At 45.3% G+C, this 144179-nt stretch overlaps 1 protein-coding gene and 1 long non-coding RNA gene across 2 annotated transcripts; both read left to right on the top strand.

Moving 5' to 3' along the window:
* The first annotated feature begins 26681 nt into the window (after nucleotides 1–26681).
* On the top strand, nucleotides 26682–28773 carry LOC132532635 (uncharacterized). Its single transcript, XR_009544556.1, has 2 exons — nucleotides 26682–26926; nucleotides 28338–28773. It is a non-coding gene; the product is annotated as an uncharacterized LOC132532635 (long non-coding RNA).
* A 76097-nt stretch (nucleotides 28774–104870) lies between these two features.
* Nucleotides 104871–119558, top strand: DUSP5 (dual specificity phosphatase 5). The gene is made up of 4 exons (XM_007530265.3): nucleotides 104871–105498; nucleotides 110832–110980; nucleotides 114426–114645; nucleotides 118023–119558. The coding sequence occupies exons 1-4, from the start codon at nucleotides 105120–105122 to the stop codon at nucleotides 118427–118429; spliced, it is 1155 nt and encodes a 384-aa protein (XP_007530327.1). The 5' UTR covers nucleotides 104871–105119; the 3' UTR covers nucleotides 118430–119558.
* The last annotated feature ends 24621 nt before the right edge of the window (nucleotides 119559–144179 follow it).

Genomic DNA, 144179 nt, shown 5'->3' with positions numbered 1-144179 from the left:
TGCGCTTAACCCGCTGTGCCACCGCCTGGCTGAAAGCACCATTTCTTTACAAGCCTCCCCAGAAGATTTCTGCTTGGTTTGCTTTGGAATGAACAGTGATGTACAGTAACTGCCAGCTACAAAAAAAGGTTGGAGGAAGGGAGCAAGATTGTCATGATTAGTTTACACCAAAGGTGGACAAGTTTCTTCTGTCAAGGGTTAAAAGGTAAATATTTTAGGCTCTGTGGGCCCTATAGTTTCTGTGAGAACAGCTCAACTCTTAATAGCATGACAGTCCTAGACAATAAACAAACAAATGGGTGTGGTTGTGACTCAATAAAACGTCTAGTTAAGGACACTTACTCTTGAATTTCATGTAGTTTTCATGTGTGACAGAGTGTTTTTCAGAGAGATGAAAAACACTAACTTGCAAGTCATGTATAATGGGGGATATTTGGTGGGAGACAAAGGGGAGTGGTCAGCGTTAGTGCCTTAGTTTGCAATCTTTGTTTGACCTATCAGAATCCATTGTCTGAGGCTGGGCACACAGTCTTTCCAAGTAAGAGCATGGGGTGTGTATGTTTACCAACATGAACTCAGGTTGATGGGGAGCAAATTATATTAAGAGTGGTGACCATCCAAACTCAAGAGCCCACCCTCATCTCTGCTCAACACCCAGCGGGGGTTTGTCACCAGGCATCCTTGGAATGTCCACACTGAGACCAAGATGGCTCTTGGTTATGCACCTGTGGACTCCTGATGCTACCCAACAGCCTCTTCTCTCAGAAGGACACAGATGGGAGCTCACAAGAGAGGGGCTAGGGAAAAAGGAGTGCCCACCCCCCCTCCTGTTGTGAGTGCATTTCTCTGAGGTGGGGAAGTTGGAGGGGGGCTTCCCTCTGGCCCTGGAGCAGGATTTCCTTGTTCCCTTGACATTGGCAGACAGGAAACCGAGCCTTATTCTCATGGTAGGAGAAGTCCTCCCTCTTCCCCCTGACTCCCTTCTTTTTCAGGCTCTTCCCTTCCTGCCCATCCCAACACAAAGGAAAGGAAAGATCAAATAGCTGAGGGCCTCTGAGAGAATGGGAAAATGTAGGATGTCACTCTTTCAGTCCTTACAAAACAATCCTTCCTTTATGATACCTTTTCTTTATTATTTATTTAAATGTCTTCAATTCCCACTGATCATGAATTAGGCACTTTTTTTTTCTTTGCATGGGCATTACGTTCTTTATCATCTCCCAATAACTTTTTGAGGTAGCTCTTATAGGCCCATTCAGCAAAGGTGGCCATAGCGTACAAAGCAGATTTAACTCAGGTCCCACTGACTCCTGGGCCTGTCTCTCTTCTACCAAGGGCAGCTCTGTCTGTAAGAGACCTGGGGGGAAGGGAGAAATAAAATATCAGGCCTTAAAGCAAAAAGGCTGGAGTCACAGAGGCCTGAGTTCAAATCCAAGATACTACTACATAGTAACTGAGTCCTTTCCTTGGCCAAGTCAGTTAACATTACTGAACCATTTCCATTTTTCTGTTACAGAAGAAGAAGAAGGAATAGGAGGAGGAGAAGGAGGAGGAGGAGGAGAAGGAGGAGGAGGAGGAGGAGAAGAAGGAGGAGGAGGAGAAGGAGGATAGGAGGAGAAGAAAGAAAGAGAAAAGGAAAGAAAGAAAGAAAGAAAGAAAGAAAGAAAGAAAGAAAGAAAGAAAAAGGAAGGAAGGAAGGAAGGAAGGAAGGAAGGAAGGAAGGAAGGAAGGAAGGAAGAAGGTGGCTGGGTGACAACATAGCCAATGGAGTAAAGACATTGCCATGTGCAAGGATCAGGGTCCAAATCCCTGGTCCCACCTGTGTGTCGGGGAATCTTCACAAACAATGAAGCAGTGCTACAGGTGCCTCTCTTTCTCCCTATTTTCCCCTTCCTGCTCAATTTCTGTCTCTACCAAATAGAACAAGAGAAAAAAAGAAAGGAGAGAGAGAAGAAAAATCTATTCTCTCTTTCTCCAGCACTGTGATTTCTCCTTGGGATGCCACTATTTCCCAGTTCTCCACTTCTGTAGTGTTCCTAGCAGTGACCCATTTCTATTCTGCAGAAGGGAACACGTTCCAGGCCCAGCCAATTAGAGTGTCTGTTCTTCTAGCCCTCGTAATAACATTAGAGATAAGCACATGTGACCAAATCCAGCCAATGAGAGTCAGGTTTGGGATTCCTGCTGGATTCATTAAGAAATAGGAACCAGGTGATGGTGGACCTGTTAGAGAGTTAACTTGAGGGAGGACTGGGGTTGAAGAGCCCCCACCCACCCAGTCCCCACCTACAGTAGGAAAGCTTCACAAGTCATAGAGCTCTTACCTTCTCATTTTCTCTCTCTCACTCTCTCTCTTTTCCAACTCACCATCTATCTAAAAAAAAAGGAGTGGGAGTGGGGGATGGCTTCCCAGAGCAGTAGATTCATGGTACAGGCACATGCTTAGTGGTGGCAAAAATAAAAAAAAAAATAAAATAAAATAAACCCACAGCTTATTATAGTGAAAGTCTGGAACTGCTAGTGGCCATTTGTCACAGAACAGAAAAACCTAGATGTGAATTAAATATTAAGCAAGGAGAGAGAGGGAGAACAACTCTGAACTGACCCCTAGTGCAATAGCATTAGAGAGTATTGCAGTGTCTTTTGTTAAATGGTTCTACTCCTAGCCTGAAGAATTTTTTTTCTGGACTATTACAACTCTATTTGTTTTGAAAATGAAATAAAAACTTTTCCCCTTTAAAAAAAATAGAGAATACTAACAGACCCCAGTGATTTCATCTAAACTCCAGACCTCACCATTCCAGACTGATTTTTTTTAGATGGAAAGAAAGTGGGTTAGATAACATAACGACTATGCACATAAACTCTCATGCCTGAGGCTCCAAAGTCCCAGGTTCAATCCTCCTATATCACCATATGTCAGAGCAGATATCGACCTTCTCGTGGTGCATCCCGTGAGTACCCATTCATTGGGGAAACTGACGATCCTTCCTAGCCGACTGAATCCACATGGATCCCAGTCACTTCCAAAGCCAGCAACAAGCAGCTCCTGACAGCTTTCAACCTGATGCTGTTGACTGGCTACGGAAGAAGGGCAAACGCTAGAAGAAGAAAAGTGCTCTGGCAAAAGAGAAAGAGAGAGAGAGAAAAGAAGAAAGAAAGAGAGAAAGGCACCATAACACCAAAGCTTCCTCCAGTGTGTTGGAGACCAGGCTGGAACCTGGGTTCTGTGTATGTCAAAGCAAGTGCACTCCCCAGGTGAGCTATCTTGCCAGCCCTGAGGTCTTAGTTACAGAAATATCTACATGCTTTTCCCTGTCTCCGCTGGACTGACGTCTCTCTCTGACATGATCAGTAAACCCCAGGAAAGCAAGGGCTTTAGTCAAAACCCCCAGTGCCTAAAACAGGGTCTGACACATAGAAGATTTCCAAGTAAATATTTCTTACATAGGTCTAGGACAGGGGAGGTAGTGCAGAGATATCATACCAGCGTTTCAGGCATGAGGCTCTATAGGTCCCAGGTTCAGTCCCTGAGACCACTAAAAGCTTGAGCTGACCATTATTCTGCTGTCTTTCTCTCTTGCTCATTAAAATAAACAAATGAACAAATCCATTAAAAAAAAAAATCACTCAAAACTACATAGGTCCAAAGAGATTCAACTACAACCCCCACCCACCTCAGGGGATGTTATGAGGATAAACTCAATAGATAACTGCAAGATTTGGCCCCAATACTTAGCAGGGTGAACCTCAACAGCCCTGCCTCTGAGTCTCTAAGCCTAAAGTCCTCTAGAAGTTTCTAGGCTGAGGCCTCTTCTCCCATAGTCCAGAGGGTGGTGGACAGGTGTCCAGGACCCTTTTCAACACTCTCCAGTCCCTGTAGCTCTGTGCCACGTGGCTGCCCACAACCCTGAGCTGCCACTTAGTCCAACACCAGGCCACAGCTTTCACATCTTGCTTGAAGCCACCAGCCCCGACCTCTGACCTCTGCCATTACAACTGGATGCTGCCCTCCCTGCCCCAGCCCACTGGGCCTCTTCTCATGTTACCCTCCTCCCACTTCTCTGCTCCTCCCTGACCTCTGTGCCTTCCCATTATGCCAACACTTTCCTCCGAGGGTGACCCCAAAGCCTCACTGAGCTGCCTGCCCAGTTTCCACTTCACTTCCTCTTAAGTGCTCCTTCATAATCTAGCCAAAGTGACTATTCCATTTATTTCAGGGTGGGGGGAAGAAGAGGGGTTAATATTCTACACTAAACAGTAAAAACTATTGTAAAATTTCTTAGTTTTCTGAAAAATACTCTAACCAACCCCACCCCACCCACCCCCGCCTAGGTCCTCCTCCACCATAATGTGCCAGAACATGAAAGCCCTGCCACCTCACACCCGAAAGTCTTTTACATTGGTGCAATACACCTCTACTCTGAGAGAGAGAGAGAGAGAGAGAGAGAAAGAATAGCACTTGGGTTTCTTTCAATATGGTGGGCATCAGCTACAGGACTGAATGACATACTCTCCCTCAGGTATGTATAAATACCCCAGATACCTCGGCCTCTCTGCCCCAGCTCCCCCTTGCACATAGGAGCTCTAGTGGGAGTTTCAGAAAACCCAGGCTGTCACAAGATGCCTAGTTTGGTTCATGTGAATCCTGCTTAATTTCTTCTCCTTTAAGAATCAGCTTACTATCACCTCCTGTAAGAAGCCCTCCATGAACCCTCCTGACCGAGTTTGATCGTCTTCAGCTCAACACAGCAATTACACCACATTCTCTGCCGCTGAACTGTAACTCTGTGAAAGCAGGAGCGAAGGTGTAATTTGTTTTTCTTGCTACAGTACACAAGTAAAGTAATTGTGTAAAAAAGCACTTGGCACAGTGTCTGTGTCTTGGTTCAAATGCCCTTGGCTATAGGAAGCAAAAAATATGACTCAAAGTGGTTGTGATCACACTGAAAGTTTTATCTCACTTAACAAGAGGGCCTCAGGGAAGCTCAACATCTTGAAGACCCAAGTTCTTCCTGCTCTACAGCTTCAGAATGTAAATTGCAACCTCTGGGGATCCCCTCATGGCGAAAGGATGGCTGTCACAGCTGTATGCCTTCAACCCTCATCCCAAGGCCTAACAACATCTTGTTGTAAAAGAGGGCATCTCTTGTGCATCTTATTTTGTGAATAACCACTCCCCCCATTTCTTTTTCCCCAGGACAGGCCTTGTGACTTTTTCTCACAGTTCCTTTGTCACACCAAAATCACATAAGCATACCAGCAAACATCTGCAGCGAGAGAACAGTGTAGCCCTGGCTGACCATATATTCAGGAATCTGACCACTGAGGCAGCAGGAAGACTAGCCACACCCAATTACAAAAACATGAAAACATGATGGTTAGTCATGGGTGGCAGCCCCCCCCCACACACACACACACAATGCAGAACAGTCACTGTTGGCTTTTGGATGTGGACAGGTGTGGTGGTGTGGTAACAAGAGCAGTAGGTTGAATAGTTTAATGGGCAGACTTGACTCTATCACTAAGGATTCAGGACAAAAAAGAAAAGGGGGAAACAAATGGCCCCCATGAGCAGGTGGATTCATCGTTCAGGCACTGAGTCCCAAAAACAACCCTGAGGGCAATAAAATAACAAACAAACAGATTTTTTAAAGGGATTCATTCAGAATAGGAATCTTGGGTTGCTTGCTACTTCTGGCTTTTTTTTTTTTTTTTTCCTTGTTTCATACTTGGAATTCTCCAAGAAGGCACATGTATTTTCTCTCTCCCAACCTTTCATACTGCAGATCTGGATGGACTAAAATCACAAACACATAGGCCTTCTAGCTGGAGAGTCCACTCGTGACTCCCCACCCTCCCACCTCCATCCCATCTACCTGCCAACCTTCTGAGAATGTTTGGGTGCGGCCCCTGTTCTCAAGAAGCACCCTCAAATGTTGCCCTCCGAATCCAGTTCTCCTTGTCACTTTCCATCTGGGTAATTAAACGAAACACCTCCGGGACGATTAAAAATTAATTCAACATTCAACAGGCCCGGAAATGAAATGCAGTGGGAAACACACTTGGTGGGCTCTGCTCAGTGTAATTAGAAAATGGGCCTGCTGGGGAAGGAAGCATAACTAAGGCAACTGGCAGCACGGAAGCATCAGGAGGGAAAGCAGGATGGCCCAGTGTACAAGGTAACGAACCTCTTCCCAGGCCTCTGATTGCTTATGCTCACTCAGCCACCGCTGACAGTTGCCCTACACAAGCGGTTGGCTTACAATAAGGGTTGCTACTTCTCACTTGGCAGGGGTTTGTAGGTACTGCTTCTGCCCAAGGCTGTTGGAGTCTGCAGTCTGTGCCATCCTCCCCTCCCCACCTCCCACCTACTGACAGTCACTTCCTTCCCCCTTGGTTGTACCATCTGCAACAGGCCCCAACCTGGCCCCTTCTGCACCTTGGCTCGGTCCCAACCTCTTCTCACCCTCTGCCCCCTGATACCCTATCCCAGCCCTTCCTCCAGTTATTATCCTCCAGGGCCACCCCCTGGGAGCTCTTCTGGGCTTCTCATCTCTCAGGCAACAGCCTGGTGGCATGGGATGCCAGCCCTAAGCCTGGTATTCCAGGATGCTACAAAAGAGCACTTCCTCTCCCCATCTCGGAAGCCACTGGGGGCCTTCACACCTCCCAAACCTCCCAACTTTTCCATCTGGCACTTCTGAACACTGAACACCGTGGGCAGCAGGAAATAACTAGCTAACCCACCAGGGCTAGAGCGCCTGACTATTTTGAGGAGTTCTGGAGCCTGTGACAGAAACCATGTTTTGTTCAAGATGATCCCTTGTCCTTTGCTAAGAACCAGTTAATTGCAACAAAGGATAAGCAGCAGTCCTGGGTCTTTCCTTAGCTTTCTGGATGGACTAGGACAACACTGTCCAATATACTACATGCGGCCACATTAAATAATGAAATTTAAATTGATTTGCATTGAACAAAATCAAGAATTCAGTTCCTCAGTTGTGCATTTGGTTAGTGGCTACTAGAAAGGGCATCGTCAGAAAAATCCTCTGTGAAGGTGCAGCCCTAGGACATAAAATTGAAAATCACAGGACTAGAAATTGAGCAGCTCCTCTGCCATTTACCCCATGACCCTAACTTTCAAAAGCCTCCCTCTGCTCCTTCATCTGTCACTTCATCACTTCCTCAGAGAGTAATGAGGTCCAAATGAGAGAGTCCAGACTCTGCACAGTCTGATAAAGGATGAGCTGATAAATTGACTCCTGAGGTGTAGAAGGTGTGGCTTGTGAAACAGAGGGACTGAGGATGAAGGAGACAGAGTTCCAGGCCGAAACTCAACACTTAGTGGTAAGTGAAGGGTGTCATCCACGCAGCCCAAGCTTAAAAAAATAAATGGAAGGGGGTGGTGGGAGAGACCCAGTGAACTGAGAAATCTGTAGCACAGACTTTTCTCCAGAGCCTAAGATCCAGTGTTCAACTGCCTACTAAGCTTGTCCAGTGAGAGGGCTTACAGGTGAAAGTCAAGAGTCCCCAGTTGGGTGTTTCCTGGCTCAGGAGTAGGGTCTGGGTACCACAAAGCTAGAAATTATGTTCTTGGGGCCAGGAGGTGGCACCTAGGTTCAAATCCCTGGTCCCCACCTGTAGGGGGAAAGCTTCAGGAGTGGTGAAATAGGGCTGCAGGTGTCTCTCTCTGTCTCTCTCCCTCTCTATCTCCCCCTTCCCTCTCGATTTTTGGCTGTGTCTATCCAATAGATAAAGATAATGAAAAAATTTTACAAAGAAATTATATTATCTTTGTCTTCTTCACTTGTAGTCCTATGACACAGGATTATAAAATTATCACCATTTAAGGGGACCTGGAGAAAGCTCAATGGGTAGAGTGTCTGCCTTACATGCACAAGTCCTGTGTTGACCCCACATTGGAGCACCATGGACAGTACCAAATGGAATTCCAAGGATAGTGGAATGGTACTTTGCTGTCATATCCCCTCTCCTCCTCTCTCCTCTTTCTCTGTCTTTTCCTTTTCCTGTTTCACCTCTTCGTCCTTCCTCCTTTCTCTCTATATAGAATCAAAAAAAATAGGCTTGAGGGAGGTAGTGCAGCAGGTTAAGCGCACATGGCGCAAAGCTCAAGGACCGGCGTAAGGATCCCAGTTCGAGCCCCCGGCTCCCCACCTGCAGGGGAGTTGCTTCACAGGTGGCGAAGCAGGTCTGCAGGTGTCTGTCTTTCTCTCCTCTTCTCTGTCTTCCCCTCCTCTCTGTATTTCTCTCTGTCCTATCTAACAACACCAATAACATCAACAATAATAACTAAAACAAGGGTAACAAAAGGGAATAAATAAACAAATTTAAAAAATAGGCTTGATAGGCTACTTAACAATATCCCACAAGTGCTAGATCATCAGTTCACTTCCTAGCATAGCAAAATAAACAAATAAATAATTTTTTGTGTGGTATCATTTTCTTGGGAGGGGGTAATGGCTTACAAAATAGTTGGTGGAAGGCAGGCGGTAGTGCAGTGGGTTAAGCACACATGACAGTAAAGCGCAAGGACCTTCGTAAAGATCCCAGTTTGAGCCCCCAGCTCCCCACCTGCAGGGGGATTGCTTCACAGATGGTGAAGCAGATCTGTAGGTGTCTATCTTTCTCTCCCCCTCTCTGTCTTCCACTCCTCTCTCCATTTCTCTCTGTCCTATCCAACAACAAGGACAGCAATAACAATAATAATAATAACAACGATCAAGAACAAGGGCAACAAAAGAAAAAATGACCTCTAGAAGCACTGGATTCGTAGTGCAGGCATGCCCCAGAAATAACCCTAGAAGCAAGAAAAAAAAAAAACAGCTGTTGGCATATGGGCACAATTCCTTGTCTCCACATGATAGGTCTTTGCACCCTCCCACCACCAACTTAGGTCCTTCTCCACCATGATGTACTGAGTCCCAAATCCCTAAGATAGACTCTTCCTATCTCCCTTCCCCAGAGACCTTTGCTTTGCTGCAATATACCATGTCCATTTCAAACTACAAGCTATGTTTTTCCTTTCTTTCCTTGTTTCTTGGGTTCCGTCTGTAAGTAGGATCAACCAGTATTCTTTCTTCTCCTTCTGGTGTATGTCAATATGATTCATTCAAGTTCCATCCAAGATGAGACAAAGGACATGATTTCATCATTTTTTACAGCTGAGTAATATTCCACTGTATATATTAACACAGCTTTCTTAGCCATTCATCTGTCTTCAGGTCTGTGTGTTGCATCCAAGTTTGAGCTATTACAAATTGTACTGCTAAGAATATAGGTGTACATAGATGTGATGAGCTCATGTGACAGGCATAGCGGTGTTCATTGTAATCATTTTCCAACTGTTTTTCAGGTTGATATTTTCCAAAATAAAATGTCAGAAAGGAAAAAAAAAGCTTGATTTGTGTCAATTCCTAAAACTCACAGCAAATATTCATTATGTGTTTTGCTATGTGCCAAATGCTACCAAGAATTAGAGGGTGGGTTATTTTACTAAATTCTCACATCAATCTTACAAGGAAGTGTCAATTTAAAAAGTAGATTTTTAAAAGGTGGGGTTGGGCAGTGGCACATCCAGTAGAACGTACTCATTCATTAGCTTGTGTAAGGACATAGATTCAAGATCCTGGTCCCCACCTTCAGGGCGAGGGCGGGGACAGGGAACTTCAGGAGCAGTGAAACGGTGCTGCAGGTGTCTCTTTTTTTCCTCTTTGTCTCCCTCTCCCTCTCAAGTACTCTAGATGCAAAAATAAAATTGGATCCTTGGGCACAGAGGGGTGAATAATTTGTCCAAGACCACTCAGCTGGGAAACACTGCAAGATTCACATAGGTTATATGTGATACGTCTCAGGAGACTATGGCTCCAGACCCTTATCCTAAATAAAATTTAACAATAAATAAAATGAAATTTTTTTAAAGAAAGGATTAATTAACAAAACCATAGGGTAGGAGGGGTACAACTCCACACAATTCCTACCACCCAATCTCCATATCCCACCCCCTCCCCTGATAGCTTTCCCACTCTCTATCCCTCTGGGAGCATGGACCCAGGGTCATTGTGGGTTGTAGAAGGTGGAAGGTCTGGCTTCTGTAATTGCTTCCCCTCTGAACATGGGTGTTGACTGGTCGGTCCATACTCCCAGTCTGCCTCTCTCTTTCCCTAGTAGGGTGGGTCTCTGGGGAAGCGGAGCTCCAGGACACATTGGTGGGGTCTTCAGTCCAGGGAAGCCTGGCCGGCATCCTGATGACATCTGGAACCTGGTGACTGAAAAGAGAGTTAACATACAAAGCCAAACAAATTGTTGAGCAATAATGGACCCAAAGCTTGGAATAGTGGAGAGGAAGTGTTAGGGGGATACTCACTGCATACTCTAGTGTACTTCTGCTTTCAGGTATATATTTTGCAGTAGTTTATGGATACATGTGAACATATGCTCTCTCTCACAGAAACTGGTGTATATCTAGGTTTTGGGACTTTGTTAGAAAGTGAACCACCTGAGATGGAACTAGAGTATACTATGAAAGGAAAGGTCTCACCCGAGTAATGAAGCTGAAGGGTTGTCATTCCACACGTGAAGTCTCTGGACACAGTCTGAAGTGAAGCATGTTGAGGTGGCCATCGTTGCGTTGGTTAGGTTGTGATCGGCAGATGCAATATTATTTGATATGGATTGGGAGAGGCATACAAGAAAGTGGGCCCTATCCAAGGGTTCCAGGACTGGGGGAAGTAGAGGCTCTATAGTGGAGATGTGAGGTTCCTGCTGTCTTAGGGTTCAAAAAGACAATTGATAGTTAATGTTATCATCACATTATTTGGTAATTGGGTTAACTTTGAAAAGTCCTTTTGTTAGGGTTTGCTGTACTGTACCCAGTATCTTGTATATAGCTGTGCTATTGGTGAAATGTTTTTTTTTAACATTATTTAGTTAAACATCAGTACCCCAGGGCTGTGTCTTAGTGGGTAAAGTGTAAGACTTGCAAGCCTGAAGGCCCAGGTTCAATTCAAGCACTCTCACTCTCCCCAATAAGTAATAAATTAATATTTTTCAAATAAAAAATAGAATTCCACCTCCCTGGTCTCTTTGCTTACAGATGTAAATCAGGTTTGACCATATGACTCACATGAAGTCTGGAAGGGGAAGTAGGATAGAGGTTAAGCTTTTCGCTGTTTCTCTTTTTGTTGGCAAGTCTAGTCCTGCCTCAACATGCTAGCCAAGCTCAGGGGTCCAGTCGCTGTTTGGTGGGTTTCAGGAGGCAGAACCAGGGCATCCTGCCTGTCTAGACCGTGTCAGGCACACAGTGGTTCCAGAGGTGGTGGGAGGGTGGCTTCCTGGTGACATCATCTTCTGATTGTGTCACTAGTGAGATTTTCTTTATTTCTTTCTTCAATTTTTTTTCATTTATTTTATGAAAGAGAGAGAGAAATCAGAGCTGTGCTCTGATATGTGATACCTAGAAGTGAACCAGGGCTTCACACATGCGGATCCTAGCCTCTACCCCTCTGCAACCTCCCTGGCCTGTCACAGTGACTCCTGGTTGTAGAAGAGGTAACAGTTCTCTTGGCAACCCCGGTCTACAGCACAGTTTCAGGAGTCATTCCTGAGAGTTTAACCTGGCATCTATTTCTTTAACCTTCCTGGTGACTTTACAAGCCATGTAATACCTCATCATGAACCCTCAGCTCTTTCAAAGAGCTGGAGTATTTTTCTATCTTTTTTACTTTTTTGCCTCCAGGGTAATCTATCACTGGAACTCTGTGCCTGCAGTATGAATCCACTGCTCCTGGAGGCCATTTTCCCCATTTGTTGCTCTTGTTATTATTGCTAGATAAGACAGAAAGAAATCAAGAGAGGAGAGAAAGACAGAGAGCGGGAGAGAAGGATACCCGCAGACCTGCTTCACCGCTTGTGAGCGACCCCGCTGCATGTGGGGAGTCTGGGGCTTGAACCTGGATCTTTCTGCGGGTCCTTGTGCTTTGCGCCATATGAGCTTAACCTGCTGCGCTCCTGCAGAGCTCCCCTTTTTTACTTCTTCTTCTCCTTTTCCTTCTCCTTCTTTATCTTCTTTTCTTCTTCTTCTTCTTCTTCTTCTTCTTCTTCTTCTTCTTCTTCTTCTTCTTCTTCCTAGTCTTCTTTTTCTTTTAAAATTTATTATTTATTTATTTATTTATTGAGACAGAGACATTAGGGAAGAGGGAAATAGAGAAGGAGAAAGAGTAGCACTGTTTTGACACTCATGAAATTCTCCCCCTGCAGGTGGGGGCTGGGGGCTTGAATGCAAAGCTTTGCACATGTTACCATGTGCATGCTACCAGGTGTGCCACCACCTATTCCCAAGAATTTTTTTTTTTTTTGCTGGAGTTGATGTATTGCACCAATGGAAAAGATTCTGGGGTGGTGAGAGGGGAGTACAGGTCCTAGAAAAGGATGACAGAGGGGGTTGTATTGTTATGTGGAAAACTGAGAAATGTTATGCATGTACAAACTATTATATTTACTGTTGACTGTAAAACATTTATTCCCCCAATAAAGGGGGGGTATTTTTTTGGCTTCTCAGTTGAATCCCAGCCAACAGAGCTGGCACTGGGCTAGATGCATTCTGAGTAAAGGCCTTAGTCAATTGAAAAGCAAATTGTTGGAGTTCATTCTTCTCCAGTTGTTTTGTCAAGAGCTTAGAGTCACACAGAGGAGGGCCCTTGTCCTCAAGGTACTTGCAGTGCAGCAGAGTTGTTAACCAGAAGAGTGGGAAGGCAGGGATTCAGGAAAGGGGAAAAGGATCAACCGCTTAGCTTATGGAGTCTGTCAGCTTACTATCAGCACCCACTCAGGTCTGCTGGTGAGCACACCTATGTCCTCCAGAAGGGCAGGTGATTCATGTCCAAGCTAACCCACAGACCAGGCCCCTGAATGAATTGGCTGGTTCAGGAATGAGCACCTGCCTCAGTCAGACCAATCAGAGACAACATGACTCAACCCCAAGGCTAAGTTTAAGTCAGAAAAACATTCAAATCCACTCTTTTCACTGTGCCTGAAACCCATATGATAACAAAGACTGAAGCTACTGTGTCTTTTTGGTAGTAGCAACTGCACTTCAGATTTCATAAAAGAAGCCAGAGGCAAGATTGAGAAAGAAGGGGAGGGTCAGGCTCTCACATCCAGTGAGCTAGCTAAATGCCATCCACCCCTGGGAGAGTGCAGATGAAGACCGGATGCCTGGTGCTTAGTAGGTTCTCAATAAGACTGCTGAATGAACATGAAGGTCATTTCAACTGCAGAGGAGACTGGATAAGAAAGTATTTTGGGGGGATCTGGAAGAGGCACACTCAGTAGATCTTATACATTACATGTATGCTCATACATGTGCAAAGACCTGGGTTGGAGACCCTGGTTCCCACTTGCAGATGGGAAGCCTCACAAGCAGTGAAACAGTGCTGCAGGTGTCTTTCTTTCTCCTCTCTGTCTCTGCCTTCACTTTTCACTTCTCTCTGTCTCCATCAAAAATAAAGGGGAGAAAAAAAAAGAGGAAAATAGTCACCAGGATCAGTGACACTGAGCTCCAGCAACAACCCTGGTGGCAATAAGAATAAGTAAATAAATCTTTAAAGAGGCTGGGAGAGCCAACATAATTATTATATAAAAGGACTTCCATGCCTAAGGATACAACATTCCAGGTTCAATCCTCCATACCACCATATGTGTGTCTCTTTCTGTATCTGTGTGTGTGTTTAAAATAAAATAAATTAAAATATATATATATTTAAATTTTCTTTATTGGGGAATTAATTTTTTACATTCAACAGTAAATACAAAGTTTGTACATGCATAACATTTCTCAGTTTCCCATATAACAATGCAACCCCCACTAGATCCTCTGTCATCCTTCTTGAACCTGTATTCTCCCCACCCACCCACCCCAGAGTCTTTTACTTTGGTGTAATATGTCAATTCCAGTTCAGGTTCCATTTGCTCTTCTGATCTTGTTTTTCAACTGAATAAAACATATATTTAAAAATCCTATAGTACTAGGGGGCCAGGCGGTAGTGGCACGGCTGGTTAACTGCACACATTACCATGTGTGAGGACCCAGGTTCAAGCCCCCACTCCCCACCTGCAGAAGGGAAGCTTCTTTTTTTATTTTATTTATAAAATGGAAATATTGACAAGACTATAGGATAGGAGGGGTACAATTCCACACAATGCCCACCCTCAGAACTCTGTATCCCATCCCTCCCTTGATAGCTTCCCTATTATTTATCCCTCTGGGAGTATGAATCCAGGGTCATTGTGGGGTACAGAAGGTGGAAAGTCTGACTTCTGTAATTTCTTCCCTGCTGAACATGGGTGTTGGCAGGTCAATCCATAATCCCACCCTGTCTTTTATTTTTCCTAGTGGGGCAGGGGTCTGGGGAGGCAGGGCTCCAAGACACATGGTAGGGTCATCTGCCCAATGAAGTCAGATTGGCATCATAATAGCATCTGGAACATGGTGGCTGAAAAAAAAAACAGTGAAGAAAAAAAAACAGAACAAATTGTTGACTAATCATGAACTTAAAGGCAAGAATATTACAAATGAAGATTTGGGGTCTCCATTTTGGAAAAGCTAATAGGTCTATTTTAGGTATATTCCAAGGGACCCATGACTTTACTAGTTTTTGCCTGAGCCTGACAGCTAATATGAAGATGGACCCAGGCTATTATCTGGGAAGATGGTGTCATAGTTGGAAATAGGACTAGAAATTATATAAATATTGTTAACTGTAAACCCCATCAATTTGATCTGGGGCCCATATTCAGCACAGGAGCCTATGTAACCTCTGCATCCCTGTAGGTCTGAGCTCATATTCCGTGGCCACAGTTAGGAACATTCCAGGCTGCACTTATTTCAAGACCCAACTTCCTCGGGTAGTAGGTAGAGTATGTTGTCCAACCTCCCTTTGTAGAATGGAACACAGGAGGGAGGTTTCATGAGCTATAAAGCTGGTCTTTCTCTCTATCTCTTCCTCCCTTTTCAATTTCTACCTGTTATATCAAATAAAAGAAGAAGAAGGTAAAGAAAGCAAGAAAGAAAGAAAGAAAGATGGAAAGAAGGAATGAAGGAAAGAAAGAAAGAAAGAAAGAAAGAAAGAAAGAAAGAAAGAAAGAAAGGAAAGAAGGAAGGAAGGAAATATGGTAGCCAGTAGATGTAGATATGCCATGCAAGCACCAAGTCCCAGCAACAGGAGTGACAAAAAAATCAAACAGGAAAAAACAAACAAAAAAAAAACCCATAGTATTTAAGAAAAAAATCAACAATACATAATGCAGTGTGGGAAAATGGATGGTTCACCCTCTGAACTCTACTGGAGCTTTGTACCTTTTATCTCCTATTCTTACAACAACCCTGTAGGGCACTGCCTTCCTGTCTCCATATAAGGAAGCTGAGGCTCGGAGAAGTGAAATCACTTGTCTGGAGTCACACAAGCTGAGACAGTGCTTGGCTCTGCTTCATGGACTCTAACACCATACTTTTTTTTTTTTTTTTAAGTAGGTATTTCTTTCTTTCTTTCTCCCTCTCTCTCTTTCTTTCTTTATCCCTTTATTTATTTATTATTGGATAAAGTCAGGGAGAAATTGAGAGGATAGGAAGAGGTAGAGACAGAGACACCTGCAACCCAGCTTCACCAGTTGTGGAGCTTTCCCCCTGCAGATGGGGACCCTTGAACCTGGGTCCTTGCTCACTGTAACGTGAGTGCTTAACCAGGTGCCCCACCCCATGCTTTTCTCATTATAATAACTGTTCCCTAAAGGCAAAGGTTAATGTTTTAGAGGCTCAATGCTGGCCCAATAACACAGCCTTTCCTCTGTAAGGCAGAGCAAGCAACTCAGACTGGGGCGCAGAGAAGCATTTTCATTCAAGGCTGGTTGGTTGAAGCAGACTGAAAGGCCAGACACAGGTAACCACAAAGGGTAACCTCAAAAGGAAGGCCACCAGCCAGCTCTCTGTGGGGCCAAGCCAAGCAGCTTAGACCCTGTTTGTGAGATTGAGGGGGAGCAATGCAGAGGGAAGCAGAGTTTATGAATTGGATGGTTTGAGTAACCCAAGAAGGTGAGGAGGTCTGGGTCCCTGTGAGTTGCTGCCTTCTGGGAGCCACAAGGCCCAGCTGTTGAGGGAGGATGTGCAGTCTGAGGTCTAGAAATGCCTTCCAGTACTGAAGAAGATCTGTTTCCGGTGCTGGCCTGTGGAACCAGGTTGCTTGATTGTTCAGGGTGTGTTGTTGTTTGTGTCTGCTCTTTCTTCTCCTTCCATTCCCTTGGCAATAACTGGTAGAACCTGCAGGGCTGAAGCCTGTCCTGGGTCCCTTCCTCTGACTCAGGAAAAGGAGTGTCTCAAAGAGCCACCCACCCTCACCCCTGGCCAGCAGCCCTGCCCCCAGGGCCGTCATGTCCAGCAGCTGCTACATGTGCTCCTTTCTGTTTTTCCTTGTGACAGGAATGCCTCTGGGCACAAGTATACTGGCTCCCTCAGGCTGTCAGAAGGAGGGACCACAGGCCTGACCCTTAGGCAATGCCCTGGCCTTTCCTTAGCCATCTGCCTGGGCACACCTGCTCCCCACATCAACTCTTGAAGTGAGTGGTATTGCTCCCATTTTACAAAAGAGTAAACTGAGGCTCAGAAAGGGAGCAGGAGATAGCTCTCCCGAAGGAGTACACACCTCATCATGGGGCCCTGGGTTTGAGTTCCAACACCACGTTGGAGCACCATGGATTGTACCAATAGAACTTCAAGGATGGTGGAGTGGTGCTGACCTCTCTCTTTCTGTCTGTCTCCCCTCTCTGAAAGAGATTAGGTGGAAATGACCCTGGGAAGGCCACTGCCTCATGGTAGAGTGGATGCCAGCACAAGGTCCTACCACCACATTAGAAAGAGAGGAGAGAGAAAGAAAGACAAAGGTGGGGGGAGAGAGAGAGAGGGAAAGAAAGAGAAAGAGTAGATTTCCCAAGATCATAGAGCTAATAGGTCTGCCAGTGACTAGAATCCAAATCTTCTGGCCCTTAACCTGCAGTTGTCTTCATTATGGCCAGCACTGGTGCCCATGCCAGGACATGAGACCTCCATGTCCACACACACCAGCCAGCCCTGGGAGGTCGCTGGATGACATGTAGGGCTCATAGCCAGTCTGATGACATTTCTTCTATTCTCCCTTCTTGCAGATGTCAGCAAGTGAGGCAGAGCCCTGACTCTCTTACTGTGGAGTGTGTGCTCTGAGGCCTCAGCTTCTCTGCTTGTGCGGCATCCCCAGGTGCTGACCCCTGTCAGGTCCTTGGGCCTCACCACAGCAGAATAGCAGGGCCTGGCAGTGGTGCACCTGATTGAGCACACGTTCTAATGCGCAAGGGCTTAGATTCAAACCCTTTATCCCCACCTGCAGTGGAGGAAGCTTCAGGAGAGATGAAGCAGTGCTGCACTTCTATCTATCTATCTATCTATCTATCTATCTATCTATCTATCTATCTTCTCTGTCACTCTCAGTTTCTCTGTCTCTAATATATATCTTTAAAAAGGGCTGAGTGTGTGGTCCGGGAGGTGGCACAGTGGATAAAGCATCGGACTCTCAAGCATGAGGTCCTGAGTTCAATCCCCGGCCCACATGTACCAGAGTGATGTCTGGTTCTTTCTCTCTCTCCTCCTGTCTTTATCATGAATAAATAAATAAAATATTTTTTAAAAGGGCTGAGTGTTGACATACCTGGTTTAAGCCCACATATTACCATGCACAAGGACCCATGTTCAAGTCACTGGTCCCCACCTGCAGGGGTGACACTTCACAAGTGGTAAAGCAGCACTGAAGCGCATCTCTTTCTCGCTCCTTCTCTATCACCCCTTCCCCTCTCAATTTCTCTCTGTCCTATCAAATAAACTAATTAATATTTTTAAATAGGCTTTAAAAAGAAGAACAGCCCTGTGCATTGAAACAAAATTATGCAGAAAACGCCTTAAGTCCCAGTTTGCAACCTGGACCCCAAAGGAGCCTCGTAACATTTCCCAGCAGCCCTTGTTCTAAAGGAGTTAGGGAGTCATGCTCCTTATCTTCTTGTCCCCTTAGTAACAGCCCCAGCTAAGTTTATATGGTTTCAGTGAAACTATGCCCCATACCCAAATTTGGGGTGGAGATTGATCCTTCCACCCCCATTAGTATGCTCCAACCCCTGACCAGTAATTGATTAGGTGTGGGCACATGACCAAAGTTTGGCCAGTCAGAGTCAATGACACTCAGTTCCAGAGCTTGATGTTACCAGAAAAGCAGACTGCTTCTATGCCCAGGCAAGAGGCTGTGAAGCTTGGCACTTCTGCAGCCATTTTGCCTCCAGGAAGGTACAACTCACCTGTGCTAGAATTGTTTGTTTTCTGGACAAGGATGGAATCAAAGGATGACAGGAAGTGCCAGGTCTTGGTGACATTAATTTCTAATCAAGTTTTGTTTGGAGCCAGTTACTCCCACTGGACTTTGTTCCTAAGGCTAACACTTTCTTTCAGTGTCTTAATAGTGATCCACAAGATTGTAAGATGTTAGGGGTATAAATTCCTCACCACTCCCACCACCAAAGGTCTGTGCCTCTACCCTATCCCCCAGTGATAATTTCTGTAGTCCTCTGAGTGTTTTAATGGTTTTTTTTGTAAGTTCATGTGTTTCAATTCTCTATATTTCATATATAAATGAAATCATCTAATAGTTGTCTTTCACTTCCTTACTTACTTCAGTAAACGTAATTACCTCCAGTCCCATCCATTTTGTCCCAAAGGACACAATTAAACCAATGCATTTGTTTTGCATTCAGTGATTACCAGAAAGAAAGGAAGAATGGAAAAAAGAAAGAAATGTTTTCTTTCACTTTCAGTTAAAATTCTAATGATGCAGAATATCACACCTGAGCCCCCCTTTTTAAAATTATCTTTATTAATTTATTGGACAGAGACAGCCAGAAATCAAAAAGAAGGAGGAGATAGAGAGGGAGAGAATAGAGAGACACCTGCAGTGCTGTTTCACCATGCATGAAGCCTTCCCCAGCAGGTGGGGAACAGGGGCTTGAACCTTGGTCCTTGTGCATTGTGACATGCACATTCAACCAGGTGTACCACCACCCAGCTCTTTGAGCCCTTTTCTTCACTCTCTGCCCCTACCTCAACTGTCTCAGCAAACTTCCTCCTCAGAGAACTCCCTACCCCCACCCCCAACCCCCCTGCAATGAACTACAGGCCCAGGGCCTCCCACTAATGTGTTTTTTATAGGAAATGTTATACTCGCCCTCCTGGGCTTGGTGAGGCTGGGCCAGTGGGGAGTTAAGAAGGAGGCAGAGTGAACAAGCAAACCTTACCCACAAGGTTCAGAACCATCAGTCCTCCCTCCCAGTGAGTCGCTGCCCACAACTGGCCGCCCACAACTGGCCTCGCCACATGGCTGTGGAAAGCCTTCCTGCTTGCTATGGCCTCTGGGGCCTCCTGCTATTGCTTCCAGCTGGAAGGATGGGTCAGAAGAAAGAACATAAGAATTGTTTGCTGAGCCCAGCCCCTTCCCACGATGATCTAACGTTGAGTTGAGCAGAGCAAAGGGCCTCATAGCACCCTCATTCCTCACTGTGCCCTCTGGCCTGGCCTCCTCCCAGCCACACCTCCAACCCCAAACAAGTCCCTTTCTTCTAAGAACTGGAGATTGAGGATGAGTCAAGGCCTCATTCTCTTCATTCCTTCCTCATTGGTCAGGCCTCACCCTTTCCCTCCACAAGCCCCTCCTCTCCGAACCATGTCCTTCCCTCAGAGGGTCCTCTGAGCGCCATAGGCAGGTAATCAGGGCTCGTTGAGGTCTCTTGAAATACATGGGGCCTCTGACCAAAGTTTATCCTAGCCCCTAAAGACCAACTTTCCTTGGTAACTCTACTTACAGGCCCTGCAACACAGATGTCAAGTTTCTTCTGTGTCTGCCCCAGAGAAGAGGAATGAAAACTTTTTTAGCAGCAGGCCCTGCCATGAACTTTAGGTCCCCACAACAGCCCTCAGCTGGATGATGGAGAGGCACCACAGAGCTGACGCAAGGAGGCCTCAGCTGACAGAGCTCACACCTGGGCTGGCTTCAGTCCACCTCTGCGTGGTTCGCTAGGGGCTGTTCTGAGCCACATTTCTTCCCTTCCCTCACCTCCAGGAGCTTGTCCAGGCCCCAAGCCAAGAGCAGATTCTTCCACACGCTCTGGGATGAATCAGGTTGCAGCAAGAGCAACCCCCTCCTGCCTTATTTGGAAGAAGAGTGGGAAACAGAATGAGACGTTATCTGTACACCAACACACTTCTCCCTCTGGGCCACACCATGCATGCCATCACCCAGAGCGTGGGGAACCAATGCTCAGAAGTTCCACAGCTGGGACTTCAGAGAAATAAATAAATAAAATGGGGGTGGGGGTGGGGGGAGAGCAGTTTGTACAGCCTTAGAGGAGGGCAGTGTTCGTAGGTAGAAGTCATTTTCTCCCAGTACTTAAAACAATGCTTTACTTAAGTGGCTAGGGAAGTGGCTCAGCAATAAAGCTCAGAACTTGTGTGCACAGGGCCCAAGGTTCAATCCCCAGCACTGTATATGTCCCACTGGTGCTCTGTACTCTGGTCTCATAAAGTAAATAAGTCTTTCCTCCCACCCCCAACATGCTTTAGTTTAAAGAAAATAAAAACTTATAGGAGACTTGAAAGGTCTGCAGAGTCCCTGGGAAAACTTGAGGGGCTGTCAGAAGGGGACTGGTTCAGTCAAGGGCAAGACTAAGCAAGGTTTTATCTCATTTCTGGGTCTGCTGCCACTAAATTGCACTTAGCACTAAATTGCTAAGGTGAGGGTTTAATAAGCACCAGCTATTCTGGCTCCCAAGAAAAAGGAAATATATATTTTAGCTGGGACCTTGAAAATCTCCTAGAACCAACCCTCAGCCCTGGCTGCACATTAGAATTACCTGAGGAGCTTATATTTTATTTATTTTTGTTTCTCTGGTTTTTTAGATCATTTTTATGGGAAGGGGGTAATGGCTTGTGGTAGCTATTGACACACAGATACAATTTCCCATCTTTCCATGAAAGGTCTTTCAGAACACTCTTTTTTTTTTAATTTTTATATTTATTTATTTATTCCCTTTTGTTGTCCTTGTTGTTTTATTGTCGTAGTTATTATTGATGTCATCGTTGTTGGATAGGACAGAGAGAAATGGAGAGAGGAGGGGAAGACAGAGAGGGGGAGTGAAAGACAGACACCTGCAGACCTGCTTCACCGCCTGTGAAGCGACTCCCCTGCAGGTGGGGAGCCAGGGGCTCGAACCAGGATCCCTCCTCCGGTCCTTGTGCTTTGCGCCACCTTAACTTAACCCGCTGCGCTACCGCCCGACTCCCTCAGAACACTCTTCTACAGCATCAAGCAGCAGTATCCCAGTGCTTTCTTCACCTCCTCTCCCCCTCCTTGCCCAGAATCCTTTGCTTTGGTGTAATCCTAAGGAGCTTTCAAAAATACTGATTTCAAAGTAGGGCACCAAAGTAAAAATCTCTGGGTTGAGGGTGAGGGCAGAAGTTTGGCTTCACTGGGGGAGGTGGGGGAGGCAGGATGGAATGGGACACAGTCTTTTGGTGGTGGGAATGGTTTTCATGTACACCCCTATTAATTTTTAGTCATATAAATCATTATTTAATTAATATGAGAGGGGAAAATTGATTGAATGTCTCAAAATTTTTAATGCACAGACCACAGGCTGAGTCTTTAATATGCTGACTCTCTTTAAATCTTAGACCAGAGAGAACAGAAGCAACCGGTGGCACAGCTATATACAAATAATATCAAAGGACATAAATTATGTTGAGGTTGTGTATGATACAGTTAATCCTAACAAAAGGATTATTTAAAGTTAACCCAATTACCAAATAATATGATTATAGCAATAACTATCTATTGCCTTCTTAAACCCTAAAACAGCAGGAACCTCCCGCTTCCTCTATAGAGCCTATATTTCCCCCAGTCCTCTGGGGTTGGGCTCACTTTCTAGCATGCTTCTCTCAGTTCATACCAAATGATATTGCATCCACAGATCCCAACCTAATCAATGCAACGAGTGCCACCTCAGCATGCTTCACTTCAGACTGTGTCCAGAGATGTCAGGTATGGAATGTCAATCCTTTAGCCTCATTGCTGGGGTGAGACCTTTCCTTCCATAGGATTCTCTAATTCCATTCCAGATGGTTCATTTCCTAACAAAGTCCCAAAACCTAGATATAGACTAGGTCCCGTGAGATACAGCATATGTTAACATGTATCCATAAATTAGGGCAAAATATATACCTGAAAGCAAAAGTACACAATAGTCTACAGTGTGTCAGTATAAAGTTCCTAATAAAATAGTGTCTACTTAGACTTAGATACCCTCCTCACCTACTTCCTATTACACTTCCCTCACTCACTCCAAAGCTAACCTTATCAAAGAAAGGATTACAAAAGCTGAATAAGGGCAAGAAACTGGCATACTTTAATGATAACTCTTAAGTCACTATCAGGCCACCCTATCATTTGGGGCCCTTTTGAGGAGTCCTGAGATTCCCAAACAGACATGATGGGCCTAGACCATGAATAAATCCCTTTCCCCAATATTACCAGTCATCTCTATCAGGAACAACACAATAGACCCCTTAGTGGGCCCCCATAGGACCTTGCCCTCAACTTGGATCAACAATGGTAGAGAATGTTCCATCCTCTGAAGGGAGGATGGACAACATACTCTATGCTCCACCCAAGGAAGATGGGTCCTGAAATCGGGACAGGTTGGAATGTCCCTGCTCATGACCACAGAATGCCAACTCAAACCTACAGGGATGCAGAGGTCACAGGCTCCTAAGCTGAATATGGGCCCCAGATCAGATTAAATTGATGCAGTTTACAGGCAACAATATTTATGTACCTTTCCCATATTTGGGAGCTACTCTCTTCCTTGATCCAGCTTTCTGGTCCTTTTTTCCAGCCATAACACCATCTCCCCAGACAGTAACTTGGATCCATTTGCTTATCAGATTTCAGGCTCAGGGGAAACAAACAAACAAACACACAAACGAAACAAGCCCTTTGGAATAGAACTAAAATAAGCCTACTAGCTATCTACAAAACGGAGACCCCCCAACTCTTCATCTGCACTATTCCAGCCTTTAGGTTCATGATTAGTGAGTGAACAACTTGTATGGCTTTATATGTTAACTCTCTTTTTAGCCACCAGGTTCCAGATGCTACTATGATGCCAATCAGACTTCTCCGGAGAGACAACCCCACCAATGTGTCCTGGAGCCCGCTTCCAAGAGTCCTGCCCCACTAGGGAAAGAGAGAGGCAGGCTGGGAGTATGGATCAACCTGCCAACGCCCATGTTCAGTGGGGAAGCAATTACAGAAGCCAGGCCTTCCACCTTCTGCATCCCATAATGACACTGGATCCATAATACTCTCAGAGGGATAAAGAATAGGAAAGCTACCAGGGGAGGGGGTGAGATGCGGAGTTCAAATGGTGGGAATTGTGTGGAGTTGTACCGCTCTTAGCCTCTGGTTTTGTCAGTGTCTCCTTTTTATAAAAAAAATTAAATAAATACATAAATAAATAATACTGATTCCTGGCCTCACTCTGGACCAACTGAACCTAATCTCAAGATGCAGACTTGACAGCTATATATTTTTATTTCCTCAGGTGACTCTACTGAGCTGTACTTCTTACATTTCCCTGATGATAAAATAGCCTGGGGGTGAGGGCAGGTAGATGAAATAAAAAGATGACGAGGTGGCTCACAGGAAAGGTGCCTTAACTGCCTGCACATGACCAAGCTTCAAGGCCCAGAGCCACATAAGAGGTACAGCGGAATTAGAGGGGACTCCAGTGTTGCGGTGTCTCACCCTCTCTGTTCCTCTTTATCTAAATGAAAAACTGTGACCTGAAGTGGTGAAATCTAAATGACCAGACTCTACCTCCCCCCGCCTCCAACCAGTCAATGAAGCTCAAAGGATAGATTTGGTTAATGTATGCATAACACGGCTGATGCGAGGAATAAAAGATATTACATGGAAAACATTTAACATAGTTCCTGGCACATAAGACATGATTAAAAGAAACAACAACCTAAATGATAGTCTATGAATTACTCTTAGCAACAAAATAAGTCATCCCCCAAACGTAGCTCTTTAAGTTTAGTCACTCCCAATTCTCTGAGTTGACAACTTGAACATGGGACGGTTTATCTGTTCTAAATGGTCTTGACTGGGTTCACGCTAGCATTTTCGGTCAATCTGAGGGCAGAGGCTAGGACTTGACAAGGATTCATCCTATGGTTTCTAATTGGCTGAAACTGTTGGTGAGAACCTCTCAGAGGTAATCTTCTGTACCCTCTCCAGAGTTTCCAAGAGGCTGGCAGCTGGGCTTGAAGAAGGTGAGAGTGAAAGTCATAATGCCACTTTTGCAGCATTCTGCTAGTTAAGGCAAGTTACAAGGTGAGTCCAGTGTCTAGGGATGGGGAAATAGTTCCGGTCTTTCTTGGGGCGCAGGGGTTGCAGATTTCTTGATATTTTTACTCCTCTATAGTTGCTGTCTTACTGTGTTTAGCATGGCATGCACAGGTCCCTGGCCCAATACACATTTCATACACATTTGTTGAAGAAAGAGACAAATGAACAAACATAGGTGGAACCAGAGACCAGAGAGGAAAATGAACTTGCTCAAGGTTGCACCGGAAGTAAGTGGTGCCGGTCCTGCCTCTTCCCATGACACCAATCTGTTCAGACAGCTGCCTGAGTTGGGGCTAAATTCTCCAAATAATTGTCTCACTCCTCAGCTTCCGTTGAGCTTCTGGAGCTGAATCTGGAAAAACCAAAACTCTATTTACTTTTTTGCAGGGTCTGAAAAAGAGAAAAGGGATCCCTTTTCATGTCTTGGGCTCAGAGCATTGCAGAGAATGGTCAGGATGCCAGCAGGCATCCTGCCTCTAGCACCTGTGGGGATGGTGCTCCAGCTCAGGGTGGAGTCAGAGATAAAGCCAGACCCTGTGTACATGCTGGGTGTCTGATTATCCTCTCACAAGCAAGTGTGAATCTGAATTGTGTTTGTGCTGACATACACAAGTACACACATGGCACATTTCAACACATGCATGCATACATCCACAAATACACAAGTACAAACATCTACACACAAAATACATATATGTACCCTTCTCTCTTCAAGACCAAGGGGAACTCAGCCCCATGAACGTGGAGAGTTTCACTTCTGGCTCTGATTTGGTCAGATGGAATAGTGCCATGACTTTTGGAAGATTGGTTTGAGATAGGGACACAGGAAAAAACCCAACATGCCCAGGAAATGTGAATATATGCAGTGCCTCTATCCCTGTCTATCAGTTTCTTCCTGTAGTACTGGTTCCCTCTGGGCATCATATTCCCTCCTCCCAGGAGCTTTCCCTGGGTTTGCTGAGTCACCTGCCTGCTGCAGGGAAGGCACCCATTTTTAACCTGAGGTAAATGAGTTCTGCTGTCTCCCCACTACGTCCCCCTGTCTGTCTGTCACAGCTGACGTGAGTAAGACGGGGACTGCATCATAGGAGGCCCAACACACACACACAACTGAGGAATTTCTGCCTCTTCCTCTCCTTTTTGTCTTTCCTCTGAGACACTTCTCAATGTGGCTGTCACTCATAACCCAGTGGGTGGCACCGAGGTAGGGACAGTGGGAAGGAGAGGGGAGTATTGTGTCACTGATGTGTGTAGAGTCATTAATATTTCACTTCCAGTTGCTTTTATTTTTTAATTTTTTGGTCACCAAGGTTATTGCTGGGGCTCAGTGTCTGCATGACCAAACACTGCAGTGGAAGCCAATTTTTTCTGTTTTCCTTTTTTGTTTTTGTTCTATTTTGTAACAGAGACAGAGAAAGTAGAGAGATATCATAGCACCAAGGCTTCCTTCCTAATGCAGTGGGGGCCAGGCTTAAACCTGGGTTGTGTACATGACAAAACAGCTTACTATCCAAGTAAGTTATTTCACCAGTTCTCCCCTCCCCTTCTTTTTTTTTGCCTCCAAAGTTATTGCTGGGGCTTGGTGCCTGCACCATGAATCCACTGCTCCTGGAGGCTGTTTTTCGCTTTTGTTGCCCTTGGTTTTTGTCACTGTCGTGGTTATTATTATTGTTGGTATTGATGTCGTTGTTGTTGGGTAGGACAGAGAAATCAAGAGAGGAGGGGAAGATAGAGGGGGAGAGAAAGATAGACAGACACCTGCAGATCTGCTTCACCACCTGTGAAGCAATCCCCCCACAGGTGGGGAGCCAGGGGATCTAACTGAGATCCTTAGTCATTCCTTGCGCTTTGCACCATGTGCACTTAACCCACTGCTCTACCACCCCCTTTTTTAATAGAGAAAGAGAATTTAGGAGGGAGGATAGAGAAGAGGAGAGGGTTGGGAAGTAGCACACTGGGTTAAGTGCACATAGTGTGAAACACAAAGATGGGTGCAAGGATCCCAAGCCCTTGGCTCCCCACCTACAGGGTGGTCACTCTGCAAGCACTAAAGGTTTGCAGATGTCTATATTTCTCCCCCCACCCATGTCTTCCCCTCCTTTCTCAATTTCTCTCTGTCCTATCCAACAACAGCAGCTACAACAACAGAAAAAAGATGGCTGCCAGGAACAGTGGGTTCGTAGTGCAGGCGCCAAGCCCCAGCAATAACCCTGGAAGAAAAATAGAAAAGGAAAGGAAAGGAAAAAGAAAAGAAAAGAAGAGAAAAGCAAGGAAAGAAAAGAAGAGAAAAAAGAAAAGAAAAGAAAAGAAAAGAAAAGAAAAGAAAAGAAGAGATACACCTGTAGCACTGCTCTGCCACTTGGGAAGCTTCCTCCCTGCAGGTGAGGACCGGGAAGGTAAACTCTGGTCCTTGTGCATGGTAGCATGTGCATTCTGCTAGGTGTGCCGCCACCCCAGCCCCTCTTTTCAGTAGTTTACAATTTGGGCTTTTGGTTTTTCTGTAAACAATACACTCCCTGTTTGTGCTTGGGTGGACCACTCCCATAGCCTAACCTTGAGGGCATTTCTGCTGTGGAGCTAAGATTCAGCCTAGCACAGTGATAGTGGTGACCACTGTCACTTGAGCAAGACTTCATCTCTCATAGATTCCCCAGTTGGCATCCATCACAAGGGGTCAGAGCAGGAGAGGCTCCTGAATCTCATCAACTCAAACCTTCTGCCCCCTACCTCCCCCCCACACCCCAATTGATTGATGGGGAAGAGGGAGAGAAGAAAGTGCAGGGGTTTTGTGCCTGAGATTCCTCTCTAATGTCATTGGGTCTGATTCACTTCATGGATAAGAAGTCAGTAGAAAGCAAACACTCATGAGAAGAGCTCTGTGGGTCAGAACTACTTATACTCAGTCCCATTTCCCTGGAGCCCAAGGCCAGTGAGAGCTTTAGCCCAGAGCCTCAGCATTTGTATCTGTAGGTTGCTGCTCAAAGGCACAGATCCCTGGACTCCACTTTGGCTTGGGACTTTGTTTCTGCACCATAACTCAGGTCCTGAAGAGTATCGGTCCATCTCTGCCTCAGTTTTCTTGCCTGTAAAATAAGGCTGGGCCCTCTAGTACAAATATGAAGGACAAATATATACATAGTGGTGGCACATCAGAACCAAGCAGCCTGTGACTAATGTCATGCATCCTGTTGTCCTCTGGTCTACGTGCTGAGGCACTGGCTCCAGGCAGCCCCCAGGGGATTCTGCCGCCTCCTCCAGCCCTGAAGCAGACCAGCTTGTACCTCTCACCTGCTAGCAATTTCCAGAAGTGACTCTGCAGTCCTCTGCCATTAGTGGCACAGCTCAGATTAGGGCTCAGCTCTTAAAAGGTTTCATTACTTCCTGAAGAGCCTTATCCGCTGCCCTCCAACACAGCAGCTAGACAAGGCCATCACTCCACAAAACAACGCCCTCATATCTTCCTTCCTCTTGCCACTACATCCAGCGACTGAGCCCAGTACCCATCAGACCTTTTCAGAAGGGGAAAAGCCCCACAGGGCCCAGCTAGGGGCCCAACAATGTGCAACAGATAGAAGCTGCACTCTATTCATTTAAATTTATTTTCTTTGTTCAGATTGCCAACACGTCACCATGTTACTTATAAAACCAGTTTGAACACAATGTGTGAAAATCACGTATCACTTCCAAAATGTGTGTGCTGATGCCTCTTGCAAATTTTCAAGTGGTTTAAAATACATCTTGCAAGTTAAATTCAAATCGCACATGGGCTAAAAGCATAACACTTTCTTATAGCAAGGTTCTCATTGCCAGGAATTCCAAAGGTCCCTGACTGGATAAGGAGACGGAAGCTGCAAGCTGGATGGTGGCACACTCGGTTGAGCACACACACCACCATGCACAAGGACCTGGGTTCAAGCCCCCAGTCCCCACCTGCAGTGGGGGAACTTCACCAGTAGTGAGGCAGTGCTGCAGGTGCTCTCTCCCTCTCTATCTACCCCTTCCATGTCAGTATCTCTATCTCTAGCCAATAAATGGATAAATAAAATATTTAGAAAAAATGCTGAGGAAACAACCAAATAATTATACAACATATTTTCATGCCTGAGGCTCTGAGAACTCAGGTTCAATCCTCAGTACCACCATAAACCAGTGCTGAGCACTCTCTATAACTATCTGTATTTCTCACTAAAATATATAAATAATAAAAGCGTATGTAAACAGTTTTAAACTCTCAACATGGACACTACTCCTGCCTCCTCTAATATCTTTGACTCTGTTCCTCAAGTCCCTTCCCTGAAGCAAGTTTTGCTATTAGTTTGGAAGATTCTTCCAAAGAAAGTCTACATGCACGTGTGTGCGTGCGTGCGTGCATGCGAGTGTGTGTGCGTGTGCATGTGTTCTTTCATTTCTCATGTAGATGTGAACAAAGTGCATGTATTTTTCTGAAATGTTTACTTAATTTTTCATTCAACGACAACTTTTGGAAACTGGTTTAGGGGGTTGGGCGGTGGTGCACCCAGGTAAGCACACATAATACTAAGTGCAAGGATTCTGGTTTAAGCCCTCAGCTCCCTACTTGCAGGTAGTATGCTTCACAAGCAGTGAAGCAGGTCTGCAAGTGTCTTCCTTTCTCTCTCTCTCTCTCTCTGTCTATCTTCTCCTCCTTTCTCTCTGCCATATCCAATAAAATGGGTAAAATGGCCGCCAGAAGCAGTGTGCTTGTAGTGCAGGCACCAAGCCCAAGTGATAAACCTGGAAGAAGGAAAAAGAGAGAAAAAAAAAAAGAAAGAAAAGAAAGAAAGAAAGAGAAACTGGTTTTTGCTGGCAGCAAGGATCAACGACATTATTTCTAATGGCTGCTGGTAAGCCTGATCCCACCTTGAACTATTTAACCAGGCCCCTACTAAGAAACATTTGAAAGCCTGTGAAATAGCTCACCTGGATAATGCACTGCTTTGCTGTGTGAGAGATCCAGGTTTGAGAAACATTTGATGAGTCTCCAGTGCTTTGCACCTTTGATAAATACTCTTGTGAATGTGTCTATTTTAACTCTGTTTATCCTGCATTTCTGGGGTGTCTAGTATAGCCAGGGCACTGGGAAGGGGCTGCAGAGGTCAAGGGGGATCACACTGCATGGAAGGATACCTGCAACTCCAGAGGGGAAGGTAGCCCTGCCCATGACCTCTAGGAAGGCCTCCAGTGAGCAATGCTATACAGGCCTTTAAACAGCAAGTGAAGTGCAGCTGGTGGCACACCTCACAAGCATACATTACCATGAGTGAGAACTGGGATTTAATCCCCCCCCCACAGTAGGGAAGCTTCATGACTAGTGATGCAGTGCTGCAGGTACATCTTTCTTTCTTTCCCTTTTGTATCACCTTTACCTCTCACTTTCTCTCTGTTCTATCAAATAAAAAGAGAAAGAAAAAAAAAGCAGCCAGAGTGGTGGATTTGTTTTGTAGGCACTAAGCCCCAGTGATAATCCTGGTGGCAATGAAAATGAATGGACGGATGAATGAATGAGAAGCAGACAAAGTGAGTGAACAAGAGTCCTGAAATTATTTTGGCAGTTTCTTTTCTACCCATTATAGAAATTTGAAAAACACTGAACAGATGTGAAAAATAAACTTTGCCTAGAGTTTCAGTCAGGTAACCACTGTTGATGTTTAGTGCATTTCCTGCCTATTTCCTAGACACACACAAGGGATTTCATGTCAAGGGATCATGAAAGCAGGGCATGTGGTGACAGTCTCTCTCAGCAGAAATGTTGTTGTAGGAGCACAAGAGTCTTCTAAGACAAAGAAAGAGAAGACAGGAGTAGATGTTGGAAGATAGGGGACAGTAGCAAGGATGGTGGTGAGGTAGAGAGATCTGAACACAGATAGGCCTGTGACAGGACAAAGTCTGCCTCTAGGGACTGGGGAGCCACTGTAGGCACTAGAGTACAGGCTTGGTAAGGTCAGTCTGAGGAATCTGACTTCAAGATTTGGGCAGAATATTAAAAGAAAAAGAAAGAAAAAAAAAAGAATCTTGTAAGACTTTTTGGCAGACCGAAAGTGGAAGCAGCCTAAATTATGCACATCAACAGATGACTGGCTAAAGAAGTTATAGGACATGTATTCCATGGGATACTACTCTGCAGTCAAAAAAGCTGATATTATGTCCTTTGGGACAAAATGGACTACTGGAGGTGACTATGCTTAGCAAAATAAGCAAAGAGATGAAAGACAACTACCAGATGGTTTCACTCATATGTGGAGTCTAGAGATCTGACACATGTGAACTTGAAAAAAAAAAGAAAGAAAGAAAAAAGGAAGGAAGGAAATAGGAATGAGCAAACTATTTCTAAGACTTGTGAGAACTATGGTGACTATCCTTAGGAGATGGGAGAATAGGGACACAGAACTTTGGTGGTGAGTGTGATGTGGAACTCTACCACTGTAACCTTACAATCTTGTAATCTACTATTAATCACAAATACAGAATTTTAAAAGACTCTTGGCAGAACACATCTGGAATTCCAAGTGGGGATTCCAAGCCACTGCTGAATAGATTACCAGGGAGGAGCAGAAGAAAGATGTGAATGAGATAGTAGAAAAGTGAGACTCTGCTGCTAATAATGTAGACTTGGAAATGTTAAGACCTCAGTTCAGTCTCAGAGGCACTACTTATGCATGAGTTGGCACTGGCAGCTTACTTATTTTCATTTGGCTCTAGTTTCTCCATCTGCACATGCAGATGCTACTGTCCACCCACATCAAAATATCAAGGTGACGCAGATCAAGAGCCTAGCATGGTGCCTGGAACACAGACAGCACCCAATAATTGCTGAGCAATTACAGAAGGAAAATGAAGAAAAAGCTGAACTTAAAACTATGGCAGAGAACACTGGGAGAAAGAGATGCCACTGAAGTTTCCAAAAAGGCACAGTCTTACAGAGGGAAAAAGAATGACCTTCCTGGGAGTCCGGCAGTAGTGCAGCGGGTTAAGCGCACGTGGCGCAAAGCCCAAGGACTGACATAAGGATCCCGGTTTGAGCCCCCGGCTCCCCACCTGCAGGGGAGTCGCTTCACAGGCGGTGAAGCAGGTCTGCAGGTGTCTATCTTTCTCTCCCTCCTCTGTCTTCCCCTCCTCTCTCCATTTCTCTCTGTCCTATCCAACAACGACGACAATAATAATAATTACAACAAGAAGACAACCAGGGCAACAAAAGGGAATAAATAAATAAATAAATAAAAGAATGACCTTCCTCCACAGAGAAAGACCTAGGATTCCAAGAGGAAAATCTGGCAGTACCAAACACTGCCTGGGCCAAATATGGGGTCAGGATAACCAAGGTCCCTCCTAAGTGGTATCTTTAGAGTGGTTGCCATGGTAACGTGGATGGAAGCCAAAGGCTGAAAGGTCAGGGATGATGGGAGAGGAGGAAGTTCAGTGGGTGCTTTCCAAATTGTTCAAGAAGTCTGGCAGTGATAGGGAAAGCAAGTCCTCACTTGGGGGAAAGGTTGTTGAGGGAGAAAGAGGTGTTTTGTTTTTCTTTCGGTTGAAGGGTATTTCGACATGTCTATAGGTTAAGAAGAAGTAAATAGGAGTTCTCAGAGTGAGGAAGTGATGAAAGATATGCTCCACCCCTCTAACTTCAGTTTCCTCATTTAAAAACTTTCCATTTAAAAGTCATTTAGAAGATAAGAGATCTCTGAGAGCCTGCTGACCTTTTAAGCCAGCCAGTCAGCCATCATCCATCCTTCTACTCACCTACCCATATAACCATCCATATCCCCTACATCCATTCATCCATCTTTATCTTTCCTCCCATCCACTCAGTCTTCTGTCCATTTATCCTTCCATTCATCCATCTTTCCATCCATCATCATCTGTTTAATGCATATAATATAAAGGCCAGAGCTCTGTGCTAATTAGGGAGAGAGGAACTAGATGAGAGGAAGGAAAAAGGATGCAGAGATGCAGTGAAGAGAAGTTGCAGCAAATGCCCTTCTGTCCAGGGACCTCTGTTTAAGAGAAAGACTAAAGAAGGCCAATAGACAATTATTTAATTTCACTAAGGGACATCAAATACACACATTTGTAGTCACTTGAAATGACATTCTAGCATTTTCCCCAAACCCTACCCCCACCCATTGATATGCAGGCCCCCTTAAGTCTTTGAAGAACGTCATGAGCTATGCTTCCAAAATGTTTTTGTAAATCCAAATCCAAATAGCAAGAAAAATAAAACACAAACATAAACCAATGGGACTACATCAAAATGTATATAGCAAAGGGAACCATCAACCAAACAGAAAGCTACCCTACAGAAGAGGTGCAGATCTTTACATGCCATACATCAGACAAAAGGCTACAAACCAAAATATCTAAAGAACTCACTAAACTCAGCAGCAACCATAGCAATTTAAACATGAGGTGAGGGCACGGACAGAATCTTTATCTAAGGATAGGTCCAGAGGGCAAACAGACATTTGAGAAAAATTCTCAGTCACTGATTATGAGAGAAATGCAAATTAAGATAATAGTGAGAAACCACTTTACACCTATGAGAATGTCAGACATCAGAAAGGACAGAAACAACTGTTTGTGAGGATCTGAGGGGAAAGGAACACTTCTAAACTGCTGGTGGGGATGTAAATTGGCCCAACTTCTGTGAAGGCAGTAGTCTGAACACTAGAAATGAACCTATGACTCGGCAATTTCTCTCCTGGAGTTCTAACCAAAGGAAACACAAATACCTATCTATAATATGTACATCTATGTGTTACATATTATAGTCCAATTTATAATAGCCCAAACCAGAAAGCAATCCAGATAACTAACAACAGATGAGTGGCTAGAAAAGTTATGGTGTACACAAATGGAATACTTCTTGGCTGTTTAAAATGATAACATCATCTCCTTTGCCTCATTTTGGATGAAACTTGAGGAAAACATATTTAGTGAGACAAGCCAGAAGGAGAAAGATAAGATGATCTCACTTATACATAGAACTTGAGAAACAAGAACAAAAAGAGAAAACACATAGTGAAACTTGGGTGGGGTGGGGTGTAGTACATCAAAGCAAATTCTCTGGGAAAGAAGGAGAGAGTGAGAGTGTACAGAGTGTTGGGGGTGCTGGTGCTTGATTGGTGGAAAGACCGAGTTTGGGATATGGCAGTGTTTGCTAGCACCAATCATGGAGATATGAGAAACTATATCCATGTGTCAGTAACTGTACTATAAACCATTAATATCTTGATAATATGATGGAAAGAAGGAAGGAAGGGAGGGAGGACAGACAAAAAGCAAACCTGTGTTTCCCTTTTTATTCCATTGAGTATCCCCTACACTTGCATTGCACTGGGTCTAGGTAAAGTAAATGGTGAGTTAGTACTTACAATGCCCATTCACTCAAGATGTGTTTACGTCACTCAGAAGCAAATGTGATCAAAAAGAGATTTGTGCTTTCCTTGGATTGGTTGAGAAACAAGACCAGCAAATAGTGAGACAGACAGTGTTGTATGCTTTACATTGGGTTGTTCTAGCTCTCCCCCTGCCAAGAAAATTGGTTCAGTCCTGCTAGTTTCGCGGGCTCGCTTGTCCCCGCCCCAAGGAACCCCGAGAGAGTTCCAGAGTGGCAGAGTTCGAGAGTTCTTGGCGCCGCCATGTGAGAAAGAGGCAGGAGAGTTTTGTTTGGTGATTAGTTTGTCTTAGTTTATAAGTCGTTGTTCCTGAATAAAGAAATACAGCTTCCTGGCCCAGCCGTATGTCTCTGGTCGTCTCTGTTACCCACCTGTGAAGCTAGCCCGGCCAGCTGGAGCTTCCGAATTTTAACAACAAGACAGATAGATGTAGGTGTAGGTGTATCACTGGGAGAGAGGAGGGCTTTTCCATCAGGGTCAGATAAGGCCTCTCTAAAGATGTAACTGGGGGCTCACCTTCAGGGGGAAAACTTTGCAAGTGATGAACCAGTGCTGCATGTGTCTCTCTGTCTCCCTCTCTATCACCCCCTTTCCTATTGATTTCTGGCTGTCTCTATCCAATAAAGAAAGATAATTTTAAAAATATATTTAGAAAAAGATGTAACTGGGGGGAGCAGTGGCATACAAAGTTGAGCACATATTGTCATGTGCAAGGACCAGGATTTAAGCCCCTGGTCACATCTGCAGATGGGAGGGTTCACAAGCAGTGAAGCAGAATTTCAGGTTTCTCTCTTTCTTTTTCCCTCTCTGTCTTCCCTTCCTGTCTCATCTTCTCTCTGTCCTATCAATAAAAAAAAGAAAGAAAGAGAGAGAGAGAGAGAGAGAGAGAGAGAGGAAGGAAGGAAGGAAGGAAGGAAGGAAGGAAGGAAGGAAGGAAGGAAGGAAGGAAGGAAAGGAGACTGACTGCCAGAAGTTGTGGATTCAACATGCAGGCACTGAGTCCCAGCAATAATGGGAGATGGAGGAGGGGCTCATGCAGGTAAGGGAGGCTGGCCGGGCCTCTGAAAAAAGCAAGAATTGGCTGAGGGTGTGGTAGAGTGGTCAGAGCACAGGACTGGTGTGTGTGAGAGGCCCAATTTGGATAACAGGGGCTCTGCTCTCCAGAGTAAACAAAAAAAAAATTATTTTTTAATGTGAAAAAAAAGACAGGGGGGTCAGGCGGTGGCGCAGCAGGTTAAGCGCAGGTGCACCAAGCCCAAGGACCGGCGTAAGGATTCCGGTTTGAGCCCCCAGCTCCCCACCTGCAGGGGAGTCGCTTCATAGGCAGTGAAGCAGGTCTGCAGGTGTCTGTCTTTCTCTCCCCCTCTCTGTCTTCCCCTCCTCTCTCCATTTTTCTCTGTCCTATCCAACAACGATGACATCAATAACTACAACAATAATAACTACAACAATAAAAAAAAAAAAGACAAGAGCTAGAGTGACTTAAATGTGAACATGACATGATGGATTTTAGTTTTTTTGAAAAAAATCTCTTTGAAGATGCCAGCTTCATGCTGAGAATAGAGTGTGAATCTCCCATAGAAGACCTTATGTCTACCTGCAAGGCTTGTTGAAATGTAGACTGAAGATCCCTGCCCATAGACTTTCTCATTGGGTACACCTCCAGTCAACTTATAAACTTACATTTCTTTTTTTTAATTTTTATTTATAAAATGGAAATATAAACAAGACCATAGGATAAGAGGGGTACAATTCCCACCACCAGAAATCTATATTCTATCTCCTGCCCTGATAGCTTTCCTGTTCTTTATCCCTCTGGATGTCTGGACCCAGGGTCATTATGGGGTGCAGAAGGTGGAAGGTCTGGCTTCTGTAATTGCTTCCCCACTAAACATGGGTATTGACAGGTCGATCCGTAATCTCAGCCTGTCTGTCTCTCCCTTTCCCTGGTGGGGCAGGGAAACAACATTTCTAACCAGCCTAGGATATGCAAGTACTACTGGCCTAAAATTTTATATATAATATTTCTCTCTTTGAGAGAAAAGAAAAAAAAGGCTTTATGTCACAGCCAAGGGTATAGCTCAGCCTTTTAGAGTATAGAACTTGCATACTGTGGCCCAAGAGGCCCAGGTTCAATCCTGTTTTCCAGCACCTGGGAACCACTGTTTCCCAAAGCTGAGCAGTGCCCTGGTCTCCTCTCTCATTATTAAATAAATAAATATTTAAAAAGATAGAGAAAGGGGGCCAGACGATAGCACAGCAGGTTAGGCGCACGTGGCATGAAGCGCAAGGACCAGCATAAGGATCCCAGTTCCAGTCCCCAGCTCCCCACCTGCAGGGTAGTCACTTCACAGGAGGTGAAGCAGGCCTGCAGGTGTCTATCTTTCTCTCCCCCTCTCTGTCTTCTCCTCCCCTCTCTATTTCTCTCTGTTCTATCTGACAACAATAGCAGTAATGGCAACAATAACAATAACAGCAACAACAAAAGCAACAAAATGGGGGGAAAAAATGACCTCCAGGAGCAGTAGATTCGTAGTGCAGGCACTGAGCCCCAGCAATAACTCTGGGAGCAAAAAGAAAAAAAAAGAGAGAGAGAGAAGAGGAGATGGGTGGGCGGGCTTTCACCTTTCATTTTAGACATAACTGTACTTTTTTTAAAGAACAAACTCATGTTGTTTTGTTACAGGGAAAAATTACTAGTGATTATGAAACTGTAGAGCAGCATGGGGTAGGGCAAAAGTGAATGCCTGCGGGCTGGTTAGGGGCCAGTTCAGACTGTACCCAGGGGCTAGATTGTGGCGCATTTGTAGAACACGCATGTTACAGTGCTCAAGGACCTAGGGTCAGGTTCTTGGCCCCCACTGGTAGGGGAAAGCTTCATAAGTGGTGAAACAGAGCTGTGGGTGTCTCTCCCTCTCTTTCTCCTTTTTCTCTCTATTTCTCTCTATCCTATCAAACAAATAAGGAAAAAAAACTTTTTTTTAAAAAAAATGTGCTCAGAACAGGCAAGTGGAGAAGCAGAGTTTTGCTCTGGGGCTGGAGTGAGCTGGTTTGGGGGTCCATTGTCCATCTTAGATGGGAGATTCTCTCTCTGCCTAGGAGTCCACACTCCCAAGGTATGGGAGACGGAAAGCTGTAGGTCTGAAGAGGAAACTTCATTTCCCGCCAACTCTTCTAAACACCAAAGTCACAGAGTCCCCAGCCAGCCACTTCAGACCTGTCCCCAAGGGAGATGTTCTTGATCCCCAGCAAGGACCAGGCCTGCTGGGACTGTTTTGTTGACAGTGCCCAGCAACCAGAGCTGCTTCAGTGGTGAGAAACTGGAGTCCCCAGCTTCCCTGGAGCAGAAAGTAGGGCTGGCGCAGCCCAGTGGGTGCTCCCTGCTCCCCACCCCCCACTCCCACCTCTTGCCCCTGGGCAGGCTTCTTTTTTTGCTTCCAGGTTTATCACTGGGGCTCAGCATCTGCACTGCAAAACCACTGCTCCTGGAGGCTATTTTTTCCCTTTTGTTGCCTTTGTTGTTTATCGCTGTTGCTGTTATTATTGTTGTTGTTGTTATTGCTGTTGTTGTTGTTGGATAGGACAGAGAGAAATAGAGAGAGAAGGGGAAGACAGAGAGAGGGAGAGAAAGACAGACACCTGCAGACCTGCTTCACCACTTGTGAAGCAAGTCCCCTGCAGGTTGGGAGCTGGGGGGCTTAAACCAGGATCCTTAAGCTGGTCCTTACACTTCGAGCCATGTGTGCTTAACTTTTTTAAGAGGGAGCTGGCAGACCTGCTGGCCAAGGAAAGGGAGAGAAGGAAATAGGGGTTCTTTACACTATTCAGTTCTAGTTACATGATATGTGAGAAATCACAAGGAATGACCCCCTAAAATTAGGGGAGGTTAGGGACTCCCATGTTCCAATTCTGAGGTTATCAGGGGGGCAACCAGGTTTCCTGAAACTCTCACTCATGGTGTGTGAAGGTGTCTTCGGTACCTTCGCTGGGTCACTGCAAGTTTGGGTCCCCACTGGAAACCCCCCAACTAATGGAGCACCTCAAGTCCTCAGACCTGAATTTCATCCCAGGGCAGAGGAGGGACATGGCAGACAGACCTAGAAGTTCAGCAAATCTGATTTCACACTCGCATCTCTCTCAGCTTCCTCACCTAGGAAATGGGGTGGGGACTGGGATGGAATGGGGTAACCTGGCATAGGGCCTGGCACAGAGCTCTTCAGGCCCGAAGCTGCTATCTCTTCTGCTATCTCACTCCTGTCCTACCCCCACCCCTCTCCCACTCCACCTCCTCTGTATCTAGAAATGCAGATTCTTTCTTTTATTATTTCTTTGTTGGGGGGATTAATGGTTTACAGTCGACAGTAAAATACAATAGTTTGTACACATATAACATGTCCCAGTTTTCCACATCACAATACAACCCCCACCAGGTCCTCCTCTGCCATCATGTTCCAGGACCTGAACCCTCCCCCATCCACCCGAGTCTTTTACTTTGGTGCAATACACCAACTCCAGCCCAAGTTCTGCTTAGAGTTTTCCCTTCTGACCTTGTTTTTTCAACTTCTGCTTATGAGTGAAACCCAGGTGTCCAAAAACTGATGAGTGGCTGAGCAACTATATACACAATGGAATACCACTCAGCTATTAAAAAATGGTGGTTTCAGGGACCAGGCAGTAGTGCAGCGGGTTAAGCACAGGTGGTGCAAAGCGTAAGGACTGGCATAAGGATCCCAGTTTGAGCCCCCAGCTTCTCATCTACAGGGGGTCGCTTCACAAGTGGTGAAGCAGGTCTGCAGGTGTCTATCTTTCTCACCTCCTCTGTGTCTTCTCCTCCTCTCTCGATTTCTCTCTGTCCTATCCAACAACAGTGACAGCAATAACAACAACAATAATAGCAACAACGATAAAACAACAAGGGCAACAAAAGGGAGAAAGAAAAAGCCTCCAGGAGCAGTGGATTCATAGTGCAGGCACCGAGCCCCAGTAATAACCCTGGAGGAAAAAAAAATAAAAAATAAAAATGGTGATTTCACCTTTTTCAGCCCATCTTGGATGGAGCTTGAAGAAATAATGGTAACTGAGATAAGTCAGAAACAGAGTATGAATATGGGATGATCTCACTCACAGAAACACAGATTCTGACCTAAATACCAGAGGCAGACCTTGGACAGGTCACTTCCTGCCTGGGTTTCAGTTGCCTCATTTTAAGAAACCAGGAGTTTTGTAGAAAGGCCAAAGGTAGAACATGTGGTCACTGCTGATCTGCAAGCAGGTTCGGAGGTAGAGACATTCTGGGGACTGGGATGAATCAAGAATGTGCTCCTTAGTTCTCAGTAGCTGAAGCTTCTGTGCTCCCATGAGAGAAGAGTTGGAGATTTTCAGTCACCAGGAGGGAGGTTGGGATCACTGCAGGCTGGCCCAGAAGACATATTTGCTGGGAGAAGGGCTGGACTGGAGGAAGGAGGTTGGCAGGGGTTACACAGCCTCACTTGCTAACAGGCACAGGGCCAGCAAGTTTCTCCATAAGTAACTCCCAACTTACTTTCATCTTTGTTCTCTAGAAATCATTGGTCTGGAATGAGCTAAAATACAGGGACCGTGTGGTGACACATCTGGTTGAACACATGTTATCATGAAAAAGGACCCTGATTGAAGCTTCCAGTCCCCATCTATGAGACTGTAGCCTCATGAGTGGTAAAGCAGGTTTGCAAGTATCTTTCTTACTTTCTCCCCTTGCCCTTCTCAATTTCTCCCTGTGCTATCAAATAAAAGAAAAAGAAGGGGAAAAACAATGGCCACAAGGAGCAGTGGGTTCATCCTTCAGGCACCAAATCCCAGCAATAACAATTTTTTAAAAAATTAGCACAAATACACAGATATACCCAAGAGTGTGTGCATCACAAGACTGCTTGTACTGTCAGAAAATTGGGAAGTAACATATGCAACAGACTTCTAGAATTCAGCCTGCAAAGTGATCTGTGTTACATCATTATGTAAAAGAGGCAAATAGCAGAACCAGACATATTTTGTGACCTCACTTCATGGCTAGATGCTCTATTTGTAATACAAAAGTGAATAGAGTATATGAGTCCATTTTATACACACACACACACACACACACACACACATTTTGAAGCCTAGAAAACTAAAACTTGGAGGGTGGGGAGATAGTGTAATGTTTATACAAAAGGCTTTCATGCCTGAGGCTCCTAGGTCCCAAGTTCAATCCACAGTACCACCATAAACCAGAGCTGAGCAGTGCTCTGGCCTTTCTTACCCACCCCCTCAATTCTCTCTCTCTGGAAAAAAAAAATCAAAATTTGGAGGGGGGGGTAGCCTTATGGTTATGCAAAAAGACATTCATGCCTGAAATTCCAAAGTTCCAGGTTCAGTCCCTCTCCCACAAGCACATACCACTGTAAACCAAAGCTGAGTAGTGCTCTTGTCTCTCTTTTGTTCTCTATGTATCTTTCTCTTTCATAAAGTAAAACAATTAAAATGTAAAAAAGAAAGAAAAGAAAAAGAGGGAAAGACAGGAAATAAAAACTTGGAGGATGACACAGCATAAAAAAGCAGGTAGGCTTTTTTATTTTTAATCTTTTTTATTTTTAATCTTTCTAGAATTCACTGCCGAACTGTTTGAATCATTGTTTAAAATTAGTACATATGATATCTAATTTAACACACAGCTTCCCCCAATCAGTAAGAAATGGGAAAGGGACGAAAGGGTTCCCCAAGGACAATGCCCACAGGCGATGTGGGGACTTTATGAAAACAGGTGAGGAAGGAGCACCCCACTTCCTTGGTGACTAGCGGTCCTTCTGGTCTACATCTCTCTCCCCCAGTGCAGGCAGGAGGCCCCAGAGTTTTCAGGAATTCTGACTCTTCAAACACACTCACAAAAGGAGACCCTACTCCTGATTGACTTAGTAGCAGTAAGATTCACCATCTCTATGTTTTTCTTTTTTTGTGTGTGTGATTAACAGTGGGTTACAAGATTATAAGATTACATTATATAGTTCCATGCCATACCCACCACCTAAGTTCTAGATCCCCACCCTCCCACCTCCCAAAGATAACCACCATGACTTCACAAATCTTAGAAATAGTTTGCTTGCTTCTATTTTTTGGGTTTTATCTTTTTCTGCAAGTTTATGCGTATCAGTTCCTTCGATTCCACATATGAATGTCACCATTGTGTAGTTGTCTTTCATCTCTTTACTTATTTTACTAAGCATAATCACCTTCGGTTCCATCCATTTTGTCCCAAAAGACTCACTCACCATCTCTTAAAATGTTCCATGTGACAAACATGTTACAAGTAAATATGGCATTTCATCCTAGTCAGAGTCCTACAAAGCAGGTGATTCTAGACTTTGATTTCATTTTGTGAGTGAAGAAAAGGACTCTCAGAGAGAATGGATACATGCTGAAGCCCTCAGAGGCACAGTGGGCAGATGCTGAGAGTTCAGAGCCACACTCTGCCTGCAGAATTCACCTCAGAGTCACCTTCCTGTGGCCTCTTTGTGACACCTGTGATGTGGAAGGCATGTGTCTTCTTAGTAAACATCTTGCAGATGTGTCACAAGAATCTGGTTTGGTGAAGTCCAGGGCTGATGTCAGTCGGACCACATTATTCTGAGACCTGGATGCCTGTTACTTTCTGCCCCTGAGCTGGTGCAACCCACATATAAAGGAACAGTGGGAGAAAAATCCTGGTTCCCCATGTGGGACAGCAGGCCACAGTGATTACATGGTTATAAGAAGTCACTGATGAACCATGTTATCACCACAGTCACCAAGTACAACTGTGCTGAGGAGACAGGGCAGCGAAGCGGGATGAGGCACGAAAAGAGGTGCAAGAACTTCTCTCCGAGGGCAGAAGAATCAATAGATGATTCCTAAAACTGCAAATATTGGGGGAAACCATGTGCAATGTTGATTAGAGATATGAAAGTACAGGTTCCAAAGAATGTGTTTTTTTTATATTTATTTATTCCCTTTTGTTGTCTTTGTTTTATTGTTGTAGTTATGATTGATGCCATTGTTGTTGGATAGCACAGAGAGAAATGGAGAGAGGAGGGAAAGACATAGAGGGGGAGAGAAAGATAGACACCTGCAGACCTGCTTCACCACCTGTGAAGCGACTCCCCTGCAGGTGGGGAGCCGGGGCTCGAACTGGGATCCTTACGCCTGTCCTTGGGCTTTGTGCCACGTGCGCTTAACCCGCTGCGCTACCGCCCGACTCCCCACCAAAGAATGTGTTTTAAGAATTGAATGTGGTTCTCCCTGGAGGTGGGTCTGGGATATAGTTACTCACTATTAGCTGATCAAAAAAAAAAAAAAGAGGGAGCGGGTGGTAGTGCAGCAGGTTAAGCACACGTGGCACAAAGCGCAAGGACAGCCCTAAGAATCCCAGTTCAAGTCCCCGGCTCCCCACCTGCAGGGGAGTCGCTTCACAGGCAGTGAAGCAAGTCTGCAAGTATCTATCTTTCTCTCCCCCCTGTCTTCCTCTCCTCTCTCCATTTCTCTCTGTCCCAACAACAACGGTATCAATAACAACAACAATAATAACTACAACAACAATAAAAACAACAAGGGCAACAAGAGGGAAAATAGATAAATAAATATTAAAAAAAAAAAAAGCTCCTTGCATGCTTGAGGTCCTGGGTTTGATCACAGACATGAGCCTATGCCAAGGTATTTCTCTAATCACCCATATATAGTAAATAAATATTCAAATAAATTAATAAGGGGCCTGGTGGTGGCGCACCTGGTTGAATGCACATGTTACAATGCACTAGGACCTGGGTTCGAGCCCCTAGTCTCCACCTGCAAGGGAAAGGTTCACAAGTGGTGAAGCAGGTCTGCAGCTATCTTTCTGTCTCTATCTGTCTCTCTATCTCCCCCCTTCTAAATTTCTCTCTGTCTCTATCCAATAATAAATACAAATAAAAATGTTAAATTAATGAAAAAAATAATAATAAGCTCCAAAGCAAAAAAGAAAGATTCTGGCCTCAAATGAGGTGAGGCAGAGAGTGGGGGTCTCAGACAAGGGGATTCCATTGTCAATCATATAAAGAGTTGGGGTGGTGCTGAATGAAGGCAATAGTTTTGGCAGAGATGGTTAGTGTGAATGCTCCACTTGGAGCTGTCAGGGCTGCCAGAAGGTAGCAAGCTCTAACAGCACAGGAGGTGGAGGAAGAGGAGGAGGAGGAGAGAAAGAAGGAGGAAAGGAAGCAAAGAAGGAGAAAGAAGGGTAAGCAGAGGAGGAGGAGAGGAAGAGGAAGAAGAGAAGGAAAAGGAAGGAGAAGGAGGAAAAGAAGAAGGAGAAGGAGAAGGAGGAGGAGAAGAAAGCCAGTCAAAGAAATAAAGGAAACCAAGCTGAGTCGTGGTGAACCTGGTAGAGCACACATGTCACTATGCACAAGGACCCAGTTAAAGACCTCAGCCTCCACCTGCAGTGGGAAATTTTCACAAGTAGTATTACAGATGTCTCTCTCTCTCTCTCTTTCCCCTATCAATTTCTATGTCGTTATCCAATAAATCAATTAAAATATTGAAGGAGGAGGGGAGATCAGGTGGTGGCACAACTGGTTGGGTCCACACGTTACAATCTACAAGGACCCAGGGTGAAGACAGTCCTTAGCATCCCAGGCCTGGGCTGGAACCCCAATTTTCTACCGGCTAGTTGTGTGGATTCTTTGAGACTTGGTTTCCTCATGAAGGATGACTGAATTGAAAAGCTTGCTTCTTAGAGTTGTGAGACTTTAAAAAAAAAAAAAAGTGCTGATGTGGGTTAAGCACTGGCTCCAAGTGGAGCTGGGTGGAAGAATGACTCAGACTCAGGGGCTTGGGACAGGGCGAGGGTGAGGTGGGTTATGAGGAGCCCTGCTGGAGGGAACTTCAGAGCTGATGCCTACCAAGGCTGGAAACTGGACTGCGTACTCTCCAGGGTCCCTTCAGACCAGACTGTGCTCAAGTCCCTCTCACCCAAGGGTCTCTCACCCGCACTCCTCTGACTATTCTTTCTCCACAATTATCTCCTGGCTGGAGGAGAGATGGGAATTGATCAAGCTTTCCATGATGGAGCCCTAGAACCACATGGAAGTGCCACAGGTCACAGGTACCAAGGGCAGATCTGATGCTGTAGTCTCTCTCTCTCTCTCTCTCTCTGTCTCTCTCTCTCCTTCAGTGTATGTGTGTGTGTGTGTGTGTGTGTGTGTGTATCTGAATGAAAAAGCAGTCTGGGAGCAGGGAAATCACACATATGTGAGGACCCTGGCTTTGAAGAAAGAAAAAAAAAAGACCTCTGTGAGAGTCTGGCTCAAGAAGTACCGCCAGGGCAGGGCTCTCTGGGAAACAGAATAAGTACCATTGAGTCGCATTCAGATGGGGGGATGGGTCAGTTTGTAATTTGTTCCAGATTCAGCTCTGAAGACTCTGCTTCTCAGGAGGCTTCAGGCAGTACCTGCCCCTCTCCTATGCTGTCTTCTGTCTTTTCTGGGTGCCTCTGCACCTTACACCTATGCCATTGGGATCCCCAGCCAAGATCCCTGACTCTTACTTGCAAGTGCCCCCCTCTGTCCCCACGGGTCTCACACTCACCCTTTCCCACCTCACATGTCCTTCCATCTTTACAACAAGCCTGGGATGGATGTCAGAACAGGACAATTATTTCCACTGCTGAGATGGATAATGTGACCCAGAAATGTGAAGTGACTCACCGGTCTGGCCTGCCCAGGTCTGGGTCTGATCATCTTCACCCAGAGTGACCTTCCTAAAGCCAGTTCAAACCAATCCTTGTTTTTCCCCCATTCAGAGCTTTCTGGCCATTTCTCGGTGCCCACCACATAAAGAGACCTCCACTCATGTTTCCTATGTCATATTTCCCATGCCCTTGCTATAACCACACCATAACACCTACTCCACCTCACCTCCACTAGCCCCCCATAAATATTAACTGCTTCTCTCTCTGCATTTGTTGAGAGTTTTGCCTTAACCTCTTCTGGTGTGTCCATTTCATTCTGCTCACAGCTGCTCTTGCTTTGCACACACTCACTTCCCCCAGGGTCTGTGAGCAAGAGAGTCAGGATTCCAATTTACCTATCTTTGTTCTATGACCCTGGGAAGAAGCTTGACCTTTGTTGGTCTATAACATAGGGACAATACCACCCTTTCCTGGCTGGGGAGAGGATGGAGCATTACCCATTTGGAGAACGTTCAGGAAGAGTCTGAAGCCAGCTGTTACAGCCAGCTGTGATAGGGCCCAGGAAACCATGCTATTCTCATGCCTCCTCCTGCCCACAAAATGTGTAAACTCACCTGGTAAAATGAAAAGCTATAGTTCTTAAAGTCAGTATGTACTTACATCCCTCCCCCACCCCGGCTTATTACTCCAGAATCCCCTGAAAAGCTGGCTTAAAGATGCAGAGTACTGGGACTTGCTCAGTTGCCCTGAATCGGTTTAGAAGGTGGGGTCTGGCAACTCCTGTTTTTAACAGGTTTCCCAGGGTGATCTGATGCAACAGCTCTGGCCACACTGGGCTACAGCCACCTTGGAGAGCACTGATTCGTGGACATGTTGACATCAATGTGTCCAGCTGATAGTGGAGGTGATTGGGTGGAGGCTGGTGGTGCCTAAAACTGGGGCCACTTCTCCCCAACACACAAGACCAGCTTCTCTGAGTCCTGGGCCAGAGCCAGACTTGATGCTGCCCTGTGGGATCTGACTCAGCTACTGGATTTGCCTCTGCCTCCCTAGGCACCAGTAAAGAGCCTGGCCCAGCATGGGTGCTCAGCAAATATTGACTGAGCCAAATGAACTCTCCTGAGGCCAATTGTGGTAGGAGACTGAGGACCCAACTTGCTGGATTGGACCGTGTCCCTGTCCTCTCTCCGAGCTGGCTGTCTCTCCCATAGATCCATTCTGGAAGAGCTTCCAGCATGACTTCATGGGGAGTTTATAGCTGGTGGGGGGGGGGGGGGGGAGGAAGGAAGGTGTGAAGAAGCTGGAGGCAGAGATAAATATATTTTTTTAATTTCTTTATTGGGGGATTAATATTTTATATTCAACAGTAAATACAATAGTTTGCATAAAATTTCTCAGTTTTTCACATAACAATACAACCCCCACTAGGTCAAGAGGTAAATATCACACATGCTAGTGATAGAGGTGGATACCAGCAAATAAGAAATTGCTAAACTGAGATCTGTATGTTCTTAGGCAATAGAGCTCACCCAGGGCCTCTCAACCGCATCGAAATACTTGAGGGATTGAAAAACCTCTATGTCCAGGTTCAGCCATGATCAAAAGAATCAGAATCTCAGGAGTGGCTCCTGAGCCTCAGGATGCTTACCCAGGGCATTCTGGTGTGTTGCTCAAACTGAAAACTAATACACACACACACACACACACACACACACACACACACACACACACACACACCAGTGCTTGCAGTCTATCCTTACCCAGACACATTGCAGGCAGCAAGCCATAATCAATGGACCTTGTTCTGTGTGCCAGGCACCACACTGAGGGCTGCAGATAAAGCAGAGAATATGCTAGACTTGGCTTCTGCCCCTCCCTCATCTATGCGTGTTGGCAGGAATGGGGAACAGGGGAGCAAGTTTTCTGGATTTGAAAGTAGACCAAAAAGGATAGGTAGGGCACAAGGGGGTCAGCTGGAGGGGAGGCAGATTGGGAGGAGCAAGACAGACTGATAGGCACAGCCCCAAAGCAAGAAGAAGCTTAATTTTTTTTTTTTTACCAGAGCTCTGCTCAGCCCTGGCTTATGGTGGTGTGGGGGATTGAACCTTGGATTTGAGAGCCTCAGGCATGAAAGTCTCTTTGCATAATCATTATGCTATACCCCCACCTGAAGCTTAATTCTTGAAAGGAAAGAAGGAAGTTTAGGTTCACTGCCCTGGATGTGAAGAGAATTTCATGAGAAGGGAGAGGGAAAGGGAAAGGGCAGGGGAGCACAGTTACAAGTGTGTACACCATGCTGAGGAAGTCAATTTTGACGTAAAAAAGGAAGAGGAGGAGGAGAAGGTAAAGGAGAAGTTGGAGGAGGAGGGAGAGGAAAAGAAGGAGAAGAAGCAGGAGAATGAAAATCAGTAGCAGCAACAAGCCAGGGAGGTAGCATAGCTATTTACACAACAGACTTACATGCCTGAGGCTCAGAGTCCCTACATTCAATCCCCTGCACTACCATTAACCAGAGTTGAGCAATGAAAAAAAAAATTAAAAGAAGATATAGGAAGAATAGGAGAAGGGAGAGGAGGAAGAGGAGGAGGAGGAGCCAAGGATGGATTTATAAGATGGAAGGATCAAAGTTGACTTAAAGGATGTGTATTTGTCCTACTACTGGATGCTGAATGGACTAGAGAGGGGAGAATGAGGCAGAGTCTGCTGAGAAGACTAGATTCAGGCTGTGGTGGCCATGGAAGGAAGTCAGCAAGTTCAAATAAAACAGAGGAAGTGGCCCTCACAAGGCCTAAGGACTGACAGGAAAAAGGAAGAGTGACTGCACCCAAAAGGGTGCTTGGGCTTCCAGTCTGCACAGCAGGACAGGTAGGATGTCACATGTTGGGCCATGGAGTCAGGCAGAGGGGCAAACTGGAAAGAAAAGGAAATTCAGTTTGCAGCCAGGAGGCGGCCATACAGACATGGAGGGCGACTTCTGAGACCATTTTCTAAGTTTGCCTTCAGGGCAAACTTCCTGTGTGACAGTGAACAAGCCCCTCACTTTGGGGAGTAGAGATACATAAAGGGAGGGGATCTTATACCAGAAGGGGTTTGCCCTTTAAGTGCTGTGCCTCTTGGGCCTTTGAGGCAGCTCTCCAATGACTGTGCCCCCAGGGACTGTGTGTCAAGGCTCCAGCTCCTCAGGGAAGCTGGGCTGTTGTTCTCTATCCTCCCATCCAGGATGTCAACCAGGAAGGGGGCCTGGGCCCCAGGGAGCAGGCTAAGTGCAAACAACTTTGATTTGGCAGCAGCTTCTCCCTCTGGGAGTCCGGCTCCAAGAGGCCCTGAGCAACCTGCCTGGGACCCAGTGGGGTATGAGTGGAGCTCCAGCACCCGGCTACAGATAGCCAGGCCCAACTAGGTGCTGTTTCTGCACTTCACAGGCCCCACACAGCCCCACTGCACGGCCTTCCCTCCTATAAGCTCCAGCGAAAGGGGGAGGGGAGGGAAGGACACCCATTCACTTTGTTGTTTGTTTATTTGACCAGAGCACTACTCAGCCCTGGCTTATGATGGTTTCCGGAGGGGGGGGGGGGGTTTGAACCTGGGAGCCTCAGGCATGAGAATCTCTTTGCATAACCATTATGCTGTCTATCCCCACACCTACACACTTTGAATTTCAGATAAATACCCCCACGCTTTTTTAGAAAATGAGTTATGAATAAAAATCAGTAATAAAAAGGTTTAAAGGAGTTGTTTGTGTCAGAAAGAGAGAGGAAGACCAGAGCACTGTCTGGGATTGAACCTGAGTTCTCTGCAATCCTCAGCAGTCAAGTTTGTTGCAGCTCCCCATTCCCCCGCCCCCAAGAAAAAAAGAAAGCCTTTATGTGTTTTTTTTTTTGCCACCATGGTTTTCACTGCAACTCTGTGCCTACAGATAAGTCCACTACTCCCAGGGACAGAAATTGAGAGGGAAGAGTAAGGAGAGAGAGAGAGGGAGAGAGAGAGAGAGAGATTGAGAGAGAGAGAGACCGGCCCACAGAATAGCACTGCTTTCGCCACTTGTGAAGCATTCCCCTACACAGACTTGAACCCAGGTCCTTGGGCATTCTACTGGGTACCCCAAACTTTTTGTAAAGTCTAAGTATGCCTGGGTAATATTCAGGACATACTATGTGCTGCAAAAGATTCAGCATTCATCTGGAATTCAGATGTGACCAGGCATCTTGCATTGTATCTCACAAGCATGCCCAGAGAAGAGTCCAGAACAAGCCAAAAATCTTCAAGAGAGGAGCAGGGTGGCTCCTCCAGCCACACCCCTTACTCTGCCCCAACGGGAAGCTGAACTTGTCGTTCCCCAAATCCTTGGTGAGCTGCTGCCTTCCCCAGATGTTAGGGCTGGCCTTAGAGCCAGGATAACTCTGTTAAGGTGTCCTGTCTAATTAGCCTAATAAGTAGGTTGTAAACTCTGACCGGAACTGGCAGAGGATTTGCCCTGGCAGATGGGGAGGGCTGGGTCATGCCTGCCACAGGCGCTTGCCAACCAGCTGCAGGCAGAGACCCACAGAAGGTCTCTAATAGGAGGGTTTGTCTTCACCGCAGACACAAGGCTGGAGAAGTTACACCAACATCTATTAGCCGTGATAATAACTACCACTTATGGAGCCCGTGCTATGCACCAAGCATTGAGCAAGCATTATCTCATTTAATCTTCACAACTCTGGAAGGCTGAAAAGCTATTATTATCCCCACTTGACAGATGATGCAACTGAGGCCTTAGAAACTGAGTAACTTCCACAAAGTCACACAGCTAGAAAGGGGCAGAGATGGGATATGGGGCTTCAAGGCCAGTCATTTGGGCTACTGGGTCACTGCTGTTAAGTCACTCACCCCTGCTTCCTCTCCTTTCCACCCAGTTCCTACTTATCCCCCTCCCCTGCCAATCATTTCCAAGACATGTGATGAGTCACATCCCGATAGTGAGATGGCAGGGAACTCCATTCATTCCACCGACTTTCTGTTTGTTTGTTTGTTTGTTTTTTAAGATGCATTTATTTATTTGAGAGGCAGAGAAGGAGGGGAAGAGGGAAGCAGAGTATGACTCTAACATCTTCAATGCCAGGGAATGGAATTTGGGAACTCATGCTTGAGAGTTCAATACTTCAGCCACTGTATATCCCAGGCTACCCAACTTTCTAATTATTGTATTTGAGGCCTGCCCCATCCACTGACCTCAGAGAGTCAGATATCAATATATTATTGTTGGGACAGTGAAAGAGCTCCCTTGAATAGTGCTGCTTGGCCATGTGTGCAATCCAGATTAGAGCCCAGCCCCTACCACACTGAAGGAAGCTTTGGTACTGTGGTCTCTTCCTTCTCCTCCTCCTCCTCTCCCTTCTCTCTCTCTCCCTTTATCTCCTGTTTCTACCTAAAATAAGTAAATAAAGAAAAATTAACTATATATTACTGTTAGGGAGCAGGTGGTGGTGCATCTGGTTGAGTGTACACATTACAGTGCATAAGGACCCAGGTTCAAGTCCCCAGTCCCCACCTGCAGTGGGAAAGTTTCACAAGTGGTGAAGCAGTGCTATCTCCCTCTCTCCCTCTCTCTCTCTCCTCTCTCTCTCTTTCTCTCTCTCTCCCACTTCCCCCTACCCTCTCAACATCAGTCTATCTAAAATAAATAACTATGTATTACTGTTAGAGTAAAATAAGCATGTCCAGTGACATAGCATAAATGCTATGCATGATGCTGGAAAGGAGGTCCCTCAAGTCAGGCTACCTGGGCATAATATTCACTATTACTAGATGTGTGACTTTGGGTCAGTTACTTAGCTCATGCCTCAGACTCCCTGTCTGCAAAGCCAGAATAGCAGGGCAGCCAGAATAGCTCACCCAGTAGGGCACATTATCATGTTTGAGGACCTGGGTTCCATCCTCAAAACCATATGGAAGCCCATGGATAACACCAGGGGAGTTCTACAGATGGCAGAGTAGTGTTCTATTCTCTCCCTCTCCCTCTCCCTCTCTCTCTTCCTCTCCCTCTCCCTCTCCCTCTCTCTCTTCCTCTCCCTCTCCCTCTCCCTCTCCCTCTCCCTTTCCCTCTCCCCCCTCTCCCCTTCTCCCTCTCTCCTCTAGCTTCTCCTCTCTCTCTCTCTTCTCTTCTTCTCTCCTCTCTTCTCTCTTCTTCTCTCTTCTCTTCTCCCTCCCCTTCTCCCTCTCTCCTCTAGCCTCTCCTCTCTCTCTCTATCCTTTAGCCTCTCCTCTCTCTCTCTCCCTTCTCCCTCTCTCTCTTCTAGCCTCTTCTCTCTCTCTCTCCCCTTCTCCCTCTCTCTCCTCTAGTCTCTTCTCTCTCTCTCTCTGAAATAGAAGAATGAGCCACTTGGCCCAGGAAAGTTCCACTGAGAAGTGGTATCAGACATGTGTGGACCCCTGGGGCTATCAGATGACATGAATTAATACTTGAAGAGCACTTAGTGTCTAGTGCACAAGGAGCGCTTTATGCAAGAAATACCAATTTAGTGCCCACCATGTACCAAACGCCGGGCTATTGGGCTATATCAGTGAATGAAATAGTAACCTGAGCCTTTGTAGAGTTTATCTCACTGCCTGCATTGCAATGTCAGCTATTATTTTTTAATTGCCAGTATATAATGTCAACTGTTAGTGTATTTTAATGATTATTTTTTTAATGATTTTTTTTTCTACTGTCTTGCTCTGTCAGTCAGGAGAAGGCACAAAGTAGGAAAATATTTAATCCTCTGATCTGATACAAGAATAGCCCCTGTCATTTTGGAGATGGCAGAATAAGGCTCTATAAACCCCAAGGGGGTTCTGGGGATGGAAGTTGAAGCTTTCAATCATCTAGCAACCTCAAGGCAGATGGGTTGAGAAGCAGGGGAGCAAGAAGAACTGTGGCTTCAGGGTTTGGCTGAGTCCAGCCTGCAGCAGCTGGTGGGCAGAGTAAACATGGGGGTGGAGCACAGGGGTGGTCTGTGGACTGGGGCTCAGAGGAAGGGGAGTCAGTCTTTTTCTGAGAATCTGCTGTGACACTCTGTTGGAAGGGGACAGCCTGGCCCTGAGTAGGTGGCTACAGTTCATAAACGTTCATGTGACAAGTAAACTTGAGTTTGGGGCAGGAGAGGAAATGTCAGCCACAGCTCTGGCATCCCTGACCAGCTGACAGCTAAAAACAGGGTCTGGCCATTCTAAGATCTCACAGACTTCTAGGAACTCACACCTCAGCCCTGGCTTCCCCTCCCTGCCACCCCCTACCCCCCACCCCCAACCACGGCACACATCCGCTCAGGAAAGATTGACTTTAGATCTGTCAAGCTGCCTGCTTGGGGTGGGGGCAGGGGGTAGGGGGTAGAGAAAGCCAGTGGGAAACTGCTGTGAAGATAAGGGGATGCAGACAGAGAGAGAAATAGGCATCCTCCAGACTGTCTGAGGGAGCCCCCAGAACAGGTGTTGTGTTCCCATACTCTCATTATTCCAACAGAGAAGCCTCTGGCTGAGAGCAGGAGTATGTCCAGCTAGGTGATTCCCCTCACCCCCAGGCCTGTGCAAGGTGGGAGGACTTTGTAATGAACATGCTGTGTGACATTCTGAATATTTAACTGATAGCCAGTGAGGAATGCAGGCCCTTGAGACTGGGTTTCTGCTTGGAGACGCACAGTTTAAACTTTAAACTTTGAGGCTCTGGGCTAGAGTTTTTGCTTGGGGGCTGGGGGTGTGAAGGCAGACTCTCTGGTCTGCTGGTAGCTCACATCTGCACAAGTGGGGACTCTATGCCTATACCCAGTGGAGTGGGTCTGCTCTGCAGGCCCTGTGCCTGCTCCCACGTTCCTGTGGATGTGCTTGTCATGTCTGGGTGTCTGCTGTAAGTGAACCCATTTGTGCACATGCATTAACGCCAGTTGGTGTTGACAGAAAGTAGCTTTACTGAACAGGTCAGAAAATGAAAATTGCCTAGGGGTTCCTCCCCACTGGGCTTCTCACAGGGTAAGCCCTTGGGTCTGTCCTTACTACACTCTGGGCCTCTCTACAGCCAAGCTGCATGGCTGGTGCAGGTGACCAGAATGATTAGATCCTATGTGACCTGGCCCAGGAACTGGGAGGAGATCCAGGGAACCTCTGTGGATTGGAGGCACGGTCATAGGATGCACCCCATGACTGGCTAATTGGTCCCTTCACACCAAACACTGGTGCGGTGCCATCACTCTGACATGGCTGTCCTCATCCCTGCCACACCCTCTCTGCCTGGCTGCCATAGACAGGAAGAGAAGCTCTGTCCATTCCAGCAGGCCGAGCCCACCAGCAGCCAGGCCAGAAAGTGAATCAGGACTCAAAGCTCACCGTGGCCTCATGGTCTTGACCTGCTCTGGCTACCTGCAGCTGAAAACAGCTTCAGGCTCCATGACCTCAGGGGTGAGCAAATGCCATTTCTGGAAATTCCTCCCCAGGATGACTGTTAGCAGGGAGGGGGTAGAAAATAGGGCTGGCCAACTCTGAATTTGCTCAGCCAAACAGAGTCTACCAAAACAAACAAGAATAAGATCTATACCACCTGCCCATCTCAGTTCAGATTTCCTCTGTCTCCATTGCTCCCTCCCATTTTCCTGCTGGATGTCCTATTGGAAAGATGTTAGTCATGTTGTGCAGTGACATTTTTTTGGGGGGTTGGGGGGAGTTGCTACTCATATTAACTATTACCTTTCTTTTGTTTAATCTTAGTATTTTATTTATTTTTGTCATTGCCAGGGTGTTACTGCTCCAAATAGACTTTTTTAAAACAGAAAGAGAGAGGAGGGAGAGATACCACACACTGAAGCTTTCCCCAGAGCCATAGTACCACCGTGCAGTGAACTGGGGTCTTAAACTTGGGCCTCACTCAGAGCAAAGCAGATGCCTTCCCAGGTATGCTATCTTGCCACTCCCTCTTGGCAGTTTGTATGTTTGTTTGTTTGTTTTCTTTTGTTGCCTCCAGGGTTATTGCTGAAGCTCAATGTCTGCACTTTGAATCCACTGCTCCTGAAGGCCATTTTTCCCATCTTGTTGCCCTTGTTGTTATTGTTGTTGGATAGGATAGAAAGAAATAGAGAGAAGAGGGGAAGACAGAGAGGGGGAGAGAAAGATACCTGCAGACCTGCTTCACCACTTGTGAAGCGCCTCCGCTGCAGGTGGGGAGCTGGGAGCTTGAACCAGGATCCTTAAGCCGGCCCTTGCACTTTGCGCCATGTGCATTTAACCCACTGCGCTACCACCCGGCCCCCTCCCTCTTGGTGTTTTAAAGATCTCATTTTTAGAGAAAAAAAAAACTAGTATAGCTACAGGCCCTTTGAAATATTAACTAAAATATGCCTACTAGCTATCTACAAAATGGAGGACCCCCAGCTCTTTATCTGCACTATTCCAGCTTTTAAGTCCATAATTGTTTAACAATTTGTTTGTCTTTGTATGTTAACTCTCTTTTCAGCCACCAGGTTCCAGATGTCAGCATGATGCAGACCCGACTTCCCTGGACAGACAACCCCACCAATGTGTCCTGGAGCTCCACTTCCCCAGAGACCCACCCTACTAGGGAAAGAGAGAGGCAGACTTGGAGTATGGATCAACCAGTCAACACCCATGTTCAGGGGGGAAGCAATTCCAGAAGCCAGACCTTCCACCTTCTGCATCCCACAATGACCTTGGGTCCATACTCCCAGAGGGTTAAAGAACAGGAAAGCTATCAGCGGAGGGGATGGGATACAGAGATCTGATGGTGGGAATTGTGTGGAGTTGTACCCCTCTTATCCTATGGTTTTGTTAATGTCTCCTTTTTTAAATAAATAATTTTTTTAAAAGTCTGATTTTTTAAAGTCCTGTGAGCTACCACTGAGCCCCTTCCAGGACCCAAGTTGGACTTTCTGCAATGAATGTGCTATCCAACATAGTAGCCACCTATCATGTGTGAATACTGAGTACTTCACATGTGACTAGCATGACTGAGGACTTGGTCTCAGTATTTTTTGCATACCACAGTGCTAGTGAACTACTTCCTATTGAAGCGACCAAATATGATGTCATCATCCATAAGTATGCTTGACACTGGAGCCATGGAAAGTCCTTCTAGGTCCATTTTTCCCATTGGAATCTTTTTTTTTTACCAGAGCCCTCTCAGCTCTGGCTAATGGTGATGTGGGGAATTGACCCCAGGACTTAGAAGCTTCTGGCATGAAAGTCTCTTTGCATAACCATTAGGCTATCTACCTTCTGCTTCCCCCCTCCTACAGAAATCTCACAGTAACTCTACCAGGACAGGATAGGAACTGCTGCCTCCACAAGGGTCTGGTGACTTTTTCAAGTCAGGGAGGTGAGACCAGCGTTTAGGTCTTCAGATTTTAGAAGCTGGACTCTTTCCATACTCACCTCTTTGTAGCAGAATCCACTGGGAGTATAGCTGAGAAAAATAACCAAATAAAAGTTTTATCTGAAACTAGACTGTCAGGCCCAGGCTTCCCCTGTAAAGAAGAGGTTTTAAGTTGGCCTGTGAAGGGGTGTCAGACAAAAGATGTCTCCATTTGGGCTAGCCAGCTAGTTCACCTAGGAGGAATCCTGCTTTGCTATGCACAAGGCTCCAGTATTACACCGACTGGGAAGCTGTGGTGTCTCTCTGTCTCTCTACCTCAGAAAGTCAGTCCAGAGCAGTGAAACCCTGGTGATGACAAAAGAAAATGAAAATGCTCCAGGATGGCAAAATAGCTCACTTGAATAGTGCACTGTTTTGCCATGTGCATGACCCAGGTTCAAGCCCAGCCCCCACGATACTGAAGGAAGCTTCAGTGCTGAGGTCACTTGCATTCTCCCTCTGCCTCTCTAACTATATTTAAAATAAAAAAAGAAGAAGGAGGAGGAGGAGGAAGAAGAAGAGGAGAAGGAGGAAGAGGAAAGAAAGAAAGAAAGAAAGAAAGGGAAAGAGAGAGAGAACGAGCAGGCCAGGCAGTGGCACACCTGGTTAAGTGCACACATTATAATGTGCAAGAAACTGGGTTCAAGCTCCTGGTCCCCACCTGCAGGGGGAAAGCTTCACAAGTGGTGAAGCTGCAGATGTCGCTCTCTCTCTCTTTCCCTCTCTATCTTCCCCTTCTCTCTCAATTTCTCTCTTTCTCTATCCAACAATAAATAGATTATTTTTTAAGAAAGAAAGAATGAATGAATGAATGAATGAATGAATGAATGAATGAATGAATATGCCTGCACATGACAATGCAGCATTTGAGTTATTTCCCCAGCCCAAGTGCTCATTTTTTACGTTAATAATTTTGTATGGCCTATGAATGAGGTTATGAATATCCAAATAGCCCTTGGCAGAAAAAATGTCCCCCACCCCAGTCTTAGAAGCTGGAAAAAGTATCTCTATGAGAAACACATCCCAGAGACCAGAAGCTGAGGTTGGCAGTAGTCCCTGTGACCAAACACAAGTATGCTGGACCCAGTCTCTGTGGTTCAAGACCCAGTGGAGGCCCAATTTCTCAGTACCTCCATTTCCTCATTGGTGTAATGGGAATAAAATAGTATTTAGCTCCTAAGGAGAAAATGACATGGCAAGACTTGTGTCAGGTGGCAGATGTGGCAGCATTATTGCTCTTACTGTTATTAATCCAAGCTCCTCCTCCTGGTAAACTAGACTGTGATCATTAAGTTCCCTCATCATGGGACAGTGGGAAGCCAAGGTTGACCTCACTGTGACCTTTGGCTCAATCTCTCCCCTCCTCTCCCCTCTCCCCACATCCCTACCCCCAGGCCTATGAGGCTATTAAGATCCTCAGTGAGAACTATCAGGAGGTGCTGAGCTCCCTGCCCCCTCTCCTTTTTAGTACAGCCCCTACATTGGGGTCACAGACATTTACAACTCCTGAGCAGAAGTACAAGTCAGAGCCTCCAGCTGATCAGGCTGTGGGATCTCACAGGCCCCATGGCACTTACAGAGAAGGGAAACCCACTGATTCTATCTCTCTGTGTGTGTCTCTCTCCTGGGAGGTCGGGCTGGGGGCTGCTGCAGGGTCTGAGCCTTCCTCAAATCTGCATGGTGGTGGTATTAAGTTCACCCCATTTGTCACAGGGCCCTGAGACAAATTTAGGAAATGCTGGTCTCAGACGAAGGGACCAGCCCATCTGATTAGCCAGTCAGTCATATTTGTTGTCCATCACTTTCTTCATCCCACAAAAACTTTCTGAGCATCTGCTGTGTGCCTGGCACAGCCCTAGACACTGATGATACAAAGAGCACAGGACTGATAGAAGTGGACGCCGAACAGCTAGGACAGTGCTCAGAAGCTAGAGTGCAAGACTGGCACACTGTTGGTCCTGGGTTCAATTCCCAGCACTATGGGTGATAGCTAGAGAAGTACTCTGGTCTCTTGAGCATAAAATAAATAACCTTTAATAAAATAAATAAACAAAAAAAATAACTTAGCTTGTTAAAACACAGTGTTAGTATGCCTGAGGCACCAAGGTCCTAGTTTCAGTAGGACCACCATAAGCCAAACCTGACCAGTACTCCAGTCTCTCTAGTCTCTCTCTCCCTCCCTCCCTCCATTTTCTCCCCTGTCTCCTACTTCTCCTCTCTCTTCCTCTCTCTCCCTCTTCATTACATTTGAGCATACATGGCACAATGCACAAGGACCCAGGTTCAAGTCCCCGGTCTTCACTTGCAAGGATGAAGCTTCATGAGCAATAAGGCAGTGCTGTTGATGTCACTCTTTCTCTCTCATTCATCTTAATCTCTCTCCTTCTCTATACAAAATTAATTAATTAAATATTTGTAAAAACAAATAAACAAAAATTTAAAGAATAAGAAAATAAATTTAAAGAAATGGACCAGAGGGAAGCGTGCCCATGTCTATAAGTGGACCTTAAGTTCTGGGACCCCTGCCTGGCCCCTCACTCACATCAGCCCATGCCTGATGCAGGGGCAGAACAGAAACAGTAAGCTGCCTCAGGCCTCTGAGCCTGTGTCCTTATCTGCAAAGCAGGAGAGCAATAGGGAGGGCCAAGGAGGAAGCACCTGCAAAAGGCCCAGGCCTGTGGCAGAGGCTTCCTGACACACACAGTACAGCTGTCGCCCACCCTCTGCCATTAGCTGTGGTCACATGGCCCTGCTTCTACCATTGTGATCCTGCCCTTCCTTCTCACTTCCTGGGCTGGATGCAGTCTTGCTGACTGCAGTCAGGTCTGGCCCCTGGAGAATGTTGGAAAGCTTTCCTCTGAGCTGCTGGCTGGGGTCACAGAGGTCATCAAGTCTGAGATGAGAGAAAGGAGAGGGGGAGGTGACAGGAGATGGCCATCAGGAAGGGGCCTGAACCAGTTGTTAGCCAGGATTTCTTCCCAGCCAGCACAGATGAGACCAGAGCCTAACTGGGCTCCTGGGGTGCGAGCTGACAAGGAGGGTGAGGAGTTCCTGTGACCCTGTCACTTCCCCCCCAGAAGGCTCCCACGCCCTTGCTCCTGCCACTGCCCGGAAACAAAGTGACAGGTCACATGGAGGGGCAATGGAGGACAGGATCCTCCTATAACTTGTTTATCCAGAGCTGCAGCCTCAGCTCCTTGGAGAAAGGGCTGAGGGACTCTTCTCAGACTTGGATGGAATGCCCACCAGGTAGCCAGGCCTCCGCATGCTCACATGCCATTGAAGTTCCACGAGAATCCCCATTCAGAGATGAGGAAACTGAGGCTCATAAAGGTACAGATGATGCCACCAGCTAGACCAAGGCGGAGCAGCATCAGGGGCCTATTTGCTTGGTTTGGTTTTACTGCCACCAAAGTTACTGGGGCTTGATGAAGGCACTATGAATTCAGAGCTCCTAGACATCATTTTTTTTTTTACTTCTACTTTATTTGATAGGACAGAGAAATTGAGAGGAGACAGGATGATAGGGAAAGAAAGATACATGTAGACTTACTTCACCAGTCATAAAGTGTCCTCCTGCAGGGGCTCACACCTGGGTCAATACGTTCATTCAGTGGGGTATGTCACTGCCTGGATGTTTTTGTTTTTAAAAAACATTTTTATTTATTTATTTATTTATTTATTTATTTATTTTTAATTTCCTTACTTTCACTTGATAGAACAGAGAGAAATTGGGGAGGGGAGACACAGAACTGCTTCACTGCTTGTGAAACTTCCCTGCTTCAGGTAGAGACTGAGGGTTTGATCTTGAGTCCTTGTGCATGGTAATATGTGCACCCAACCAGATGCACCACTGCCTGGATCCCATCTGTTTGCTTTTATCATCATCAGGGCATCACTGTTCTGAATAAACTTTTTTTCAGATAAAGAGTTAGTAATGGAGAGAGACATGGGGGAGAGAGAGGGAGGGAGAGACCACAGCACTGAAGTCTCCCCCTATGCATGCAAAGGAGGGCAGATTTGAACCTAGGTAAAGCCTATGGGAAATCAGGAACTTTCCAGGTGAATTGTCATGTCAGACTCACTATTGTTTAGATAAAGACAAGGCAGAGAGTGAAAGACAGCAGCAGTAAGGCATCCTTCAAATGAGGTAGGAACCAGGCTTGAAGTTGGGATGACCACAAGGCAAAGCAGCACACTACTCAAGTGAACTTTTTTGCCAGCCCTAACTACTGGGTTTTTTTTGTTTTTGTTTTAATGTACACAGAGGCCTGGGGGAGTGGGTCATGACTCAGTGGTAGAAAGCCTACCATGCAGCTGTGAGCTCCTCTTCCATCCCTAGCACCACTGAGAAGCATAATGAGCACTCCATGGATGGCAGAGCAGTGCTTAGCAATCTCTCTCTAACACACACACACACACACGCACACGCACACGCACACGCACACACACACACACACACAGAGACACATACACACATACACACCAAATTGAGTAGGGAGGTGGTCAAGTATATGTATGAGGCCCTGGGTTCAATCTGACATGACACAAAAGTATTAAATATTTCTATTTAAAATTTCAATGAAGTGCAGATACAGCCAGACATAAAGGCAACATTAAAAAAAAAAAAAAAGAACTCTCAAAGCATATAAAAAACAAGTGTTCTTACCTTCTGGAAGAGCTTTTTAGGAATAGGATATACAAAATGTATTTTAATGCTGATAAATGCATTAAACACTTTCTGAAGGAATATACAGCAAGCTATCATTAGCACAAATGTTTAGAAATAGAAACAGAAAGAGAAGGGAGGAGTAAAAGAATCTTGTTCTCATTCTCTTTCTATAGCAATTGGGCTATTTTCCATTAAAAAGTCAGAGAAGAGGTGATCTGAGTGGTAGGAATATGGATAATTAAAATTTTTTTCTTGACTCTTTTCTAAAATAACAAAGAAATAAATGCTTCTTTAAGAATAAATAAATAAATAAACCTGAGAAGCTGCTAAAAGCTATGTACTGAATCCCAAGAAAAGTTCACAAACACACTTACACATATCATTAAGACCTCTTTGTAGGGAAGACCAAAGGAAATAATTATACTTAAAAGCTAGGCTAAACCAGGAGTCAGGCGGTAGCACAGTGGGTTAAGCGCACGTGGTGTGAAGCGCAAGGACCGGCTTAAGGATCTTGGTTCAAGCCCCCGGCTCCCCACCTTCAGGGGAGTTACTTCACAGGCAGTGAAGCAGGTCTGTGGGTGTCTGCCTTTCTTTCTCCTCCTCTGTCTCCCCTTCTCTCTCGATTTCTCTTTGTCCTATCCAATGACAGCAACAACAACAATAATAATAATAACCACAACAATGATAAAACAACAAGGGCAACAAAAGGGGAAAAAATGGTCTCCAGGAGCAGTGGATTCATGGTGCAGGCACCGAGCCCCAGCAATAACCCAGGGGGGCAAAAAAAAAAAAAAAAAGCTAGGCTAAACCAAGATTTTCATGAAAGAAGGCAGGATAGAGTTTTCCGGTATCTGTACTCAAGTCACTGCCATTAATAATTAAAAATGGGAGGGGGAATAGAGGCGTGTGTGGTTTCTGGAACAAAGCATTGCACTTTACTTTGAGCTCCATTTATAGGGAACCTTGGACACAATAGATGTTCAAACCCTCCCCCAAGTTAGTGGATGATTCACCTGCTATGCTCACCTGAAGCAGGTGTCTAGTCAATACTTTTAATGGAAACCTGTCCTAAGATGCTACTGAACCCAACCACTACTCCTGAGTCCTGGATGTGACCCCCCCCCCCCACCATCCAGGGCTGGGAGACTCTGGGCTACCCAACCCATGTTGGGTAGCTGGCAGGACTGACCCATCACAGTCCAGTGTCTGAACATGTTTGGACAGATGGACTTGAACTTCCTGAGTGTCCTCACTATGTAGCACAGAGATGACATATGCAGAACTTCTCATCCTCTCATCCCCAGGAGCTAGAGTCCAGCCTACAGGGTTCTGGTCGCAAGTCCCAGGAGATGAAGTCCTCAGATGCATGGGCACTGTCTCCATGGCACAAGACTCCCCAGAAGTGTGTCATCTTCCTCCAGACCAGATGACTCCCCCAGCTGCCCTTTCTGACCACAACTCCCACCCAGCCTTGTTGTTAAAATTCCGTGGCTCTGGCCGGGCTGGCTTGCTTCACGACCGGGTAACAGAGACGCGGAGACAACGGCTGGGCAGGGAAGCTATATTTCTTTATTCAGGAACAACGATTCATAAACTAAGACAAACTAATCACCAAACAGAACTCCGCTGTCTCTTTGCGGCGGCGCAAGCACTCTTTCCTTTTCTGTAACTCAGGAACTCTCCAACTCTGGAACTCTGGAACTCTCGTACTGGGAAACCCTCTGAAACTCTTCCACTGTGGAACTCTCTCTTACTCTGTAACTCTGAAACTCTCGAACTCAGGAACTCAGGAACTCTCGGACTCAGGAACCCTCTCTCGGGGTTCCTTGGGGCGGGGCCAAGCAGGCCCGCGAAATTAACAGGACTAATCCAATTCTCTTGGCGGGGGAGGGCTAGAACAAACCAATGTAAAGCATACGACAATTCCCCCTTTTCTTTTTAACTAAATGACTATAGTATCAAGATAAGACAGAGATAAATTGAGAGGGGAATGAGATATAGAGAGGGAGAGAGAAAGACACCACTCATGTAGCATCCCCGCTACAGGTGGGGAGTAGGGGCTTGAGCCTGGGTCCTCGAACATGGTAATGTGTGCACTCAACTCGATACACCATCACTCACCCCCCACATACTCATTTTCTGTCTGCCTACTGGATACTGAAGCAGAAACCTGGGTCAATACTTGACAAAAACTAGGACTGTGAGTTCAAACAAGTTTACACATATACAGTAAGAATTCAGGGATGCATGTTTTGGACTGTCCCTTTGTCAAGATGAACTCACAAAATGAGGTCAGTGCTGCTCTTTTTGTCTCACAGATGGGGAAATAGAGGTACTGAGAGAAAAAGTAACTTGTCTAAGATCACACCATGAGTAAGGAACAGAATCCAGACTGAAGCCCAGCTAGACTAGCACTGGAGTGAGTCCTCATTCCTGTCTCTGGGCATTTGTGGGTAGAATGCTCTGGATACTTTTCCATAGCTTATGTCCTTCTTGCTTTTTTGACACTCTTTTCCAGTCTGTGGGTCTAGTTGAATTGAGTCAAGCATGGCTGTCCTCTCATTCTTTCCTTTCCATGTGGAAGCTGTTACACAGAATGTCACTCTACTCCCTTTCCCCATATACCCCTGTCCCCACCCCCAAGACTCAGCACTAGCCTAGATACTCCACTCTCCAATTTCAGCAGTCACCCCCCCACACACACAGTTTCCTCTGAGCCTTCCTCACCTCATCCTCTTGTCCACAATCTGTAACTCCAACACTCTCAGAGAGTCTACTTAGATTCTGTCTTCCCTGGTCCTTGGGGCAAGAGAGCAAGATGATAATCTCATATCTCTCAGACTAACCCATTACCAGAGACAGCCAACAAAAATGGACCAAAGAGGGTGGCCAGGGAGGAAGGGCTTGGGCTTCCTGGAAGAGGTAGGCACGCCAGGACTCATCTGGACCTGCATGGGAAAGAATGAAGGTCCTAAGGACTAACCTGCCTGCCTCTCCCACCACTTACTGTCCCTAGCACGCTCTTCACAAGGCACCCTGGCCTCACTCTGTCCTCGGGCATCTTTGCTGAGAATGTTCTCCCTGAGGTGCCACAAGCCGGTATGTGCAGGTCAAAAGTCACTTTCAGGCTTCCTTGACCTCTCGGTATTATCTTCCCATGCCATGCTCCTCTCTCTCTCTCTCTCTCTCTCTCTCTCTCTCTCTCTCTCTCTCTCCTGCTTTCTTTTTTCTTTTTCTTTCTTTCTTTCTTTCTTTTTTTTTTTCCAGAGCACTGGTCAGCTCTGGCTTATGGTGGTATGAGGGGTTGAACCTGAATCTTCAGAGCCTCAAGCATGAGAGCCATTATATTATCTACTACCCCAACCCCATTGTTTTCTCTTGTTTAGTTTTTATTCTTTACCTTATTTGATAGGACACAGAGAAATTGAGAGAGTCCAGGGACAGATAGAGGGAGAATGAAAGACACCTGTAGCAGTTCTTCACCACCTGTGAAGTTCCCCCACCTCCCTGCAGGTAAGGACCAGGGACTTGAACCCAGGTCCTTGTGCATGGTAATATGTGAGCTCAACGGGGTGTACCACCAGCCAGCCCCTCTGCTTTATTTTCCTTTATGACAACCATTCCCAAAACTATTTACAGTTGATCCTTAAACAACATGGCTGTAATTTGCAAGGATGTACATAGATGTAGATTCTATTAAGTAATAGCCAGCCCCTCATACCCATGGACTACAGAAGACTGACTCTGAGGAACTCAAGAACACCAAAGTTCACGTGGGGTGAGGGTAGCATTAGAGCAGTGGCTCTAAAACCAGAGCCTCATAGACACCAGAAGACGTTTGCAATTAAGTTTTGGGGAGTAAAAAGTTAATCACAGACTTGCAAGTATGTGGGGGTCAGGGGCCTGAACTCCAGTTCTGTCCCAGGGTCAACTATGTCTTTTCTTGTGTGGTGTTTGCTGTGCTGCCTAACCTCCACCCCATGTCTCAGTAATCCCAGTTAGGTCTTCCTTTTCACCTACGAGTCCCACAAACTCACAAGGTCTGGCACATAGCCATCAATAACAATTTACTAAGTGAAGGAATGAATGAGTGAAGGGCTGAAAGAGAATCCAGCTGGGTCTTTGCATCTCCTGTTCCTCTGTGCCCACAGGTGATTGAACACAAGACATCCCCCTCTTTCGCCAGAAAATAAATACTTAGCAGGACCCCAAGATGACATCATGGTAGATCTATAGAAAGAGCAGGGAGGTGGGCGATAGCACTGCGGGTTAAGCACACGTGGTGTTAAGTACAAGGATTGGAGTAAGGATCCTGGTTCGAGCCCCCAGCTCCCCACCTGCAGGGGAGTCACTTCACAGGCAGTGAAGCAGGTCTTCAGGTCTGCAGGTGTCTATTTTTCCTTCCCCCTCTCTGTCTTCCCTTCCTCTCTCCATTTCTCTCTGTCTTATCTAACAACAACATGAATTACAACAACAATACAAAACAAGGGCTGCCAAACTCAACAACAAAAATAAATAACCCCATCCAAAAATGGGGAGAGAACATAGACAGAATAGTCACCACAGAAGAGATCAAAAAGGCTGAGAAACACATGAAAAAATGCTCCAAGTCTTTGATTGTCAGAGAAATGCAAATAAAGAAAACAATGGGATACCACTTCACTCTGGTAAGAATGGCATATGTCAGAAAAGGTAACAGGAGCAAATGCTGGAGAGGTTGTGGGGTCAAAGGAACCCTCCTGCACTGCTGGTGGGAATGTAAATTGGTCCAGCCTCTGTGGAAAACAGTCTGGAGAACTCTCAGAAGGCCAGACATAAACCTACCTTATGATCCTACAATTCCTCTCCTGGGAATATATCCTAAGGAACCCAACACACCCATCCAAAAAGATTTGTGTACACACATGTTCTTAGCAGCACAATTTGTAATAGCCAAAACCTGGAGGCAACCCAGGTGTCCAACAACAGGTGAGTGGTTGAGCAAGTTGTGGTCTATATACACAGTGGCATACTACTCGGCTATAAAAAACGGTGGCTTCACCGTTTTCAGCCCATCTTGGATGGAGCTTGAAGAAATCATGTTAAGTGAAATAAGTCAGAAACAGAAGGATGAATATAGGATGATCTCACTCTCTAGAAGATGTTGATAAACAAGATAAGAAGAAAAAACACAAGTAGAACCTGAACTGGAGTTGGTGTATTGCACCAAAGTAAAAGACTCTGGGGTGGGTGGGTGGGTGGGGAGAATACAGGTCCAAGAAGGATGACAGAGGACCTAGTGGGGGTTGTATTGTTATATGGAAAACTGGGAAATGTTATGCATGTACAAACTATTGTATTTACTGTCGAATGTAAAACATTAATTCCCCAATAAAGAAATTTAAAAATAAATAAATATCTAAAAAAAAAAAAAAGAAGAAGAAAAGAAAGACAGAAAGAAAGAAGGAGCAAGAAACTGGGGATGTCTTGGTCCCAGATTTCCTGCTTAAGTGATTTAATCTCTCTTAAAACCCTTAAGAGAGAGTTATTGCAAAACCTTTTTGGTTCCAAACCAAGTCTTTTTGTTTGCCAATATTCTTAAGGTGCAAGTCATTTTTACCTTTGTAGCAGATAAGCCAGTGTAATGCATAATCTCCCTAACTGATCATTGCCTTACTAGACTCTTCCACGATCCCCAAAGCATGTCAAAATCTGTTTCAATGGCAGGTGAAGTTGAAGTTCAAAGATATTAAGCTACTGTCCAAATTATTCTGTTCTAGGTTCTTGTCTTTGCCCAGAGTATAACTGAATGATGTTTGACTTCCTCATTATTATTGCAGAGAGAGAGAGACAGCAAGAATAAGAGTGCATGGGGTGGGGGTGCGGGTGCAGATACAATCCTTATTGAGTGTTGATAGGCCCAACACTCCCTGAGCTACTTCTATATATCAGGTATTTTTCCAGGTTGCATGTAGAAATTAACTTCATCCTAGTTCTGCTTCTCTCAGTTGATAGGGAAACAGACACAGAGAGCCAAAGGAACTTGCCCATAGACACACAACGAGTGAGTGGTTGTGGAAGCTGCAGTTTTTTTCTCCTTTGTTGCCCACCCTCTCCCCTCCAGGCAGGGTTGTAACAAATTTTAGCTGGTGGTAAAGGAAGAGAATGCCTAGTACTCCCAGAGACAGTGAAAAAAGTAGAGGGGCAAATTCTCCAGTGTCTCCTTTCCCCTGATTTGAAGAGTGTGCATCTGTGACAATGGAAAGCAGAGACCTTCACTGTCCCAGATGAGACACACATCAGGAGAAGCGAATGTGTATAGTAATAACTTCAGACATCTACGCAGCTATTAAGAACAATGAACCCACCTTCTCTGACCCATCTTGGATGGAGCTAGAAGGAATTATGTTAAATAAGAAAAGTCAGAAAGATAAAGATGAGTATGGGATGATCCCACTCATCAACAGAAGTTGAGAAAGAACAGAAAGAGAAATTAAAAGCAGGATTTTACTAAATCTAGAGTAGGGCACCAAAGTAAAAACCCTGTGGTGATGGTGAGGGGGAGGGTGGACATTCGGCTTCCCGGAGGGGGGGGGGCAGTGGTGTGAGATGGGATGGGACACAGTCTTTTGGTGGTGGGAATGGTGTTTATGTACACTACTAAATTGTAGTCATATAAATCACTATTTAATTAATATGAGAGGGGGAAATTGATTGTATGTCTCAAACTTTTAAAAGCACAGACTGAGTCTTTTTAATACATAGGCTGTCTTTGATATGTTGACTCTCTCAAAAGCCTAGAGCAGGGAGAACAGAAGCAATCAGTGGCATAGCTATATACAAGATGTTGGGTACTATACAGCAAATCCTAACAAAGGGACTTTTCAATGTTAACCCAATTACCAAATAATGTGATGATAACAATAACTATCTATTGTCTTCTTGAACCCTAAGACAGCAGGAACCTCACACTTCCACTATAGAGCCTATATTTCCCCCAGTCCTGGAACCTTAGGGTGGGGCACACTTTCCTGCATACTTCTCTCAATTCATATCAAATAATATTGCATCCACCAATCACAACCTAATAAATGCAACGAATGCCACCTCAGCATGCTTCACTTCAGACTGTGTCTAGAGACTTCAGGCATGGAATGTCAACCTTTTAGCCTCATTATTCGGGTAAGACCTTTCCTTTCATAGTATTCTCTAATTCTATTCCAGGTGGTTCACTTCCTAGCAAAGTCCCAAAACCTAGATATAGACCAGGTCACATGAGATAGAGCATATATATGTTCACACGTATCCATAAACTAGGGCAAAATATATACCTGAAAGCAAAAGTACACAATAGTCTGCAGTGAGTACCCCCCAACACTTCATCTGCACTGTTCCAGCCTTTAGGTCCATAATTGTTCAACAATTTGTTTGGCTTTGTATGTTAACTCTCTTTTCAGCCACCAGGTTCCAGATGCCAGCATGATGCCGACCCGACTTCCCTGGACAGACAACCCCACCAATGTGTCCTGGAGCTCCGCTTCCCCAGAGACCCACCCTACTACGGAAAGAGAGAGGCAGGCTGGGAGTATGGATTGACCAATCAACACCCATGTTCAGGGGGGAAGCAATTCTAGAAGCCAGACCTTCCACCTTCTGCATCCCTCAATGACCTTGGGTCTGTACTCCTAGAGGGATAAAGAAGGGGAAAGCTATCAAGGGAGGGGATGGGATATGGAAATCTGGTGGTGGGAACTGTGTGGAGTTGTACCCCTCCTATCCTACAGTTTTGTTAATGTCTTTTTTAAATAAATAAACTTAAAAAATAACTTCAGATATGTTAGAAGTTGTCTCTCAAGTGTGTCTCTAGTCTTCCTGATTCAGTTATTGAATCAAACTTCAACCTAGCTACTCCTTTTATAAAGATTTTTTTTGAGGGGAGTCGGGCAGTAGCACAGCTGGTAAGCACAAGTGGAGCAAAGTGCAAGGACCCGGTTCCAGCCCCCGGCTCCCCACCTACAAGGGAGTCGCTTCACAAGTGGTGAAGCAGGTCTGCAGGTGTCTATCTTTCTCTCCCCCTCTCTGTCTTCCTCCCCTCTCTCCATTTCTCTCTGCCCTATCCAACAATAATAACTACAACAATAAAAAATAACAAGGGCAACAAAAGGGAATAAATAAATATTTTTTTTAAAAAGATGTTTTTGAGTGAAACAGAGAGAAAGAAAGAGAAACAGAGACAGACTGATCAGAGCACTATGTAGTACTAGGAATTGAACCTGGAGCCTCACACATCCAAGTCCTGTGCTCCACCCTCTGAGTCACCTCTCTAGCTTCAACCCAGCTCTATCTTCAGCACGAATGCTCTATCTTCAGCACAAGGGAAATGACAGACCTCACAGTGCCCCTGGTTTTCATAAAGCTTTAGTTAGTAACCCTACACTTGGGGGTCAGGCGGTTGCGCAACGGGTTAAGCGCACATGGCACAAAGTGCAAGGACTGGCATTAGGATCCTGGTTCTAGCCCCTGGCTCCCCACATGCAGGCGAGTCTCTTCACAGGCAGTGAAGCAGGTCTATAGGTGTCTTTCTCTCCCCCTCTCTGTTTTCCCCTCCTCTCTCCATTTCTCTCTGTCCTATCCAACAACAAATGACATCAACAACAACAATAATAACCACAAGGCTACAACAACAAGGGCAACAAAAGGGGGGAAATGGCCTCCAGGAGCAGTGGATTCATGCTGCAGGCACCGAGCCCCAGGAATAACCCTGGAGGCAAAAATAAATAAATAAATAAATAAATAAATAAATAACCCTACACTGACTTTTGGCTCTGCTGAAGCCTGGGGCTAAGACTGGACAATGAATCCTCCTGTCCAGCGACTGGGCACAAGATACCAAAAGGTGCAGAAGGGCAATTAAAAAAAATTATTTTTATTTATTTATTGGATAGAGACAATCAGAAGTCAAGAGGGATGGGGGTGATAGAAAGAGAAAGAGACAGAGAGACACCTGAAACACAGCTTCACCACTTGCAAAGCTTTCCTCCTGCAGGTAGGGACTGGAGGATTGAACCCAGGTCCTTGTGCATTGTAACATGTGCACTCAACCAGGTGCACCACCACCCAGCCCCAGAAGAGCAAACCTTTTATAGGACATCCCTGAAAATTTGTGTAGAATTTACCAGGAAAATAGTGCCCTCTCTTCTGGCTCCCAGGGCGCAGGCTTGAGCTCATGGCCACTTCACCACCCTGTGGGGACAAAGAGCAAAGTAAACAGAGTGAGAACTGAGTAGAAAGACCTGACCTGGCCACAGAGCCACTGGATTCCCGTGTCTGAGATTCCCCTCAGCCCACTGACTAAGGCGGCTTTTGTTTTTTATTATTTATTTTGACATCAGGGTTATCACTGGGGCTCAGTGCCGGCACTATGAACCTACTGCACCCAGTGACCTTTTTTTCTTTCTTCTTTTCTTTCTTCTTTCTTTCTTTCTTTCCTTCTCTCTTTCTTTTTGTTATACTTGATAAGACAGAATAGAGAAGTTGAGAAGTGAGGGGAGATAGAAAGGAGGAAGAAAGAAAGAGAGACAGATACATGTGAACTTTCTTCACTACTCATGAAGAACACACCCCACACACACACACACACACAGGTGAGAAGCAGGAGCTCAAACCCAGGTCCTTGCTTACGCTCATGGTAATATGTACAATTAACTGGGTGCACCACTGCCCAGCCTCAGTTTTTCTTATATTATTATTTTTATTATTAGAGACTTAGCAGTAGTTTACAAAAATATATAATTTCAGGGACCTATTTTCACACCTTTGTATGTGGGGTTTAATATTTATTTAGTTATTTATTCCCTTTTGTTACCCTTGTTATTTTATTGTTGTAGTTATTATTGTAGCTGTTATTAATGTCGTCATTGTTGGATAGGACAGAGAGAAATGGAGAGTGGAGGGGAAGACAGAGGAGGAGAGAAAGAAAGACACCTGCAGACCTGCTTCACCACTTGTGAAGCAACTCCCCTGCAGGTGGGGATCTGGGGGCTCCAAGCAGGATCCTCATCCAAGTCCTTGCGCTTTGTGCCACCTGCGCTTAACCCACTGCGCTACTGCCCAACTTGTGTGTGTGTGTGTGTGTGTGTGTGTGTGTGTGTGTGTGTTTTCTGGTGAGCTTTTTTCCTCTTCTTGTAGAGACAGAGAAATGGAAGGGGGGCATAGGAAAGAGAAAGACATATGTAGTACTACCCCACTGGGGTCAAAGGGCTTGAGCCCAGGTCCTCAAGCCTGGCAATGTGTGTGCCCCACCAGTAGAGTTCCAAAGCATTTTAAATAGAAACTTTCTGTCATAACCAAAAAGAGTCATCAGTGAGTGGGATGTCCCTGTCCCCATCTGCCTCTGCTGTGCCGCAAAGCACTGTATGTTCCTGATGGAGGCCTGGGGGCCCAGCTGACCACAGCATGGGAGCGCCATGAATAACCACAGAGTAGTCTGGAAGATGATGGGCTTGGGCACGCTGGGGCTGAGGTGCTAAGAGGATCCTGGAATGGAGGTGTCCAGCAGATGGAGAAGTGTGGGTGCAAATCTGGAGGGTACTGGAGTCTCTGATATAGGTACAGAGCTTGACAACTGTGAGTGTGGGAAGACAGGAGGAGATCACGAGGTTTCAGAGAACAGAGACCAGAGCTTGGGGAGTAGGAATCTTACTGCAGTCAGAGAAAACATTAGTCTTTTTTTTTTTTGTCCTTTTTTTAAAAAAAATTGGTGATTTAATAACGATTTACAAGATTGTAAGATAACAGGTTACACCAGTCACCACAGCCACCAGTGAAAGGAACTGAGGAAGGAGGGATCAGAATGGACTCCCAGCTGAGTTTCCCAAGAGGCAGGCCTGACTCCTTTTCCCAGGCTCAGACTTGTCACCAGTGGCCCAGAGCCAAGACTATTGAGCTCCACCCCCACCCCACCTCACCCCAGACTTGGCTACTGCTCTTATCTCAGAAGCTGCTAGAAGAATTTGACACCTCTGACCCTCTTTCAATGACACAGGGGGGGGGGGGGGGACTGAGCTCATCCCTGGAAGCACCAGACACAGAAAGGGCTCCATCAGTGGTGGCATCCAGGACACTTTCCCCAAAGTCAATTAACAACCCCCCCCCCCCACACACACACACACACACACACACACCTGCCATCCTTCTCACACCAGCTGAAGTCTAAAGGGAGATAAGGACAGTTTTAATCTGCTGTGAGGTGGGGTAGCTGGGCCCACTGCTCCTGAATCTCTGCCTTGCACAACTTGTCCAACCCTGAGGCCTAGCATTCCATCCTTGGGGGTTAATTCACCTGAGTTGAGAGTCTTCCCTTAAGATGAAAATGCCCTCAGGGAGGACCATTCACTGTAGGGAAGAAAGAGAAAAAAAAAACCCTGAATCCCATAGCTGCCTCCCAGTGGATGGGTGAGGACCCACTGGGACCTGCTGCAGGGGGACACAGACAAGGAAGCCAGTGGAAAAGTACCACACAAAACCCTGGCCTCCTCTGCAACTCTGCTTCCTGGGGTGGGTGGAGCCAGGCGTCTACCTTCCTTTGCTTCACTGCACTGTTACTGGGCGGGTGCCAGGGACACCCAGGTTTGTTCCATCAAGTCCTGTGAGTTGAGAGTGAGGTAACATTAACTCCCTTCCCCTCAGTGCTCTCTCTCTCTCTCTCTCTCTCTCTCTCTCTCTCTCCCTCCCAAAAATATGATCAGAGGCTGGGAGAGTCATGGGGGGATATAAGAGGCTGCAGGGACCTCCCCTCCCAAATATCCTACCCCTCCCCACCATGCTCCTCCCCCACTGGCACCTTTAGTAGTCCAGCCTAGCGCAGAGGAAACCTTGATTGAGCAGACACAGAAGCAGGGCCCTGAGTCTCAGGCATGCAGCCACTGGCGGGGAACTTGGAAAAATTCATTTATTCCCCAGCCCCCAGTCCCTGAGACAGGACAAAATGGTTACCTGTTCCCTTCTAGCTGAGGCAGTCTTCCAATAGAACATATTTTTGTTTAACCCCTAATCAGAGAATGTCTTCCCCTCCTCCCTGCCCCCAAGGGAGCCCCCAGGAACCCTGCCAGGGAATTAGCTTAACTTCCCAGCTGCAGCCTGTCTGTGATTCCTAGTATTCTGAAGACACGAATAAATGGCTTTTCCCTGGATCAGTGGATCTCAAAGGATAGCAGAAGGACCCTTCATTTAGAAAAGTTCATCTCTGACCCCAACCAGGGTTGGTGGAGGTGGGGGGGGGGAGGTAGTAGGGATGGAGTCTGCTACAGGCTAGAATGTGAAAGGAAGAGAGAAGAAAGGTCACCACCACCACCACCCCAGCCCCTCACTGTGGCAGGAAGGAGCTGGGGTTTCAGGTGCATTGGGAGAGGGGCCTACAATTTTCATAAGCTTTCCAAAGAGATCTGAAACCCTAAGATCAAGATTTCATTTTGGAAAAGATTTTAATTTATGCACAATTAACATCTGAAACTTTTCACTGAAAAATTTTAAACCATATACTAAAACATAAGTAACTAGGAGAAGCTCTGTCTTTCCCTCCCTGCCCCCAGTATTGGACCCCCTCTCTCCCACCAATTTCAGTAAAGGGCTCTCTGCACGGGGGGTTGGGTACTTTTACCTAAACAGGATGCTAGTGGGTGTATTATGCCTCAACTCCCCACCTCTCCCACTTAACAGCACCTCTTAGTATATGAGCCATCACCAGATTCTGGAACTCTCCTCCATGTCCCCAGTGTAGTAGCTACTGGAGCAAGAGAAAAACTATTCCACACAACAGAGCAGCCCATCCTTACCACCTCGTTTTGTTTTTTTTTTAACAGAGCTGGGGCCTTACACATGCAGTTTCACTGCTCCCAAGCCAACTGTTTCCTTCTTTTGAATTCAGATAGGCACAAAGAGATAGACAGCATAAGAGGGAGAGACACCACAGCACTAGAGCATCCCCTCACTTTCTTGTGGCTCCAGGTTAGGCCTTTGTTAGCACAGAGAAGGCACTTCTAGAATAGGAACAGATGAGTGTTGGAATTCTGTGTGCCTGTTGACAGAGTCTTGTATGTTTGTGTGTCTGTGGAAACTTACCCAGGTTAGAAATCCACAGCATTCCCTCAGATTCACAAAGGCCTCCCAAGGCCCAAATGAGATTAAATTCACATTTAATCTCATTTGTTAATTGACCATCTTCTTAATGGAGGTGAGCATATTAATGAAATAATTCTTGCCTTTCTGGAACACTTTTTGATCTATAGTCCCAGACTCAGGAATCAGTAGGCTCCTGGGAAGATGGTAGATTGTAGCACCTGCTGTCTAAGTGGTGTGCAGAAGGACATATTCTGGATGAGATGATCACAACAAAGGCAAGTGAGCAGGCCAAGTGTACTGAGTTGAACAGTGCCTTTCCCCCTGTGCAACCTCCACCCCCCCCACCACCACCACACACACACCCCCCGCCAAATAAATCTATGTCTTTCCCAAGAGCTCATGCTACGCCCCGACTAGGGAATAAGTCACTGCAGCTGTGCTTAAGGTGTAGTCGTGCTGGAGAAGGGAGGGCCCTCATCTGGTGTTCTCAGATGAAGAAGAGAAGGAACTAGACACAGATGTCAGAAGAGCGAAGGCCAAGAAACCAGAGTAGCCCAGAGAGAGACCTGGGATAAATTCTCCAGAAAGAACTCACCTCACCAGCACCTGAATCTAGGAATTCTAACACTCAGAATCCTGAGAAGGTACATTTCTATTGCTTAAGCCACCCCAGTGTGGCACTTTGCTATGGCCCCCTAAGAAAGAAATGCACCAAAGCAGAGGTGGAGAGAACAGAGCCCCAGAGGCTAAAGGTTGGCCTAGGATAAAGCACAGACTTGCATGTGTGATCCCCAGAACTGATTGCCAGAATGGTGGCTCAGGGCTCTCTCCCTCTCTTTAAATAAATAAATTATATATATATTGTCTCCAGGGTTATTATTGGGGCTCAGTGTCAGCACTGTGAATTTACTGCTGCTGGTGGCCATTTTTTCCATTTTATGAGAGAAATTGAGAGAAGAATGGGGAGATAGAAAGATAGACACTTGCAGACCTGCTTCATGGGCAGCTGGGGTTCAAACCCCATTTCTTGTGCAGGTCCTTGCACTCACTACTATGTATGACACTGCCCGGCTCCCATAAATAAAGCTTTTTTAATTTATTTTCCCTATTGTTGCCATTGTTGTTTTTTATTGTTGTTGGAGTTATTATTGTTGTTGTTATTGATGTTGTCATTGTTAGATAGGACAGAGAGAAATGGAGAGAGGAGGGGAAGACAGAGACGGGGAGAGAAAGATAGACACCTGCAGACTTGCTTCCCTGCCTGCGAAGCGACTCCCCTGCAGGTGGGGAGCCAGGGGGCTCAAAAGAGGATCCTCATGCCGGCCCTTTTGCTTCACACCATGTGCGCTTAGCCCACTGCGCTACCACCGGACTCCCAAATAAAGCTTTTTAAGGGGTGGGTGAACAAGATAGTTCCCCTGAATAGTTCACCTGCTTTGCCATGGCTATGACCCAGGTTCAAGCCCAGCCCCCACTGCATTGAAGAAAGCTTCAGTGCTGTTTTCTCTCTTCTCTCTCTCTGCCTATCTAAAAACAAACAAAAAAACTTGGCTTGGGGTGATGAAGTTCCACCAATGACCAAAAATGTGACCTCAGAGAGATTCTGAAGCCATCTCTCTCCGACGACCCTCCCCCCTTCTGCCCTCACCCCTGAAAGTGTCAGGACTAGGCCTACTGGAGTCCAAAGCAAGCTGGTGCTGTCCTCACTCAGGTGTGCTGGCAGCTCTCCCCCTGGAGAGATTTCCCCTAAGAAACAGCCAAACTAAGCACAAGTCCCCCTCCCGACCCAGAGTCACCTGCCACTTGGCAGTGACTGGACATCAGCCGAGTTCCTGGCTGGCAGTTCTGACGTGGGCCCATCTGCTCCGGAAGCGCCTGGCCTGGATAAACACAGCCAGACCTGCCTCCCACAGCCGGCCAACAGGGCCAGACTGGCCACTGAAGCCCCAGGCCTCAGGCCTCTGGTTCTCCAGGATCACTTCTCACCCTAGCCTGCCTGGCCCCAGCTGCCTACCCCCAGTAAGAAACACATCCCTGAAAATTGGGAGGGGAAGAGTTGGTGCTGGTCACTTCCTGGAATTTCTCCCTGCAGGGGGGCCAGGGTCACTGCCCCTGCCCCCTCCCCTCCTCACTCCCGTCCACTTACGGCCATCTGCCATCTTCGCTGCCGCCCCCCTCCCCCCCAGTCACCACAGCCTTATGACTCAGCGCCCAGCCCTGAGGCAGCTCTGTGGGTGGCTGCTCCGGAACCTTGGTGGGAGGGAGATGCTGGGAAGGGGGCCTGGGGTTGTATGGGGTGGGGTGGGGGCGAGGGCACGTGCTGAGACCCCAGGTGGCTTTTCCCTGAGCAGAAACCCCCAGAGCATTGCCTTCATCTAGACCAGCTGTCCTGCAGAGGTGTTGCCTAAAATTCCTTTCTTTTTAACCTTCTGGGTTCTACCGCCAGTTGTCCAGGTCTAGACCCCTTGCCAGAGGGGACATTTCTCTAGTGTTTTCCTCTTACTGTGCCACTGCTGGCAGCCCCCTGGACAGCACATTCCCACAAAGGTATTAGACATTTCCTATCTTCTCCTTGCAGGCTTTGAACCAAAGCTTTGACCCCGAGTGCCTTTCCCAAATCAACAGCAGTAATGATGAGGCTTGAGGTGTCTTCCTGGGAACAGGAGTAAATGTGGAAAATGTCACACTGCCACATGCCAGACAACACAGGCACAGAACAATGGCTGCTTCTCTGAGGTATCTTGGGAAGATGGTTCAGAAACCCTTTAGATGTGCTGCTTCTGCTGTTGGGGAGGGCTGTTCCTTGAACTCAGGAGAAAAACCCCACAGGTTGTATTTGTCCCACAGCTAGAAGGTTGGGGTTTGAGATCCAAGGTAAGGAATAACTGAATAACTGTAGGTGCTTACTTTGGGCAGCTGACTTCACTGGTTCCTGTGGAATCCCCCCCCCCCCGCCCTTTTCTGGAATACTCAACCTTTTCCAGAACCCTGACAAGCTGAAATTGAGATTTAGCCACCTGACATCAAAGCTGAAAGGGGCCCTTAGATCAAAGACTGGTTCTCTCCCTTCCCTGGGGCCTCCTCTGTTCTCTCCTGGAAAGCCAGCAGCTGAGCTCCAACTTTCCAGCCATGCTCCCTCCAGGAGCCTGCAACCTCCTTTCACTTCCTAGTCCTCAATCCCCTGCTGGGAACACTAGGGAATACCTGGGAGCCTGGGGAGAGTAAAGGATCCTGGGAAACTCCAAAAAAAATACCATATTGTATCTTGGTAAAGCTAGCTGCTTGAATCACAGTTCTGCAACTACAAGTAAACTTCAACAAGACACCCAGGCTGTGCCTCAGTTTCTTCAACTCCTAGAGTATCTGTCCCCAAAGGGCTGCTGTGAAGGTTAGGTGAGGCAGCCTCATCTGAGAAAGCCTGGCTCCTCCCTTCACAGAAACAAGTAATCTTTGTCTGCTCGTGGTAAATGTCTAGTAATAGCAATAACAGTAGTCACACTCATTATTCATTTAATGCCTTCTGTGTCAACAGTGTCAGACTGTGCTCAGGATTCCCTCTGCAACCTACCCGCCTTCTGTCTGAGTTCTTCACCCTCTATCTTCCTTCCCAGAGGGGCCCCAACCCAGCACTGGGCTATTCTCCAGGCCAAATCTCTCTCTGGGGAGCGTCCCTGTGCTGCAGGAAGATGGGCAGAACACAGCCCCAGCTGGAAAATCAAAACTTGTGCTGCTGTGTGACTTCTTTAGAATAGCAGACCTCAGGAGTCAGGTGGTAGCACAGAAGGTTAAGCGCAGGTGGTACAAAGTACAAGAATCCAAGGTCCAGCATAAGGGTCCCTGGTCGAGCCTCTGGCTCCCCAACTGCTGGGGAGTCGCTCCATAAGTGGTGAAGGTCTGCAGGTGTCTATCTTTCTCTCCCCATCTCTGTCTTTCCCTCCTCTCTCCTTTTCTCTCTGTCCTATCCAACAACAATGACATCAACAACATCAACAATAATAACTACAACAGTAAAACAAGGGCAACAAAAGGGAATAAATAAATATTAAAAAAAGAAGAATGTCTAACAAAAATAAATTTAAAAAGAATAGCAGACCTCAAGTTGGGGGTGAGAGTGTTTTGTGGAGACCTATCATTGGAAAGTTATACCCATGTGTCAGAAACCATGCTATAAGCATTAACCCCACCACCAAAAAAAAAAATGATAAAAGAAAAATAAAAGAATAAGGGTTGAAGAAAAACAAAAAAGTTCAGCTCAGTAAATGACCTTCAGCTACACTCAGTGTCTCCCAATCTCCCAGCCTGTCCCGTTTCACAGCTGTAGGCACTTGCTTTTCCCAAGGGCACACAGCAAGTAGGCAGCAGAGTCACCAGCACTGTACCCCCTGTGTCATGTTCAGGTGTTGCACCACCCACTTAGATAGCATCTGTGGTGCCAGGCCATAACCACACTACTCAGAGCTCTGAAGATGCCAGGATGAGGAGTGTTGCTGAGGAGTTATTCTGATGCAATCTCCGCCCCCAGGTTTTACTACGCTGCGCGAAACCCTAGCACTGCCCCCTTCAACCAATCCTGGCCCTACACGTCACCTCTGGTTGTCGCCCAATAAAAAGCCCCCTCACCCCCCCTCTCTCTCTGGGCTCTCAGCTCTCCCTCTCTGAGGTCTCGCTCCCTGCTCTCTCCCCGTGGTCGGCCATTGCCGGCTGGCTCCACGTGGTCTGAACCAAACCCCCCCCATCCTATAATAAAGATTTGTGTACCCCTTTGCTCTGGACGTCCACTCTCTTCTCCGCAGCGCAGCCCGACACCAGACCACCACAACAACATCTGGCGCCCAACGTGGGGCACGAAGCCACGACCCTGAGATTAAGAGTCTCATGCTCTACCGACTGAGCTAGCCGGGCACTTCTACAGAGAGAAATGAGAACACAAGCACAGGTTAGTACTGAGCCAGAAGTCCCTGAGATCAAGTGGTGGGCGGGATTTAGGGAAGAGGCCTAAATCCTAGCCTCTTTTCCTAGAGTGGCTGGGGAGACACCTGACAAGTGACACAGAGCCCAGAACTGAAGGACATGGCACAGATAAGTCAAGAACTGAGGAGAAGTGTCCAGCTAGAAAGATCGGCAAGTGCAAAGGCCCTGGGGTATGGGTTACTAGGGCTCTTCAACATACAGCAAAGGGCAGGGGTCTGGAACAGTGAGAGTAAAGGGCACTGGAGTAGCCCAGGCCAGGTCATAGCAGGCCTAGAAGTCATGGAAACAAGTTTGGAATTTATTCTACTAGCAGAGGGAACCATAGGAAGGTTTTTTGAGCAATGAGCATTGTGGCTTCTTTTAATAGAAACATTATTTTGGCAGCTGGTAAAGGGCAGATTGCAGGGGACAGGCAGAGTTAAAGAATGATAGTGGAGCCCCATATTAACTGTGGAGATGGAGAGAAGCAGAAGGCAGATATCTGTTTTATATATTTTTATTTTTGACTTATTTTGATTCTTTAAAAATTATAGGGAGTCAGGCAGTAGTGCAAGGACCAGCATAAGGATCCCATTTTGAGCCCCTGGATCCCCACCTGGAGGGGAGTCGATTCACAGGCGGTGAAGCAGGTCTACAGGTTTCTATCTTTCTCTCCCTCTCTGTTTTCCCCTCCTCTCTCCCTCTCTCTCTGTCTATCCAACAATGACAACATCAACAACAATAACTACAACAACAATAAAAACAATAAGGGCAACAAAAAGGAAATAAATAAATATTTTTTAAAATTATAATAGGGGTACAGTACCACACCACTCCCACCATCAGAATTCTGTGTCCCCATGACCTTCACCCAGTGGGGACTGTAATAGTTCTCCCAAGGTCACAGATATAAGTTGCATATACATATATATATTATTTATTTATTGCTCAGTTTTATTTCCTTTCTATGACCTTGCCTTCACCTCCTTTCTTTTGTTTAATCTTTTTATTTTACTTATTATTGGATAGAGTCAGAGAGAAATTGAGAGGGGGAAGGTAGAGAGAGAGAGAGAGAGAGAGAGAGAGAGGGACCTGCAGCCCTGCTTTACCGCTCGTGAAGCTTTCCCCCTGAAGGTGGGGATCAGGGACTCAAACCCAGGTCCTTGAACACTATGATGTGTGTGCTTAACCAGGTGCACCACCAGCTGCCCCCTTACCTCCTAAGTCACACCTACACCTATTACTACTTCTGAGTGTCCTTCATTTTTCCTCTTTCCTCTCAGATAAGAAACAATGGAAGGCAGATATCTTGAAACTCATGATATGCTGAACATGGGGCCTGGCACATACCAACCAAAGTTGGCAGCCTATGACAGAAAGGGTGCTGGTGGTTAAATCTGCAGCAGGGCTAGGAGACTGGGTGGCAGTGACAGGAATTGAGGAGGCTGTCTTTCCTGGGATGAAGGCAGCAGGAGAATAGCAGTTCTGGGACATGAGGCTGTGAGACAAGCTCTGGAGGGCCCACATCCTTCTTTCAGTTCCCTATTTGTATGATGTCTTTCCATTTTTAAAAAGTAATTGTTGTGGTCCGGGAGGTGACACAGTGGATAAAGCATTAGACTCTTGAGCATGAGGTCCTGAGTTCAATCCCCGGCAGCACATGTACCAGAGTGATGTCTGGTTCTTTCTCTCTCTACTCCTATCTTCTTCATAAATAAATAAATTAAATATTTATTTTTAAAAAGTGGCAGAGTAGTGCAGTGGTGTCTTTCCTTCTCTCTGTGGCCTATCTAAGGAAAGGAAAGGAAAGGAAAGGAAAGGAAGGAAGGAAGGAAGGAAGGAAGGAAGGAAGAAAGAAAGAAAGAAAGAAAGAAAGAAAGAAAGAAAGAAAGGAAGAACTGAACTTGTTGGAAATAGTAGACTAGTACAGGCATGCAGCCCAGCAAAACCCTGGAAGCAATAATAATAATAGCTTGTATTCATTTTTATATCTCCCAATTTTGATTAATTTGTACAATACAATAAAAGTGTCAGAGTAGGTTTCTGTCTGTGTCTTTCTCTCTCTGCATCTCTCTCAAAAATAAAATAAATAATTTTTTAAAAATGTAAAAAAAAGTGTCAGAGTATAAGATCCTATAGAGAAAGATAACTCCCTCTCCACCCTACTTCTGAAAAGTCTTCTGTTATCTGTTCATTTTTTATTTTTCCAGAAGTATTCTCAGCATATCCACACTCACCCATATATAGCATCCTATTTTTAAACACGAAGACAAACTTAGTAAACTGGTTTGTACCTCTTATCACTTAAAAATATTTCTTGGAAATTGTCTGCTAATAGTCCATGAATCATTAGTTTTCCCTCCTCCTTCTTCTTTTTCATCTTATTTTGTGGCTGAAAAATACACTACTGCATGGCTGTACCACTCAGAAAAAAAAAAAAAAAGGCAGCTAGATGGTTTATATGCTTGGGATACAATAAACAATGGTTAAAAAAAATTCTTCATATGCAGATCTGTTTCTGTTGGATACATTCCTGGAAGTAGAATTTCTGGCTCAAAGGATAATTATAATATTTTCCATTTGAATAAATATTGACAAAGTACCCTCCAGAGAAGTTGGACCAATTCATGCCCCATGCCACCACCCCCCGGTGATGCTGATAACACCCCCTTTGCGACACCAGTGCCAGGTATTGTCCAGATGCTTTGTACCCACCAGTCTCACGGTGCTGGACAATCTGTACATGTGAAGCAGAAGCTCACTCTCACTGGTTGCTGGGGTGCCATCAACCCCATTCTGCAGATGAATGAGCTCAATTCAGGGGGCCCTGGGTAAAGCCAATATTGTGAACAAAATGGGCTGTTAAGCGCAGCTGGAAACAGCACAGGCCAAGCCAGGTGGGGAGAGGGGCTGGCCAGGGAGTGGTGGCCTCCAGATTTTCAGGCTCTGGGAGTGAAAAGACAGGAAGGAGAGTCTTGGGTAAAAAGCCAGTCAATGGTCAGTGCTCTAAGTCCCTGTCACCTGGACAAGGACACCATGCTACCTCTTCTGCGCTCCTGCCTGAGCCAGACTGAGGCCCAGATGTAGGTGTTGATGAGCCACATTTGGGTGATGGGAACTAGGTCATTTGCTGGAGGAGTAGGGAATTTCAGAGGAGAGATAAGAGTGGATGTTGACATCTGGGAATGAAGTTCCATACTTCCTTTCTTCCCACCAGAAGCAGGTTGGTCAATTGCACAGCAGCAAAGTGTAGACTCCATTAAAAAAGTGAGAGGTCCCTGTCAATCAACCACAGCAGCCAAATAGACCTAAGTTTAGCACTCTGGAAGCTTGTTTGGGAGTCTCTTGGCAGCCTGTTTCGCTAATGGGCTCCATTTCTGTGAACTCTAAGGTAATGGAATCAGCTTCAACAACAACAAAAAAAAAAATTTCTAAATAAAGAAATGTAATCAGACCTGCTGACCTTCAACAGAAAACTCTGATGCAGGTCTTGGACTTGAGGAGAGGAATGTGGGCTTTGATTGGATGTATATGGGGAGATTATGGATTTAAGGTGTGGCAGAAAACAGTAAGAAAGTTCTATCAGGTTACTAGGACTTGCCTATTAAAAATAAGTAGACAAATAAAAATAAAAACTGTCATAAGAAGGGCAGGGAAACTTGGCTATTTTGAGACTAAGTTTAGAACCCATCTGGTGGGCTTCCCCAAAGGGGTGGATTTCTTGTTACAGACAATGAGATGGATGAATCTTAGAAACAAGTGATCTGAGAAAACAAAAAAACCAAGTTTCAGAAGACTACAAACACTGTATCCTTTTTTCTAAAAACAAGCAAAGTTAAAGGAACTGTTCTAAGGAAATCATACAAATGTGTCTTAAAATTTTGTTTCACATATGCAAATGTTAAGCACAGCTTCTAAAATTTAAAGTTGTTGGAGGTGGGAGGGAGTGAGCAGACAGGTTAAGAGGTCAGAAAAGGTGGTCACAGCAGAATTTAAGGTTTCAGTCATGTTTGACTCTTGGGTCATACAGGCTATCATTGTTCATTTTTATCTTTTTTTTTTCCCTTGGGGTGGTTAATTATATGTCTTCTTCCATAAAAAATACATAGTAGAGAGTTGGGCACAAAACTCTGGAGGCAAAAAAGATGAAAGAAAAAAAACACATAGTAAATATTTAATTTCTTTTTTAATTAATTGTTTATATTGTATAGAGACAGAGAAAAACAGAGAAAAGGGAAATTGAGAGGGAGAAAGACATCTGCAGCAGTGTTTCGCTGCCTGTGAAGCTTCCCCCATACAGGTGGAATCTGAGGGCTTGAACCCAGGCCATTAGACATTGTAATATGGGCGCTATACTGGATGCACCACCACCTAACCTCATTGTAAACATTTTCAAAGAAAAACCTATTCTAAGGGTCATTGCCACCTGTATGAGAAGGCAGAAACACAGACCTCCAAAAGTCGCTTTATATGTCAAAGCACAAGACAAGAATCTCATGAGTGACTATAATTGTTTGTACTCTCAGTTACAAGTGACCGAAACCAAATTCAAACTAGTTCAAGCAAAAGTAAGTAGTAAGTAAATAATAAGTCAATCCAGCTTATTCATTGAGGTGGGGCTGGGCGCAAGGGCTCAAAAAACTGAAATAACAAGCAGTTCACTTTCTCACTCTCTCTCTCTCAGCATTTCTTTGTGCTGGCTTACAGGTGATCTGTGGCTTCAGTCTGGTCAGGGCAGGGACGGAAGGGCTGCGAATAGCCCTGGGCTGGCTGCACCACACCAGTTTAGCAAACTAAGAAGACAGAGATCTTTCTCCTTGTGTCCCTTATACAAAACCTCAGGCAATGATTCTGATTGGCCTGGTTTGGGTCACATGCCCATCTCTGGGACTCAGTGGCTAGCAGAAAGGGGAGTAGGTAATTGGAGGCTATCTAACCTCAGGGAGTAGAGAACAGAGGCATTTCTCCTGAGCAAGAGGAAGAGACGCTGGATAGACAAGCATGGCAGATGCCTGCTCCTAGAGCTCAGGCAGCAAGGGGACCTTCTGGAAGTAGGGACAGCCCTGGAGCTCTTTGGAAGAGAAGGTTGTAAGCATGTGGACTGTAGGAAGAGGAGAACTGGAGATGCTGGGGAGAAAGGAAGGAAAGAAGAGACTCCTGGAGGCAGGAGACTAAGTAGCACAGGAATGGTTCCTGGCGATACTGAGGGAGCCATTTTAATTGTTTAGTGGGGTGATCAGATCCAGACTATCAAAACAAAGCCTGATGGCAGGGATTCCCTGGAAACAGAAAATAGGTATGCCTTAAGGAAGCCAGAGCACAGGATGTTGCGGAAGCCCAGAGGACGCCCCCACACAGGCCTGGGACTGACTCAATCGGACGTCTGGGGCTATAGAGGGGGCAGGCTGGGAACAGAACACAGTTCTGGGCCAGGAACTCTTCCTTCTCACTGGAGTTGCCTAGAAGGATGGTTTCCAGCTGGGCTGATCTGACTTACCACCCCCAGACTTTGGCTGTCAGAATCTGCTCACTCAGCCATGATGGGAGATGGGATCCATTGGCTTCTCAGCTCTCGGGATAGTCACGATCCCTGGAATGCTAGACTTTCATCTAAGTACCAGCCACACGCCACAATGAACCTTCAGCAGATAACTGGTGAGATGAGAGGCTGACTTCCATGTTGAAGGTGGAACTTCTCAGGGTTCCTAATAAATGAGGAAGAAGGCTAGGCTAGTCTCCCATAATTTAGATTGACAGCTTCCTAACAAAGCAGCTGGGAAAGCCCTCCTTAATGACTGGAAGTTATCTGCACTCCACTTTCCACCCCCTGAGGCTGCCAAAAGAAGTCAGGTCTGAAACCAAGCTCACCCACCACCCAGCTATGCACTGCCACAGTTAAGCCTACAACTAATGCTTCCCCGTTCAGTCTTGAGTAAGAGCTTCAGTTATTCATTTCTAAGGTTGCTTCTGTCTTCTACCTGCCATCCTTCCACTTCTGTTATTTCTCTGAAATCATCTTCTGCAACTCCTCCTAAGTCTAGATCAAACTTTCAAAAGCTTAGTTCTACTGACATTTTGACTGCATGAATAGTTTAGGAGAAACAAGAGACTGCCCTAGATGTTGAACAACAAGCATAGGCCAGCAAAATGGTTCACTTGGATAGTGTGTTGCTTTGCCATGTGTATGACCTAAGATCAAGCCCAGCCCCCACCACATAAGGAAGCTTAAATGCTGTGGTCTTTCTTGTCTCTCCCTCCCTGTCTCTGTCTTACTGCAAAAGTAAAACAAAAAATAAAAACGTGCCTGACTTCTGCCCATTTAACACTAGTAGCACTTTGTCCCCAGTTTAAACAGAAGTGAATGTCAAGGTTGACAAGATGTCTCACCAGGTAGAGCACCTGCCTTGCCGTGTGCATGGGCCAAGTTTGAGCCTTCATCATACCATAACAGGAGTATTACTGCATTAGGGGAAATGCTGGTGGTATTGTGTGCCTGCCAACCTGCCTATCATATTCACTATCTGAAAAAGTCGGCCCAGAGTGCTGAAATAATGCACACATGAGCCCCACTCCCTGCAAAACAGAACAATCAAAAAAGTGGTAAATGTCTCATCTGGAAACTCAGCAAGAAGCTCCTTTGAAGAGAGACTACCACCACCACCACCACCACCACCACCACCACCACCACCACCACCACCCAACCACACACACTCCTTGGCATTAGCTGTGTCTCCCCTCAGCCTGTATAGTCACAGGGCAGGGCTGTTCAAGTCTTTACTCAAAGGTCATCTCCCAAGGGGAGGAAATGCTACACCTTCTAGGTCTTTACTAAAATGTGATCTGCCCACTAAAACCTTCCCTATTGAAAATAGCAACCCTTCTTGATAATCTTCCCCCTCCAAAAACAAAACAAACAAACAAACAAAACCCTTCCTTGCTCTCATTTTATTTAGTGTCTTTCTACCTTCATTAAAATGTAGGTTCCCTGATTAAGAGTTTGTTTTTTTTTTTCCTTTCTGGTTTTTGTTTTTTCCTACTATATTCTTGGGTTTAGAACTGTGTCTGACACAACGAGCATTCAGTAAATATTCACTGAGCAGGTGACTGATTAGACAGACAGCTCTAATTCCTTCCTGCCCCAGAAGCTCTGGGATCAAGAGACCAGACAAGCCTGTGTCGCTTCAGTAGCCCTCTCACAGCTAGTGCAGAGACTATGATGGGGGTGGAGTGAATCTAAACTAGCCCTGAAGCATGTCACCCTCTCCCATGCCGTGTTTTCTCTCACAGTCACTCTGAAGAAAACAGCGAATGTTACATGGGGCACAGGCTTTCAGAGCTGGCTATTAGCAAACAGTGATTCTCTCCTCTTTCCTCCCTCGCACACTTCTTGTTGTGAGGTTGTATGTTTCCTAGATGTGCTTGAACAACTTCTAGATATCTGACTTGGGTGGGGGAACCTATATTTACATGAACATAGTAAGTCCTCGCTTAATGCTATCACTAGGTTCTTGGAAGCCTTTTTTAATGTAATTCTTGAAGATTGTACTTATTTATGAATGACAGAGAAAAGAAGAAAACTAGAGCATCGCTCCAACCAGCATATGTGGTGCCACTGATCACACTTGACACCTTACATATGCAAGTCCTTGAATCGACCACTGCATAACCTCCCCACTACCACTGTTCCTAGAAATTTTAAGAGACAAGATAACTGTAGTGAAGATGGGTCTTCAAATAATATTTCTTTTTTCTTTTCATTTCTTAAAAATTTCTTTCTTGGGGATGAACTGTTTACAGTTGACAGTAAAATATAGTAGTTTGTACATGTGTAACACTTTCCAGTTTTCCACATAACAATTCAACTCCCACTTGGCCCTCCTCTGCCATCATGATCCGGGACTCTCCCCCGCCACCCCAGAGACTTTTACTTTGGTGCAATACACTAACTCCAGTCCAACTTCTACTTAGTGTTTTCCCTTATGATCTTGTTTTTCAACTTCTGTCTATGAATGAGATCATTCCATATTCATCCTTTGGTTTCTGACTTATCTCCCTTAAAATGATTCCTTCAAGCTCTATCCAGGATGGGGTGAAGAGGGTGATTTCACCATTTTTAATAGATGAGTAGTATTCCATTGTGTATACAGACCACAGCTTACTCAGCCACTCATCTGTTGTTGGACACCTGGGTTGCTTCAATATTTTTTTTTCCAAATCTACCCAGGATACATGGTAGTGGAAAAGGATCTAAGCTGGGGATGAGAGTATTCTATAGATACCTATCACAGGGAGATGAAAAATTGGACCCTGTAAACTATTAACCCCCCAATAAAAAATGATAAAGAAAAAATATATCTTTTAAAAATATTTATTTATTCCCTTTTGTTGCCCTTATTGTTTTTTATTAATGTAGTTGTTATTGTTATTGATGTCACTGTTGTTGGATAGGACAGAGAGAAATGGAGAGAGGAGGGGAAGACAGAAGGGGAAAGAAAGATAGACACCTGCAGACCTGCTTCACTGCATGTGAAGTGACTCCCCTGTAGGTGGGGAGCCAGGGGCTCAAACCGGGATCCTTACGCCAGTCCTTGTGCTTCGCACCACCTACATTTAACCCGCTGTGCTACCGCCTGACTCCCTAAATACACCTTTTCAAGTGGAAGAAACAAATAACAAAAGGCTAATTGGATTTTTTTTCTCATCAGCATTAAAATAAAATGGCAATGAATGAAATAACACCACCCCAGAACCTATTGCACGTAAAGACAAATGTTAAGTATATGTGTTGATTTTAGTTCTGTAAATAATCACAGTGAACTTAAAAAAGAATGTTTTTCATTGGTTTTCTGAATGCCAGGCACTGTGCTAAACATATCATCTCCTTATTAAACCTTGTATAGAACCCCAGGGAATCAGTTTGATGATCACTGCCACCCCACTTTGCCCCAGATCTTGACCCAGAGACTCATATTTGAATCTAAAGCTAAACAAGAGGGTTTGACTCCTCACACACCTCATTCCTAACCATGACAATAACTGCCTCTCTCAAAAGCTGTGCTTAGTAAGAGAAAGTCAAACAAAGGAAAAAGCAAGGACAGCCAACACATTCTCCCCAAAGGAATTCTTGGTAGCTAATATAACACTTTCATACAAGTAGAAATTGTTTATACCAGCAGAGTATATACATAAGAATACAACAACAGAAAAAAAAAAAAAGGTATAGAAGTACTTGAATACACACACCCAAAGTCTTAAAAATTAAGGGATATATATATATATATACATTCCTGCAATAGCAGTGCCAGACTTCTAGTTCCATTTCATTTCTCATTAACATATTTTGGACCGGATATTTAAACTTCACTAAGGTGCTGACTCTCCTCTGACAAGTTGAGGCTGATGTTTAGACTGCTAAGGCTGAGGAGGAAGTGATGTGAAGAAGACAAAGCTAAGGATGAAGTCAGAGGGGAGAAGAATGTCCTGGTAAGAGCCACAGCTGAGTGGGTTTGGACTCTTTCAAGTTCAGAGGCTGCTTTCAAAGGGGTGTTTGTTGTTGATTTTGGCTCAGGGAATCTCAGGATACCATTGCATTGAGACATGAATTGGCTTCCCCACCTGGATCAGAGTTCCCCACTCCTGGGCAGGCCCAGATAACCACTTAGAAGACAGAGCTAACAGGAGTTAAGGGCTTCCGTTCTTAGAATTTTTAAGGATTAGCCCCGGGTCTCAAGGCTCAGATTCCAGGCATAGCCACAGCTCTGATCCCCAACCTGTGGCAGTAGCTCACTTAATCTATACAACCTTGCATGGATAACAAGGAGAGATAAAGCTTCAAAGAATCATAGCCAAGGGCCAGGACTGTTTGAAAGATCCTAACTCCAGTTCTTTATCCCTGTGCACAACCCAGCAGCCCAGGGCCCTGACAGAATTGGCTGCAGGCCACACAGCAGGTGTAAGAAATTGGCCAAGGTTCTGGTTTTTCAAACTGCATTTGCTACAGAAGACCTCCAGGGAAGTTGGCAATATTGAATGAAGTGGCCTTAGTTTTACATTCTGGTGGCCCCAAGGCTCTGGGATAACTGACTTCCTGAAGTGGATCTGCCCACAGGTAAACAGAATTAAGCAAAGAGTTGTCAATATCAATCAAGGGCAGTGAGAGGTGGGAGAAGGGAGCCTTCTCAAATGAAAGCCCTACATGTAGGGGTTTATCCCAGGGATGCAAGGTTGGTTTAATATACATAAATCAATCAACATGATCCACCACATCAATAAAAGCAAGACCAAAAACCACATGGTCATATCAATAGATGCAGAGAAAGCCTTTGACAAAATACAACATCCCTTTAGGATCAAAACACTACAAAAAATGGGAGTAGATAGAAATTCCTCAAGATAGTGGAGTCTATATATAGCAAACCTACAGCCAACATCATACTCAATGATGAAAAACTGGAAGCATTTGCCCTCAGATCAGATACTAGACAGGGCTGCCCACTATCACCATTACTATTCAACATAGTGCTGGAAGTTCTTACCATAGCAATCAGGCAGGAGCAAGGAATTAAAGGGATACAGATTGGAAGAAAAGAAGTCAAACTCTCCCTATTTGCAGATGACATGATAGTATACATAGAAAAAGCTAAGGAATCCAGCAAGAAGCTTTTGGAAATCATCAGGCAATACAATAAGGTGTCAGGCTACAAAATTAACATTCAAAAGTCAGTGGCATTCCTCTATGCAAACACTAAGTTAGTAGAAGATGAAATCCAGAAATCAATTCCTTTTACAACAGCAACAAAAACAAAATATCTAGGAATAAACTTAACCAAAGAAGTGAAAGACTTGTATACTGAAAATTATGAGTCACTACTCAAGGAAATTGAAAAAGACACAAAGAAATGGAAAGATATTCCATGTTCATGGGTTGGAAGAATTAACATCATCAAAATGAATATACAATCCAGAGCCATATGCAAAATTAATGCTATCCCCATCAAGATTCCAACCATATTTTTTAGGAGAACAAATGCTGCAAATGTTTATCTGGAACCAGAAAGGACCTAGAATTGCCAAAACAATCTTGAGAAGAAAGAACAGAACTGGAGGCATCACACTCCCAGATCTCAAATTTATTATAGGGCCATTGTAATCAAAACTGCTTGGTACTGGAACATGAATAGACACACTGACCAGTGGAATAGAACTGAGAGCCCAGAGTAAGCCCCCACACCTATGAACATCTAATCTTTGACAAAGGTGCCCAGACTATTAAATGGGGAAAGCAGAGTCTCTTCAATAAATAGTGTTGGAAAAAATGGGCTGAAACATGCAGAAGAATGAAACTAAACCACTATATCTCACCCAACACAAAAGTAAATTCCAAGTGGATCAAGGATTTGGATGTTAGAACAGAAAATATCAGATACTTAGAGGAAAATATTGGCAGAACTCTTTTCCGCAAAAATTTTAAAGACATCTTCAATGAAACGAATCCAATTACAAAGAAGACTAATGCAAGTATAAACCTATGGGACTACATCAAATTAAAAATCTTCTGCACGGGAGTCGGGCTGTAGTGCAGCGGGCTAAGCGCAGGTGGCGCAAAGCACAAGGACCGGCATAAAGATCCCGGTTCGAACCCCGACTCCCCACCTGCAGGGGAGTCACTTCACAGGCAGTGAAGCAGGTCTGCAGGTGTCTATCTTTCTCTCCTCCTCTCTGTCTTCCCCTCCCTCTCTCCATTTCTCTCTGTCCTATCCAACAACGACAACAACAATAATAACTACAACAATAAAACAACAAGGGCAACAAAAGGGAACAAATAAATAAAATAAATATTAAAAAATATATAAAAAAAGAAGAAAAAAAAAACTTCTGCACAGCAAAAGAAACTACTACCCAAACCAAGAGACCCCTCACAGAATAGGAGAAGATCTTTACATGCCATACATCAGACAAGAGTTTAATAACCAAAATATATACAGAACTTGCCAAACTAAAAAACAAGAAAACAAATAACCCCATCCAAAAATGGGGAGAGGGCATGGACAGAATATTCACCACAGAAGAGATCCAAAAGGCCAAGAAACAAGTCTTTGATTGTCAGAGAAATGCAAATAGAGACAACAGTGAGATACCACTTCACTCCTGTGAGAATGGCATACATCAGAAAAGGTAACAGCAGCAAATGCTGGAGAGGTTGTGGGGTCAAAGGAAGCCTCCTGCACTGCTGGTGGGAATGTAAATTGGTCCAAGCTCTGTGGAGAACAGTCTAGAGAACTCTCAGAAGGCTAGACATAAACCTACGCTATGATCCTGCAATTCCTCTCCTGGGGATATATCCTAAAGAACCCAACACACCCATCCAAAAAGATCTGTGTATACCTATGATCATAGCAGCACAATTTGTAATAGCCAAAACCTGGAGGCAACAACAGATGAGGCGCTGAGCAAGTTATGGTATATGCATACAATGGACTACTACTCAGCTATAAAAAGCAATAACTTCACTGTTTTCAGCCCATCTTGGATAGAGCTTGAAGAAATCATGTTAAGTGAAATAAGTGAGAAACAGAAGGATGAATATGGGGTGATCCCATCCACAGACAGAAATTGAAAAACAAGATCAGAAGAGAAAACACAGTAGAACCTGAACTGGAGTTGGTGTATTGCACCAAAGTAAAAGACTCTGGGGTGGGGGTGGGGGAGAGTACAGGTCTAAAAGGATGATAGAGGACCTAGTGGGGGTTGTATTGTTATGTGGAAAACTGAGAAATGTTATGCATGTACAAACAATTGTATTTACTGTCGAATGTAAAACATTAATCCCCCAATAAAGAAATTTAAAAAAAAAAAGAAAAGCCCTACATAGATCTAGAAGCGTCAGGAGGTTCTAGATTATTACCATTATTACCAGAAACCTAGGACTTTTAAGAAACCAGCTTTTCAAATAGAGCCCCTCGCTTCACCTAGCTGGCTTTTTTTTTTTTTCTTACCATATAGGGTCATAGCTGTGTCTGGAATCCTAAATTGATAAATCCGCTCAAACATCATGTGTAACCACCTAGTACCAGCACCTCACCTCCCCAGTCCATTTTTTTCTGTTAAAAAACAAATAAGGGGGGAGTTGGGCCGTTCCACACTGGCTTCAGTGCAGGTGGCACAAGGCGCAAGAACCTGCCTAAGGATCCCAGTTCCAGCCCCCGGCTCCCCACCTGCAGGGGAGTCGCTTCACAGGCCATGAAGTAGGTATGCAGGTGTCTATCTTTCTCTCCCCCTCTCTGTCTTCCCCTCCTCTCTCCATTTCTCTCTGTCTTATCCAACAACAATGACAGCAATAATAACTACAACAATAAAACAATAAGGGCAACAAAAGGGAATAAATAATTTTTTTTTTTTTAAATCCTCTTTCCAGAAAGGTATAGGCAAAGATGTCCTTCAACTGGAAACCCAGGTAAATAAATCATACGAAATCCATAGTATGGAGTTATCTAAGTTCCCACTCCCATCCCCACCCCTAAAAAAAAATGAAGGGTGAGGAAGAATGATAAGATCACTGGAACTTAATTGTAAGTGGAAGCAAAAAGAAAGAGGAATATCAGGAGGAGGAGGAGGAGGAATAAGGTATGTCTAACAAGTTCTCAGTGCTGCTTAGTTGTTTGAGTAGCCATGGCTAAAAGACAATATCTGACCTTACTTTATCAAAATCAGTGCCACTTGTGTGGTCCAGAAGGTGGCAACAGTGGATGAAGTGCTGGGCTCTTAAGCATGAAGTCCCAAGTTCAATCCCTGGCAGCGCGTGTACCAGAGTAGTGCTCTGGTTCTCTTTTTTCTCTCTTATCTCATTCATTAATAAATAAAATATTGGGGGGGAAAGTCAATGCCATTTGTAAATTTTCAGATAACGAACAGCAGTACAAAACAGGACATGAGGTGTTTTCTGAGATTTATTATTATTACTTGTTTTCTTGTAGCCTGAAAAAAAAAGTGAGGGGGGACAACATCTCAAGAGGTTAGTTTTAGAAGGGTGAGTAAGAAATGTGACTCTGTGACACCATCTAAACATGTAGCATTCTGATCCTTCTGAACATCCCACACACATTTCATTCAAATTAATGAATTACTTCCTGGACTTCTTTTAGATAGCAGAATGATCTGACTCATATTAGAAAAAAAAAAAGGTTAATTTCTGTTTTTCATGTCTGCTAGTAACAACTGTGGAATAAAATTGAAGAAAAGATGGGGGAAAGTAGCCTAAATAACTTAAATTTAGCAAAGGATATGAAAAGATATCACAACTAAGGAGAAACTGGGAAAGTAACAGAAAAGTAAGAGATCATTCCTGCCTACCTCCCACCCCAAGGAGGAAATGTGTGTGTGTGTGTGGGGGGAAGTCACATTGTTAATATTTGCTCTCTTCCTCTCAGAGCTCCCTGATGCTGTAGTTGCATCATATGAGGTGGTGGTCAGAATCAGTGCTCCTTCACTCCCTACCTGGGTGACCTTCAGTCTTACAACCTGTTCATGAAAATAATTCCGCCCTCTCAGAGATGTATTGATTCAATGAGGCCGAATACAGAAAGCACTAAGTGCCAAGGGAAAAGAAACACTCAGTATCACATGAGAACTAGTTGCTTATGGATATGGGATTTCTTTTGTGAAATGTTGAAAATGCTCTGGGATTAGATAGAGGTAATGGCTCTGTAATTTTTATGGATATGCTAAAACATGATTCATGTACATTTAAAGTGAATTTATAGCATGTGAACTCTATCTTAATACCGCTATCAATACAAAGAATTCTGTAGAACAGAAAATTATATTTCAGGAGTCGGGCAGTAGTGCAGCAGGTTAAGCGCACATGGTGTGAAGTACAAGGACCAGCATGAGGACCCCGGTTTGAGCCCTCAGCTCCCCACCTGCAGGGGAGTCCCTTCACAGGCGGTGAAGCAGGTCTGCAGGTGTCTATCTTTCTCTCCCCCTCCTCTCTCCATTTCTCTCTGTACTATGCAACAGCAACATCAATAACAACCACAATAATAACATGTTTGCCCTAGAGGAAACTCAATAAATGCTGCTATTATAATTTGCAACTTGCCAATTCATGTTTTGTTTGTTGTCACTGTGGATTCACTGCTCTGGGCTGACTTTTTCAGGTAAAAAGACAGAGAAAGACAAGAGGAAAAGATGCCACAGGACTGAAACTTCCTTCTGGGCAGTGATGGGGGTGGGAGGATGGTTGGGCTTGAACCTCGGTCATGCACATGACAAAGCAAGTGTTCACTTCCCTTAGCAGTTGTTTGTTTGTTTGTTTGTTTTTGTGTGTTTGTTTTTCACCAGTGCACTGCTCAGATCTTTCCCACCCATGAAAGGTTTTAATTGGGGAGCCAGGCGGTAACACAGTGGGTTAAGTGCACATGGAGCAAAGCACAAGGACCAGCACAAGGATCCTGGTTCCAGCCCCCAGCTCCCCACATGCAGGAGGGGTCACTTCACAATCGGTAAAGCAGGTCTGCAGGTGTCTTTCTCTCCCCCTCTGCCTTCCCCTCCTCTCTCCATTTCTCTCTGTCCTATCCAACAATAACAACAACAGTAGCAAAAAGGGCAATAAAATGGGAAAATTGGCCTTCAGGAGCAGTGGATTCGTAGTGCAGTCACTTCTTCTTCTTCTAGCGTTTGCCCTTCTTCCGTAGCCAGTCAACAGCGTCAGGTTGAGCCTGATGTAAAGTTTCAAGACCTCCTTTGAATCTGGAGAGGTGGCAGTCGTTGACTATGTGGGTCATAGTCTGTAGCCGCAGGGGCAGTTCGGGTCGTCTCTGGAGACCCAGCAATAACCCTGGAGGCAAAAAAAAAGTTTCAATTATTTAAATTCATTTATTTATTTTTTAATATTTATTTATTCCCTTTTGTTGCCCTTGTTTTATTGTTGTAGTTATTATTGTTGTTGTTATTGATGTCATCGTCGTTATTGCGTAGAAGAGAGAGAAATGGAGAGAGGAGGGGAAGACAGAGGGGGGAGAGAAAGACATCTGCAGACCTGCTTCACTGCCTGTGAAGTGACTCCCCTGCAGGTGGGGAGCTGGGGGCTCAAACCAGGATCCGTACGTCAATCCTTGGGCTTCACACCATGTGCTGCGCTACCGCCCAACTCCTTAAATTCATTTTTATGAGAGAACAGCCAGAGTTCTGAGATACATGTGGTGCTATCGCTGGAGATCAACCCTGGAGTGTTAGGCATGCAAGTCTTGTGCTCTACTGCTAAGCACCTCCCCAGCCCTTTCTTAACACTGTAACATAATTGACTTTGAATGTTGTTCACTGTCTTTGGAAAAAAATAATAATCACCCTTAATGACCATTAGGTTATCGTCACCATTCTCTTAGGAGACATGTTTGGTGCTTCCACTTTCACCTTCATATAAATAGCTCTGTGATGAGCACAGTTGTGAATATAGCTTCAGCTCCCCCATACCTCAGAAAAAGTGATCTCCCTAAGATCACTTCCCAGAAATGGAATTTCTAGGTTAAAGGGTGATAGCATTTTTAAACTTCACATACTTAGTGATGTCATCAGCAGGTGTGCATTCCTAGTCTTACTGTCTGGCCACCTTTGTAGTCTTCCCAGGAAGACTCTGCCCCCATGGGAAGACTTTCTCCTCCATGGCAACACACTCGGCTGCCTCCCACCTCCCACAATGGCTGCTTCCCAACTCATGCTGACTGGATAAATTCACCCTGGCTTTTCATTCTCACATGTCTCCCCAACTCACCCTGATTGCCTGAACCCCCAACCATCTCCCCTCCCTTTGAGTTTCACACACACTCAGTCTCATTTGTGGGCCCCCTTTTTCTTTCTTTTTTTAAAAAATTTTTTTTAAGATTTATTTTCCCTTTTGTTGCCCTTGTTTTTCATTGTTGTTGTAGTTATTGTTGTTGTTATTGATGTTGTCATTGTTAGATAGGACAGAGAGAAATGGAGAGAGGAGGGGAAGACAGAGAGCAGGAGAGAAAGATAGACACCTGCAGACCTGCTTCACCGCCTGTGAAGAGACTCCCTGCAGGTGGGGAGCCGGGAGCTCGAACCAGGATCCTTACACCGGTCCTTCCCGCTTTCTTTTTTGTGATTAGGACTCCCTAATGAGAGAGCAGACCCTTGAGATCAAGAAGAAAGTTTTGGGCTTCTCTTCTTTCACAATTCAGTCCAGGAGCCAAGTCTCCACTGAATGAATGTATTCATTGGGCAAAAATGTCTTCCTAAGGTCAGCTGAGGACTTCTAGGAGGGGCTTAGGAGCTGGCTCCTTGGTCAGGTAGAGAGAGGAAAATGGGAATCATCAAGTGTAACTCAAAGGACAAGGGGTTTGATGCAAATTTATACCACAGGAGCGAGAAGTGAGAGGTCAACTTGACCTGGTGAGCTTTGCTTGGAGGTTGATGCTTGCTGGGTTGATGGCTGGTGTCTGGCTGTGCAACCCTGAATGAGTCATGTACTCTCTCAACCTGGATGTCCCTATCTTTAGTCGACTCTAGTACTTGGGATGTAATAAGGTTAAGTTATTCAGGTGAATTTGTTTAGCCAGAAATATGCAGCAGGCGCTCACTAAATGTTTTCTTACAGTGAGGGTTCTGTATAGACCTGGGATTAATACATCTTCTAGGGCTGCCCTGGAAGGGTCCCAGAGGCCAGAGTACTCGTGCACTGTCACTGTTCTTTTCTACTCATCTGAAAACAAGGACATCAGCTGTCCATTTGCTAGAAACAAGTTTCGGACAGGGTCTTGAGGCCCAAGTCTACAAGGGCTGGAATTTGGTGGGTGTGATGCAAACTTCCGCAAGGAGTGTGCTCATGAGTCACCTTTGCCTGCGGAGTGGTGAAGCAATGAGATGGAATGTTGAAAATGCCTCCTTTTACATCCCTTTTCTGGACAAGCTACAAACTCACTTCCAGTCAGGCTGCAAACCCTCCCACCTTCAAAGAGAGAGCTGTGCATAAGGCCTAAGGGACAGGGACCTCTGAGTGATATCTTCCCAGATGTCAGGAGCAGCAGGATGGGCTGGCTCCCCATATGTTCACCCTCCCTAAGGTCAAGGTGGACTCAGAGCAGGCTGCTCCCTGCAACAGATGTAGCTCAAGGTTATAATCAAGGCTGGGTCTGTTATGTGTCTTCTGGGGGTAGGGCTAGAGCAGGGGATACTGGTCTCAAGGTTCATCAACTTAAAACTGAGAGAATACTTCAGCATCTAATTCCTCTCAACTCCCCTTCATGAAGGGGGAAGTGAGACTTGAAAAGATTTGCCTCAACTCACATAGTTGTAGTCTGAGTTAACATAAGCTTTTCCGAGATGTCCTATCTCTTAGTACATTGCTGTTTGCAAATCTTGCAAATGTTGTGAGTCTCACCACCCTGTTTTATCTGAAGTTAACTCCCAGCCTCCTCCTACCCTGTCCACACCACATACTACAATGCCCACAGCAGAGCTCCACTCTCTTGGCAAGAGAAGTTTCAGGAGTAAGTACCTGGCTAGATGTTGCAGAGGTATTATCAAATGTGGGCTTCTCAACACACCTAGGAGTTAAGTGCTATGGCTTCTTGCTACTCAGAGTGTGGTCTGTGGCCAAGAAGGAACAGTTTTACCTGGGAGTGGATTGGAAATGCAGAATCAGGCCTCAGAAAGGAGATCCATGTTTCATACATCCCCATGGTTTTATGTGCAAATAGGAGTCAGTGGTTTTAACCAAGTCTGCTTTGGAAATGAGGATGCTGCCACAGAGAGAAAGAGGAAGTGACCCCTGCAAGTGTCCCAAGTGTGACAGGGGTCAGAGCTCCTGGGGAGCCTTGGGCGAAGTCCTTGCTCTGAACCCTTGAAGTTTAGGAGTGTTTTCCTGGTGGTTCTGAGTCAGGGAAGACAGGAATCCAGACCCCAACTCCCCCCACAGGCACGGAAGTTAGTGACTGATAAAAACAGAATATGGGGAGAGAGCATAACAGTGATGCAAACAACTTCCTGCCTGAGGCTCTGAGGCCCCAGGTTAGGTGCCCAACAGGACCATCAGTCAGAACTGAGCAGTGCTCTGATCTCTCTCTCTCTCTCTCTCTCTCTCTGCATCTCATTAAAATAAACAAATAAAATGTTTTTCTAAAACAGAGTACCTCAGGAGATAGAGAGAGAATGAAGGAGGAAGAAGAAGGGGGAGGTAGGGAGGGGGTAAAAAAAGGTATGACCTCAGCCCAGGGAGAGCTCTACCTGGGGCTGTTGACAATTCAGGTTCGGTGGTTTTCCTCTCAAGGCCCTCCATCCTCCTTGGCCCCAGGATCTTAGTATGGAGCAAATACAATGCTCATTCAAGGTCACAGATTCATCCATCTGAAAAAAAAAAAATGATCAAGTTGGGCCATTCACTGATCTTTCTGTCTTCTGTAAGATGTCTAGGGTAGAAGCAAGATAGAGGGTAAACTTGCTTCCTCTAGCCTCCTCCCATCTGCAGCCCAAGTCCTGTAACTTTCAAGGATGCTCCTCCTGATATCCAGAACACCCTTTTTAAGGCAGGCTAGGAAGTGCTACCTGGGGGAGGCTGGAGCTGAAGAGAGAGACCTTCCTTCCTTCAGGGATAGCCTGAAACTCTTATGTGGAGGGGCAAGAACTGCATCTCAAATCTTTTCTCTCTTCCTTTTTCTGGCCACAGGCAGTTTCCTTAGAAGCTGCTCTCTTTGTAGGACCTTCGAATGTTAAGTAAATGGGCATTCTCTGTTGCACCCTGGTTTCTTCCAGGGACCATAAGTAAAACACTAGCAAATAAATGTCTTCTAAGAGTCTGGAAACAGTTGATGTAAGGAATGAGGACTTAGAAAAGAGTTTTCAAAAAGAGAAGATGCAACCCAGGAGGTTGTGCCACAGGAAGAGAGCACTGGATTTGTATGCACATGTTCTGAGTTCAGCCCCCAACACCACATATGCCAGACTGGTGTTCCTTGTCTCGCTCCCTCTTGCAAATAGATAAATAAATATTAAAAAAAAAAAAAAAAAGACAGATCAGGTGGCAGCACACCCAGAAGAAGGCCTGTTACTATGCAGGGGACGTGGGTTCAAGCCCCTGGTCCTTGCCTGAAAGAGAAAGCTTCATGAGTGGTGGAGCAGTGCTACAAGTTTTTCCTCTCATTCTCTCTCTCTCTCTCATTCTCTCTCTCTCTCCCTCTCCCTCTCCCTCTCCCTCTCTCCCTCTCTCTCTCTCTCCCTCTCTCCTCCTCCCTCTCCCTCTTTCTCTCTCCCTCTCTCTCTTTCTCTCTCTCTGTCTACCAGAGCATTGCTCAGCATTAGCTTATGATGGTGTGAGAGACTGAACATGAGAATTGGGAGCTTCAAGCATGAGTGTGTCTTTGTATAACCATTATGCTATCAGCCCCCACCCTCCTTCTATCTGTCTCTATCATAAAAATAAAGGAGAATTTAAAAATAATGGCTGTTGGGAGCTATGGAATTGCAATACAGGCACTGAGTCCCAACAATAATCCTGGTGGTTTGGAGGGCAAGTGCCAGGTGAGGGCAGAGGAGAGGAAGGGAAGGGAAAAAGAGAGAAGGTGTGGAAGGGACAAAATGCTTATCCTCAAATATTTCAAAGAGGGTGTATTCTGTATTTCTCCAGACTTGGAAGCAAAGGATAAAAAGACATTGGATAGGTTGTCAGAAAAGTCATGATGCATTTTTGCACAGAACAGCATAGAAAAATATATCAGAACTTTCTCTACAGCCCAGTGCATGGAAGTCTGCTTTGCCTGTGTGCCTCAATCAGCCCTAAAATTGGGGCAAGAAAGCCCACCTCATAGGCTGGTTGTGAGGATGAAGTACAGTGCTCTCATAAAACCCCAGGATATGCTTGTTCCCTTTTTAGGCCTTGTTCAAAACCATCTCCCTAGGCAATAAACTCCCCCTCTGGAAAATTTCAAGATAGGATTATAATCACTTTCTGCCAAGATGCTGTGCTTTGTTGCTGCCCATGAGTTTTCATAAAAAAGAACAGACTCATATGGAGCCCTCACCAGACTTTAGTCACAAAGAAAAAGATTTTTCATGCGTAGGTACTTAATTTAATCATTCCCTCAGTCTATGAGGTGGGTACTACTGTTATCCTCATTTTTTTTCCCCACATGAAAGAATTATGACTTAAAGAAGTGAAGCAACTGGCTCAAAGTCACAAATTCAGTTGACCAGGGGTTTCAATCTCAGAGTGTCAGAGTCCAAAGTCCATGCTTTTAGTATTGGAGGAGATATTTATCAAATCAAAATCCTGTTTCCAGGTTGGCCTGCTTGAATGCCTTAGCCTTTACTTTTTTTTTCTTTTTATTTACTAGTGACTTAATATTGATTTACAAAATTATGAGATAACAGGTATAATTTTGTATCATTCACACCACCAGAGTTCTGCGTCCCCATTCCTTCCACTGGAAAATCGTAGTAGTTCTCTCAAAATCACAGGTATGGGTTAACTATTATCTATGTAACTATCTGTATTTATATGTATTTGTCCATTTTTTTCTATGGCCCTGCCTTCCCTTCCATTAGAAGTCCCACCTATACCTAGTGCTACTCCAACTGTCCTTCCTTTTATCCTCTTCTCTCTCCGGGTCCTGATGGAATTGGAGCTCAGAGCCCTCTCTGCTCATCTTCACCATTTCTTCCCCGTCTGGGAGTATGGACCAAAATTTTCTTTAAGGTGCAGAAGGTGGGAGTTCTGCCTTCTGTAATTGCTTCTCTGTTCCTCAGCCTTTATTGATCTCTCTTTTGTAGCACTCCTTCTGCTCTCAGTATCAAGAAACATACAATTTAGCACTTACCTTTGTGTGAAAGACCTGGGGAGTTTTACACTTTAAATATTCCCCTACTCTCAGCAGATCTTACCAACAAGTTCATGGGCTTCTAATAATTTTCTCTGACTACCAGCTGACTTAGAAAGCAAGTTACTTCCTCTTCCCTGCAGTACTCCAGCTTTCTTTCCTGTGCCACTTGAAAACAATCTTTTCTTGGCTGGAACAAGTACTACAGTCTATTCCACCAGTTAACACTTATAGAGTTCTTAATATACACCAGATACTGTTCTGAGTCCTTTTCGTGTATTAACTCACTTCATCCTGACAGCAGCCTATGAGCTCAGTCCTATTCTCACCCCCAGGTTAAAGAGGAAGCCATGTATCAGTGCACTCGGATGTGACCTGAATGAATGTTTAGCTGATGGATAACATTGTTAACAACAACAACCACACGCATGCCTTAGGCTTGCATCATGCAACACAGCTCCATGTGCATTATATCACAGTCATTCACCATCAGCCCCTAGACATTTGACAGAAAAGGAAACGCTGGCTTGAAGTCCATGTGGCATTCGCAAGTCATACATGCGGTAAGTAAGTGCCTTCTACCCCCGAGATCCTGGGGGTGAGGAAGAAAGGAGTATCGTGGGGAGAAAACACCTACACACACAAGAGACACTTTAAATACTAGGGGAAGGGCTAAAAGCAGCTAACAGTTGAGACTCTGGAAACCCAGCTCTTTGACTCACAGTCCAGTGCCCTTTCCTTTGTTGGAGATAGGAAGAAACTCTGAGGTCTAGATCTGGATTTGATTTGGAGTCTTGAGCCAGAGAAATCAGTCTCATTAAAGAGAAGGAGGAGGAACAAAAACAAGTAAAAGATCATTTTCACTTACATGAGTATGCACTACTTTTACTTATTTTTTAATTTGTGATTGGTAGTAGGGTACAAGATTGTAAGGCTACCGTGTATAGTTCCACCACACCCACCACCAAGTTCTGTTCCCACCCTCCCACCTCCCAAACAATAACCACTATAGTTCTCACAGATCTTAGAAACAGTTTGCTTGCTTCTGGGTTGTTTTTTTTAAGTTCATGTGTATCAGGTCTCTAGATTCCACATATTAGTGAAACTATCTTTCATCTTTTTATTTATTTTGTTAAGCATAATCACCTCTAGTTCCATCCATTTCACACTGAAGAACACAATATCTTTTTTTTTTATTGAAGAGTAATACTTCATGGAATATATATGCCATAACTTCTTTAGCCAGTCATCTACTGATGGGCATTTAAGCTGCTCCCACTCTTTGGCTATTGTGAATAATACAGCTATGAACATAGGAATGCATATATCCTTTAGAATTAAGTGTTTCGGTGTCCTTTGGATAAATGCCTAAGTGTGGTATGGATGGAGTATAAAGGTAATTCCATTTTTGCTTGTTTAAGGGCTCTCTATACGGTCTTCCAAAGGGGCTGCCTCCCCACCAGCAGTGTTGCGAGTTCCTTTTTTCTCCACAAGCTCTTCAATACCTGTCATTTCTTGTTTTATTGATAGAAGCCATTCTCTCAGGTGGTAACTCAGTGTAGTTTTAATTTGCATTTCTCTAATGATAAGTGAAGTGGAGCATTTCTTCATGATGCACTACTTTTATCATTTTAGAAACAGAGAGGGATAAAAATGCATCCTTCTGAAAGGGCTGGGGTCGGCAGATGACCCATGAGTTGGTCTTTGATTGCTAAGGGTCCCACCCTAGCATTTTAGGGGTACTCTTTGATCCAGCCCCCACAGGCTACTTTGTCCCACCTTCTGAACTAAGTGGAAGGGGGAGGACCCCCAAAGCATCTACTGAGGCTGTGATGAGCAGGAACAGACACAGGAGTCCCCAAGTCCCTGAAGCTCCCCAACATTGGATGCTGAAAGCTATGTGTATGGTTCCCCCAAAATGGGCACATAACTTTTTTAAATTGACCCTTGAGAGGGTCAGACCTCCCCCCCATCATAATGTCAAACCAGCGCCCAAGGGTGTAGTGACTAGTCTTTACACCCGCTCTTCCCCACCCTCCATAACTGGCAATGGGGTGAAAATGAGCCGAGAACAAGGCTGTGCTTCCTGGACTCACAGGGTGGCTTAAATCCTGCTTTTTCCCAGAAACTATACTCACCCTCACTCCAAAGCACAGAGGTGAGGGCGGAAGGGTCTCTACACAACTGGTCTTCACACCAACGCTGATTGGGCTCCTGCCATGTGCCAGGGGTTGTTAAGGGAGAGAGGCACAGATGGTGGGACAAGTCCCAGAATGGCCCTTAGAAGCCTGCTGGCTAAAGGTCAGAGAGGTGACGCCCACGTGCTGCGTTGGGGAAAGGGGGAACTCGTGCCGGAGAAGCCCCAGGGGGGACACCCATCAACAAGCTGGGAGAGGAGGAGGGGTGGAGGAGGAGCTGAGGAGGCTCAGAAGGCTTGTGGAAGGGCGAAGGCAGCTTGATATAGAGCAAGTTTAGAAAAAAAGGCAGCTTAGTATGAGTGGAGCTTGGGGCTGGGGGAGGGCAGGGGAGTGAAGGCAGAAACAAGGTTAGAGGTGGGTTCTGGCTAGTTGGCCAGAACAAGGGCCTTGGCGTTCTGCTAAGGAATTTGGTTTTTATCAGACTGCGAGTAGGTGTCACTGAAGGATTTTGAGCAGAGCAAGTGGGTTGTGTGCACACAGATACACGCTTAAAAGAGCACATGGCAGAGGACCAGAAGTGGGAGAAAACCTGGAGACTGGGGTGCTGGAAGCGACTGAGTGGTAGGCACCTTCCAGCTATAGACAGGGATGGGATCAGCTGTATATGTGGGAGACCCTTGCAAAAGGAACACTCAGGATCCCTTGTCCAAAAATTATTTACAAATACCAAGACAATGGTAATGGGGGCAGTAAGCCCAACACAGGGCTCAGCTGCTTAGGTCACATACCCAAGAAGTTGGCTTAAACCACAGGACTAGAAAGAGCAGTCAGCAGAAGGGTCTAGAAAGTAGAGGCCTGAGACTTGAGAGAGTTGTTGGGCTAGGGGAAGTGAGGGGCAAGCCTGCTGGCTGATGACCTTCCCTCAGGGTTGCCAGGATATCCCACTGCTTAATGAGCACCCCCTTGAGTGTTCCCAGATCAACTCTAACCTAGTCATGTGTCTAAATGTCACTGCTACCCACCCAGCTTCCCTATCTAAAGGTGTCACCATTCACCCAGTCACCCTGATAAAAAAAACCCTGGTTTCATCCTCTCTCCCCAACACATCCCTTCCTGCTATTTACATCCTGAACTTTCTTCCAATTGTGTGGCCTCTTCAGCCCCTGCTATCTCTGCCAAGTTCCGGGCCCGCCCTTATCAGCTCAGGCCTGGATTACCCACACAAGCTTCCTGTCCCCACACTCCCCTGTGGACTCCAACCCCCACTCTCAAAATACCCCGCCCCCCCCCCCACACACACTACTGCCTCCTCAGTGAGGGCCCCAAATGTCCAGCTGAACAGGTTCCTGGGTTAAGATCCCTCCCTCACTGAGGGCTGTTCCAGAGAAAGGAAAAGATGCAAATGCTTCCAATGGCTCACAAGACTCTGTCCCACCTGTCCCCTTCTCTTTCTCCCTCCCTCCCTCTCAGTGTGTGTGTGTGTGTGTGTGTGTGTGTGTGTATGTGTGTGTGTTTACCAGGGATCAAACCCCAGGGAATCATACAGCAGAACATGTGCTCTATCCTGAGCTCCATGCTCGATCCCCATCTAAACTAATATCACAAGTGTCTTGTCTCTTACACACATCTAGTACACACTATGCTGGATAGTTTTTGTATTTGCTTAGTTCAAGCTTTTTCCTACACCTGGCTTACATACTTTCTTCAAAGATCTTTCTGGCTCTGAGACGCCTCCTCCAGGACCCACTTCTACTCCATCCAGCCTCACTACAGAACCTTAAGAAAAAAAAAAGCAAAAAACTGCAGGAAGCAAGTACCTCCACCCCCTCCTCCCAGGCTAAAAGCAACTGACCCAAAAAAGCCTGCCGACTTTGGTATCCAGCACAAATACTGAGCTGGTCACATGCATAGTTGGCTCTGGGCTAAATGGGGGCAGCTGGCTGGCACCACTAATCCCTAAGAGGAAGGGAGCAAACTCCAGGATCACATCTTCATTAGGGCCCCTCTAGCAAGACAAGGACAGGTCCTCTGAGTGAATGGAGCTATGACCCAGGGGCCATACCAGCTCACCGGTGTCTGGTTTGATTGCATTTGATTTCAAATTTTGACTTCCGCTGCTTTCTTCTAATAATCTCTTCCCCTCCTTCTCTCATCCCCACTTCAGTAGGAAACAGAAGTCTCTCTCCAGTGGAAGCATGCTGGTCCCCAGCACCCCCACCCCACCCAAGGCTAACGATAAAATGGTTGGCGGCGAGCTTGGGGGTCTGTTTCCCTGTAGCTGGCAGAGCCAGCCATAAACACCGCCGAATGTGAGTCATGTCCAGCCCCCTAGGAATGGGGACAGGACGCCTGAAACTGCTGGGGACTGGCAGGGGGCAGACCGCCTGGGATTATTCCTGATCCACAGATAATCCCTCAAATCTAGAAGCCACCTGAATGGCAGTTGGAGGGGGCTGAGCTCCCTGGACAAATGCAGGTTGACTCCACAGATGACTTCATCGCAGATTTTTTTTTTGAGGGGCCAGAACCTAGAGATAGCCAAATAAATATTCTGATAAATATTGGAGTATGCCACAGAAAAGCACCTGTCAATCCTGTGAGGGCAGAATGTATTATTCAGGAAGATGGATGGCTGCGACTCTTCTGTTTGCAATTTTTTTTTTAACTTTGAGGCACTTTGATTACAGAGAAATTTAAATACGGAGAAAAGTATGATTGGAGGTGGGTGGACTGTACGGAATACCCACGTCGGCATCGCTGAACTTCAGCAGTGAGCAACCCCAGCCCAGCGTCGCGTCATCGCGCGAAGGCTTCGGTCAGGGTCCCTTTGATTCCCTGTTGTCCGCGGGGGGAACCTCCGGCGAGGCGAGACAGCAGCGACTTCTCTCGGAGCGGCCGCCCGCTCGCCGGGCCAAAGCCCCCTGCCCGCGCGGCCGGGATCACCGCGGCCCCGCGACGCCCCGACACCCGGCGGGCAGCGGCTCGCGCGCGGTGAGACGCGGGTGAGTGTCCTCGCGGCGCCTGCGAGCGCGCGGGGCGGCGCCAGGCACTTCCTCTCGGCGCTGAGTAACCGCGGCGCGCGCTCCCGGGGGCGGGGCCCGCCCGAAGGGCAGCCCAGCGCCGGCCTTATTTGGGCAGCCGCGTCACGGGCCGCGCTCTCATTCACATAAAACGCTGCGCCGCGGGCGGAATCCCCGGCTTCTGGAGCGGCGAGTGGCCGGGCTGGTCGCCGAGCCTGCGGGGCGGGAAAGAAGAGTTGAGCGGCCGCTCCGGCTCCGGCGGGCTCGGTGCGTCGGCCGCAGCCCCTCCAGCTCTCCACCCCCGCGCGGGTCGCCCTCCCGCGCCTCTCCGGCGAGCACCCTGGCCGTGGGCAGCTGCGGGCCGCTGGGCGGCGGCATGAAGGTCACGTCGCTCGACGGGCGCCAGCTGCGCAAGATGCTCCGCAAGGAGGCGGCGGCGCGCTGCGTGGTGCTGGACTGCCGGCCCTACCTGGCCTTCGCCGCGTCGAGCGTGCGCGGCTCGCTCAACGTCAACCTCAACTCGGTGGTGCTGCGGCGGGCCCGAGGCGGCGCCGTGTCTGCGCGCTACGTGCTGCCCGACGAGGCGGCGCGCGCGCGGCTGCTGCAGGAGGGCGGCGGCGGCGTGGCGGCCGTGGTCGTGCTGGACCAGGGCAGCCGCCACTGGCAGAAGCTGCGCGAGGAGAGCGCCGCCCGCGTCGTGCTCACCTCGCTGCTCGCCTGCCTGCCCGCCGGCCCGCGGGTCTACTTCCTCAAAGGTGAGCGCGTCGGGGCCCCCGGCCCGGCTCCCCTGCACCGCCCTCCGCCGCGCGCCCTCGTGCTCGGGGTCCCGGGCCCTGGATGGAGCCCGGGACGCCCGTCTCCACCTGCCGGAGTCTGCAGCCGGGGGCTCGGCGCGGTCGGCGCTCAGGGCTTCCCCCGCCCGGCTCCCGCGTTCCTCGAAAGCGCCTGGTCGCCCGCCAGTCGGCCGGGCTGGGTGGGGTTGCAGGCGCCGCCGGGACGCCGCCGCTTGGCACTTGGGGGGCTGGCGGGGCAGGCGTCGGCTCGTGCGGGGCGAGCTCCCCCGGGGCCTTCCTGACAGACAGACAGACAGACTGAGCTGGCGGCCTCTGCAGGTCGTGACCCCCCACCCCCACCCCACTTTCCACCCCGGGAACGTGGCGCCGCGGTGGCCCCTCTCCTCCCGCCGGTGTCTAGGCCGTGCCTTCGCTCACCCCTCTGGCTTTTTTTTTTTTTTTACTCTGGTGAATCCCTCCTCTGATTCTCTTCCGTTTCATTCTATTGCTTTTTATCGCCCTTCGTCCCTCTCTCTCTTTTTTACACCCTCCCAAGTTTTTCTTCTCGTTTAAATTGGAGAGGACGATCCATCTTCGACACTTTTCACCTCCTCCGGTCCCCCGCCGCCCCGGCACCCAGAGCCGAAGCCCCTCGCAGGAGCCGCCTCCTGCCCGCTGGCCCAAGTGGGAGCCTGGTGGTGACCAGCAAGCTAGGACCTAGGACAGGGGCTTTGGGTTAGAGACCCCAACTCCCGCCCCCAATGAGCCTCCAGTTTGCTCCTTTATACCTGCAGGGAGACAACTGTGGCTTCCGGTTGTGGGTGGGTGATTGACATGCCAACTCCAGAGCATTGATTTCTGGGTCGCTTGCTATGACCGGTCGATGCTTTGTATGGGGTCCTTTGTAGCCAAAATGTATGGACACAGAGTAGTGCAGAGGTGAAGGCTCAGTCCCAACAGTCCCCAGGGCCCTGCTAGCCTTGGTGCCAACAGCCCCTGGGGATGGAGCTGTGATAGGATTTAGAGCTCAGATACACCCAGCTGAAAGGACCCTGCTTTTAAGCCCTGCCATTTGGGGCAGTTCCCTCTCCAGGTAAGGAGATCAGAGGCCCTTGGCCAGGATGCGGGCACCTCTATTAGCACTTCTTGCAGATCCCTTCCCTGTGGATTCCTTGGGGAGATGACAAGAGGCTGATGATAACATTCTGCAGGCAGCCTCAGCCCCCAGGGCTTGGAAAGATGCCCTCCCAGCTCAGCAAAGGTTTCACACGTGCCACTGATCTGTCTCTTGCTGATGTGGTTTTTATCTCCTGTCTTTTCTGTCTCTTCCTGGTGTGGTTTTTGTCTCCTGAGCTCTTAGTGAGTACAGGAAAAGCTCCAGCCTCCACAATAGCTTGAAAGAAATGTTTGAGGAAACTCCTCCTAATTCTTCCTCTGCTCCCCACCCTGGGGGTGGGGGTGGGGTTCTAACAGTCTAGAAGTGATTCCCATTAATGTTTTTATTTTTATGAAAGTAGCACACGCAGGTAAAAATTGAAGCAGCACAACCATCATTTCTCCTTCATCCTCGATTAAGCTCATGTTCCATGTCTGTTTGTTCTTTTTTCTATTTTATTTGATGTATTTTACTGAGTAATAGACACAGAGAGAGAGACCAGAGCTCTGCTCAGCTCTGGCTTATCGTGGTGTGGGGGACGGAACCTGGGATTTGAAGCTTCAGGCACCAAAGTCTTTTTTACATAATGACTATGCTATCTCCCCACCCCATGTATTATTTTTAATTATATATTTATTTATTATTGGATAGAGAAGAAATTGAAAGGGGAGCAGAAGGCAGGAAAAGAGACATCAAGACACCTGCATCCCTGCTTCACCACTTGTGAAGCTTTCTCCCTGCCGGTGGGGATCAGGGGCTTGAACTTTGGGCCTGGGTCCTTGCACACAGTACTGTGTGCACTTAACCAGGTGCACCACCACCTGGCCCCCCCTTTTTTAAAATATAATTATTTTGTGTATTTTATGATTTGCTTCTTCATTTCATTTGTTTAAAACTGAGCAAGGACCGGTTTAAGGATCTTGGTTCGAGCCCCTGGTTCTCCATCGTCAAGGGGGTTGCTTCACAGGCAGGTCTGCAGGTGTCATATCTTTCTCTCCCGTCTCTGTCTTCCCCTCCTCTCTCCATTTCTCTCTGTCCTATCCAACAATAATAACAATAACAACAATAGTAATAACTACAACAATGAAACAACAAGGGCAACAAAAGGGAATAAATAAATTTTTTTTTTAAAAAAAACTGAGTCTCAGTTAGTGACTGGCCAGCTGCTGCTAGCTTCACTGTTTGAAGCCAGTGTGAGAGTCCAGAAGCCTCTGCATATGCATTCTCTTTCAGTGGAATCAGAATTGTCAGACTGGAAGTTATGTGCACTAAAAGTTTCAGTAGCATGAATCGTTTAATTCCTTCCCCTATAACACTACTCAACTTCAAGTTGTTACCAATGAAGTTTTTTATTTTTTTATCAAACTCCTCTCTGGGAATGAGTGCAGGTTTTTATTTATTTATTTATTTTGGGAATTTTTTTCAATTACCTTTATTTACTTATTGGATAGACACAACTAGAAATCAAGAGGAAGGGGAAGGTAGCAAGGGAGAGAAACAGACACCTGCAGCACTGCTTCACCACTCGCAAAGCTTCACCTCTGCAGGTGAGGACTAGGGGCTTGAATCCAGGTTTTTGTACATTGTTAGCATGTGTGCTCAACCAGATACACCACTGCCCAGTCCCGGGAGTGCAGGTTAATCTAGTGGCAGTTCAGATCTTAGGAACAATTCCTTTTACACATCTGTTAATCACTTATTTAAAACACACACACTCCCTAAAATGACCACGTGATGCTGTCAGTGCGTATTTGTTTCTAGTGTGCAGCACTGTCACAGTTCCCCTGGTCATGCAGTGGTGAGGGAAAGCAGAATCACTCTGAAGAGGGCTGAAGCAGCCAGAAGAATTGCTATTGCTCTTGCAGCTTAAGTGAGGCACCGGAGAGGAATGTTCTGTCTCTCCACATCTCTGATGGGAGTTCTTGAAAGACGGAACCCAGCTAATCTGGAGGACTCTTTCTGACCCCAGCTTCAAGAGGCAGGCCCTGTTTATCTGTCCCTCAACTACTCAGAGACTCTTTGTCTGCCTGTCTTATTTTGTCAACAGGCTGGCAGCACTGAGCCCACACCTTCACCTCTGTCCTCCTCACAACTCTAAATCTTCTATGTAAAGCCCTAGGGATGGGGGTGCCCTGCAGACTTGTCTTTCCGAAGTCTCTTCCAAAAGTCTGGGAGCACCTGGGCCACTCTTATTCCAAATGCCCCTCCCACATCACTTAAGTTTGTCTCCTGGAACCCAAAATACTGAGGCCCAGGCACTGGAAGTGAGCTCCTAACTAGAAGCCAGGGGACCATAAGAATCTGGCATTCTCTCTGCCTTAGAGTGGGAAGGGGACCAGGCACTCTTGACAAAGTGTGAGGAGCACATAAATCACAGACCCTTCCACTGCCCTCATCCTGACCTGCACATGTCACACTGAAGGCCCAGAAGACTATTTGGTGAAGGAACCACAGGGGAGATTTGGGTGTCCAAATGAGAAAAGGGTTGCTGGGCAGATCCACAGAGCTGAGAGGAAGCAGTAATGGCAAGATGACTCATTGTCGACAAGGCTGCAGCAGCTTCTGAGCCGGAGCTAGAGATGGCCCTGTAATCCATTAACCCTTTGTCCACTGCAGGGGCTTAGAAAACAAAACAAAACAAAAAAGGCCATATTCTCTGGGGCCTAACTCAACAGCAAAGATAGAAACAGAGGAGGGTTTGGGGGAGGAAAAAAGGACATGGATCTCAGAACTCATGTTTCATTGATAATTGGACATCAAGTAGATGGGGAGGGGGTGGTCAGAAAAAGGCAGGTGGGGTTTATGGAGCCTCTAGATGTGTCTTAGGTTGCTCCCGATTGGAAGCACAGGGTAGATGGCCTGGTCCCCCTACAGCCCTCCACATTCTACAAGGTCCAAGGGCCATTTTTCATGTGACTCTTCCCCTGCTGGGTATATTGAACCCGAGACTGTCATACTCCATGTTTCTGTGACTTGATCAGAAAGTTGTTTTTAACCTGAAAGCAATCTACTTGAATTAAGTATAAATGTAATAATCAGGCATTTTTGCAGTCATACTTCCCAGTGTTTGACTTAATTGATTTGGAACAGGGGAGATGGTCAAAGGTTAGGGGAAAGAGACAGTTTTTACTGAGATTTAAGATCAGGTCATTTCTCCAGTTTGGCCGGGAAAGTAATTAACTTGATTGATTACTCTCAATTGGACCCATAGTGAGAGACCTGTCAGTTGTGTCCATAGCCCCTTAAGAGTGAGAAAGGGGCAAGGATTTTTTTTTAATTGCTTTGACTTTAAGCCACATTTTAGCTATTAGTTACTAGTTCCTAATGAATGAAAGGGTCTCCATTTCTAATCCTACTCAGAGCTGAAGTACTAAGAAAGAAACAGACCTGGTTCAGAGAAGTGCTGCGTAATCACACCTGCGTTTTAGAAGAACAAGAGAAACAACAGCTTTTTTCTGTAGGGATTTGGTTAATATTTGCCAGATGTCAGACATTTTCTTTCACAATTTAAACTGCTTTTGATGCTCACAAAAAGTTAATAATTGCCTTCTTGATAGAGATTTTTTAGGAGTGAGCTTTGTATGTGTGTGTGGGAGAGACCCATTTCTGCTCTACAATGATTAGTTGGTTTTGCTCAGTCTTTCTTTCTGTCTTTCTGTCTTTTTTTTTTTTTTTTGCCTCCAGGGTTATTGCTGGGGCTTGGTGCCTGCACCACAAATCCTCTGCTTCTGGAGGTCATTTTTTCCCATTTTTGTTGCCCTTGTTGCACTTGTTTTGACTGTTATAGCTGTTGTTGTTGTTGTTGTTGGATAGGACAGAGAGAAATCGAGAGAGGAGGGGAAGACAGAGGGGGAGAGAAAGACAGACACCTGCAGATCTGCTTCACCGCTTGTAAAGCAACCCCCCCCCTTCAGGTGGGGAGCCGGGAGCTCGAACTGGCATCCATATGCCAGTCCTTGCCCTTTGCGCCATGTGAGCTTACCCGGCTTAGCTACCACCCAGCCCCCCTTTGCTCAGTTTTTTATGTGACTTGAATCGATGTTAGCTCAATATTTTTTACTCTTCCATACACAGGGTATTGATTAACTCTGATTGTTTTCCAAGAGCCTGAAAAATCAGTGTTTAATGTCTGTTTTACCTTTTGCCCCCCCTCTGGCAGGAGGGTATGAGACATTCTACTCGGAATATCCTGAGTGTTGCGTGGATGTGAAACCAATTTCACAAGAGAATTTTGAAACTGAAAGATCCCTCATCGGCCAGTGCGGGAAACCAGTGCTCCCCATCAACTACAGGCCGGCTTATGACCAGGTATGTGGTCTGAGGCTCCCGCTCCCTTCCTTCCTCAACACTCCAACTCTTCCTGTCCCTGCTTAGCAGCCTGGGCTGGTTCCTTTGTTGGACCAGATGCTGGCAGGACCCTCTAGTTTTCAGTGACCTCTGCTGCTTGCCAACATGTGTTTCCATCCAGGGGTAAATGGGCTGCCTTCCAGCATACAAGCTGACTAGAGCAGATGAGCCACAGCACAGGATGCTTGACAGCTTCGAGAGAGAAAAGAGGAAATGAAAGATACATTATTATTAGCCAGGGCAGTGCACAGAAACTCTGAAACACTGGTGTAGGTTTCCCTGAAAGGCCTTTCAGAACTGTCAGACTTCCTGTGTTAATTTTCTTTCTTTCTTTTCTTTATGTTTATTTATTTATTTACTTATTTGGATAGAGACCCAGAAACTGAGAGGGAAAGGGGTGATAGGGAGAGATACAAGAGACTCCAGCAGCACTGCTTCACCATTCAAAGCTTCCCCCTGCAGGTGGGGACGGGGCTCAGACCTTGCACATTGTAGTATGTGCACTCAACCGGGTGCAGCACCGCTTGGCCACCTTGATTTTCTTTCTAGTTTTTCATGTCCTGTCATTTCTGCAAACCAATCCAGTGCATGTCAAGGCAAGTCTTATTTCTTTGTTTACTAAAACAAGGCAGGAAAAAGGCAGGCAGGTAGAGAAAGGATTATAGAGAAACTTCCGTTTGGGTGGCTAGGCAGGTTTCTTACTATAAGATTTGAGCCAGAGATCTAGAGATACTAAAGAATTTGATGTTTCCATAAATGTGGTTCTTTCCTTCCAAGAACTGTACTTTGTAATGAGTCACTAAATGACATGTGAGGGGCTGGACAATCGCACGCCTGGTAGAGCACACACATTACCATGAACAAGGACCCAGGTTCAAGCTCCAGTCCCTGCCTGCTTACGGGGAGCTTCATGAGCAGTGAAACAGTGCTGCAGGTGTCTCTTTTTCTCTCTCCCTATCTCCCTAGCCCCTCAAGATTTCTCTCTGTCTCCATCAACATAAGAAAGAAAAAAATGGCCTCCAGGAGCAGTGGGTTTATAATGCAGGCATCAAACCCCAGTCATAACTCTGGTAACAATACTAATAATTTTTTTAAAGATTTTATTTTTTTATTAATGAGAGACATAGGAGAGAGAAAGAGCCAGACATCAATCACTCTGGTACATGTGCTGCTGGGGATAGAACTCAGGACCTCATGCTTGAGAGTCCACTGTTTTACCCACTGTACCACCTCCCGGACAACCTAATAAATAAAATTAATTAATAAAAGAAGCATAAAAGTTGAGGGCTCCCATAGGGGATTACCTACAACACTGAAGAAAAAGTTGATAAGGACACAAATCAGACAGAAACCAGAGGGCAGAACCCACATTCCCATTTCACAGAGTGGAAGAAACTATTTCATAGCTAGTAAGACAATCCCTTTGCAGAGAATCTTACAGGTGGGTTTATGGTAATGCTAGGCCTAGAACCCCCATTGTCTTAACAGCTTCTTCTGGATCTTTTTGTTTGTTTGCTTATTTGTTTGGGTTGTTTTTCCCCCATAGTTCCTCAGAAAGTGAAACAGAAATTAGCCGGATGTTGCTAAAGCATAATGGATCTTAAGCTGAGTAGGGGAGGCCCTGATGTGTCTGAAGGTTTATCTGGGGAAACCCCCCAGTGCTACTTCTTAAAAATAACTGCAAAAAGAGAAACTAGGTGAGGTTGTGTTAACCAGTGACATTTCTAAAGACCTTTGGCTTCTGCCTCTTGAGCCTAAACAGAAGATTCAGAAAAGGAAAGAAGCAGGTTTTTATGAGGGTGATCTCCAAAAGAGACTGAGTAGGAGGACCCTGAGCCTGGCGTGCCAGCATTTTCCAGGCGCCGAAGAGAGGGGTGAGAGAGATCTGTGTAGGTACATCTGCACGGTACAGCTCAGAGGCCAGCCACACTGGTTCTGATACAAAGACTGGTGATACTGTGTACCTCGTGTACAAGTCATCTCATTTCTCCCAACTAGCTAAACCGGCATTTCTTTAAACACCACCTGCAGGATCATTGAAGAAGTGACTGCCACTGGGCCCCATAACATAACCCTTTCCCCAGCATGTGTCCTGCAGAGAATTTCCATTCTTCCCTCATTCCAGGAGACAAGAGATATGAAACACAGGAAGTGATGGATGAGATAAGAAAGTCTCCCAAAGATATAGCTATTGTTTGCCCCCCCACCCCCACACCCCACTCCCAGCCTAGTCCTTGTTTCTTGTTTCCCTCTGAATTTCCAGTCAGCTCTTGCTGACTTCTTGACCATTCTGTAAGTGTCAAGACAGCCAGAGTCCCCCCAGGTGGCAGTTCTTCTTAACTTGGCCTTAGAGTGGAGGTCTCTGGCTCTTCCTTTCTTGGAATTGTCTTAACTAGAATCCTGGTGTGTGGGTGTCCCCTTCTTTCAAAGGGTGAGGATGTAAATGTCTCTCACCAAAACCCTTAGCACCATAGGAAGATCAGAGGTGGGGGAAGCCCTGTGCTTATGGCATAGCACCCTTTTTTTCTGGGTAGAATTCTGTGTAGACAGTAGTAATTCTCATTTCTAAGAAGCACAGTTTTCTCTAACATCTGAAATCTGGATGCATATTAGGGTCAGCAGTATCTGAGGTTTAATGAAATACTCTAAAACATAAGCACTGGCAAGGCCTGGGAGGTGGTGGCACAGTGGTAGAATTCTGAACTTAGATAGACATGGGGTCCTGTGTTCAATCCCTAGCATCGCATTTGCTAGAGTAACACTCTGGTTCTCTTTCTCTGTCTCTTGTGAAATAAATAAATCTTAAACAAAAACAAAAGTGTCCGAACCTTCTCCATGGGATCTAGAAAGAAATCAAGGCAGCCCAAGATTAGTAGGTTGACTTTGGTACTCTCAGAGCAGTTGGAACTTAAGTGCAGGCCTCTCAGTTCTACTCTTGCACTTCCTTGGTCTGTGTTTGTTTGTTTGTCTGATTGACCTTTTTGGTTGGTTGGTTCTTGTTTTTTTGCCAGAACACTGCTCAGCCTTGGCTTCTTGTGGTACTAGAGATTGGATCTGGCACTAATATCTTTTTGTGTAGCCATTATGCTATCTCCACAGTCCCCACCCCCCCCCACCCCCAGCTTCTTATTCCTGTCTGCGCTCGAAGGCTGTTGGCATTTCCGACCACTTGGACAATGTGTAGGAAAATGAGGATCTTTGCTGTCATTGTGTGACAAGGTGTAATGTGGGCTAGAGTGATAGCTCCACCCACAGTGTGGGTTGAACTGCCCTAAGGCTTGAACTCTCTCTACCTGGAAACTGGAAAGGGAACAACCCACCTTCAGAAATGACGAGACCAGGCTGGTTTGGCTTCCTCTTCCAAAAGAGCAAGTTAAACCAATGCTTCCTGGCTGTTCTTTTCTAGGGTGGCCCCGTTGAAATCCTTCCATTCCTCTACCTTGGAAGTGCCTACCACGCATCCCAGTGCGAGTTCCTCGCCAACCTGCACATTACGGCCCTGCTGAACGTGTCTCGCCGGACCTCTGAGGCCTGCACGACCCACCTACACTACAAGTGGATCCCCGTGGAAGACAGTCACACAGCTGACATCAGCTCCCACTTCCAGGAAGCAATAGAATTCATTGGTAGGCTCAGTGTCCCCCTTTCAGCTTTGGGGGCTCCTTGGGGACACACATTCTTGGGTTTTAATGTATTGATGAAGCTACTTTCTTTCACTGAGGGGAAAATGGTCTTATATATGCTAAGGAAGGGATCCAGCTGCCTTTAAAAAAGCAGAGAGGAGGATTTGAGCTGCTATGAATAGGAGCTTTAATTTGCAAGACAAATGAATTAATATAATCTTATGGCGATACTCATGGCTGCTCTTGTTATTGTTTCTATCTGGGCAGGAGGCCGCTCTGCGTAATGCTCCACATGAGGGGAGAAGGGAGGGGAAGAACTACCCTCACTGCTTCTACGTAGGTTGGGCTATTTTTAAAAGCAAACAGAAGGATTGAGAGAGCACTTCTTACGCACTGAGCCCCATGGGCACCCGGCAGCTTTCCACAGCTTTTTTGGCAAATCCGCTTTGGGGGCAATTTGTTTTGCATTTCCAGCTAATTTTGGATGAAAGATAACACTTGCCTCAAGCTGCATACTTTATGCACAGGAGAGCCGGCACCTTCTGCACCTTTTCTACATTCCACGAGGACTTTAGCACTTGCTTCACTGTGTGAGCCCAACAGCCAAGACCTCAGCTTCTGTACCTGTCTGGAAAGGACTCTAGGCCTTGGGTTTCTGGGTACCCCAACCGCCCAGAGTGTTCTCTCTTTTGACATCCTCCTCCCCCCACCCCCACCCCCGCCATTTTCCTGGGACTCAGCTGGCTTTTTTTCCCCCCTTTTGTTGCCCTTGTGGTTATTATTATTTTGTTGTTATTGATGTCAACGTTCTTGGGTAGGACAGCGAGAAATGGAGGAGGAAAAGACAAAGGGGGAGCGAAAGATAGATACCTGCAGACCTGCTTCACCACCTGTGAAGTGACTCCCTTGCAGGTGGGGAGCTGGGGGCTCAGACCAGGATCCTTATGCCGGTCCTTGCACTTTGTGCCACGTGCGCTAACACCCAGCCCCCGTCTGGCTTTTTTTCTGTCTTAAATTTGCAGGCATCTTTTTCAACCCTGTGGACTTACCTTCCTTTCCAGAGTCCTTCTTTCGCTATCTTTTTAAAATCACTTTATTTATTGGATAGAGACAGAGAAGTTGAGAGGGAAAGAGAAGAGGGAGGCACATACTGTACTGCTTCACCACTTGCAAAGTGGTGACAGCAGTAATGGTGACTTGGGCATGGTGATGTGTGATGTGTGCACTCAACCAGCTTCACTGCTGGCAGCTCCTCCTTTCTCATTAACATTCACTGTGGGCTAAGCAGACAGCATGATATTTATGCAAAGAAACTTTCATGAAAGCCTGAGGCACCAAAGGCCTCGGGCTCAATCGCCAACACCCTTGTAAGCCAGAGCTAAGCAGTGCTCTGGTGAAAATAAATAAATAAAAGCAGGTATGGTTGTTGAAACTGAGACAGGGCTCTTCTGTATTTTGTTCCTGAAGGATATTGGAAGGCGCTGCAATGATTTCTTAGTATAGGTAGCAATTTGGCCCCTCCCCTCAACATGTGGTAGGCTCTTTATGCATACCCCAAATTTGTTCCTTCTTGATTGCACCCCAGAAAACCCCAGTGAGAAGCACCAGAGGCAAAAGGACAGGCCTGTCCTTCTTGTCCCCCAAGCCTGCAGGCCCGGATGATCCTTCTGGAGTCTGTTGAGTGACAGCCAGAATGATGGTTCACTGACTCCTCCTCCCTGCCCTTGGGAATGCCTTGCCCTTCTTAGCCTGTTATTTAATTACCTAGATAGCTGCTCAGTGAGGTCATGAAACCCGCCCCCATCCTTTTCTCAGAAGCCTCCTTCTCTATCCTATGTGTGAATTTTGTGTTTGTGTGTACAGCCACATAAACCCACAGTTTCTTGAAAGCACAGGATGTCCCCAAAACACTTGGGCCTGCTGATAGAAAAGGGGTCTGAGGTCAAACCCTACCCTTCCAGGGGGCTGGGCCGGGGGGAGATGTCACGGAGAGACCACAAGGAAGCCCTGGGGATGGGCTGAGATTGAGGAGCAGTGTACTTACTCTAGGCTTGCTTGGATGTGGCCCAGGCCAATTAGAATCTAGACTACTAAAGAGGCCAACAGAAAGTAAAGGAAAATCACAGTCAAAACCATAGGGTCGGGGTCTCCCCTTGGAACTAATATATAGGGACTTTTTTCCTTTGAGTCAGAGACTGAAATGTGGGGGAGTCTCTTAACATATAACCCTCTTCAGGGTGCCCTTTGGGGTTTTCTTTCTGATGGGGGAATCTCCAGGCTGCCTTCCTGACTCCTCAGAATCTTTCAAGTTTCGCACATTCATTTGCAGACTTCTTAAGCTTGAGGAGGGAAGTGGGTAAGGAGACTGACTTTATATTTGCCCTTCAGAATCTTACATATGTTTGCATACTGCGGCCATGCATAACACCAGGTGCATCTGACTTCCTGTGATGTCACTGTTCCCTACCACCATCAAGACAGGGAATTGAAAAGACTACTTTTTTTTTTTTTTTTCTTGTGGGCTTTCAGTTTTGACTTGATATGTTTGACTTTTTACCTCTTCCCATTTGTAACAGTTGTAGTCTCATGGGGGTGGAGGGGAGATGGGTAGATTAGAAAAGGAGGACATCCTTCCTTTCTTGTCACACTGAACTAAAGCATGCTTGCTAACTGACAGAGGTAGCTTTATAGCAGTGACTCCCATTGTTAGGCAAGATGAAGTTTGCGCAAGCCATACATCGCCCCATCTAGTAAGCGTCACTTAGCTGGGGCTATAATTAGTGGCTGTGCTCTATTTATTGTGTGTTTGGTGGTGGGAACCCTGGGAGCTGAGCCAAGCATCCCGCCCTGGCACAGTCAGACCAAGTGCCCAGGAAGGATGGCAGGTCTGTCAGAATGAGGGTTACGTCACCATTTAGAAGTAGACCTCGAGAGGCAGAAATTGCTTCTCTAAACCAGTCTTTGAACGTGGAACCTTCTCAGAAAATCGCATCCTCAGTCAAAAGGTGCATGCGATTTCCAGGATTTATCCCTGCCCTTTTTGAAACCCATCTGTGAAACCCATTTGCAGATACGGTCTTCAGGCAGGGGTTACTCCTGGCCAGCACCTTCAGTGTCATGATCTGCAATTATTGTGGAGATCTGGGTAGCAACTCTAAGAATGATCAAAGTCCTTGGGGTGGGGGGAGATAGACTTTGTTTAAACACCACATGTCCCTGCCTTAGCACTGGAGATAAAAGTCTTAATGTAGGCTGCAGCTGTTGAGTAAGCCTGATGCTCTGAGAACTAGCACACTTCTGTGTTTACTTGTTGTGTTAGGGCACTGATTGCCTTGAGGTTCCAACCCCAACTCATTCCCACTACCTTTTGTTCCTTCTAGACTGTGTCAGGGAAAAGGGAGGCAAGGTCCTGGTCCACTGTGAGGCTGGGATCTCCCGTTCGCCCACCATCTGCATGGCTTACCTCATGAAGACCAAGCAGTTCCACCTGAAGGAGGCCTTCGATTACATCAAGCAGAGGAGGAGCGTGATCTCACCCAATTTTGGCTTCATGGGCCAGCTCCTGCAGTATGAATCCGAGATCCTGCCTTCTACGCCCACCCCCCAGGCTCCCTCCTGCCAAGGGGAGGCTGCTGGCTCTTCCTTTATAGCCCATTTGCAGACACTGAGCCCCGACATGCAGGGTTCCTACTGCACGTACCCTACCTCAGCACTGCCCCCAGTGCCCACCCACTCAACCGTCCCAGAGCTCAGCAGGAGCTCCATGGCCACTGCCACATCCTGTTAAAACTGGGGCGGGGGGGGGAACTGCCCGGCCCCAGGAACAACTGTGATCTTGCTTTTTAAACTCGTGGACATTTCATTCCTGTGCAATACTGAAGACCTCACTGTCCCACTGTCCCAATAGGGATAGGGAATGGTCGCCAGGCTTGCAAACAAATTTCAGACTGGCCTCGGGATGGGTTCTCGGGACCGCAGGAAGGCCAAGCCATTTTGAGAGCACAGTGTGTGCTGACTACTGTACTTCCAGACCCCCACCCCCACTGCCCTCAGGACTGCCCAGTCCTCACACCTCAAAGTTCGCCTTTTCATTTCAAGCGTAAGGCAATAAATACCTGCAGCAACATGGGAGAAAGCAGTTGCTCAGTCAGGAGAAAAAGCAGTTTCAAAGCCAATTCATTTTGAAGGAAGCACAATTTCCATCGAACTTTTGTAACTTGACAGTCTCAGTATCTGTGTCTGTTGCTTCAGAGCATAAGCTTGAGCACCATCTGGTCAGGAAAGTAACCCTGCAGGGCCCGTGGGGGACACACCCTATTTGCTGACTTGAACCCTAAATTGTTTTTTGAGACCTCTCTCGGGCCCATTGGAGGTGGTTGGCTACCATAGCAAGACAGCAACTCTTCTGGGCTGCTTTTTCACTGTGGGTTCTTCCCTGACCTTGAACTTTGGCATGATTCTTAATCATACTTGAACCTTTCTCATTACACCTCTCCTCAGAGCAACTCTTGGGTCATTTAAAGAAAAAAAAAAGTTATTCAAACCATAGACCAAAAATCACCCCATTGAGGTGGTAGCAGTGGGTTTGAAGAGAAAAGGGCACCCACTATCTGGGTCAGTGGCAATGAAGCAGTCATTTCCCCAGCTTGCTGTCCTTGTATGTGCTTGTCTGTCTCTTGTGACACTTGTTTTTTTCCCTGCCCCTGGGGATTATCTCCAAGCTGTTGACTTCTGGGATTTTCAGATTTTACAATGTGGTACTACTACTATTTTTTTTTTTTGTCTGTAGGTTATTTCTCCAGGGGAAAAGGCAATAATTTCCTTAAAATCCATATGAATGTGAAGAAAAGCAGTATGTGACTGGCTGTTACTGTTTTTTTATAGTGCAAAATAAAAAGTAAAATGAAAAAAAAGATGCTGCTGCTTGTTGCTGAGTTGGGATTGGGAGGAACATGGTTAACTGGTAGAGCCAGCCTACTTCATTGGGCTTATTTTTAAAATAAACTCTACAGTGATGGTGAGGCCTAGGCAGCTGTCAGCATGAGCTTGTGCACCTGCCCCCCAGTTCATGGTCTTCGCTGTTACTGCATGAGTTCACCACTCCAGGCCCAACTTTTTTTTTTTATACAAATGGAGAGATACTACATTCAGTGCCCAAACTTGAACCTGTTCTGTGCACCATGGCAAGAAATGTGTGTGTCCTACTCAGTGAGCTGTGTCTCTAGGAGAAGGAATTTTTCTTTTTCAAAAGTTTTACTTAGTGAGAAAGAACCCAATCACCAGTCTGCCATATCAAACTCAGGACCTCAAGGTTTAGGACCCACTTGACTAAACTTCCTCTTGACTGCCCTACCTCTTGGGCTGCAGTAACCCTAGTGATCTTCATGATACAAAAAAGCCTGGTTTTCAGTTGAAAGGCTTCCCTGAACTCACTTGGTGAGAGAAGTCCTTATACACAGGCCAGGCAGCATTAGAACATTTGCCTTCCCTGACTTTCAGCCTTGGATTCTTTCAGGAAATGAGTGAGTTGTGTTAGATGATTGCAAAAGTCCTGTACAGCCCTGGGTTTCTGTAAATCTGAGTGCCAAGCGTGTGGTCAGCCTCTTGCCTCTCACTCCTGGTTCATGGTAGACAAGAAAAGCTTAAGTCAGTGACCTGGAGGCGAAGGGAGTGCAGTGAAACTTCAGCTTAAGTGTGTATAGACTGCCACCAGGGTGCCTAGATAAGTCCCTCAGTGACTGTTATAATCCAAGATCAAATGATTTGCCTTCTGAGTAGTTTTCTGTGTTGGAGGGGCAAAGAGGCAGTATAGATATCTCTCCACCCAACTTCTCTCTGTGCCAGCCTAAAGTGGGACCTATTAATACTTCCTGTGGGACTTGTGAGCTGGCTAGGATTAGTGCCACCCCAATCAGCCGGTGCCTGCTGAGGATTCTACTCATACTCTTGATTTGGAGGCCCTAACCTGCATCACAATGGCAAATAGCACTATCTGCCTACCTTCGTTCCTTCCTGACTACCTTCATTCATTAATTTCTTCCTTTCCATAGAATTGCTCAGCCCTGGCTTGTGCTGAGGTTTGAGCCCACTTCTTTTCAAACATGCCACCTCAAAGGCTCTACTAGGGGTACTGCTTTCCACACACCTTTTCTTTTCCCCCAACTGGCCCTCTACCCGCTCCTTGGAGAGTTCATCAGTCAGAAGACCACTCAAGACTGAGCAATGGTGCGATCAGTCAAATGCTCAAGTTACCAGGGTTCAAGCCCCTGGTCCTTACCTACAGGGGGGAAGCTTCAGGAACAGTGAAGCAGACTGCAGCTGTCTCTCATTCTCGTCCCCTCTTTTTCCCCCTCTCATCTTATTTCTATCTCTACCATAATAAATAAATGGGGAAAATGACCACTGAACCCCAACAATAATGCTGGTGGCAAAGAAAAAAAACTACTCATGCTGGGATGACCCCACTACCTCCAACCCATGGCCCTCAGCTGCATGGTCTATACAGGGCTTCCACAAGAGGAGCTGGAGTGAAGAGCTCCGGGCAGAGGGAAGCCCTGGGTCCCAGCCCCCCACCTCTAACTATAACTCTGCAGAGCTAATCTCAGATGTCAATGGACTGGACTTCTGCAGGGCTGGGTCCTCCCCCATGTCACCCCTCTGAGCAGAGGCTCAGCCTTGGGTCGTGTCCCTGTCCGGCAGCTGGTGTCTTGTGTAGGCTTGTCCAGATGCTGAGTGACGGGCAGGGCCATCCTCAGGGAGAGCCAGGGCATAGAAAGCTGGGTGCAGGCTGGCGGGTGGGGGATGTGCTGAGCCGCGTCCCACTTGCTGACATTTGCTTTATTGCATTAAAGTCTTTCTCTGAAGGGTGAGTAAGTCCTCTAAATCAGGCGTATGAGGATTGCTCATAAGCCATTGAGTCACCAGAGGGTAAGCCAAGCAGAGCCCCACAGCTGAGGCTGGCCCTGAAACTCTCACTCCCTTAATGCCTCCTCATTAATTACATGTCCATTTATTTATTTATTCATTCATTCGTTCATTCATTTTTGCCAAGACCAGCTTCACTCTGGCTTCCAGTACCAAGTGAGGGACCCAAGCTGCAGTTGCCCAGGTCTGAAGAAACCACTGTTGGTGTCTGGGAAAAGAAAGATGCTCCTTCTCCCCTCTTCTGCTTTCTAACTGGGTCTGAGTGGATGCCCTCCGGTCACCCTAACTCCTGAGCAGGACCTAGCAGGAACAGAAAATAAATGAGCGCCTTCACACCAGTACCCAGTGTCCTGGCAGCAACCTTGTATGCCAAGGGTTCTATCTCCTTTGTATGAGGATTTGGGGAAGATGCTCCCCCAGGTCTCAGATCCCCATAGGGCTGCATCTGGATTGCTGCTGGTGGTTTACTGAGCACCAGTAAGCTCATGACTCCTCCTTGTTCCTCCTTGCTCAGGCCACTAGGCAGCTTAAGAACAGAATCTTCAGCCTGCCTTTAGCAATTGTATAGGTATTTATGGCATGGTTTGGGGTATAAACTCCACTCTGTTTCCATTAAAAGTTTCCAGCTGGATTATTTTTAATTAATTGATTTTATAGTAGAGACAGAAATAGGGAGGGCGGGAGGGAGAGAGAGACTGCAACCTACTCTACTGCTTGTGAAGCTTCCCCCTGTAGGTGGTGACTGGGGCTTGAACCCACGTCCTCATACATGATAACTTGTGTGATGTACCAGTTGTGCCACTTCCCCTGTCCTCCTCCAACTTGATTTTTCTTTCATTTTCATTTGTTTCTCTGTAATTCAGAATACCACTCAGCTATAGTTTATGGTGGTGCTGGAGATTGAACCTAGGACTTTCAGTGCCTCGAGCTTAAAAGCTTGTTTGCATAACCATTATGCTATCTTCCCAGCCCTTTTCATTTTCATTTGTACTATGCCAAAATAAATAGCCAAGAGGTTGTACCCATCTGTCTACAACTATCATGTAAACCTTTATTTCCCCCAAGATATATATATATATATATATTTTAAATATATTTTACATACATAATGTGATATTTTTATTTATTTATAATCTGTTTTATTTATTATTGATAGAAATAGAGACAGAAAGAAATTAAGAGAGGAGTGGGGTTCATCCCTTTGGTTCCATTCCATCATTCACTGACTTATTTTGATAATCATTTTAATTTTGGTCTCATCCCTAGCCCTATCAGAGTGTAAAAGAAGTGAGTTATTATCAAGTCCTGTCCTTTGGCTAACTTTAAAAGTATTCAAGCCCCCAGTCCCCACTTGCAAGGGGGATACTTCACAAGCAGTGCACAGTACTACAAATATCTCACTGTCTTCCTCTTCCCCCTCTCTCCCTCTCCATCTTTATCTCTTATCTTCTATCAAAAAGGAAAAAGGTGTGTGTTGGGCGGGGTGGCCATAAGGAACAGTGGCTTCAAGCAGGCACAGAGCCCCAGAAATAACCCTGGTAGCAATAAATAAATTTTAGTGTGGGAGAAACAGTGTAATGATTATGCAAAGAGATTGTCATACCCGAGCCTTCCTTCAGAGTTGCAGTTCAATCTCCCCCCCACCACCACCATAAATCAGAGTTAAGCAGTGTTCTCATTAAAATGATGTTTATTAAGTATCTATTATGGTGCCATAAACCAAGATAGACATGTACACAGGTATGAGACCATTTAATTCTCCCAAGGTACTACACGAGTTGTTCTATAATCTGTTTTTTTTCTTTTTTAAAATATTTATTTATTCCCTTTTGTTTCCCTGTTGTTTTATTGTTGTAGTTATTGATGTCATTGTTGTTGGATAGGACAGAGAGAAATGGAGAAAGGAGGGGAAGACAGAGGGGGAGAGAAAGATAGACACCTGCAGACCTGCTTCACCGCCTGTGAAGTGACTCCCCTGCAGGTGGGGAGCCAGAGGCTGGAACCGGGATCGTTATGCTGGTCCTTGTGTTTTGCACCACCTGCGCTTAACCCGCTGCGCTACCGCCCGACTCCCTCTATAATCTGTTCTTATCATCACAATTTTCAGATGTACAAATGGATCATCAAAGATATTAAGTTGACTATCACAGAGCTAGTGAGTGATAAAGCAAAACTGAAGCTAATCCATAGATTTTTGGACCACTGAGAGCAAGCATCCTTACGCCGGTTTTTAGGCTTTGTGCCACCTGCGCTTAACCCACTGCACTACTGCCCGACTCCCTCCCAGCTTCACAGTTCTTATCCATTAAAGGGGTATACTAATTGAATCTACCTTGTGGGTTCACTTTGAAGAGTAGCTGTGATGAGGAATAATTGCCTACGATGAGATCAGAGACAGAGTTCTCAATGAATAGTGTGGTCAGGATTATTAATTACTCTAATTACCCACTGGTGTGAGAGTTGGGCAAGCGGAAGTGAGATTTCTACTGGGAAAGTTACGGTGGAGAGGCTTTAAGCCTCATAACCTTTGCATCCACCCTGCCCTCTGCTTCATCTTTTTCTATCTTCACCAGTTCACCAGTGGACCTAATAGTACCTGACTCATGACTTCTTTCCTAAAGGAAGTCTTCTCAGATTACTGGACTTCAAATTAAATGTGCTCCTGGTGCCCATTCCTTCCTTCCGAACATGATCACAGTGGGAATTAAATAATGATGCCCATGATTTTTCAAAATCTACTTTATTGTACGATTTTCACAGCATAGGATTTACCCACTTTAAGTTTGCAGCTAAGTGCGCTTTTTTTTTTACAGATATACATATATTTTTATTTTTATAATATTTATTTATTTCCTTTTGTTGCCCTTGTTTTTATTGTTGTTGTTGTTGGATAGGAAAGAGAGAAATGGAGAGAGGAGGGGAAGACAGAGTGGAGGAGAGAAAGATAGATACCTACAGACCTACTTCACCGCTTGTAGAGCGACTCCCCTACAGGTGGGGAGCCGGGTGCCCAAACCGGGATCCTTATGCGGGTCTTTGCTTTGCGCCATGTGTGCTTAATCCGCTACGCTACCGCCTGACTCCCGACGTTCTTCTTTCTAATGGAGTCTTAGATCTCGTAAAGAATTGCTTCATTTTTCCTCAACCTTTTTTTCTCCTACTTTGAAGTCTCTGACTTCTACTTTGAGGTCTCCAGGGTCGCTTTGTCTTCTATTACTGATGTTCTCTCTTCTGCATGGGTAAGCCTATTTCCTTGACTTGCTATCTGAGACTGGATTGCATTCAAAAGGCCCTTCACACCCTGTATCTATGTTTTCATGTTTTCCATTTTCCTATTAAGTGAATCATTGAGGTCATGGGTTTCCTTTTTGATCCCACCTGGGATCATACAGGTATAGATTTGTTTTTCACTCTGTGTTATTTCACTTAGCTTAATGCATTTGAGAGTCATCCACATTGCCATAAGTATGGGAAATTCATTCCTTTTCTTATTGCTGTAATAGTATTACATGGCATGAGTAGGTCATTTATCTGCTCATCTGTGGATAAATATTTGAGTTGTTTCCAGTTTGGGGCTTTTATGGATAAAGCTGTTGCAGACATACTGAAGTATTTTTCTGGTCCTATGGTATTGTAAATATATATATTTTAATGAAGTAATTTACCAGAACACTACTCAGCTCTGGCCTATGGTGGTACTGGGTATTGAACCTGAAACCTTTGGGCATGAAATTTTTTTCAGGGCTGGGTGGTTGAGTGCACATGTTACAATGTACAAGGACCTGGTCCCCACCTGCAGGGCTAAGTTTCACAAGTGGTGGAAGAGTGCTGCAGTGTCTCTCTCTCTCTCTCTCTCTTACTCTCTATCTCCCCTTGCCCTCTCTGTTTCTGCCTGTCTGTGTCCAATAAAGATAATACATTTAAAAAAATTTTTTTTCATGGCTATTATGCCATCTCTCCTGCTCTCCTAAAGGGAGAGAGTGTATGTGTGTTTCAAAATGGTTATATGATTTTCTATTCAGACCATAAGTTAAAGTTCTAGTTGTTCCGTATCCTAGCTTATACTTGCCATTATTGTTTTTACTTGTTTCGCTTTAATTTAGTCATTCCAATTGTATACTTAGACACCTTATTGGATTTTTAAATGTCTTTCCATAATTATGAATGATACTGGAAATAATTTCTTGTAGTTATTGGTCATTCATTCATCTTTTTTTTTTAATATATTTTTTAAATTTTTTTATTTATTTATATTTTATTTTATTTATTTATTCCCTTTTGTTGCCCTTGTAGTTTTATTGTTGTAGTTATTATTGTTGTTGTCGTTGTTGGATAGGACAGAGAGAAATGGAGAGAGGAGGGAAAGACAGAGAGGAGGAGAGAAAGATAGACACCTGCAGACCTGCTTCACCGCCTGTGAAGCGACTCCCCTGCAGGTGGGGAGCCGGGGTTCGAACCGGGATCCTTATGCCGGTCCTTGTGCTTTGCACCACCTGCGCTTAACCCACTGCGCTACAGCCCGACTCCCCATTCATTCATCTTCTTTGGTAAAAAGTTTGCTGAAACTTTTTCTTATTATGCTTTTTGTTTTACTATTGAGTTTCAAAAGGTTTTTATATATAAGCCTAACCTTATGCCCATACTACTTTCTCTTGGTCACTGCAACTTTGTTTACTATAGTAAGCTTTGAAATTGGTACATGTGGACACTTCAACGCTTTAATCGTCTTTTTTTCAAAATTGGTTTTGGTGTTGTGGGTACCTTGAATTTTCATAGGAATTCAGATTCAGTCTGTCAGTTTCTGTCAAAACACCAGTTGGAATTTTGATTGGCTTATGATGAACCTGTAGATCAATTTGGGAAGCATTGTTTTTTGTTTGTTTGTTTTTGTGTGTTTGTTTTGTTTTTTCCCCATGTCATTTTATGGAGAAGAGGAGGCAATGGTTTACAGTATAGTTGTTGATACATGGTACCATTTCTCATCTCCCTGTGATAGGAGTGCTCAAAACACTCTCATCCCCAACCTAGGTCCTTTCCCAACATTATGCTCCAGGACCTCAAGGCCTCACCACCACTCCCAGGTCACTCCCTTCCCTAGTCTTTTGCTTTGGTGCAATACATCAAACTCTGCCCAAGTTCAACTTTATGTTTTCTCTTTATGTCCTTGTTCTTTGCATAACCACTATGCTGTCTCCCCAGCTCCTCTGTCCTTGTTCTTTTTTATTTTTTATTTATTTATTTTTTGGCTACATTTTTTTTATTTAATTAAGAAAGGATTAATTAACAAAACCATAGGGTAGGAGGGGTACAACTCCACACAATTCCCACTGCCCAATCTCCATATCCCACCCCCTCCCCCAATAGCTTTCCCATTCTCTATCCCTCTGGGAGCATGGACCCAGGGTCATTGTGGGTTGCAGAAGGCAGAAGGTCTGGCTTCTGTAATTGCTTCCCCGCTGAACATGGGTGTTGACTGGTCGGTCCATACTCCCAGTCTGCCTCTCTCTTTCCCTAGTAGGGTGGGTCTCTGGGGAATCTGAGCTCCAGGACATATTGGTGGGGTCTTCAATCCAGGGAAGTCTGGCCGGCATCCTGATGACACCTGGAACCTGGTGACTGAAAAGAGAGTTAACATACAAAGCCAAACAAATTGTTGAGCAATCATGGACCCAAAGCTTGGAAAAGTGGAGAGGAAGTATTAGGGAGGTACTCACTGCAAACTCTAGTGTACTTCTGCTTTCTTACTTTGGTGCCATACTCCAAACTCAGTCAATTTCTGCTTTGCGTTTCTACTTCTTTTTTTTTTTTTTTTACATGCATAACATTCCCCAGATTCCCATTTAACAATACAACCCCCACTATTTCATTCATCATTTTTCATGGACCTGTATTCTCCCCACCCACCCACCCACCCCCGAGTCTTTTACTTTGGTGTAATACGCCAATTCCATTTCAGGTTCGACTTGTGTTTTCTTTTCTAATCTTGTTTTTCAACTTCGGCCTGAGAGTGAGATCATCCCGTATTCATCCTTCTGTTTCTGACTTATTTCACTCAACATGATTTTTTCAAGGTCCATCCAAGATCAGCTGAAAACGGTGAAGTCACCATTTTTTACAGCTGAATAGTATTCCATTGTGTATATATACCACGACTTGCTCAGCCACTCATTTGTTGTTGGACACCTGGGTTGCTTCCAGGTTTTGGCTATTACAAATTGTGCTGCCAAGAACATATGTGTACACAGATCTTTTTGGATGGATGTGTTGGGTTCCTTAGGATATATCCCCAGGAGGGGAATTGCAGGGTCATAGGGTAGGTCCATTTCTAGCCTTCTGAGAGTTCTCCAGACTGTTCTCCACAGAGCTTGGACCAATTGACATTCCCACCAGCAGTGCAGGAGGGTTCCTTTGACCCCACACCCTCTCCAGCATTTGCTGCTGTTACCTTTTCTGATGTGTGACATTCTCACAGGAGTGAAGTGATATCTCATTGTTGTCTTGATTTGCATTTCTCTGACAATCAGAGACTTGGAGCATTTTTTCATGTGTTTCTCGGCCTTTTGGATCTCTTCTGTGGTGAATATTCTGTCCAAGTCCTCCCCCCATTTTTGGATGGGGTTATTTGTTGTCCTGTTGTTGAGTCTGGAAAGCTCTTTATATATGTTGGTTATTAAGCTCTTATCTGTTGTATGGCATGTAAAGATCTTCTCCCATTCTGTGAGGGGTCTCTTGATTTGGGTAGTGGTTTCTTTTGCTGTGAAGAAGCTTTTTAATTTGATGTAGTCCCATAGGTTTATACTTGCCTTAGTCTTCCTTGTAATTGGATTCGTTTCATTGAAAATGTCTTTAAAATTTATACGGAAAAAATTTCTTCCAATATTTTCCTCTAAGTATCTGATAGTTTCTGGTCTAACATCCAAGTCCTTGATCCACTTGGAATTTACTTTTGTATTTGGTGAAATACAGTGATTCAGTTTCATTCTTCTGCATGTTTCAACCCATTGTTTCCAACACCATTTGTTGAAGAGACTCTGCTTCCCCCATATAATTAATAGTCTGGGCACCTTTGTCAAAGATTAGATGTCCATACGTGTGGGGCCTCATTTCTGGGCTCTCAATTCTATTCCACTGGTCAGTGTGTCTGTTCATGTTCCAGTACCAAGCAGTTTTGATGACAATGGCCCTATAATATAGTTTGAGATCTGGCAGTGTGATGCCTCCGGTTCTGTTCTTTTTTCTCAAGATTGTTTTTGCAATTCTAGGTCTTTTCTGGTTCCAGATAAACATTTGTAGCATTTTTTCTATTCTCCTAAAAAATGTGCTTGGGATCTTGATGGGGATAGCATTAAATTTGTAGATGGCTCTGGGTAATATATTCATTTTGATGATGTTAATTCTTCCAACCCATGAACATGGAATATCTTTCCACTTCTTTGTGTCTTTTTCAATTTCTTTGAGTAGTGACTCATAATTTTCAGTATACAAGTCTTTCACTTCTTTGGTTAGGTTTATTCCTAGATATTTTATTGTTTTTGTTGCTATAGAAAAAGGAACTGATTTCTGGATTTCAATTTCTTCTAACTTAGTGTTTGCATAGAGGAATGCCACTGACTTTTGAATGTTAATTTCATAGCCTGACACATTACTGTATTGCCTGATGATTTCCAAAAGCTTCTTGCTGGATTCCTTAGGTTTTTCCATGTATACTATCATGTCATCTGCAAATAAGGAGAGTTTGACTTCTTCTCTTCCAATCTATATGCCTTTAATTCCTTGCTCCTGCCTGATTGCTATGGCAAGAACTTCCAACACTATGTTGAATAGTAATGGTGATAGTGGGCAGCCCTGTCTAGTACCTGATCTGAGGGGAAATGCTTCCAGTTTTTCACCATTGAGTATGATGTTGGCTGTAGGTTTGCTATATATAGACTCCACTATCTTCAGGAATTTTCCATCTATTCCTATTTTTTGTAGTGTTTTGATCATAAAGGGATGTTGTATTTTGTCAAAGGCTTTCTCTGCATCTATTGATATGACCATGTGGTTTTTGGTCTTGCTTTTGTTGATGTGGTGGATCACATTGATTGATTTACGTATATTAAACCAACCTTGCATGCCTGGGATAAACACCACTTGGTCATGATGGACAATTTTTTTGATATACTGCTGTATCCGGTTGGCTAGAATTTTGTTCAATATTTTCGCATCTATATTCATCAGAGATATTGGTCTGTAGTTTTCTATTTTGGTTGTGTCCCTGTCTGCTTTTGGTATCAGGGTGATGTTGGCTTCATAGAAGCTGGCAGGGAGTATTCCAGTGTCTTCAATCTTCTGGAAGACTTTTAAAAGTAGAGGTATTAGTTCTTCTTTGAAAGTTTTGTAGAATTCATTTGTAAAACCATCTGGTCCAGGACTTTTATTTTTGGGAAGATTTTTGATAACTGTTTCAATTTCATTAGCTGTGATGGGCCTGTTCATGTTATCCACTTCCTCTTTACTTAGTTTTGGAAGTTGGTAGGTATCTAGGAAATCATTCATTTCTTCCAGGTTCTCTAGCTTGGTGGCATATAGTTGTTCATAGAAGCCTCACATGATATGTTGAATTTCTGCAGTGTCTGTTGTGATTTCTCCTCTTTCATTTACTATCCGATTTATTTGGGTCTTTTCCCTTTTTTGTTTTGTGAGTCTGGCTAAAGGTTTGTCAATTTTGTTTACTCTTTCGAAGAACCAACATTTACTTTCATTGATCTTTTGTATGGTTTTCCTATTCTCAATGTTATTTATTTCTGCCCTAACTTTAGTGATTTCTGTTTTCTGGTTGCTTTAGGATTCCTTTGTTGTTCTTCTTCTAGGTCTTTAAGATGTGCAATCAGGCTGTTTATTTGTGCCTTTTCTTGTTTCCTAATGTGTGCTTGTATAGCTATGAACTTCCCTCTTAGGACTGCTTTAGCTGTGTCCCAAATATTTTGATAGCTTGTGTCTTCATTTTCATTGAACTCTTGAAACATTTTGATTTCTTCCTTGATTTCCTCTTTGACCCAGAAGTTGTTAAGAAGTGTACTGTTGAGCTTCCACATTTTGGCACTGTTACTAATCTTTTGTTGATTGTTAAGTGTTAGTTTAATTCCACTGTGGTCTGAGAAGATGCTTGGGATGATTTCGGTGCTCTTGAATAGGCTGATGCTGTCTTTGTGGCCTAACATATGGTCTATCCTTGAGAATGATCCATGTGGATTTGAGTAAAATGTGTATTCCAGTTTCTTGGGATGAATGACTCTGAAAATGTCCAATAGTTCTAGTTTATCTATCTCTTCATTTAGCTCCCTTATGTCTTTACTGATTTTCTGCCTGGATGATCTGTCAAGTTGAGATAGTGGGGTGTTGAAGTCCCCTACTATGATTGTGTTACTGTTAATATATTGCTGTAGCTCTTTCAGTAGAAGTTTGATGTATTTAGATGGCTTCTCATTGGGTGCATAGATATTAATAATTGTTAAGTCCTCTTGATTGACTGATCCTCTGAGCATTAAGTAGTGTCCATTCCTATCTTTTTCAATCTTATCTATTTTAAAGTCTATCATGTCAGATATGAGAATAGCTGTTCCTGCCCTTTTTTGTGGGCCATTGGCTTGAATGATAGTTTTCCATCCTTTCACTTTAAGTCTGTGTTTGTCTTGTTGCGTTAGGTGAGTTTCCTGTAGACAACATATTGTTGAGTTGTGTTTTCTGATCCATCTTACTACTCTGTGTCTTTTAATAGGTGAATTCAGGCCATTGACATTTATTGATATCAAAGATTGAAGATATTTTAACGCCATTCTTGTAGAGTTTTAGAGTGTTTTGATATATGTCCTATTTGTGGTGGTCTGGTTGTTTATAGGAGACCTTTCAGAACTTCTTTCAGGGCAGGCTTGGTGATGGTTGCTTCCTTCAACTGTTGCTTGTCTGAGAAGGTTTTGATGCTTCCATCTAGTCTGAATGACAATCTAGCAGGATATAGTATTCTTGGCTGAAAGCCTTTCTCATTGAGCACTCGATAGATATCTTGCCATTCTCTTCTGGCCTGTAGTGTTTGTAGGAGAAGTCTGATGCTAATCTTATGGGTTTTCCTATGTAGGTGACTCTTTGTTTTTCTCTTGCAGCCTTGAGGATCCTTTCTTTATCCTTATTCCTTTCCAATCTAAGTATGACATGTCTTGGTGTCTTTAGGTCTGGGTTAATTCTGTTTGGGACCCTCTGGGCTTCTTGAATCTTTATGTCTTTGGTGTTGTCTAGACTAGAGAAATTTTCAGCTATTATGGCCTGGAGAACGCTTTCTTCCTCCCCTTCTCTTTCTTCCTCTGGTAAGCCAATAATGCGTATATTGTTTCTTTTGAAGTCATCCCATAGGACTCTGTTGTTGTTTTCAGCATCTCTTAATCTCTTTTTGAGATCTCTTACTTCTTTTTTAGTTGTCTCTAATTCATCCTCAATCTTGCTAATTCTGTCTTCAGCCTCATTGATTCTATTCTCTCTGCCCTCTACTGCTTTCTGGAGTTCATCTATTTTGTTGCCCTGCTCTGATACTGTTTTAGCTTGTTCAGCTAGTTGCCTTCTTAGCTCAGCAATTTCAGCTTTCAGCTCTCTAATAACCATGAGATAATTAGAATTTTCTTCCATATTCTCATTTGTTGTTCCTGCATTTCTGATTACAATTTTTTCAAATTCTTTACTCACTCCTGTTATTATTTCCTTAGCTAATGTTTGGATGTTGAACTCGTTGTTTTGTGCTTCACCCTCTGGAGGACTTTTAGCTGGACTCTTGTCCTGGTTTGAGTCTCCAATATTTTTTCTTGTTGTTTTAACCATTTTATATAAGTTAACAGTTTTTTCAATCCCTGAGTTGGAGTTCAGTGGTGTAAAAGCCTTTTTTTTTTTTTCCCCTGTAGGCTATGGGAGCCTGAGGGCTTTTAAACTATCAATAGGCTTCTTGGCTTAATCACTGACTCCTGACCAAGAGATAAAGCAGGGTGTGGCAGAGATAATCCAGTGGTTATGCAAAGAGACTTTCACAGCCCCTCAGCTATGCCACCGAGGTATAGGTCTTCTCCTGAGTTTCCCGGTTAGATCTCTGTACCCTGGTGTCCCTCCCTGTTGCTGCTCCAGATTCTGAGGGTAGTAGCAATGGAGACTCAGAGTTGCACTTGGTGAGTCTCTGGGGAGTCCTTTCCTCCCTTCAGCTGTCCCCTTGTTGGTGGAGCAGACTGGAGGTGGTGTCTCCACTGACAAACTGTCGAACTGTTAGCAGTCACTTAATCTCTCCTTAGGCCCCTCTCTCCTCTCTGTCACCAGCCACGCGTGTTTGTACTCACGGGTGATTTACTGGGTTTCTGTGGTCATTCTAGTCCTGTCTTGTTTCGGTCCAGGTGGTCTCCTTTGGTATTCCTAGTTGATCCGGGAGAGGAGAGGAGAGGAGAGGAGAGAAAGTGATCTGCTGCTCGTAGCTCCGCCTCCGGAAGTCGAATCCCCTGTCCTTGTTCTTAAGTTCCACCTGTAGATGGGATCATTCTATATTCATTCTTCTCTTTCTGGCTTATCTCACTTAATATGATTCCCTCAAGCTCCATCCAAGATGGGTTGAAGATGACTTCATCATTTAAATCTACTATTTGATTAGTTTACATGCCTATTCTTTGTGCACACACACACACACACAACACTTTCCTGCAATCTTTTTTTTTTAATAATTCTGTGTTTTCTTCACTGTTGGTTTAATGGCTGACCTTATTTTGTTGGCATTAAAGGTTGTGCTAGGAGCCAGCCAGTGGCACACCTGGTTGAGTGCACACGTTACAGTGCACAAGGACCCGGGTTCAAGCCCCTGGTCCCCACCTGCAAGGGGAAAGCTTCACGAGTGGTGGAGTAGGGCTGCAAGTGTCTCTCTGTCTCTCCCTCTTTCCATCTCCCCCTCCCCCCTCTCAATTTCTGGCTGTCTCTTCCAATAAAATAAAGATTAAAAAAAAGGTTGTGCTAAACTCTAGTGTACACATCTTTAACTTATCACTGCCTTCACACAGTCCTACTAACCTAGTGTATGTGTAGTAAAACAGAATAATCTATTTATTACACATTTCCTTTATTAGTTTTGGGCTATTATTATAATTTAGCTCTATATTTTTTATGAACCTCACAGGAACTTCTTAATATTTTTGCTTTAAACAGTTACCTCTTAAGTCAGGACTAAAGAAAGTTTTTTCTGCCGAGAGCCATGCGTATAATCATAACATTGTCCATGGACCTTAGGAAATTATTAACTAAAAATTAACACTTAATGTTGCTATGAAAAAGGCTCCAGGAGACTGGCGGTAGCGCAGTGGGTTAAGAGCGCATGGTGCAAAGCGCAAGGACTGGTCTAAGGATCCCGGTTCAAGCCCCCGGCTCCCCATGTGCAGGGGAGTCGCTTCACAAGAGGTGAAGCAGGTCTGCAGGTGTCTATCTTTCTCCCCCTCTCTGTTTCCCCCCCCTCCATTTCTCTCTGTCCTATCCAACAACAATGACATCGATAACAACAACAATCACTACAACAATAAAACAACAAGAGCAACAAAAGGAAATAAATATTTTTTTTTAAAAATTAAAAAAAAGAAAAGAAAAAGGCTCCATGTGGAGAGAATGCGAATGTAGAACTCTGGTGATGGGAATGGTGTAGACTTGTACCCCTGTTATCTTGTAATTTTATAAATCAATATTAAATTGCTAATAAAAAATTATTTTAAAGGCTCCTTGATTTATTGAATGTTGAGTCCCACCTATAGTTGCACATTTGGACACAGTGAGCCTGACATTCCCCACCCGTCTTAAACAGATTTATACTGAGGAAGAAAGTTTTCAAGACCCTTAATTTGTATAATAAATGAGTAGCCAAGGGAGTATGACGATGACCTCACTGCTGCATTTGGAGGTCACTTCAGGAGAATACCATCAGTCCCTGAGTCCCAGTTGCCCACCACTTCATTCAGGGTCATGTGTTCTTTTTTGGATAATGGATTTTCTTAATTTCTGCTCTCACAGTGTGCCATAGCTCCAAGGTTAAACACTTTCTATGTCTTCTTTCCCTACAGATGCCCACAGACAAATGTGGGTATGATGTCCCCTTAAGTTCTCTTTAATCTCTCTCTCTCTCTCTTTCGTTAAATTTGTTGATTTTATATAAAACAGATGAGGGCTTTAAATGAGGGTGGCGGGAGAGAAACCAGAGCACTGGGGGCCAGACAGTGGTAGACCCAGTTGAGCACACACATTACCATATGCAATAACCTGGGTTCAAACCCCTTCTCCCTCCTGCAAGGGAGACTTCAAGAGCAGTGTCTACCTTTCTCTCTCCTTCTTTGTCTCCCTCTCCCCTCTCAGTTTCTGTCTGTCCTATCAAAAATAAAAATAGGAGAGAGAGAGAGAGAGAGTGAGAGCCACTGGAAATGTTGGATTCATGGTGCCGGCAACAAGCCCCATCAGTAAGCCTAGTGGAAATAAAAACAAAAAAGAAAAAGAAAACTAGGGCATTGATCTGGCACCTGTGATGCCAAGGATCGAACCAGGAGGCACCAACATGCAAGATCTGTGTGGTCTATCATATGGGTTATTTCCCAAGTCCCTTTAAGTCTTTTGGAAAGATTTGAAGTATGTTGACTTTCATGCTAGATCCTGAATACTCATGATGGCTTGCGTTTATTGATTTCTCTATATATGCCAAACACCTTGCTAAACCATTTAGGTACCGTATATCTTTTCTTTTTTTTCCCCCAGGGTTATTGCTTGGACTTGGTGCCTGTACTACAAATTCACTGCTTCTGGAGGCCATTTTCTCCTCTTTGTTGCCCTTGTTTATCATTGTTGTTATTACTATTGTTATTACTGTCATTGTTGTTGGATAGGACAGAGAGAAATGGAGAGAGGAGGGGAAGGCAGAGAGGGGGAGAGAAAGAAAGACACCTGCAGACCTGCTTCACCACCTGTGAAGCGACGTCCCTTCAGGTGGGGAGCCAGGAGGTCGAACCAGGATCCTTATGGTGATCCCTGCGCTTCGCGCCATATGTGCTTAACTCTCTGTGCTACCCCCTAGCCCCTGCCATATGTCTTTCCAAATATATATTTTTTTATTAGTGATTAAGAAGATCATAAGATTATAGAGGGTGGTCCAGGAGGCGGTGCAATGGATAAGGCATTGGACTCTCAAGCATGAGGTCTCAAGTTCAGTTTCTGGCAGCACACGTACCAGAGTGATGTCTACTTCTTTCTCTCTTCATATCTTTCTCATTAATAAATTAAATTTTTAAAAATTATGTGGCCCCACCCTCCTCCAACAATCACCACCACTGTTCTCCCAAAATCATAGATATGGGTTGACTGTGTTTTTTTTTTCTTTTTTCAAGTTCATGTGTTCCAGTTCTCTAAATTCCACATATGAGTGAAATCATCTCCTAATTGTCCTTTACTTCCTTACTTTACTAAGTGTAACTGTTGCCAGTTTCATCTATTTCGTCCTAAAGGAAACATTAGAATCTATTTTAGTAGTACTCCATTGACTATATGTCCCATGACTTCTTTTGTTGTTGTTGTTATTGTTTTGTATTTATAAGATTCAAGTTAGTGTAGGGCACCAAAGTGAAAACCCTGGGTTGAGGGTGAGGGTGGCTGTTCAGCTTCATGGCGGGGAGGGCTGGGATGGGACACAGTCTTTTGGTGCTGGGAATGATGTTTATGCACACTCCTATTAATTTGTATTCATATAAATCACTATTTATGTAATGAGAGGGGAAAAACTGATTGAATGTCTCAAACTTTTTAAATCACAGACTGAGTCTTTTTAATACATAGGCTGAGTCTTTGATATGTTAAAATCTTAGACCAGAGAGAACAGAAGCAACTGGTGGCACAGCTATATACAAATAATGTCAAAAGACACAAATTATGGTGATGTTATATATGATACAGTAAATCCTAACAAAGGGATTTCTCAAAGTTAACCTAATTGCCAAACAATGTGATTATAGCAATAACTATCTATTGTCTTCTTAAACCCTAAGACAGCAGGAACCTCCTGCTTCCTCTATAGAGCCTATATTTCCCCCAATCCTGGAACCTCTGGGGTGGGGCTCACTTTCATGCATACTTTTCTCAAGTCATACCAAATGATATTACATCTGCTGATCCCAACCTAATCAATGCAACGAGTGCCACCCCAGCATGCTTCACCTCAGACTGTGTACAGAGACGTCAGGCATGGAATGTCAACCCTTCACCCTCATCACTCGGGTGAGACCTTGCCTTTCATGGTATTCTCTAATTCCATTCCAAGAGGTTCACTTTCTTTTTTTTTTTAATATTTTTTATATTTATTTATTTCCTTTTGTTGCCCTTGTTGTTTTATTGTTGTAGTTATTATTATTGTTATTGATGTCATTGTTGTCGTTGTTGGATAGGACAGAGAGAAATGGAGAGAGGAAGGGGAAGACAGAGAGGGGGAGAGAAAGACAGACACCTGCAGACCTGCTTCACCGCCTGTGAAGAGACTCCCCTGCAGGTGGGGAGCCAGGGGCTCGAACCGGGCTCTTTACGCCGGTCCTTGTGCTTTGCGCCATGTGCACTTAGCTCGCTGCGCTACCGCCCGACTCCTGAGGTTCACTTTCTAACAAAGTCCCAAAACCTAGATATAAACCAGGCCCCGTAAGATAGAGCATATGTTCACATGTATCCATAAATTAGGGCAAAATATATACCTGAAAGCAAAAATACACAATAGTCTGTAGTGAGTCAGTATCAAGTTCATAATGAAATAGTGTCTACTTAGACTTAGATACCCTCCTCACCTACTTCCTATTATAGTTCTCTCACTCACTCCAAAGGTAACCTCATCAAAGCAAAGACTGCAAAAGCTGAATAAGGGCAAGAGACTGGCATACTTTAACGATGACTCTTTAGTCGCTATCAGGCCATTCCATCAGCTGGGGCCCTAATCAGGGAGTCCTGAGTCTCCCAAACAGACTTGATGGGCCTAGAATTCGAATAAATCACTCTCTCCATTGTTACCAGTCATCTCTATCAGGAACAACACAACAGACCCCTTTGTGGGCCCCCATAGGACCTTGCCCTCAATTTGGATCAACAATGGTAGAGAATGTTCCATCCTCTGAAGGGAGGATGGACAACATATGCTACACCTAGGTAGCATAGATGGGTTGATATTGGGGCACCATGGAATGTTCTAACTCATGACCACAGAATGTTAGCTCAGATCTAGAGGGATGCAGAGGTCACACAGGCTCCTAAGCTAATTATGGGCCCCAGATCACATCAAATTGATGGGGTTTACAGTCACCAATATTTATACCCCTTTCCCATATTAGGGTGCTACTCTCTTCCCTGATCCAGCTTTCTGGTCCTTTTTCCAGCCATGACATCATGTCCCTAGACAATAACTTGGATCCACTGGCATATCAGATTTCAGGCTCAGGGGCAAAAAGAAAAAGGAAAAGGAAATAAAATAAATAAATAAATAAACAAACAAACTAGTATAGCCACAGGCCCTTTGGAATTTAACTAAAATATGCCTACTAGCCGTCTACAAAATGGAGGACCCCCCCCCCCACCAACTCTTCATCTGCACTATTCTAGCCCTTAGGTCCATGATTGGTCAACAATTTGTTTGGCTTTGTATGTTAACTCTCTTTTCAGCCACCAGGTTCCAGATGTCAGCATGATGCCGACCCAACTTCCCTGGACAGACAACCCCACCAATGTGCCCTAAAGCTCCACTTCCCCAGAGTCCTTCCTCACTAGGGAAAGAGAGAGCCAGGCTGAGAGTATGGGTCGAACTGTCAATGTCCATGTTCAGCTGGGAAGCAGTTAGAGAAGCCAGACCTTCCACCTTCTGCATCCCACAATGACCTTGGGTCCATACTCCCAGAGGGTTAAAGAATAGGAAAGCTGTGGTCTGGGAGGTGGCTCAATGATAAAGCTTTGGACTCTGAAGCATGCAGTCCTGGGTTTGATCCCCAGCAGCACATGTGCCAGAGTGATGTCTGGTTCTTTCTCTCTCCTTCCATCTTTCTCATAAATAAATAAAATCTTAAAAAAAAAAAAAAAAGAATAAGAAAGCTATCAATTCAACGAGTGCCATCCCAGCATGCTTCACTTCAGACTGTGTCCAGACACTTCAGATGTGGAACGACAACACTTCAGCTTCATTACTCGGGTGAGACCTTCCCTTTCTTAGTATTTTCTAATTCCATTCCAGGTGGTTCACTTCCTTAAAAAAGTCCCAAAACCTAGATATAGACCAATTCACATGAGATAGAGCATATGTTCACACGTATCCATAAACTAGGGCAAAATATATACCTGAAAGCAAAAGCACACAATAGTCTGCAGTGAGTGCCCCCCAACACTTCATCTGCACTACTCCAGCCTTTAGGTCCATATTTCAACAATTAGGTCCATTGTTCAACAATTTGTTTGGCTTTGTATGTTAACTCTCTTTTCAGCCAACAGGTTCCAGATGCCAGCATGATGCCAACCAGACTTCCCTGGACAGACAACCCCATCAACGTGTCCTGGAGCTCGGCTTCCCCAGAGCCCCACCCTACTAGGGAAAGAGAGAGGCAGGCTGGGAGTATGGATCGACCAGTCAACGCCTATGTTCAGCAGGAAAGCAATTACAGAAGCCAGACCTTCCACCTTCTGCATCCCACAGTGACCTTGGGTCCATACTTCCAGAGGGATAAAGAATGGGAGAGCTATCGGGAGAGGATGGAATACGGAGATCTGGTGGTGAGAATTGTGTGGAGTTGTACCCCTCTTAACCTATGGTTTTGCTAATGTCTCCTTTTTTAAATAAATTTAAAAAATTTAAAAAAGAATAGGAAAGCTATCAGGATAGGGGATGGGCTATGGAGTTCTGGTGGTGGGAACTGTGCGAAGTTGTACCCCTCTTATCCTATGGTTTTGTCAATATTTCCTTTTTTATAAATAAAAAATAATATAAAATAAAATAAAGATTCAAGTTAGTGACTTTTTTTTTTTTTTTGCCTCCAGGGTTATCACTGGAGCTTGGTGCCAGCACTATGAATCCACTGCTCCTGGAGGCTATTTTTCCCATTTTGTTGCCCTTGTGGTTAGCTGTTGTTGGATAAGACAGAGAGAAACGGAGAGAGGAGGGGAAGACAGAGAGGAGGAGAAAAAGAAAGACACCCGTAGATCTGCTTCACCACCCGTGAAGCGACCTGTAAGTGGGTAGCTGGGGGACTGAACCCAGATCCTAATGCCGCTCCTTGCGCTTTGTGCCACCTATGCTTAACCCAATGCACTACCTCCCAGCCCCAAATTAGTGACTTTTATTCCATTGTTAAAGACCCCTACTCAACTTTAAGTACTCCTCATAGGGTTCTTCCCCCCAGTATTTTAAACATTTGGTCAGGAAAATGAAAAGGCATACACAAGAGAAGCATGTGACCCCGTGTGGAAGTTGATGCCCATTTTTATTCACTTCTAAGGTCCCACCTTCACTTTCTAAGCCACATCTACATCTGTTACAACTTCTGGCTACCCTTCCTTTTTTCCTCTTTATTTTCAGATAAGAAAAGCAGCACCTGACTTCCTCAGGTGCTATCCGGATTGGATTCTCTTCTCAGTGTTGAGGCAAAAACAAAGGTCCTCGGTACACAAGTTCCATTATCCCAGTGGAACTAGAGTTTAGAGCCCTCTGGTCTTCTTCCCCTAACATTTCTCCCCCTGGGAGTACGAACTAAAAAAATTTTGGAGTGCAGAAGGAAGGAGGTCTAACTCTGTAGTTGCTTCTTTACTGGACATGGACATTGGCTGATCTGTACTCTGGCCCATTTATGTCTTTTCCTAGTAGGGTAGGGCTCTGGAGAGGTGAGGTCTGGGACATGTTGATGAAGTCATCTGCCTAGGTAGGTCTGGATGGGATTGTAGTAGCATCTGTAACGTGATGAGTGAAAGACAGTATGATATAAAGCAAGACAAAATATTCAATAAACAGGGACCAAGGCGGGGGGTGGGGGGGAGATAGTATAATGGTTATACAAAGAGACTCTCATGCCTAAGGCTCCAAAGTCCCAGGTTCAATCTCCCCACAACACCAATAAGCCAGAGCTAAGCAGCGTTCTAGTAAAATATATAAATTAAATAAAATAATAATAGTAATAATTAACAGGAACCAAAGTTGGACTAGAACAAATGAAGATAGGGACTGTAGGGTGAAATAAAGCTAGGATGTCTATTTTAGGTATGTTTCTTTCCTTTATTATTTTTTTATTTATAAAGTGTGAATATTGACAAGACCATAGAATAAGAGGGGTACAATTTCATACAATTCCCACCACCACAGCTCCATATACTATCCCCTCCCTTGAAAGCTTTCCTATTCTTTAGCCCTCTGGGAGCATGGACCCAGGGTCATTATGGGGTGTAGAAGGTGGAAGGTCTGGCTTCTGTAATTGCTTCTCCGCTGAACATGGGCATTGGCAGGTTGATCCATACTCCCAGAGTATGTTAAGAGCCCTTGACATTAGCAATCTTTGCTTGAGCTTGATAGCTAACATGAAAGTGGACCAGAAATATTATCTGGGAGGACAGTATCAGAGTGGAGACTAGAATTTGTAAGCTGGGTTAGGACAGAGAATGGTTTCCAAACTTGAAAAAAATTGATAAATACAATGAGCTATTTACCATATTGATTTCAGTGCTGTAGCTGTCTCATCAGTCATGCCTCTCGAAGTATATTAGTTAATATCTCTGGCTTGTGGGGGTCTGGTGTTGGCAAACTTAATTAAGTACACATATTAAGTCCCAGGTTTCAGTGCCTGCTCCCCACCTACAGGCAGGAAGAAGAAATGCTGCAGGTGTCTCGCTTTCTTTCTCCCTACCAACCTTCCCTTCTCAGTTTCTTTTTGTCCTGGCAAATAAATCTTAAAAAGGAAAAAAAAAAAAGATTGCTGGGAGCAGTTGATTTATTGTGCAGACACTGAGCCCCAATGATAAACTGGTAGCAATAAAATAAACTGAAAAAAATCTCTAGGCCTGTAGTTTCTCAATACCTAAGGAAAAGGGATTCAATTAGATCATCACAAAGTCTCCTTCAGTACCAACATCCTATGAGTGTATGAGTTAGTGACCCTGCTGATAAAAAGCTAATAATTACCTAACTTGTCAGAACTTCCAGGATTTATTTACTTTAATAATATTTATTAAAACCACAGAGCTCAGCCACTCACTTCGTGCTCATATATCTTCTCTGACTTCCTGTTTATCCCAAAGGTTATCTTTTCAAACTGCCCTTTGGGCTTATAAAATCTCCTTTGTGTTCACTACATATTATTATGAGGACAAAAAGAAGTTTATACAGCTGTATGTATCCCATTTTACTAAAATCAACTACCCAGTATACTTGTATAGATACAATAGAATGTATAATAGATTTACATGTATTGTTAAATCATAAATACATACATTTATATGGTTTGAATGTAGATCAAAATATTAGAATGGTTGGTGTATTGCACCAAAGTAAAAGACTCAGGTGGGGGATATGGACCTAGTGAGGGTTGAATTGTTATGTGGAAAACTGGAAAGTGATGATAGATGATGGATAGATAGATAGATAGATAGATAGATAGATAGATAGATGGAAGGAAGGAAGATTAGTAGGTAAATAAATAGGTGGGTAGATAGATGAACTTAAAAGAATAAGAAAAGTCTGGAGGCCGGGTGGTGGCGCACCTGGTTAAATGCACATATTACCAAGTGCAAGGACCTGGGTTCGAGCCCTCAGTCCCCACCTGCAGGAGGAAAGCTTTGCAAGTAGTGAAGCAGTGCTGCAGGTCTCTATCTTATCTTATCTTATCTTATCTTATCTTATCTATCTATCTATCTCCCCCTGCCCTCTCAATTTCTGGTTGACTCTATCCAATAAAAAAAAAGTTAATTAAAAAAAAATAAGAAAAGTCAGCCAAGGAGTAGTGGAATCATTCTTGTATGACCCTTCACCCACCCCAGTTCCTTAGCATGACATTTAAGGATATTCATGTCACCCAAACCTACACTTCTGCCTGTCCCTGCTCTAGCACGAGCCGTTAATTCTGGTCCCAATGAGTTCTTCACTGTTTTCACTTAGAATGTGTCCCTTTGCAACTCCATGTTTGGGTACTAGAAAAGTTGCCTGAACTCTCTAGTCCACAGCTATCCTGCTTTGCCTGGGGCTCAGGCCTTTTCTCTGCTGGCCCTCTTAGATGCTCAGAAGTAGAAAAAGACTAGTTTCAGTTTGCTGGAAAAATGAGAGTCTGGAATGAAATTCAACTGCTATGTGAGTCTCAGGGTGAGCCTACTTACAGAGTTCTGGAACTCCTCTCAATCCACAAGGGACACAGAGACCTGGGCTCAGGCCCAGAGTAATCCATAACCTCCCTCTCCAAGCCTTCTCTCCCTAGTTTCTTAGGCTTTGTCATCATTCCTTTCTTAAAACTTGTTGAGGGACGAAGCCTCTGTTTCCCCACCTAGAAATACAGGAGGACGGGGGGATGAATTGTGCCCTGCCCCACTCCTTTTCAGCAGAATTGGATACTGGTGCTCAGTTCTGTGCTTTGAGGCCAAGGAGTCGAGGCCAGGAGAGTTTAGGGGAAGAACATGTGACTATCATGCCCAGTGTTTGGGATGAAAGTCAGTACCGTAAACATCTAGTCATCATGCTTCGGCTGTGTCTTTCATCTGAGAGATCTGAAGCCCTGAACAAATGGTAATTAATTTTCACAGCAGCTTCCACTGGAGGACATAGAGTTGCCTGCCAATGGCTGGGGGGGAGGGGGGGCAGCATTTCTCCTCTCCTACCCCTGACTGCTCACACCCACCTGGTACCAGCCCCAAGGTGACAATGCCAGCTAGATCACATGCCCAGATGCCCAGACTCCTTCCCAGGCCTCCTCCACCTAGAAGGCAGATGAAGAAGTCTCCCAACTAACCTCCTGCCCCATCCCCACCCTCTCTCTCAAAGGATGACTAAGAGTGAACCAGGGCAGGAGTGGGAGCATTTCCGGCCTTCTTGGGCAGGCTGGGACCAAACAACTGGTTAGTTGACTCAGCAGGAACCCCATGGCTCCAAGAATACATCAGCCTCTTCCCAGTTCCAACCTCTCATGCTCCCCTTACCCTCTGAACACAAGTCACCTGATGCTCCTTCCCCTACCCCACAGAAACTGTTCTGAGTGACATTTGTCTTAAATATGATTATGGAGAGACAAAAGCCTCATCAGAGCAAACTGGGAGAAATAAGGAAAAACATAAAGAAGAGAATTATTTTAGTGATAGTATCATTCTACTTCTTCCAAATGGACATTGCTAAAAGTTTGTTATGCTCCTGTGTTGTTTTTTTTTCCTGTGTTTTAATGTTTATTTAAAAATTAATTCATGGCAGGACTGAGTGGTGGTGCACCTGGTTGAGCACTCATGTTATAATGTGCAAGGACCAGGGTTTGAACCCCTGATCCCCACCTACAGGGGGAAAGCTTCACTAGTGGTGAAGCAGGGCTTTAGCTGTCTCTCTATCTCTGTCCCTATCATTGCCT

Source organism: Erinaceus europaeus, chromosome 14 (assembly GCF_950295315.1).
Source record: "Erinaceus europaeus chromosome 14, mEriEur2.1, whole genome shotgun sequence".
Classification (NCBI taxonomy): domain Eukaryota; kingdom Metazoa; phylum Chordata; class Mammalia; order Eulipotyphla; family Erinaceidae; genus Erinaceus; species Erinaceus europaeus.
Note: the sequence above shows the minus strand (reverse complement) of the source record. Positions and strands in the feature narration are given on the sequence as shown.

Coding starts and splice junctions, on each gene's coding strand:
- DUSP5 (XM_007530265.3), top strand. CDS start 105,120: ATGAAGGTCACGTCGCTCGACGGGCGCCAGCTGCGCAAGATGCTCCGC. Junction 105,499..110,831: donor GCGGGTCTACTTCCTCAAAG/GTGAGCGCGTCG, acceptor CCCCTCTGGCAG/GAGGGTATGAGACATTCTAC. Junction 110,981..114,425: donor ACAGGCCGGCTTATGACCAG/GTATGTGGTCTG, acceptor GTTCTTTTCTAG/GGTGGCCCCGTTGAAATCCT.